General features: G+C 39.9%; 7 protein-coding genes and 3 long non-coding RNA genes across 12 annotated transcripts in view; 4 read left to right on the top strand and 6 right to left on the bottom strand.

Annotated features, from left to right (window-relative positions):
• Nucleotides 1-8,319: 8,319 nt before the first annotated feature.
• On the bottom strand, nucleotides 8,320-11,134 carry LOC133721198 (zinc finger protein WIP2). Its single transcript, XM_062147748.1, has 2 exons — nucleotides 10,300-11,134; nucleotides 8,320-9,043 (listed from the first exon to the last, which is right to left on the bottom strand). The coding sequence occupies exons 1-2, from the start codon at nucleotides 11,008-11,010 to the stop codon at nucleotides 8,615-8,617; spliced, it is 1,140 nt and encodes a 379-aa protein (XP_062003732.1). The 5' UTR covers nucleotides 11,011-11,134; the 3' UTR covers nucleotides 8,320-8,614.
• A 26,475-nt stretch (nucleotides 11,135-37,609) lies between these two features.
• On the bottom strand, nucleotides 37,610-40,169 carry LOC133723679 (uncharacterized). The gene is made up of 3 exons (XR_009853194.1): nucleotides 39,705-40,169; nucleotides 38,932-39,007; nucleotides 37,610-37,880 (listed from the first exon to the last, which is right to left on the bottom strand). It is a non-coding gene; the product is annotated as an uncharacterized LOC133723679 (long non-coding RNA).
• Nucleotides 40,170-43,464: 3,295 nt separating this feature from the next.
• Nucleotides 43,465-47,377, bottom strand: LOC133723514 (uncharacterized). Its single transcript, XR_009853080.1, has 3 exons — nucleotides 46,499-47,377; nucleotides 45,815-45,890; nucleotides 43,465-44,763 (listed from the first exon to the last, which is right to left on the bottom strand). It is a non-coding gene; the product is annotated as an uncharacterized LOC133723514 (long non-coding RNA).
• Nucleotides 47,378-53,996: 6,619 nt separating this feature from the next.
• Nucleotides 53,997-56,394, bottom strand: LOC133723070 (uncharacterized). Its single transcript, XM_062149902.1, has 4 exons — nucleotides 55,946-56,394; nucleotides 55,255-55,853; nucleotides 54,651-55,062; nucleotides 53,997-54,561 (listed from the first exon to the last, which is right to left on the bottom strand). Exons 1-4 carry the CDS (start codon nucleotides 56,392-56,394, stop codon nucleotides 53,997-53,999), a joined length of 2,025 nt encoding a protein of 674 aa, XP_062005886.1.
• Nucleotides 56,395-72,824: 16,430 nt separating this feature from the next.
• LOC133722475 (target of rapamycin complex subunit LST8) lies at nucleotides 72,825-76,716 on the top strand. The gene is made up of 10 exons (XM_062149366.1): nucleotides 72,825-73,142; nucleotides 73,237-73,338; nucleotides 73,455-73,567; nucleotides 73,680-73,749; nucleotides 74,495-74,572; nucleotides 75,308-75,424; nucleotides 75,507-75,604; nucleotides 75,855-75,934; nucleotides 76,068-76,127; nucleotides 76,340-76,716. Exons 1-10 carry the CDS (start codon nucleotides 73,032-73,034, stop codon nucleotides 76,465-76,467), a joined length of 957 nt encoding a protein of 318 aa, XP_062005350.1. The 5' UTR covers nucleotides 72,825-73,031; the 3' UTR covers nucleotides 76,468-76,716.
• Nucleotides 76,717-76,996: 280 nt separating this feature from the next.
• Nucleotides 76,997-91,140, bottom strand: LOC133720389 (DNA-directed RNA polymerase I subunit 1). Its single transcript, XM_062146646.1, has 21 exons — nucleotides 90,993-91,140; nucleotides 90,675-90,850; nucleotides 90,397-90,556; nucleotides 89,962-90,246; nucleotides 88,821-89,066; nucleotides 88,509-88,679; nucleotides 86,771-86,930; nucleotides 85,757-85,944; nucleotides 84,967-85,221; nucleotides 84,218-84,306; nucleotides 83,949-84,096; nucleotides 83,621-83,839; nucleotides 82,782-83,150; nucleotides 82,549-82,693; nucleotides 82,172-82,383; nucleotides 81,419-81,621; nucleotides 80,267-80,465; nucleotides 79,932-80,173; nucleotides 79,039-79,176; nucleotides 78,062-78,857; nucleotides 76,997-77,767 (listed from the first exon to the last, which is right to left on the bottom strand). The coding sequence occupies exons 1-21, from the start codon at nucleotides 91,014-91,016 to the stop codon at nucleotides 77,156-77,158; spliced, it is 5,037 nt and encodes a 1,678-aa protein (XP_062002630.1). The 5' UTR covers nucleotides 91,017-91,140; the 3' UTR covers nucleotides 76,997-77,155.
• A 2,899-nt stretch (nucleotides 91,141-94,039) lies between these two features.
• Nucleotides 94,040-96,484, bottom strand: LOC133722167 (uncharacterized). Of its 3 annotated transcripts, none has more exons than XR_009852517.1 (5): nucleotides 96,081-96,484; nucleotides 95,841-95,933; nucleotides 94,914-95,751; nucleotides 94,421-94,568; nucleotides 94,040-94,326 (listed from the first exon to the last, which is right to left on the bottom strand). It is a non-coding gene; the product is annotated as an uncharacterized LOC133722167 (long non-coding RNA). The 3 variants fall into 3 exon arrangements; XR_009852518.1 differs by having other exon boundaries at nucleotides 94,421-94,683; nucleotides 94,796-95,751; XR_009852516.1 differs by having other exon boundaries at nucleotides 94,421-95,751.
• Nucleotides 96,485-122,499: 26,015 nt separating this feature from the next.
• LOC133723071 (uncharacterized) lies at nucleotides 122,500-126,123 on the top strand. The gene has a single exon (XM_062149903.1). It carries the CDS (start codon nucleotides 122,500-122,502, stop codon nucleotides 126,121-126,123), a length of 3,624 nt encoding a protein of 1,207 aa, XP_062005887.1.
• Nucleotides 126,124-128,971: 2,848 nt separating this feature from the next.
• LOC133723072 (uncharacterized) lies at nucleotides 128,972-133,083 on the top strand. The gene is made up of 3 exons (XM_062149904.1): nucleotides 128,972-129,613; nucleotides 129,750-131,615; nucleotides 131,728-133,083. The coding sequence occupies exons 1-3, from the start codon at nucleotides 128,972-128,974 to the stop codon at nucleotides 133,081-133,083; spliced, it is 3,864 nt and encodes a 1,287-aa protein (XP_062005888.1).
• Nucleotides 133,084-139,292: 6,209 nt separating this feature from the next.
• LOC133723527 (MLO-like protein 12) overlaps nucleotides 139,293-144,179 on the top strand; it is a 6,430-nt gene continuing 1,543 nt past the window's right edge. Inside the window, exons 1-10 of the mRNA XM_062150376.1 lie at nucleotides 139,293-139,412; nucleotides 139,516-139,573; nucleotides 141,362-141,570; nucleotides 142,322-142,438; nucleotides 142,752-142,812; nucleotides 143,035-143,123; nucleotides 143,307-143,381; nucleotides 143,792-143,880; nucleotides 143,985-144,034; nucleotides 144,145-144,179. The exon at nucleotides 144,145-144,179 is cut by the window's right edge and continues 6 nt beyond it. Coding sequence (XP_062006360.1) covers nucleotides 139,293-139,412; nucleotides 139,516-139,573; nucleotides 141,362-141,570; nucleotides 142,322-142,438; nucleotides 142,752-142,812; nucleotides 143,035-143,123; nucleotides 143,307-143,381; nucleotides 143,792-143,880; nucleotides 143,985-144,034; nucleotides 144,145-144,179 — 903 coding nt within the window. The remainder of the gene's footprint in view (nucleotides 139,413-139,515; nucleotides 139,574-141,361; nucleotides 141,571-142,321; nucleotides 142,439-142,751; nucleotides 142,813-143,034; nucleotides 143,124-143,306; nucleotides 143,382-143,791; nucleotides 143,881-143,984; nucleotides 144,035-144,144) is intronic.

A 144,179-nucleotide genomic window follows, 5' to 3' on the forward strand; every position in this document is an offset into this window, starting at 1 on the left:
TAAAGTGACTACTTGATTGGGAAGGAATATGTCCGCGCGTTTCCATAACAAGTTTCGGATTCTATCACGGTTCATGTTGGACATGATCTTCATTGGAAACCCTTAAAGAGTTCAGGGAAACCGCTGAACACTTGAAATCCGATTTTGAGATGAAGGATTTTGGGAGAACACGATTATGTCTCGGTTTGGAACTTGAGCATCATGTTGATAAATGCTTAGGCATTTTGACAAGGTCAAGCCTTCAAGCACCCTCATGATCGTCCGTAGTCAGGATCCTGAAAAGGATCCTCTTTGTCCAAAGGATGATGACGAAGATGTGCCAGAGGCAGAAGTGCCTTACTTAAGTACAATAGGCGCATTATTGTACTTAACTCAATGCACAAGACTGGACATCTCATTTTCCGTGAACTTGTTAGCTAGATATAGCTTTGCGCCAACGCGACGCCATTGGTGTAAAAGATATCTTTCGATACTTGAGATGTACGATTGATATGGGCTTGTTCTATCCCTACAAAGAGATGATGGATTCGGACCCATCACACACCAGAAACGCCGCCAACAATGGCCTGTGTTCTCAATCCCTCCCCCTCCCCCCGAGAAACGATATAAGTATTTTGGAAGGTTTTGCTGATGTTGGGTACCTCTCTGACCCACACAAAGGTCATTCCCAAACTGGTTAAGTGTTCACCATGGGTAAGACCGCGATATCTTGGAGGTCTACAGAACAGACCCTAGTCGTTATATCTTCGAACCATGCAGAGATTATTACTCTTCACGAAGTGGTTCGTGAATGTATATGGATTAGATCCATAATTACGCATGTTCGAACAATTGTGGTTTGAAGTCTACCACAGATGAGCCTAAGAGCATTTAGGATAATGCTGCTTGTTTTGAACAAATAAAGCAAGGCTATATCAAAAGCGACAACACCAAGCATAATCAGCAACAACAGACTCTCCTCAAGATCAAAGTGAACTAGGTTCGATCTAAGAACAGTGTGCCAGACTTGCTCACTAAGTCATTGCCTAAATTCCACTTTTGAGAAACATGTTGGTAGCATCGTTTGAGGAAGTTATCCGAACTCCCATGACCGTAGTCATCAGGGGGAGATGTCTACAATTATGGTCTCGAAACGTGAAGGTGTGTTGTGCTCTTTTTATCGAAGTTATCCGAACTCCCATGATCGTAGTCATCAGGGGGAGATGTCTACATGTATGGTCTCGAAACGTGAAGGTGTGTTGTGCTCTTTTTCTCCTTCGACCGAGGTTATTTTTGTCCAACTGGGTTTTTGTTACTCGGCAAGGTTTTTGACGAGGCAAGGAGAGGAGCGCCACATTTGGGCGACACAGAGGGGAGTGTTCAAGTAAATCCAGAATATGTGTCTGGCCCAGACTTTAGGTTACTTGACCTAGTGGTAATAGGGTTAGAATTAGAGATAATCTCGGAGAATCTTGGAGATATCCAATCAATGTAATATTACGTTTCCTCTTACAACTCTGATTCTATGCCTTGTAATCCTCTATATAAAGATGCCCCTATTATCAATGAAAGTACGACTCAATTCTCTCCCAATTTCAGTTTTCCTTAAACACGTTTTACATTTTTATCTTATAATTTTACAACAAACCTACACCTTTTTTGTTTTGGTCCCAAAAATTAATTTAGAAAATTACTCATAAGTGTTATTTTGAAGCTTTAATTAGTCCTAAAGGTCACCTAGTTTTTTATATATATAAGACCACTTGCATGCTCAAATTATTCATTCTCTGACGATTGCCCTTCCACCTACGAAATCTAACTACATCGAGATTGATTCAATCTCTCTCTCTCTCTCTCTCTCTCTCTCTCTCTCTCTCTCTCTCTCTCTCTCTCTCTCTCTCTCTCTCTCTCTCTCTCTCTCTCTCTCTCTCACCCTCACTCTCTCCGCCTCCCTACTCTCTCCCCCTCCCTCCCCCTCTAGTTGTCCTCATCTTCCTCCAGAACGTCGTCCAAAATATGTTGACTACTTTTCCTGCGGGTTCAGGCTCCTTGAGGAAGAGGACGGCTTAGCTTCGCTATAGCTCATTACTTGTATTGTAGTCTAAGGTGATTGTATAGAGATAGGAAGAATAGATACAGAGGCAGACTTGCTCGATACAGAGGAACACTAATTTGAGATGAAGTCAAGATAATATACCTATACATGGAGTCAGTTTACCTCTATATCAAAACTAGTTTACTTGATGGATTGATACATTAATGTACTGTAGAATTTTACGTTCAACCAAGCTCAACTAAAAGCCCAAATAAAGAAAGCCCAACTAACACTTTTCTCAAGGAGACCTAGCCTCGAGAAGACATAACCTTGAACAAATACAACATCAAGGGACTTAGCCTCAAGGCAATCAACTACTTCTTTGAAATATGCGCGCAAGTAATGGGTAAGAGAATTGCGACCGAAGTACATAGTTCATATCCTTATTCATAAAGTAACATAATCCCACTATCTTCAAGCTTGAAGGACATGTAGCGTCAAGTCATTGGGTGGACTAGCGAAATGTGCACCATAAGTCATGGCTCGAGTGAATTGCGGTCCAAGCTAGTGGCCGAGTGGATTGCGGTCCAACCCGTAACTAGCTAACTATTGGATAAGGTTTGGGACACTATAAAATACTCTAGCTTACAGATCAGGTAAGACATAAATTGCAATTCTATCACTATTCATTTCATAACATAAGCTCTCATTTAGGTATCAGAGGGTTTTTTGCGTATACCCCTCCTATCTCCATCAATCGTCGCATCCAAGCTTTCATCCAACAAAACTCAAGGAAGATAGCTCGAGGACGACTTGCCAGTCATAGTCACTCAATTTCCACTCCAGTCCATAAAGTGGGTTAAGGAGTCTTCTTCCTAATTTTCTTTCACTAACACTTAGGGCTCGTTTGGTTCGCGGAATGGAAAGCTTGGGAAGGGAAACTTTATCCTTTCCTGTGTTTGGCATGCCTAAGGAAATGAACTTTCCAGCATGAAGGGAAAATAGGGAGGAAAGTGGATCCTCCCACACCCCACGGGGTTCATTTTCCCTTCTACTTTTCTTTCATTAATTGCACATTAATTGCTTAGTATAAATACCATTTTTAAGATTATTATTACCAATTTATCCAAGAAAATTTTAAATTTTGAATTGTTTATAATTTGATATTAAGGATCTTTTCAAAAAATAATTTGATATTAAGGATACTATTGGAAATTTGATGTTGCTTACTTTCCTATTCATGCACAAATCAAAACATTGAAAAGGAAAGTAAAATACATTTTCATATTACTTTCCCGACATTCCCAAACATAAGTAGGTAAACTAATGGGAAATTGGGAAATTTATTTTTCTATGCTCATGGGAAAAGCCAACGAACTAATTTTCTTTCCGCAAACCAAACGATGCTTTAGAGAGGCCATCAAAGAATGAGGACATAGTGACAGTGAGAAAGTCCTAGGGGCAAGGATTCTAGCAAAAACTCTCGACTCTATTCTCTTCTACGTATACTACTAGCATAACAAATGGTATCTTTCTTCATATACATAGCTACTGTGGGAATCTCCCAATTGTCGTAATATTACCCTTTCTTCTTCCTTGCTTCTTGTTTGTTTGTTTTTCTTTTCTTTTTCTTTTATTTGGTTAGAGGGACGACAAAGGGGAAGGATATGTTCACTCTAACTCTTTTGGTATAAGTAAATGTACGTGCTCGACGACTCAAGTTGCATAATCAACCACTTCACATAGATCTAAATAATGAGCGTCAAACATGATCACTTTTACTTTCCTTGTGCCCTCAAGCACAAAAGTCTAGACTCTCTCACTCTATAGTCTATATCCCTCACAATATCTGTGTGTTATATTGAAGATGAAATTGAAGTTGAAGTTGAAGTATGCTCTCTTTCTTCTTCCTGAAGTTTTAATTTCTCTATATTCCCCATACATGATCTCCTATACCTATTACCTACAACTTGGAGAATCTCCAAACATTAAAGCAAGAAAACTTTAACAGCAGAAAATGGAAAGAAAAGCAGCATATGTCATGGATAATGATCATGAGAAAAAGAGAAGCTAGCTAGGTATAGTCCAAAAGAAGATTTTTGTTTCATCGTGTTTTGTTTATTTTTATAAGATGAGATGGTATTTTTGTTTTTCTTTTCAAAAGTGATTATGGGGTCAAGTTTATTTTTACCTTTTTACTTTTTCTCTTTAGACGTCATTGGGGCCTCTCAAAACAAAGTTGTCTCGTACCTATAATTTGAGGATCAAAAGCAGCTTAGATCTGCCTTCAAATGGTTGGTTCCTAATACTTAATGGCCACATATCTTGCAGGGTACATGAGGGTTATGGCTATCAAACAGGTTTAGTTTATAGCAAAGATCAATATACACTAATGACTTCGATTAATAATGACATGCATCGCCTTTAATACCCCACTGTGATTTATAGCATGCATGGATTGTAAAGGATATCCATCAAAGTACTAATTTGATTCTGTCATTAATTTTACTTTTTTATTTTCAGCTAGCAATGGGCCTTTACTTGATGTAAATTATTTAACATTCCTTGAGTAGTGTTAAATATTGAAAGTTTAAGTTTCCCTTGCTTTTAGTAAATTAAATCTAGGCTGCATTTTATGGGTTTTAAAAAGTTGTCTAAGTGAAAATTGGAAATCTCCACCCCATATCGATGGATTTGTTTGGGAGGTTTACCTTTAGTCTCGTTTGATTCGCGCATAGGAAAATAATTTCTATGTCTTTTCATGAAAAATTAAGATTTCATGAATTTTTTATTCAAATGTTTGGGAAGTTGTTAAAAATTTTGTGAGTAATGCAAGAAAACATGGAATGAAGGGGGGAAGATTTAGAGCACCGAATGAAGGGAGAATATTTACAGCACCGACATGCACTTGCACCAACATGAATAGATGGTTGGATAACATCAAGTGGACTTTTTGGTTATTGAAAAAAAAATGTTAACTACAAATATCAAGAGTTGAGATAATCTAATAGGTGCTGGATTACTTGCACTGCCAGTGTATAGAAGAATTTTCAACTATCGAGTAATTTGATTTGTGATGTCAATGAATTAATTCAAACTTGAATGTACGTCTACACTGATAAAAGACAACACAATCCTGACTTCTAGATATTTTACCAAATAATTGTCCAAAAAAGAAAAATGTTATACCAAATAAATGATCTAATTTTTTTTGTTACGAAGAAAACAAAAATTTACAACGAAAAATCTCTACATCCCCCGCTCAGCTTACAAAGTCAAGTTTGGACCTAACTTCAGAACCTCACCGACAGTAATGTATGTTGAAATTAATGAAACAATTAGTAGTTAGGAGTAATTTATCAATTCATTTGATTGGCAAGAAAAGATGAGTGCCTTAAATTATAATATGGCTGAAAAGGTAGTGATTCGAGCCAAGGGAGACAAAGCTGTCGCCTCTGTATTGGAATGTGAATACAAAGGCCATGAAAATAAAACATAGAAAGAAATAAATAAAAAAACATATATACATATGTTCTCGTGCTTGGTCTCCTTATTGAGGTCTTGGTAACAGTATCGTGGAAATAAGATTAAAAATAAACATTCATAATTTTGGGAATAGAGAAGAAAGAAAGAAAATGATCGAGTACGTCTTGGGATTTTGACCAGAGAGAGAGAGAGAGAGAAGGGTTTTGGGGTAACTTGGGTTGAGTCGTCATTGAGTGTGAGAGGAAGGGTGAAAAGAAAAACACGAGGGTATTGTATGGCTCCATCGATGATCGATACTTGTATTTTGCTTTTGTGTGATTTATTTTTGCAAAGTGACAAACAATGCTCACATTTGTATGGTGGTATTCTGGCATACTATGGATGATCGATCGCTGATTTCGAACTTGGAAGGAAGAAACAATGACTAGAACTCGTAATCCTGACTCCCATGGTATATGGCTCAGCATGCAGAGAGAGAGAGAGAGAGAGAGAGGTATAGTGTGGGTGGCCCAGAACAAAGCAAAAGGGTTGGAAACTAATTAATGGGGGGAGGGGTATTTGGTTTAACTAACAAAGTTGGTAGGAACTTGATTGTGATGGATGACAATTAATATGCTGATCGAACCAGTTTCTCTCAACATTTAGAGACTTCTGGTTCAATGCAGGCTGTGTCTGTTTGAACGCATAGTTCGATCATCGATCAATGATCTGGTAGCAAGTAATAATATGAATCAGCAAACGCCACAGTCCCACCACTGCTTCGACTTGTGCCAAGGTTTGGTCAGGGTAAGAGGTGTGTGGTTGATTAAGACAAAGTGGTAAGCCACTCGGTCACATGTATGTATGTGTGTCATGCATGGACTGCGTATGTATGTATTTTACTGATCTGGGTTCATGCATGGATGTATTTAGTATTTACCAGGCCAGCCATGACAGTTGCTGCTGCAGCTGCCAAAGTGTTGCAGGCTAAATTTTAAAGGAGCCCTTGAGGAAGAGAGAGAAGGCAGAGACTCGCAGATAGAGAGAGATGTGGTCAAAGTCATATATAGGTTATTGAGAGGTCGTTTCAAGCTACAGTTGATCCACCAGAAAACAAGGTTGTGTTTGTATCACTGTACACGTACAGTATGAAAGAGTATCAGTATCTGTTTGCTATTTACAACAACCCGGGCTCCACCCAACTGAACATGTTGCGTTCTCTGGCTATACCCGACCTTTACCCATGCCATCCTCTCTCTCCCTCTCTCTCTCCCTCCACAAAGCTGCCAACAAGATCCATATATCCCTCAATATTTCCAGTAAACCTATGTCCTATACCTTCCTACATCATTTTCTTTCTCTCTCCCTCTTTTTTCTTCCCTAAAGTTTCTTTAGTTCGATTACTCTGTGTTATGTATATCTCTTTAATTATGATATATATATTTCATTATTTTGTACTGTACTCTCTCTCTCTCTCTCACTCCCCCTCCCCCTCGCTAAAAGCTAAGCTAATCATTTGCTTTGAATTTCCCAAGCAATAGTGAATCTCAAAGGGTATATGTTCCATCCATCAGCAAACAATTCCACTAACAAATTAAAGCAAAGCAAAATTAATAAAGCTGGGGGCATCGTATGCAGCTAGCCCAACTCCAACAAAAAGCTGATTCATATATGTTATTTGCAGCTGAGATGATGAAAAGCCTATCTCAACTACATCTACATCTGGAATAAAATATACCCAACCTTGTCTTAACTTTTTTCCTTTCCATTACCACGATTCAGACATATATGAACTCCAGAAGTTGATGCTTTATCCTACAAGGATTAATCGATAATCAGAATTTGGCTTCATTAGTAGTCTGTGGTCAAATCTAGCCTAATACTATTTATAAATTTCTGAGTTTCGATCTCATTTTCTATTATCAGTTAATTTTGAGTTTAATTTTCAAATTTTTTTAGAACCTACAAACATCATTCCAACGAGTTATATGGAATACTTTTAATTTGCATAACACAAGCAAATTATTAAAGTTAAGCTGCCAATATACACATTAATATTCATTGCCGATTCGTGAGACTTGTGAATTGATGAATACTATTCGAGAGGATCTTAAAAAGGAAAATTGAATTATTAAAGCCAAAAGCCTAACCTCAAAGTTCAATTATCCGTGCGTATATTATTATCTCTAAAAGTTGGAGAATAGGTGGTCGTCTTATTTCAAAGATTCTCTTCTCATTGACCATATCATTTCTTCACTCTCTCCCACCCTAACACTTAAAAGACTTATGATGCATAGCAAATACACTATGTGGGATGGGTATCTGACAGACTACTTGTTGATACTTACCTATATGATCGATCAATGTTATGAACTTAGAATTGATTAATATAGAATATTGAATTACATACTAGAACATGAGTTTCGAGTATACCTCTCCGCTATTAGATAAAGTCTAAAACTTAAGAGCTAATACCAAAGCAATAAAATGATATGAAAACAAAAAAATGAAACCAAAACACTAACCACATGCATCACCATATTATATATCTCATAAACATAATAATTAATTAAACTTTGAAAACATATAAATTTCTGAGTTGTATGTGAACATACATGCTATATATTTTCTTTGAAAAATAAATGAAAATCTATTCCATTAATTAATTAATTCAGTTTATATTTCACATAGTAATTTCCCATGCAGTTACACATATGTTCTGTTTCTTTTTTCCTTTTGGAGTATATATATATATATATATACCCTCCACATGTCAAACTGACTTCTGCTGAATTTTTCGTCATCATGATCAAGGTCAAACTCAACAAGAAACAAAAGGGAGCTATCAGCATAATTAGTAGGAATGATGCTTCATATATATTACTTAACAAATTAACTTGCAAATTGTATTTTTGATCCTAGAATACCGAGAGAAGATCGAACTAGTTTAGTAAGAGTGAAAAAAGGGGAAAAAAAAAATAATAGAAATATAAAGAAGAAAGTAGTGGCTCTCCAAGTAAACGAAGCTTATTACATAGTTTTTACTCAGAAAGCCATGGCTAGCTATGTCAATATCTAGATGATTATATCCTCTTAGTACTTCTTAGTTAAAAATTAACTTTATTGCTGCCTTGATTAATCATTATCTTGCTCAACTTCAGATGCAGGCTCATCATCTTCTTCAAATCCATCAATTCCATAAGCTGCATGCCCATTCCCAAAAGCCTTGATATGATCTTTGAGAGACCTCTTGTGCTTAAAATCAGAGCCACAAATGCAATACCAAAGCTTGCCACAATTCTTCTCGTGGGTTCTCCAATCTCCTCTCACTGCAAATGCCTTGCCACATTTTCTGCACATGAAAGGCTTGATTCCATGCTTCCTCTTGTAATGTGTTTGGAGGGTTCTAAAGTCTTTCAGGGGCTTCGCTCTCGGGTGATCGATGTTGTTCCTGCAACCTGGTGTGCAACAATAGCAAGGAAGCCTAAGCATGCCTGTAGGTTGAGTTCCTCTTAGAGACTCGGGCCCTTTTCTGTATTGAGATCCATGCCCCCACATATGCATCTACAATCACCATCACGACAAGTTTATGAGCTAACTGTGAGATGACCCAACATTGCATATATATCAAGCTAACAAGAAAAAGGAAATAAGTACTCAATCAATATATTCGAATAAATTCAAAAAAAAAGAAAAGGAAAAGGAAATATAAAAGTTTGGGATGGTATACCGGATTATATTAGGAGACTGATAGTTATATTTTCTGTTCTACACACCATGTACACTTTAAGACAATCGTAGAAACTACCAACGGATTAACTGTGCAAGCTAATATCTGGGCTTCAAGATTGTATTTTGATCATCAAACTACCTTTCAGAACTTTTTTTTTTTTTTTCCTTTTCTCTAGATGAATTTTGAAATGATTTCCGCTAGAAGAAATTACATATTTTCAAGTGAATCCATATTAGTTAAATTACTCAAAAAGATTAGTTGAATTACTCTTTGATTTGGATATGAACTGCTTATGTCAGGTTTTCAAGTCTTTGTATTGAAAAGATCTGCCAGAAAAAGGAAGACAGAATATGTTTTAGAAAACACTACATAAAAGAGTTTCCAAGACTTTCTTGAATGAGAAGATGGAGTACTTGATATATATATATATATATATATAGACGCACACACACACACACTATGTATGGGGTTTTCATGACCAAGAACTGTTTTGTTGCAGACCGAAGGAGTTATTTGATACTGGAATTGAATAATGCCATGACCTGTCTCTCCTCTCCTGTGAAAAAACTGCAAGATTTTTCAGCTGATCCTGCCAATATGTGTTTGGGAGCAGCACAGACTTCGAAGTACTAAAGGCATAAGGAACATTGCCTGTGTTGTTCAATCACTACCCTCAGTTGAATCAGAAAAGATTTACTCGACCCCAATTCCCATAAACCATGCAAAAATAAAAACAAAAGCAGATAGAAAATGATGATGATGATGACGATGATAGAAATACTTTTTAGGTATGTGAACTCAAAAATAAATAAGATTAAAGAAAAACAAGGATATCCAGAAGCCAGAAGAACCAAATTAAATCTCTATTAATCCAGCATAGGATGATAGTTAAGGCAAGAAAATCAGAAATAAAGAAAACAAAGAGAGAAGAGGAACCTCATATAGAGAGAGAAGAAGAACCTCATATAGAGAGAGAAGAAGAAGATAATTAAGGGGAATGGGTTTTGGGACCATGGTTTCATGCTATTGGGTTTCTGATCATTATTGGTCCAAATTGAAGATTAAAGATATATAATTGATAATTTACCTGCATGTTATTGTATCTGTTGAAGGTCTTGAAGCAGACAGGGCAAGAGAATTGAGTAGGACCAATGAGAATCTGTGACGGAGTTGGGATCCAATACTGACCCTTGTTGAGCGATGATCTGTTCATGGGGTACCCAGTTGAATCATCACCATGATCTCCAATAACATGATCTTTGTCATGAGTTGTGCTGATTTCTGAGGAAGAAGAAGCTGCAGAAAGCACAGATGCCATTTCAGCTGCACTAGGGCTCGGGAGTCCTATGTGCAGTGCAACAGTCACACTAGCCTCATCATCTTCCCCATGGTCTTCTTTGTTGTACGGTTTGCTGATCTTGTCATCTACATCCATTTGATCAGTACTACAGGAGTAGTACTCATGATGGTGATCATGCTCTTGTTCTTCGTCTTCATGATGCTTTGTTGGGCTTAAGCGGTTAAGGAGTGGGAGGGCTTCTCTGAGAGGTGGAGAAGGGGGTTGATGATGAGTGGTTTGGCTGGAGTAAAAAGAAGAGTACTGGTTGTGGTTCTGATTGTAGTTGATATTGAAGAAGTTGTGAGCATAGGGAGGTTGAGGTTGAGGTTGTGGTTGTGGTTGCGGAGGAGGAGGAGGGTTTGAAATCAAAGGGTATTCATGTTGGTGATGATGATGAAGAAGAGGGTTGAATTTGAAGAGACCTGTGAAGAAATTTGATGAGTAGGGGTACTCAGCCATGGTTAAAAGCTAGGTACTGTGAGAGAGGAGGGGAATAGTTTTGTTGGGTGAGGTTGCTTTTATAGAGAGAGAGAGAGAGAGAGAGAGAGAGAGAGAGTACAAGATGGCTGAAGGGAGTGGACGGAACAGAGTGAAAGTGGTAAAGGACAGGGAAAAGGAAATAATAGAATCACCTACCGAGTGCATTTTTTTTTTCTTATGATCAGAACCTTGTGCCTAGTTTTTTTTTTCTTTTTTTTTTCTTTTTTTTCTTTTTTTTGGCCAAAGCCTATTAGCTACTGAATAACCGAAACAATAATTTTGATTTTTAAACAATAAAACTAAAATAATTTTCATTCTACCTCCTTACATTTTATATCCTAAATGATTTGTACACCTACATTTCTAATTTCATCACGGGTGCCCTTAAACTTACCAACTTTTAATTAATCTTGTCCAACATTTATTTATTTATTGTTCAAGGAAAACCTAATTTGTGTTTAGCCCAAACTCTAGGTTACTTGACCTAGTGGTAATAGGATTTAATTAGAAGGATCTAGAATCCTAATCAATGTAGAATTACTTTCCTTGTATGATTGAGATTCTATGCATTGTAATCCTCTATATAAAGAGGCCCCTATTATCAATGAGAATACACAGCGATTTCCTCTCAATTTCAGTTTCTCTACAACACGTTATCAGCACGAAGCCCTAACCCTGAAAACCCTAATTTCGTAACCTTCGAAATCCTGAAACCACCACCCTACATATCGAAGCCCCAGTCCCAAGGAGCCCAGAACCGGCGGCGGAACCACCGGAACCGGCCGGAATCAACCTGAACCGGCCGTCGGAAAAACTGAACCGGCCTCTGCCTCCTGTGCCTGGCCCCTGCAGTCCCTGCCGAGAAGCTGCGCGCATCTGCCGAGAGCCTGCGCGCATCTGCCGAGTATCTGCCGAGGAGCTGCCGAGAGCCTACGCGCATCTGCCGAGAGCCTGCGCGCATCTGCCGAGAGCCTGCTCGCATCTGCCGAGAGCCTGCGCGCATCTGCCGATACCTGCCGAGACGAGTGCCTGCCCCTGCCGACAGCCCCGCACGCACCTGCCGACATCTGCCGACACCTGCCGAGCCCCTGCGCAGCCACTGCCGACAGGCCCTGCACATCCTCCGCACAGCCCCTGCACAAGCCCTGCAGCAGCCCCGCACGCCTTCGCACAAGCCCTGCACCGCCCAGCCTAGCTCCGGCCACCAGTTTCCGGCCACTTTTCCGGCGATCCCCGGCGACCTTTTTCCGGCCATCTTCAACGTCTTTTCCGGTCAAGTTTTCCGGCTATTTTTCAAGGTAAACTTTTCTAAAAGTTCCCGTTTTTTGAAGTTTTTCAATTTCTTCTTCTTTTTCGCGGGGACTTCCAACATCCCTTCTTCTACCCCCCTTTCTTCTTCATAGGGGAGACCAAAAGCCGAACTGTGGGGGTTCGTGCTCACTCCAAGCTTAGAGCTTGTAGAGTCCTCCAAACTTAGAGTTTGTTGAGAAGAAAACGATCGACCACTTACATCGTCGTTTCGATCTAATCCAAAAACCCCTCTTGGAATCGGATTTTCTTGGAAGCGACTACGCTCAGAAAATCCCTAATTTCTTGGAAGCGACTACGCTCAGAAATTTTATAGTTTTTCGTGGTAGCCTTTTTCGCTCCGAAACTAACCCTATTTTCTTGTTCTCTTTCAGGATGAATAACCTGAACAAATTGGACTTTGCTCCATTGGGAACAACCGGCTCTGAATATCACAGATGGGTTCGTGATGTTCGCCAGCATCTCAAGGCCGATGGAATCTTGGATACGATTCTCGAGCCTAGCCAGGACGTGCTAACTGTTGAGCAAGCTCAAGCTTTGGAAGCAAATAGAGCAGCCTTAGAGGCAAATAAGGCGAAAGCCATCATCCTAATGACTCGTCATATGGATGATTCGCTCCAGTACGAGTGTATGAATGAAGAAGACCCCAGAAGGCTGTGGGTCTCACTCGAAGAAAGATTTGGCAACGTCCGTGACTCCTTGCTTCCTGACCTAGAAGTGAGATGGCATAGCCTCCGCTTCTGTGATTTCAAGTCAATTATTGACTACAACTCGGAAGCACTTCGCATTAAATCCTTAATGGAATTCTGTGGTAAAGAGATCACAGATGCGATGTTGATTGAGAAGACTCTCTCTACCTTCCCCGTCCCTGCATTGATGGTTGCTAAGAACTATCGAATCGATATTGGTGCAGGACGGATCACAAGGTTTCATGAGCTCATTGGAGCCATGAATGTCGCTGAAAAGCATGACAACATACTTGTGAAGAACTATAATTCGAGATCCGTGGAAATAGGGCATATTCCGGAATCCAATTATAGTCGCTCCCCTAAGAGAAGGCGCCAAGAGCGAAACCCTAATCTTAGGGATACTTCTGGACGTTCTGGTCCATATAATCACTCTACTTGGGAAGGTAACCGCCAATATAGGCGAACACGGAACCGAAGAGGTCAACGTGGGAAGAGAGAGGGAGGCAAAGCCTCTGGCCATGTTGGTGGCGCCACCAACACTAAGAGCCATCTAAATGACGCTTTCAAAGCGCCTCAATCAATGGAGTTTGAGCAAAGAGATGTATGTTCCCGATGTGGAGTGTCTGATCATTGGGCACACATTTGTAGAGCTCGTGAAGAAATTGTCACCGCCTACAAAGCATATTGTGAAGCAAGAGAAGCTCACTATGTGGAACAAGAAGATCAAGAAGATGATCTAGAGTGAAGGGTTCAAGACTACAAATCTGGCTAGGATCAATAGATCGCCAATTCTGTTTAAGTCTTTATTTTCCAAGAGATGTAGGCAATTGCCATATCATTTTTGTAGTAGATGCCAATGCTTTAGTCTTTCTTCAAAGTAGGCGTACTCAACGTAAATGTGATGTCTAGGAAGGTTTTGAGATTAGTGGTACTTAAGCGAGCCTTGCTCCACCGACATCTCTCTACTCACCTGGTCACATTTATTTTGGAATTACCGAAAGAAGTTAGACGACTACCATTGTTTTGCATTAGCTAGCATTTGGATTAGATTCTCCTAATGGTTAAGAGACAATGATGTACTCCGTTGGCTTATGAATAAAATTTTGAGTTTTTTTCATTATGACTCCATTTTGATTCATGAGCATGTTACCTTGTGACTACGATGGCTGGGCCATCAGTATTAATTCAAGGACATGGAATAGCCCAAGTTCTCTTTGCCAAATGGCACCTTGATTAATGTCACAGACACTCTCTACGCTCCTAGGGCAACTCGCACCTATGGATAGCCAACGGATTCCATGCGAAAACGCATGTAGAGAACAGAAATGAGTTCCTTTGCAATGCCTCTAATGATTACGAACGATGGCGCATCTTAGAGAAGTTTATGTGTCTCTAGTGGACTCTATGTCACTATTCGAGCCATTAAATCCAATAAAGTTATGAGAGAAGATCTTTTAGATTTAGACACATATTGGCTTTGTCTCGACAGGATAAGTCACCCTGGTCATGATATGGTGATCCGTCTAATAAAGACTTCACATGGACACCCTCGAGCGAAATGAAGCAAGAATCAAAAATTGATTCCTGGACTTAGCAAGACCGCAACAATTGCAGCATCTGGCGCTGCAACTGTCTTGGAGCGCCATACGGCCGCTCACGTCCCTTGTGACAACGCCATATTTGGCGCTACCCATGGCCATGACGCCATGGATGTCAATCCCAATGGTTATAACGCCATGGATGCCACTTCCCATGATCATGACACCATGATGGGTGATGTAGTCACAAACTTGCTTCAATATGCGTTTCAAACGCTCAGGCCCAACCAAAACTCTCCTTGGTTGCTTCTAAGGCCTCTCGCTCATTTTACAAAGCCATTTCCTTAGGAAAATTAGGGCTGAGACCGTCCTATGCAAAGGATATGAAAATACTCATTATGTTCTTACATAGAATCCGTAGGGATTCTCTGGACTCATTCACCCAACTTGCGGACGTTTAAATATCTCATGCTGTTGGTTGACATGCAAACACGCTGGTCACGTGTTATGCCATTGTCCACTTGTAATGCTGCTTATGAAACACTCCTAGCACACATCATATGACAACGGGCTCACTCCCCGAATCATCCTATTCAGTCAATTGGATTTGACTATGCTAGTGAGTTTACATCGACGACTTTCGATGGATATTGCAATGAGACTGATGTTGGACATCATATTCTCCTGTACACACCCAAATGGTCTCGCGGAAACGACTACGATGGTAGTCAAGACATTGGTAATGCGCACCAATCTCCTTATATCCGCTTGGGGTGATGCAATATCGCATGCAGCTATGCTAATTCGTCTACGACCCACTGCCACTCAATGTCTCTCTGCGTTACAGCTAGTGACTGGGTACAAGTATTTTGTACTTACGCACATTTGAGTGAGCCATTTATGTGCCAATTGCGCTGCCACAGCTCACTATGATAGGTCCTCATAGACGAATGGGCAACTACGTTGGTTTTGCGACTCCAACTATCGTCCGCCACTTAATGTCCTTGCTAGGCGATCTCCTTACCGCTAGATTTGCGGATGTCACTTTGATGAGACAGTCTTCCCGTCGTTAGGGGGAGATAAGAACACAGATGTTCAGCAGGAACGACAGGAATTGTCGTGGCCTGTCCCCACTATGTCTCATCTCGATCCCTACTAAAGTGACGAGATCACACAAATATGCTGCAAACATGCCTGCAATGATGGACGTCCCTACGAGAGGACGTAGCGCCACCCTACACGGAGGTAGGCATGGCGCCAACGCCAATGAGAGTGGCACTCTGGCGTTATAGGCCATGGCCCCAGCTAGATGCGTGGGAGGCCCGTGGGTTCGAAGGATATTTTGGCACATTCCAATCCTTTGATCATCGACACTCAAAGTCCGTCTCATGAGTATCTTCCGGGTTATGGTTATCGTTGGGGGACGCCTCAACGTCAGAACCCTATTCCTGAGAATATAGAGCTCTATGAAAACTTACACTAGTGTACATGAGACGTGGGATAAAAACTCCATCATAATTGATGATGTAGTCACGCATTTCGTTGCGCATGAGTCCGATGATATCGAACCACGCTCCGTTGATGAATGAATGCCAACGTAGAGAGATTTGGCCCAAATGGAAAGATGCGATCCAGGTTAAGTTGGATTCTCTAACGAAGAGGAAGGTTTTTGAGCTAGCGATGTCAACACCTCCTAACATAAAACATGTTGACTAATGGGTCTTCGTTAGAAAGCGTGATGAGAAAAAGAGATGGCAATCTCGCCTTATGGCGCAAGGCTTCTCACAAAACGCCCTGGAATCGACTACGATGAGACATATTCTCTCGTAATGGATGTCATTGCACTCCACTACCTTGTCAGTTTGGTAGTTTCCGAATAACTGAACATGCAGCTTACAAATGTGGTCACTACGTATCTCTATGGGGATCTAGATACGGAATGTACATGAAGGTTCATGGTGAACTTCATTTACCCAAGTCAAGTGGCTCTAGACCACGGAGCGCGTTTACAAAGAGGTTGAAACGCTCACTAAAGTGACTACTTGATTAGGAAGGGATATGCCCACGCGTTTCCATAACAAGTTTCGGATTCTATCGCGGTTCATGTTGGACATAATCTTCATTAGAAGCCCTTAAAGAGTTAAGGGAAACCGCTGAACACTTGAAATCCGATTTTGAGATGAAGGATTTTGGGAGAACACGATTATGTCTCGGTTTGGAACTTGAGCATCGTGTTGATAGATGCTTAGGCATTTTGACAAGGTCAAACCTTCAAGCACCCCCATGATCGTCCGTAGTCTTGATCCTGAAAAGGATCTTCTTCGTCCAAAGGATGATGACGAAGATGTGCTAAAGGCGGAAGTGCCTTACATAAGTACAATAGGCGCATTGTTGTACTTAGCTAAATGCACAAGACCGGAAATCTCGTTTACAATGAACTTGTTAGCTAGATATAGCTCTGCGCCAACGCGACGCCATTGGATTGGTGTAAAAGATATCTTTTGATACTTGAGATGTATGATTGATATGGGCTTGTTCTATCCCTACAAAGAGATGATGGATTCGGACCCATCACACACCAGGAACGCCGCCAACACTGGCCTGCGTCCTCTATCCCCATCCCAAAACAACATGTGTTTTGGAAGGTTTTGCTGATGTTGGGTATCTCTCTGACCCACACAAAGGTCATTCCCAATCTGGTTAAGTGTTCACCATGGGTAAAGACTGCGATGTCTTGGAGGTCTACAGAATAGACCCTAGTCGCTATATCTTCGGACCATGCAGAGACTATTGCTCTTCACGAAGAGATTCGTGAATGTATATGGATTGGATCCATAATTACGCATGTTCGAACAATTGTGGTTTGAAGTCTACCATAGATGAGCCTACGAGCATTTAGGATAATGCAGCTTGTTTTGAACAAATGAAGCAAGGCTACATCAAAGCGACAACACCAAGCTTAATCAGCAACAACAGACTCTCCTCAAGATCAAAATGAACTAGGTTCGATTTGAGGACAGTGTGGCAGACTTGCTCACTAAGTCATTGCCTAAATTCCACTTTCGAGAAACATGTTGGTAGCATCGTTTACGGAAGTTATCCGAACTCCCATGACCGTAGTCATCAGGGGGAGATGCAGACATCAGGGGGAGATGTCTACATGTATGGTCTCGAAACGTGAAGGGTGTGTTGTGCTCTTTTTCCCCTTCGACCGAGGTTATTTTTGTCCCACTGGGTTTTTGTTACTCGGCAAGGTTTTTAACGAGGCAACGAGAGAAGCACCGCGTTTGGGCAACACAAGGGGGAGTGTTCAAGGAAAACCTAATTTGTGTTTAGCCCAAACTCTAGGTTACTTGACCTAGTGGTAATAGGATTTAATTAGAAGGATCTAGAATCCTAATCAATGTAGAATTACTTTCCTTGTATGATTGAGATTCTATGCATTGTAATCCTCTATATAAAGAGGCCCCTATTATCAATGAGAATACACAGCGATTTCCTCTCAATTTCAGTTTCTCTACAACATTTATTTATTTATTTATTTTTCTGAACGAAGAATAGAGATCTCATTAGAAGCAAGGCTAAGAATAGCATCTACATAAATTCCCTATATTATTGGAAAATAGTATCATTCATTGTTACATTGAATCTCGGTTATTTCAAGAGCCTACATGACCATCAAGTCATCCTACACAAAATAAAATAGTTTGAATCTACCATTTGTCAAAACACGCAATTGTGTTGCTCTAGGAAATCCATTTACTTGGTGTAAATCACAACTCCATAGCATGCAAGCTTGCAAACATAAGGAAACCTACAATTAACGAAAATTTTCTCCTTGAACCTTACCATTAGAGTAGGGGAGTGTTTGATGGGTAGGTTAGCCTCAAAAGAGCTCTTGCTTCCTTCACTATTCTTGTTTTTGTCAGCTTTTTGTTCTGTGCTCCCAATGGATGTCCCATTTTCTTCTTTGCCTCTTTGTTCTCTTTGGAGTTTGCTTTCAGCCTTTCACCATGGTACTTTCTATGTCTCTCGAACTCCAAGTGATTTGGTAGTAAATGTTGATACCACCTATATCACATACCGTCAAGCATAGGCAACGACCTTGTAGGTGGTCCCTGTGGCATGGCTAGCCCCGCCGACGACATGTATTCGATAGACCGACACCAGAGCTAGCTACCTCGTCATGGTAGAGGTCGGACTATATCTTGCCAGGAGGCCACCCTCTCATGCTTTCCAAAAGGCTTCAAGAGAAGCAATATGTGCATTGTGTCTCACATCGGAAATGTAAAATAGAATGAGACCTCCTTTAGTTATAAAAGAGAGTCATCCCCTACTTAGATCGATGAGGACGAGATCCATGATCCCCACAGTTGTATTACTACAAAGGCTACTTAGCCTCACTCATAGTGAAATCTCTAGGTGGACGTAGGTAGCCTTGCCTCTTTGGCAAGGTGAATCACTATACATGCTGTGTCATCTCTCTCTCCCTATCTAGCTTCGTACTTAGTCTTTGAATTCACAGAAACAGTAAACTTAGTGCTAAACTCAGGGAGCTTGAGTTTCTTGGTCCCATTCATAAACCTTGTTGCTTATCAATAAAGGTTTGAGCGAAAGGTCCCTTCAATTTTCTAGGAGAAGGAGTTGGGCTACATCTTTCACACTTTCCAATCTGATCGAGGCTCAATCACTGCCACCAAAGCTAAAGAGTGATCGTTCCTGTCTTCAACATCATGAATGATGATCGATCTTTTTTCCTTTCTAGGTAACCTTAGATTCTTTAAGTTTGTAAATGGTGGATTAGATATTGCCGATGGAATGGACAATGTGAATGTGAAATTCTTGCCATCCACCAAAAAGTGACTACCCTTGAAATCAAATTTTGGTGCTTCTTGCCTCAGCATAGCTCTGTCCTACACGACCACCTTGGCACCACATGTTCTAGACGAGTGAAAAATTATGTTATAGTTGCGGCAGCATCCACTAAGGTTTTCAAAATGACAGGAGATCTCCTTTTCTCTTCCACCATAGTGCTAACCTCAACACTTTTTTTAGAAAATGTGTTTGGATATGTCATGGAAAACCCTAACTCTAACCTCTCTCTTGCTGTTTAAAAGCTTCTCGTCAAGCTCAAGGAATTTACCAGCAATGGAGGCTATGTTCATGATTGTCTCCTTAACCTCAAAAGTCGGTGGAATATTGGTGATGCGCAACCAATAGTATAGAGAGTCAAGAGTGATCTTTTCAATTGGAGTAAAGCCATCATACTCCATTAGCACCATTGGTGGTCGAGCGTAGTTCCATGGCCCCCTTGGGAAAATCTTGCTTTGATCACCTCTATTATCAAAGAAGAACAAAAGTGTCGAGTTCGGCCTTTTCTGAGCACTAAAGTTTTTCTCAAGAACCCAAATACACCTGAAGTGACGCCTCACATCGTTGATACCAACAAGCATATGGGAGAGTACGTAGTTTCTCCTGCAGAAATGACTGAGAGGCACGCCTGGTTGTGCTACCATTTAGTTTGCTAATATCAATCACATCATTCTCTTTCGCTAGGGCTAATGATGCTGCAAAGCTTGCAGTAACATCTTCAATCGAAGCCATTGAGAAGTGCTAATTGCGTATGATTGAGCAAGAGGATAGAGGTGCCAATGCAATATATCGTCTATTGGGATAACCTTCGTCGACATTAGGATTTGCAACACGAGAAGTCGGCGGCTTAGGGTGGTTGTCCAACATTTAACTTTTTTGGCAACTATTATATGATATATTTTGAAATTCTCATCACTTATGATAGAATATTGTATACTATGTTAGTGAATCATCATCATATAGGTTTGAGTCTACACAATTATAAGCATCAGATTCTCAATATATGAGCGAATAGAACTTCACATGTACTCATAAAGAGAAGAGGCAGAGGCCCTGACATAATCAAAGATCAAGAAACAAGAGGTTTTGATCTCTTTAGTCATTAAACTTGATCATAGATTTGACTATAACATAAGGATTGACAATCAATCAAACATTGTCGGTGAGCTGTGATATGTTGGTAAGTTATAATTCCAACATTGTAAAAGTCACGGGTTCGATTCTCACTGACATATATAAGGGTGGGGTGGGCTAAGGATTTAAAAAAAAAATAATCAAAATAATTTCATAGATAAAATTATTTATCTGAATAACGCAACATACAAACCTTTTTCATGGAATATATCTTGATACCCATAAGCTACAAGTAAAGGATGAGGAACAATAATTTGAGCATAGACGTAGATAACAATAGTCATAATTAATATTTAAGATGCTCTGCAAAACCCAGAAGATGTAGTTAGGTCAAAACCATATTTAATATCCATTGGTAAAACTAATCATTGATTGTATATGAAGTCACTTATTATCACACAATGAAATTATAGATGCTAATACATCATCTAAGTCACATGTACATCATCGTGGGTTTTTGTACAATCTAAAATAGATGAATATGTTATGAAGTAAAAAGCAAGCGGAATAAACTCATAGATCAAGTTATTGGATAGAAGCAATGGTGTTGCACCAAATAATTCTATGATCATCATGGAGTTATAAGATAAATAGAGTGAAGCGTGCTCATAATGTGTTATAAAATAGAGAATAATAGAGAGAGAATCTGTTTTTTTTTTCTTTCAAATCCCCAAACCTGATTCACCGGTGCCTTCAGAATCATTGGGACAATAGTATAGAGAGAGAGAAAACAAATTAGAGAAGGTAGAAGTATGTGATTTATTCTCATTAGACTCCTTTATATATATATATATATATATATATATAGATCCTATCCAGAGCGGAGCTCCGCTTTGAAATTTACGTGTGAAGTTCGAGTTTTGGGTCACTTTTCGGTCGCATATCCACATCTCGACTGTTCCGTTTTTAGGTACTAGTGTATAGATCATCTCTGCAAATTTTCAGCCAAATTGATGATCGTTAAGGTATCTAACTCGCTTAAACCAATAGACGGACTGAATCTGTCAACCTGAACCGTACTAGCTTTAAGGCAGTTATCAATGCCTTAACGATCATCATTTTTGCTGAAAATTTGCAGAGACGATCTATACACTAATACCTAAAAACTGAACGGTCGAGATGTGGATGTGCGACCGAAAAGTGACCCAAAACTCGAACTTCACACGTTAATTTTCAAAGCGGAGCTCCGCTCTGGATAGGATCTGTATATATATATATATATATATATATATATATATATATATATATATATATATACATAAGTAGGGATTACATCATAATGACATAACTACTTAATATTTACGTGGACAACCACACGCACACGCGCACACACACACACATATAATATTTACAACATCAAATACTTTATACCAACACTTATGAATTGTTTTTACGTACAACAAATCAAAAGTTAGTTAGCAAGTTTGATTGTTGTTATTTAGTTTAGGATTAAATTATGTTTAGTCCCTATACTTTGCCTCCAAAATCGTTTCAGTCCCTGACATTTTAATTTAATCCAAAAACAACCTAACCTCTCAATTTTCCTCCAATAGGTCCATTCCGTCCAAATGTTCCGTTAATTGGCTGACGTGGCAGATAACTAGACGCCAATTCAGCGCCACGTAAGTATGATGGATGTTAAAATGTCGAGAATAACCCTAGCCTTTCCTTTTAATATTTTTTTTCTTACCTTCTTCTTCTTCTTCACACCCAACCACCCTAAAACCACCACCGAGCTGCCTATTCACCTTCTTCTTCGTCCTTACCTTCAATTCAATCCCAAAAACTTCAAAATCTAACTACCCAAAAACAAAAATGAAAAACCTTCCCCCTCCTTCGTTACTCGTTTCTGATCGGCGAACAAGGAAGGCCTGAAAATGGGTCATCATCGACATCGACCCATGACTTAACCGTGAGCGGCGTCGGGGCCCAATAAACTTATCGGACTTCTTCTACTTCTTCTTGAAGCTCCCCTGTGCCGCAAACACGTTCGTGCTGTTCAGCATCACCGACTCGTCCTTCCTGCTCCCGCCTCTCGCCATTTCCTTCTCCCTGCTCGGTCTTATCCTAACACTTGAGGCTTTGCAGTCAAAAATGAGAGAGAGATAGCTAGTGAAAATCGGTGCTGGTGTCGGGTCGAGGCGAGTGACCCGGCGAGGAGTGGCGGCTTCTTGGAGTCTCGATCTGGAAATGGAATGAGCTGTTGGGCCAGACGGCGTTAGGCTCAGCCTGATCTGAATTGAGCGCGTCTTCTAATTCGAATTGAGGGGTGTCTTGGACGGCGGTGAGGGACATGATTTGTGCTCCAGGTCTTCGGGTTGGGCGGCGGAGGACCCGGAAAAGATCACACTCCTTCTCCTCCGCCTCGCGCTGTTGCCACCGCCTGTTTCACTCTCCTTGTTGAAAAGGTCTCATCTTTCTCTTCTGGGTTCCTCAATTCATATATGATTTCCTTGTGCCTTGTTTGATTTTTAAGTTATGTATTGTTAATTGGCTTATTGGGTAGGTGAATTTAGCTCCCTTGATCATCTGTGATAATTTCAGATTCGTTGTAGTTTTGTTGCAACTTGGGGCTTATGATATTGGTGGATTACATGTTTATGGGCTTTGAACTGTATTGGAATGTGTATAATAGAACAACAATTTGGGGGAAGAACCTAATGTTGATGAATTGGGAGCTTGGATTATAGTTTTGAGCTTAACTACAATGTTGGGGGATTAGAAATGAGGAGTTGAGAGACAATGGCTTGGAGAAGTGGGTCTGGGGATGGTTGTGGTGGAGGGTAGGTGGTGGGATTGGGTGTTGTGACAGGTGGAGTAGGAGGTGGTGCAGCAGCAAGTAGTGGTGGTGGTGAGAAGGTGGTTTTGGTGGTGGTCACCTTGAAACTGCTCTCGGCGAGTCCTTGAATATCAAAGAAGTTGGCGGATCATTGAATGACAAATCTGAGGAAGTTTTTGGATGGTAAGCTTGGTGGTGGTGGTGGTTACGGTGGTAGTGGCGGTGGATTTTGGTGTGAAGAAAAGAAAAAAAAAAGAATAAAAGAATGAGGGAAAATGCAGGGGGGGTATATTGGATAATTTACAGCTTATGTGGCATGCAAACTGCTGAGTTGGCGTGGCTTCGAGTGCAACGTCAGCAAGTTAACGGCCCAAATAGACGGAATGCTAACGGAGTGTACCGATTAGACGGAAATTGTAACGTTAGGGACTTTTCAGATTAATTGGGAATGTTAGGGACTGAAACGAAAAAATGGTCATAGTACAGGGACTAAACATAATTTAATCCTTTAGTTTAAGATGTTGGTACACATGTTTAATTATTTTATTTAACAAAAATTTCACCAAGAAATAAATGGCTCTCTCTTTGCATTCCTAGCTCAAACCTTAGGATTTCTCTTCGGTCTTGGCGATCTAAAGTCCTAGATCGAACACCCTCTTGTCTTCCGTTTGACTGCCTTCGATGCCCCTATTCATGTTTCTCTGTTTTTTTTTTAGAAAATTACATACAAGTAACAGACCAAATTAAAAAAAAAAAAAAAACAGAAAATCCATCTTCTATTAGATTTATAGAAATAAGGACATAAAGCCTAGGCCCAAGGAGAATGAAGTAGACCTAATCTCAGAGATTTCATGCGTAATTACAAATTAATACACTTTTTCGTTAGTATTACTGTGATGTCATTGTTAAAAGGTTATGACTTTTTTTTATTTTCTAAAATAATCTCTTTAATGCCAAAACTTCCCAAATTCATAAAGATTAGTTCGGGTATCTGAAAAATTCCCTGAAAATAGCTCGGGCATCATGATATCCTCCTTGCCCATAGTCATAAACATGGTACTAGCCCAACTCAAACTCAAGGTGCTTGAGAGTATTGCAACACTATGCTCTTGATTCTTACGCTGCCCAACAACACCACCTTGAAAGAAAACACGGCAACACCACCTTGAAAGAAAACACATGCAAGATCGGGTTCGTCTTTTCCACCATATGGCGGGGACGTAACTCCACCCAATAATCAGCGCCACGAGGCTGCCATTGGATCTACAAGAGGATGATGGAAGTAAACCGCCATGGATGAGCAATGACAACAATCTCTGTTGAGTCACAATAGCACTCGCCCTAGGAGTAATGCGACCATGGCCAGAGTTTACGTACCTTGCCGATAAGCATAGATGCAAAGATGACCGGTCAGAGATACCGGCGTCGAAAGACTCGCCTAGGGAGGCTATGGTTTAGAGATTCCCAGTAATATTTGAATAAATTAATCGAATTACGACAAATTAATGACGTAACATATGCTAGCAATTCCCTAAATCGGTTTGTAAGTGCAACGATTTTTTTTGTTTAAAGTGAGCTCTATCGATAAGCAACAAACATTATTCTTTCTAATATATATTTTTCATTTTATTTGATGTTCTATAATATTAATGGGCGTTTTTATTGCCAAAACAACGTCTTCTTCTTTTATTAGAACTTTAGTATATATCAAAAGGACTTGAATGCACTAAACTTACTTGGTATTTTCGGTCAGGCCATAACAACTCATGTAAAAATAGATTCATTGAACGAAGACTCTACTGCAAGATAACAATTTTTCAATAGGAGACAACACTTCACATACTCACATCTCATTTGAGTAATTGAGTCCTCAAAGTGATAATCACCTATACCGCTTAAAATTATCCGCTTCACCAAAATAGAGAAAAAAAAAAAAGGGTATGAATGACCAAAAGTTAAAACGCTCTCTCTAGAGAAAAAACCCTAAGCGATGGCGTCTGGTCTTTAGTCAAAATTTGTATGCCCGGTCCAACGGCACGCCCTTGCAGCAACGGCGTCAGACGGGCTAAAATGGAACTTATGTTTGGTGTTGTAAGGTCTAGTCGGAGAGAAGGCAGCTGGGTGGCGATGTTGTCAAAGGCATTTGGATGATTTAACGGCGATGTGCAGCGGCGGGTTGATGGATGGGAGTCGGGGCCGATGTCGCCTAGCCATTGGAAGGAGCGCAGAATAACTGGCGGGTGCGTTGCGGTGGTATGGCAGGATTGGATATCGCCTGAGGGTGATGACCGACGGCGGCGTCACTGAGATTCACTAGTGTCGTGGCTCCAATATGAGGAAGGGTGATGTGGCTAGCCGGAAGGTGGTAGGTGGCGCTGCTGCCGGTGGATGGACGACAGGGAAGGTGCCGGCGCGTCGCGATTTCTGCACCGGATCTCGACTTGGGCTGTCTAAGCATTGGGTCTGGGATTGGGTCTGGGCTTTGACCATTGACTCTGTTTTATTGGGCTGGGCTTTGACCCTTGACCCAATTTATGTTTCTGTTTGCTTTATTATTATTTACTTTTAGGAAGCTATGGCTCTATGCCGATAATAAGTTCCTACCGCTTTTGGATAGGGCGACGTGGGATTTGTCTAGGTATGCACACTCTATGTGCCTTGTCTGGCCTAGCGAAGCGGCGATGTATTTGCTTGATCAAATGGATGCAACCTCCTAGTGGCAGGATCAAATTGAGTGTCGCCGGAGTTATTTCCGTGCGGCAACATAGTGGGAAAGCTGTGTTATTTGTAACGATGCTTCTTTGTGATAGAGTTATTTTCCGGTATGTCACCGCTATGTCAAAGCAAATAGAGTATTCATTCGTGCACTCTTTGCTAACTGGTGTTTGTTAGAATACATAGGTTTTGTAGAGAATTCTGGTATTATTTCAGGATGTTCTCTCTATGCTTATTGTAATATGGGGTTTAGGCTCTACGTCCCCTCCTTATATTCTGCAATTTCATTAATATCAAGGCTTGAAGGCAGCCGCACCAGCCGCCTTTCAAAAAAAAAAAAAAGTATGAATGTAAAGTTATGGTCAGAAATTTCACTTCTAAGCACCCATCCCAACGAGAATTAGATCGAATTTCCCAGAATGTGTGTGTCTTGTTGATCTTATATTCATTTCAAAACCTATATGAATCCAGAAACATCGTGTTTAGTTAATTTAGAGAGAAGCCCAACATTTCCATTGATGCGCGAGCACAGCTGGTCGGTTGAGTTGAGCCAACTGCATGCGATATTGATACTGTCGCAAACTGCATAATTGTACGTACTCGATATCTACTTGATGCTCCATACCCTAAGCCAGCCTCTTTCACACTTATATATCTGCAGGTCATCATCAACTGAACTACTGTATCAAATTAATTAACAACAGTCAAATTAATTTCAACTTAAATTGTCAGATATGGGATTTATACCTTTAGATTTACCTGGGTTCCACACAGACAGCTGTAATTTGTTTTACTCGCCCAAAAAATAGACCATGACTGATATGAAGCCCTAGGGCCGGCCTAGGTCGTCGTCTCAGATTTGAGGAGGTGAAAATTTTGGGAAGAAAAGATTTCTGGTAATAGTATCGACCTAGCAGGGACAGAGAGAATCTTCTACTACTTGTCGATCTGTTGTGCTAAAACCATAAGATACCCATGTATGTGGGTTTTACACCTCCCCCTCTTTACCATCCATGTATTTAATATTAGGGTGCATATAGAGATAATGGGTTTATTAGTTTATAAAACTTTTCTTACGGCATATATACATGCAGATGTAGGTCAAGTCCCCTTCAAGAATAGTGAGGAGGGCCTCACACCAATCAGTTCGACAATGCTATTAATTATTAATGCTAGCTGTACATTCTTTATATTCTTCAAACAAAAGATATATAAATAAGTTTGCTAAATTAAACAAATTGGCCAGTTAATTTTTGTACAAGTAAGAACTTAGAACACAAATAGAATGTAGGATAAAGCTAAAATAGTAATTTGGTGATCAAATAATTGGTAGTTAGCTAAACTAAGCAATTTTACTATTTCGAGAATACAGTAAACTACCACGCATAATTTCTTCATGAGCACTAGCCAAAGGGAAACCAGCCTGGAAGGATGATGACAAGTCTCTGTAATCTGAACACCACCACTAGAACTCTATAGCCACCCCATGGTGCCTTGAAACACCACGTACTGCTTTCACTAATTGATCTCTAGAAAACGACTTAGCAACGGGTAAATTAGACATGTGACATCATCCAAAATCAATTTTTTCCCGGAACAAAATTATAAAATCTACCATATGCAGTAAAGTTGGCCAACACAAACTTGAAAGGGAGGCCAGTGATCAGATGATTCAATATGAGCTATAGAATATGGATAGCTACTACTTCTCATGAAAATCCTAGGTGATCTTATATTTAATTCATTAAGCAAGGTTGGTTTCGCTTTACATAGAGTGCACATTATTTCCTAAAAGATACAAAAAAGAAAAGGAGAAAAGAAATCCGAGTATATAATGTTACAATTATGTTAATTTCTGAGGATAAAAAAAAAAAGTAATGCTAGCTAGGTGAACCATTTTTGGGGTACCATACGCATTTCACCTATGTGGCAACTGATATAGCAGAAAGACCAACATATCGCAGAATTTCATTAAATAATGTGGTTATAGCTGTATACCACATTAACTGTCACGTAAGGTGAAAATATAAGATGCAGATTGTACCTAAAAAAGTGATTCACCTAATATTATTCTTAAAAAAAAAAAAAAAAGACACACACTAGCTAGTGTTAAATTAGGAACAAAGTAATTGCGGATGCTTCAGAGACTTCCAACTTTAATCAGTCTTTTAGTATCAAAAAAAAAAAATTAGGAACAGAGTGGCATTGACTGAAGGAGAGGCTTTGCTTTCTCAGATCGATAATGGCTAAAACGACCCTACAAAACTGTATATGAGAACTGTTTATCCACAGCAGTATTCCAAATGCTGTACGAGATCGATCAGAGTGAAATTGAAGATGAAGTGCTGATTGCCGGGCAGAAAGCCTATAAATACTCATACACAAGTACATCAGGACATAAATAATTCTGACTTAACTTCTTTCCGAGCAGAAATAATATTTAAGAGCACATACTACTACCCACTTCACTCTTTCTCTTTATTACAAGGGTAGAGAAATAGAAAGAGCGTAACATGCATGTTTTCATATTGTGGGCTCTTGTTTTATCAATTACTGGAAATTAGGTGATTGTGGTGAAGTTTGTTGCCATTTCTAGTGCAAATTCAGAATCTTGTCCAAGTGCGTTATCAATCTCGGTCTCAATTATTTGGTGTTGGGATTGTATGGCTCCAAAAAAGTGGAGTGCAAATAAAATTTGATTCTAAAGATGTGATGAATCATATAATTGAGTTGGAATTAAAATCGATATTAATCGAATTAATTCCCAAGTCAATTAAATTTCCCAATAATTAGTGGGAAATAAAAGAGTGCCTATGCAAGTACACTGACAAAGTATTCATGGTATTCTGTGTATCTAACATCCACCATTAAGCAATAAATGCTCAAACTTAATTCTAATTATAACTTGTTTAATTGCAAAAACTTCAAGTCACTTGAAAAAAGAGAAGTAAGAATAATTTTAACAATATCTCATATATGACGGCCCAACACCTCAAATTCTCCTGTCGGTCAATAAAAGACCGTTTATGTTTAATCTCAATGGCTAGTTACGAATACCAACTACAAATCCTTCGACTTAACGTGAGATAAGAGTAGCTAAATCAACAATTTAATAATTAGTAGTCATACATACTAGAAACACAAAACGTAGTGTTCTTTTAGGACCACCAAATCCAAAGCCTCATTGGTACCAGCTTCTTTCAAATATATATCATCTTCGAGGCAAGCAGCTCTTTGGTTACAGTCCAACATTCAAGCACAATTTAAGTAGATATATATAAATTACATGCAGAAAACATGATCGGAGTGGGGTGGGAAACACCATGTACTACGTGTGGTCCATCTCCATGTGCATCTATATATAATGTAGAACTGGATTAATTCTAATATTAATCGATGTCTGTGTACGATTAGCTAGCTAGGTTAGATTAACATTATCAGGAGAATTTCAGATCCTGCAGCTAGTAAAAGAAGAAGAAGGAGATTGATCAGTAATGAAGAAGGTATGGGAACCCTAGAGCGTGGGGTGGTGTTGACCAGAGGTGATCCCATACTGTGCTTTAATATATGATCGAAACCCTAGCTTGGATAGTTTTATATTTCCGAGACAGCACGAGTGAGGGTGTGTTGGTGTTTGCATTGTAATTACAAAGAGACTTGGATTGTAGCTTGTAGGTCGTCCACTTTGAGTTTCCATGTCCATGTCTTGTTTTTGTTATTGTCATTTCCAAAACATCTCTGTCCTGCTATTGCAAATCCCAATAACCATAAAGATGGACTTTGATGAGTACATGTTAATTCAGTTTGGTTTAAGATTTAAGGGTTATTTTCTTAACTTAATATAAAGGGGTTAATGACTTATTGTCATGGAAAGTTTGGAATATGCATGAGCTATAAAACCATCGGACAAATACTTGGACTCTTGGAGAATACATTTTGAGAAAACAAAATAATTATCAAGTCAATAAATAAATAACAAATTACATATAAGTTATTGACAAAAGATGACTTAACAAATAAATCATCTAAAGATTGAATTAAACATATAAGGACTAAATCTTACAAATAAGGACAATGTGCTATCCACTTGCCACATGTCATGAGTTAATTTACCTTTTTATCCTTATCTACTTCTTTTGACTTCTAATCCCTTTATAAGGTTAAATATTACAAATAAGGACAATCTGCTCTCCACTTGCCACATGTCATGAATTAATTTACTTTTTTACCCTTAACTACTTTTTTTTACTTTTTTTATTTATTTCTAATTCCTTTTATGTTACTTTTTTTTATTTTTTAGAATAATCACTTTATATTACTTTTTTTTTATGTTACTTTTTTTCGTAACTTAGCTTTATCGATATTTTAAACTTTCCAAAATATCTTCAAAACTAGTTTTAGATACGAATATTTACCACATATATCAAAACTTCCATCAAATTTTCTAAATTTTAATTTAAGCAAAATATCCATTGAAATTTCCACAATTTTGAGGTACCAAAATTTTCTAAACTTCATCTCACTAGTACATTTCCCAACACAAATCCCCTCTTCTGGTAATGCACTCGTCATCGCGTAATCCTGCTACAACACTTGTACTCGTGTTCTGCTACTGCACTCGTCATCGCCTAATCCTGCTACTGCACTTGTCATCCCCTAATCCTGCTACTGCACTCATACTCGTCCAGTTCTGCTACTGCACTTGTCATTGCCTAATCTTGCTACTGCACTCGTTGCACTTGTACTCGTGTTATGCTACTACTCTCGTCATCGCCTAATCCTGCTACTGCACTCGTCATCGCCTAATCCTGCTACTGCACTCGTCATCGCCTAATCCTGCTACTGCACTTGTCATCACCTAATCCTGCTACTGCACTCATATTCGTCCAGTTCTGCTACTGCACTTGTATTCGTGTTCTGCTACTGCACTTGTACTCGTGTTCTGCTACTGCACTCGTCATCGCCTATTCCTGCTACTGTACTCGTCCAATCCTGCTACTGTACTCGTCCAATCCTGCTACTGCACTCATACTCGTCCAGTTCTGCTACTGCACTTATACTCGTGTTGTCCAGTTCTACTACTGCACTTGTACTCGTGTTCTGCTACTGCACTCGTCATCGCCTATTCCTGCTACTGTACTCGTCCAATCCTGCTACTGTACTCGTCCAATCCTGCTACTGCACTCATACTCGTCCAGTTCTGCTACTGCACTTATACTCGTGTTGTCCAGTTCTACTACTGCACTTGTACTCATGTAATTTCACAAAAAAATAAGTCTTGGGCACATCTCATTGACAATATATTATTATTACTTTGAAACAATTGCCCCATTCAATTTATAATTACTTATCATTTATCACTATTCTTTTTAATAATGTATCAACCTAAAGTATTGCTAAAGCAATCACAAATTGGATCATTTCAGATTTTTGTGATTATTTCAGATTCTTCATACAAAAGATATTCACATGCCACACTCCACTACTTCACCTAATAACTAAGAAAATAACAACATCATAGGTTCTACAAATCCAAGTCCTATTCTTTGATCTATATCCTGCACTCAAAATTTGAATCCCAAACTTGATCCCAACATAACACAACAATTATTGCACATTTCACTACCAATCTCACTAATAATCATCGAAACAACATAGCACAGAATCAGAAATGACAGAAATGAACCGAAAAAATGAATTACCTAAAGGCAATAGCAATGTCGTTGCCGAATTTCTCAAGCGCCTTGTCATGATCTCAAGAAGAGAAGCACTCTCAAGCTCCTTAGCCAATTGCTCATAGTCCTCTGCCTCCACTTTCTCAACATCCTCTGCAAAATTCAACCCAAACATAGCACAAAACACTAACACAACCTCTCAAAAAGCAATTATCAAAATAAAAAACCAGGACAAGAAGCACTAAGCAAGTAAACGACGGGGCAATGCAGGTGAAATCGGAAGAGAGAGAGGACTGACCGCTCGCCCTTCGTCTTATTCAATATATTCTTACTCCCCAAATAGATATTATAGCAAGTCCTCACTATCTGAAGCAAGCAATCGCCGTGAATCTGCAGCGAAATCGATGCCACTACTGACAGCAACGTCTTCAGCACCAGCAGGTCCATCTGAACATCCTTCAAATCGTGGCATTTACAAACGGACTTGATTAATTTCGTCAGCAACTTTGCTTCGCTGCGCAGGTAGCCATGCGCGATTAGCTTTTGGATGCAATCGACGGCGGGATCGGTGATCTTCACCACTCCCGATGCGGCGGCGCTGATGATAAGGCTGAGAATCGACTCGACGTCGGCGAGGAAGTACTGATCGGAGCCTTCGTCATGGAGCGGGCCGGGCTCGGAGGCGCGTCGAGTTCGGAATGATTTGAGGCGTTATGGAGCTGGTCGTGCTACTGCTTCGGAGAACTGCAAATTGGGTTTTGGGATTTCAGTTTTTGCGTTTTGGGATTATGTCAATGGCATGCGAGTAAATTGTTATAAAAACTGTGCATTTTAGTCATTTTTCATCAAAATAGGAAGCCAGACTTGCTTTATTTGGTTTTGGGCTTGGGCTTGTGTCCTTATTTGTATAAAACTATTTGAATGTGAGTTTTTTGTGTTTATATCTTTGGTCAGGTGCTACTGTGTAATTTAAAATAGGTAGAGAGCCAAAGGCATTCCTCAAAAATTACGATTGAGATTTGGCCCAGTAAATTCATTTGGAGATTTGGCCCAGTGAATTCTCTTGGAGCCCAAGCATTGCCCAATTTTCTTAAAACATTTTACTTTACCTTTTTTTTTTTTTTTTTTTTTGAATCAGCGAAATTGTATATTCATCACAAGCCAGAATAGGCCGTTACATACCCTTGTTACTTGGATGAGTTCGGTTAATATTGGTACTATCCTAAAATAAATTGAACTAGATTGTTCGTTCAATTCACTTATGGTGTTAAGTTGACAGGGTTAAAACCGAACCAAACCGAACAATTTAATTTGGTTATAGTTTATCAATTTTATAAGAAAAAATTTGAATAAATGAACTAGTGATTGAAAGAATACGAAAGTGCTTGTGATTCAAAGCAGATACCACAAATAATGAAAAAAAAAATGAACAGAACCATTATGGGTATCTCCTATATTCCACCTTATGTGACAATTGATGTGGCTCTCATTTTAATGAAATTTTTTGACAGGTTGTGTTTTGTATTACATCAGCTGTCGCATAACGTGGAATGCAGGTGACGCTCAAAAAGATAATTCACCTAGCATATATTACTAAAAAAAAAATAAAGATGCAAGCTAGTTTACTTTGTAGATTACAGATGATAATAACTAGCCTTCGCTTTACGTACTGTGTTGATTTCCAAGCCATGAACAAATTCACAAACAGAATCCTACTACATGGAAGAATTACATCAAAATGACCATATATATATAATTAGGAAAACCATCCGTATGGTACTTAACGTTTCTCTCCTTATAAATTTTGGTACCTCAAGTTAAAAAAATATCAGAACAGTACCTGAGGTTCTGATCCTGACTGAAGATTGGTACCTAGAGGCTGCCAGGTGGCAATTTTTGAAGGGTAATTTCATCCATATATACGATACCTGACGTTTCTCCTTATAAATTTTGGTACCTCAAGTTCAAAAAATAGCAAAACTGTATATGAGTTTCTGAGACGCTGCCAGGTGGCAATTTTTGAAGGGTAACTTCATCCTTTCAGTTATTCCCATCAATGTACTCACTCATGCTTTGCCGTCAGATTTTATTTGGATTATACTGACCTATTTACCGCCAAATTTCAAAAAGGTGGGTTGTCCCCTCCATCGAGATCAAACTATATATAACTTTGGTACCTGATGTTTTTGGCCCGACACAAAAGAAGTACCTGTGATGCTTAATATTCATTTGGCCACAAAATCACACAATAGAAGGCATATGAGTTGCAGCTTGCAATTTCATTGATTTCAAAGGCCATAATTGAAGACAATCATTCAACATACAAAAGAGCCATTGTCATAAGGCATTTAAACAACATAAATCAATGTCTAGCAAGTCCTATCCAGATCCACATCAATGTTCACTACAAATCTCTACTCAGATGAACTAGGTGGTGATGGAGAGGGATTCTTCGGTTTAGGTTTTCTTTGAGCAATCATCTTGAACCTTTTGTGTTTGGATTGGGGCATGGATGAGGTTTCTTGAGGTATAGAGGTCTGTGATTGCTGGGGGGTCACATCAACAGGCTAGAAGGGTTAATGGGTAGGCACATCAATAGGCTGGGAGAGTTGCATATTTTGAGAAAGGATTAAATTCAGTTTACCCCCCTAAGGTTTGGGGGTAATTTCATGTTAGTCCCTATCTTTTCAATTTAATCAGTTTACCCCCCAAGCTTTCCGATTTCAATCAGCCAATTTCTACTATTCCGTCCAATTTGGACCGTTAAGTCTGACTTTTGAGGGCTAAAATGGTTATTTCAAGACAAAAAAAAAACTAAAAAAAAAAAGGAATTTTTGTTTCTATTTATTTTTTCATTTTAAATTTTTTTTTTTCCATATTTTTTTATTTTTTATTTTTTTATAAATTTTGTCTTCAACCTATACACCACAAGTTATAATAGGTTTATAAAAACAAAAAAGATACTCTAGGTGGTTGAAAGTCTCTTGCTGATCTACAATATTTATGATATATCTCCGATAAAGAGAAGAATTTTAGGATATATCCCCAATAAAGTGAAGAAATGTCTGTGTAAAATTATTTTTTACAGATATTTACAGATAAAGTGTAAAATCGTGAAGAAATATCTGTGTAAAATCATTTTTTACAGATATTTATAAATAAAGTATAAAATCGTTTTTTACAGATATTTCTTCACTTTATTGGGGATATCTCCTAAAATTCTTCACTTTATCGGAGATATATCATAAATATCGTAGATCAGCGAGCGGCTTTCAACCACCTAGAGTATCTTTTTGTTCTTATAAACCTATTATAACTTGTGGTGTATAGGTTGAAGACAAAATAAAAAAAATAAAAAAACAGAAGAAAAAAATAAAAAAACGAAAAAACAGAAAAAATAAAAAAATGAAAAAACAGAAGAAAAAAAATAAAAAAACAAAAAAACAGAAAAAATAAAAAAATGAAAAAACAGAAGAAAAAAAATATAAAAAATAAAAAAATTCTTTTTTTTTTTTTAGTTTTTTTTTGTCTTGAAATGACCATTTTAGCCCTAAAAAATCAGACTTAACGTCCAAATTGGATAGAATGGACACGGTTGAGGAGAATTGACAAGCTTGGGGGGTAAATTGATTAAATTGAAAGGACAGGGACTAACATGAAATTACCCCCAAACCTCAGGGGGGTAAACTGAATTTAATCCTTAAAAAAATTTGATGAATGCTTTGGACTAATGCTTATGTTGTTCATCGATCATGAATCCAGAATTATGATTTTACTATTTTAGATTAATATAACTTTAGATTGTTTATGTTTATTGATCGTGCTTTTCAAGTATGATCTTTTGATTAATGTTGTTTAGATCCAATATGGGTATAATTTGATTATTAGAATGATTGGTGATGCTGTGTTGCATATCATGTACTGCTGTATTTCAGTCTTTTAGCCATTTATGTAGTTTTTTTTCTTCTTCTTTTCCTAGATATAGGTTAGGCTGCTAACTGAACTATGACTCATTGATTTGTAAATGAGTAAATGACTGTGTATTGGTGTGAAGTCGGTAAGGCTATTTGAATGGTGGATTCTTCAAACATTTTCTCCCTATTTTGAGTTTACATACTATTTTCAATCAATTGTAGCAATTTTTATATTATTATTTATATAACTATATGTTACAAATAATTAAAAATCAAAAACCGCCTAGACCCCACCTAAGCATCTAGGCGCTAGTTCCCAGCTCACTGCCCGATTGACTAGCACCTACCGATTTTTAGAACCTTGCAACACACACAAATTCCACACCTTCGTTTCCAAAACAGAGCACAAAAACATCCACAAGTGTGGAAAATATTAAGAACCAAAAGAAACAATTAAGCCTTGACTATCTATTGTTAGTTCATCTTGTCAATTAAACATAAAATTCTAGATTCTGCAAACCCGATGCTTAGTTCGCCTCCAAATCCCATTCTGAATTTAAATCTAAATGAAAGAAACAATATTGGGTTTGTTAATGATGGCCCAGTAATTGCCGTCAAATTGGAGCTCAAAGGTGGGAGAAGTCTTATTATCATAAAAGCCCTAATAAAAGAAACTTGCTCGAACCAGAATTCTTTGGCCAGCTTTGTCGCTGCTGCTCAAGATGATAAGGAACAGATTCCATTCTTCAATTTTGTAACTCTAAATGGGGAAAACTTTTCTCCAAAAGAATCAGTTGGGTTGAAAACTTAAAAGAAAAAAACTCTGATTTAAAAGGCCAACAAAAGAAATCGCCCCATCATTGATCTAATCTTGAAAATCAAAATCAAAGCAAAACCCATGAAAGGAAACCCACAAATTCAAGAACTTTGGCACACAAATTGCAAAATGGAAGGAAAAGAGGTTTTTATAGAAGATGATGTCGGAGGTCTGTTGGAAATGGAAGCTGATTCAGATGGTATCAGTTGTTGGACTTGCAGATTGTTTGGAGTTCGTCCGCCATGTTTAACACCTTCATCCCCTTCCTTGCCGCGTACACAATCTCTTCCTCGAACAGTGCGTGGCCGTCGATCCAAGTCCGGCACGATGGTCCCGACCACCTTTGCCAGCCTAATGCTGGTCTAGTCCTTAACGGCACTGATCGCCCTTGCGAATCGTGCTGGGCGCCATTGTTATAAATATTGGAGATTTCTAAATAAAAAATCGATTCTTAATTACCTCAATTTGGGCTTCGCTTTTTGGACTGTAGAGGACAACAAGGAGAGATCATCTGACTTGGGTCTCGATGTTTATTGACGGCAGAGAAGATGTCTGTACGATCGGAGATTGCCATGTCAATGTGGGATTGGGAAGGGGTCTCTGGACTTTGGGGCTAAGCAAGATGACATGGCATTGAGGAGTCTCGGAGGAGGAAGTGAGGAAGATTGAGTAAGTGAAGAAGGAAAAAGAGGTGGAAGAAGAAGAGATAAACTGGGGAAAAAAAATAAATAAAAGAGAGAAAGAGAAAAAAATATATAAAAAGAAAGAAAGTGAAGGTATAATAGACATTTTGACGCGAAATGACTGCCACATCAGTAACTTAACGGAGCTTCTGGATGGAGAGCAACAGAATGGGCCTATTAGTTCAAAATGAGAATACAAGGATTAAACATGTGAAATTAGACGGACATGGACTAAAGTGTTTTTTCATTAAAATGTTCAAGGACTAGACAATATTTAATCTTTATAAATAGGTTTAGCATCATTAATATTCAGTTACATTGTTGCATCAAAGGAGGTTAGTGGTAGACAATACAAACCCTAACTCCCATCCATTTCTTTACGACTTTAGCTTAACTAGTCTAAGTTTACTTTCTTTGCATTTAGTTTAGTCAATCAACCTGTCACGCCCCGGATTTTGAATAACAAATTCAAATCCGAAACATGAATTAATACAACTCACATAAATACAACCTGAATTTTTTTCTCAAAACAACCACACCTCACATCGCTCGATATTACATAAACCAAATCTCAAATTTGTTTATTACAGCACACTCTCACCAAATTATAAATGTAGCTCAATGAGCATAACACACCTCACAAAAGAAAGTCAGATTCACACAAATGCAGCTACTCTACGCAGCTCGATCACCTTTCTGATTTTCCTGACCTGTAGGATTACCCGCTACACCGTTTGAATAGTGTACCGGGATTGCAACAATACAAACCCGGTAAGCTTTTTGCAAAGCTCGTATGAGTAAATGAAAGGATTGCACGATTTAAAGTAACCAAATCAACTCAAGCATAAATTCAACTCAAGTATTTTCTTTGCATAATAATTGAAGTGTACAACGTCACTTCAAGCATCAATCAACTCACATCTCACAATGACTACTCAAAAACAAACAACTTCTTACTCAATATATACTCACAGGCTTATGATTTATTTATATAAATCATCCCATGCAGTATATTATACTTACAGGCTTATGATTAATTATATTAATCACCCCATTCAGTATATCATACTTACAGGCTTATGATTAATTATATTAATCACCCCATTCAGTATGTCATACCCAAGGGCATATGATAACTCGTTTATCCCCCAAGCAGTATGATGTACTCAAGGGCATACGATAACTCAAGGTTATCCCCCTAGCAGTATAGTGTACTCAAGGGCATACGATAACTCAAGGTTATCCCCCAAGCAGTACAAAGGCAGACAGACTAAAGCTCTAACTGAATCGTAGAGTGTCACCTTGGCCAAGGTTCACCCTTACGAAAATATCTGCCTCAAATCACTCGACTCCTCATTTAACTCATCTCAACGACTCAACTATAGCACTTTACTCAATTACTCTTTATCACACTCAACTCAACCTATAAGATAAATTATATCTTCTAGAGAGTAATGCTCGAATTGTAAATCAATCGCATCAATTCCACACTTCACCAAATACCACACATCCAATATATATTCCACGTAAATATATATATATACGTAGTCACCCACACAAGAATGACCACTAATACCAACTATAGTTCACATGCATTAAAATCAGGAAATTCATTTTTATAGTTTAAATACATTTTACTTACCTATGGACCGTAGTTGAGCAAGTCCATATAATTTAAAACAAATATTTATTTTCATAAAACAATTTCCACAATTTCCCAATTAAATAAAATCACCGAATTTCGGTTCGTGAATGAACCATGTGCGATTTACTCACCTCGATATTCCCGCTGCGTTTTCAATTCAACACAATACACACCGAAACCGCTCACCCAAGGAAGACCGTCAATCACCTAATCAAACATGACCTTAACTTAGCCAACAACTCAAAAACATACTCAAACGACAATCCAACGGTCGGATCGAAATTAAATGATGATCCAACGGTCGGATCCTCACAGATCGCCTTAGGATCATCCTCCAAAAATCATCACGAAGATCCAACGGTCAGATCTTCCTGAATCGTCCTTACTAACATCTTCACAAATTTATACGAAAATCCGACGGACGGATTCTCACGAATCGCCTCCCTAATCACTATTTAGCAATTATACGAAGATCCAACGGTCGGATCTTCGCCCATGACCACACAAAGCCACTGGGACAGTCATAAGATCAACATATTATAATTTGAAGTAAAACCGATGGTCAGATCTTCGCAGATCGTAAACCGAAGATAAAACGTAAAAACGTTAAATAGTAACGTCAAAACGTAAATCCATTATTTATCCACATTTTCTAAAATAACCTTGTAATATATCAAAACGCTCGTATGGATGCGTAGATCATCGTCCAGATAATATAAACTCAAAATAAGGTCCGACCCGCCGCCACAAGCGGAGGTCAGACGGTGGTCAACGCGGCGGTCAACGAAGGTCAACCACCTCTGATGCAAAAGTTGTCAACTACAAACTTCTTCATTTTAACATGCTGATCATTTTTCATAACTATCTCAAGATCAGAAAATAACAGGAAGGGGTCGAAAAGTACCAAAATAGTCACGGTGGCCGGAAAATTTCCAGAATCCGGCGATAATTTGCAGAAACCGGCGAAGCTCCGATCATCGTAAAAATGTCCTCCTTTGGCTTCGATTCCTTCAGGAGACTTGTTCATAACTTAAAGAAGAACTCACTGGTTCAAGAATTACTCAAAACAAAGCTCTATAGCTCGAGATAACTCGATCAAAAGTCTCGGTGGCCGGAAAATTTCCAGAATCCGGCGAGCTTGAATTTCGACGTAAAAACTTCAACTTCAGGCCTCGATCCCTTCTAGAGAGTTGTTAACAATCTCAAGGCGAACTCACCAGGCCAAGAGTCACAGGAAAAGGTGGTCTGTAACTCGAGATATCCGGGTTGATAGCTCGGTTTCGATTTTTTTTGATCGGGTTTGGCTTCCAACCGCCACCACACGTAGTGCCGCCGTGAAAGGACACTTCTGGGCGCTTCTGGAGATTGAGGTGAGCTTGTGAATGAAGTTTGACGATGAGTGGTGACCGGTAGCCTGAGATATCAAGCTTGGAACAAAAGGAAGTTAAACTGGCCTCGTGCTCCACCGCCGTGTACGGCTCACGAGACGACGAAAAGTTACCACTGACGGCTGCGCAAGGAAGAGGCGAAGGTAATGGAGGTGGTCTGACGTCTTGAGGTGGCCTGAGGTGGGAGAGAGAGATCGAAGAATTTGTGCTCTGTTTTTTTGCTGGGTTCGGCAGTGAGAGAGAGAGTGAGATTTTCTTCTGCTTCCTTTGTTGAATGATTCTCAATTATGCCTAAACACAAAAGCGATTAAAGCACTGGTCTGAATTGATCCACTAATGCTTAATCACGGAACACCCTACCTTTGATTAAAGGTGTTTGCCACCAAATTGATTTGAATAAAAAAAACAGGTTATTACAATCTACCCTCCTTAAAGAAATTTCGTCCCGAAATTTAATCGTGAGTCCATTTCTCCCGATTAAAGTTTTCAGAACACTAACCAAGCATCAACTTGATCGCCACAATTCTTACCAATCTTGATCACCACAGTTCTTACTTCAACTACCACGCTTGATTATACTATCTCCAACTTTACCAATACTGTAGAAATCTACAGGTACCAAACCGTAGAAATATACAAAGCTATGGTTCTGCATATAAAATACGTCCGTATACTGAGTATATACGAGACTCCAAAAATTAATGTAAGAGGTAAGTTTTCGAACTCCCGACCTCGAACACGAAGGTCTTGCTCCCAACCACTGAAGCAAGAGCTGCTTCCAATAATATATGCACCCGTATTTTATTTATTAAGTCATAAGCGACATAAATAAATAAAACGGGAGGCAAGGTTCGAAACCTTAACCTGCTGCACGAAGGCTTTGCCCCCAACCACTGGAGCACAAGCTGTCCTTAATATAATGTGTACAATTGTTGTACTTATTATGTCTTATACAAACATAATAAAAATAAACAAGAGGCGAGGTTCGAACCTCGGACCTCTTAGTACATAATCCCGCTCTCAACCACTCGAGCACGAGCTGCTCTCGTTGTTATCCTTACCATTCCATTCATTTAAGCCAAGCTGTTTCAAACTGTTTCAACAAACCGGCCCAAAACACCAAAACTATTATAGAAATCCGGCCCACTAATTTTTCACCCAAAACTATTCAGAAATTCAGCCCACGAATTTCCCCCAAAACTATTCAGAAACTCGGCCCATCGGGCCTCCACCCAAAACTACAGTGTGAGCCTTGATCCGAGACAAGCCCACGTACGGCCCACCTGCCACGGCTTATCCCTTCCGTGATTTAAGGCAATCAGAATCACTTTCGGCTAAAGCTGTCTGCCACAGCGCCTCGAGATTCGGCCTGTCCCCTTACGCGCTCAACACGCGCCAACAACTTTTCCGGGTTTCGGGGCGACGTTAATCCAACGCGTGGATTCAAATTCTGAGATCGTTCATCCAACGGTGGAGATCTGCTCACCTTGTCCTATAAATAGGTGCATTCTGGAGACGCGACTGTTCACTCCAAAGGAAAAGAAATTTTCTTCCGAGCTCAAGCCTTTCTCTCTCAACTCTTCAGCCTTTCTCTTCTCAAATCCCCAGTTTTTCACTCTCAGATCTTCAATCTTTTCCTCCAAATCTTCAATCCTTCTTTCTCAGATCTTTTCTTCCATTTGAAGATTCGATCTCTTCTTTCCTCTGAACTTTCAGATCTCCAATACCCCTTCATCGACCTTAATCCTTCTAAGGTCAATCTCCCACAAACACTCAACAACTTCGTTCTTCAATTTACACTTCCTCTCAACTCATCACCATGGAACCACGAACTCTGCAACTAATGGAGCTACAAACCCAGCAACAAATCGAGGATGTAGGAAACAACCAAGCAGCCGGGCGTAGTGCCAACACGGATTTTTGGCGAAGCCGTACCAGGTGGATTCCTACTCCAGATCAAATAAGAATCCTCAAGGATCTTTACTACGACAAGGGAGTTAAGTGCCCAACTACAGAGCACATTCACGAGATCTGTCTCCAGCTGAACCAGTATGGACAGGTTGAGGGCAAGAACATTTACTTTTGGTTCCAGAACGTCAGGGCTCGAGAAAAGCAGATGAAGAGGTGCAATCAGGCTGCTCAAGTGCCCATGGGAACTAGTTCTCCTGGTACTGGTGGATCCATTGATCTCAATTTTGGGTCCACTGGTTCTACTGGTGCTGGTGGATCCATCGACATCAATTTTGGGCCAGCTGGTGGATCCATTGACATCAATTTTGGGTCCACTAGTTCTACTGGTGCTGGTGGATCCATTGATCTCAATTTTGGTTCCACTGCTTCTACTGGTAATGAAGGATTTATTTACTTAAATTTTGTTTCATAATCTTCCTCACCCTTCAATACTAATACCAGTACAACTCTTTTGGCACAACAGGAGGACAATCTTCCATGGAACAACGAGGAGGAGTTCGCCAGAAGTTTGAAACTCTTCCTCTGTTCCCCGTGCACGGCGAGGACGTCTATGGTAACCCGAAGACTACTTCCGAGGAAGGTAGCGCATATGATTACTATTTCGGTGGCTCAGGCGGTTACAACCGTGGATCTCCAGTTTCTCTTGAGCTCAGCCTCAGCCCATCCGGAGCTACTGATTAGGCTTAGTATAGCGTAGTTCCAATTTCCTTTTTGTAATATTAAATCAATAAGATGGTGTGCATGTTTTCTTTTTTTTTTGTTTAACCAACAACAACGCCAAGGATCGAACCTTGGTCACCCAATACTATTTTCAAAACCATAAACAACTCTACTGCACACATCTTTCATAATGATGCAATAAAAACAATCACTCAAAAAGAATCCAACAATCAATTAAGTCGCATCGAGGTCTAGCTAGTATCCTCTGAGTCAAACCAAACACAAACAATTTCATCGATAGGATTAGGGATTTATAAAGCTAAACACATCCTGAGTTAGCTAGGAAAAACCCACGTCTTTAGAGTTACTCTTACAACTCTTATAGAATCTCGATAATTCCATCTATCAATTGCTTCAACAAAAACTCACCACAATTCAATCCCTAACATTTAGCGATTCAGAAATCGAATCAAACTCCATATCACATAGTAATTCACTTGAACCACTATGGATACCTAACAAAGTCACTAAAATCAATATCCGAAATTGCGTTTAACTATATCACCTAAAATCAATCACCAAAGGCACACACTCTCACCCAACATCATTCACAAGAACTGATTCCAACTCTCCCAATTAATTACACCAAAATCAACTCCATTGCAAAACTTTAAGTGTCCCGCCTACTTAAACTTAAAACACACAACAACTTCAAATTCACTGCAGTCCATCTCCATACTACGATCCAAAACTTAAGAAAACTAGTTCACCACACAAAGGCCACAAAATTCAATTTCATTCACTTGAACAAAACTATATTCACAAGTCACGGTCAGGTCATCAACCCATGGTGTTCAAATGAATAAATTTCAAATCCAGTTTTCCTTGTGAATCGTAACGTATCGTTCCAAAATGATGCAAGCAACATCAACCACGTATATAAGACACATCTCGCGAACTCAATTCAAATTCCGAATCACCAAAACTACTACTAATTCCAATTCTACCAACAATCCTGATTCTGAAGGAATTATAGTACTCAACGACAACCCAAAACAATGGTCTCTCATCTCTAACCATCGAGCACAAAATAAAATTCTTGTCTCGCACCTTAAACCCTGCTTAACAACTTACAAGCACAAGGAAGAAGTAACCACAATAATTTCTTCCCTAACCTCAACCCTACTAACAAACTCCACAAGGACATCTCATTACAAAACAAGATATTTAATCCTTGATACGTACATCCCATCCAAACATCTGTACGTCCAACTTAAGAAGACAAAATTTATAACAATTCATACTCGTATCCACACTAGGTACGTGCATAGGTCAACATCATGCCTTCAACCAAACACTTCAACATCCAAAAGGACCTCACTTCCATAAAACAAATCTCACCGACTCATCAGAGTTAAATCTAGAGGTCTCTATTCCTCGAAGATTACAACCTGCGGAAACTAAACTTATTCTAATACGAACTTAGAAGACAACTCTACCGTCCTACAGACATACACGCTGTCTAGACCCCATACTAAGACATACCCAATGATTATACCAGTACCGAAGAGTATATGATGGGGATCCGCTGCAGACGGGCCATCACTCGGGGAGTACTGATTATCACCAAATATGTACCTTACGCTCTGATACCAAACTGTCACGCCCCGGATTTTGAATAACAAATTCAAATCCGAAACATGAATTAATACAACTCACATAAATACAACCTGAATTTTTTTCTCAAAACAACCACACCTCACATCGCTCGATATTACATAAACCAAATCTCAAATTTGTTTATTACAGCACACTCTCACCAAATTATAAATGTAGCTCAATGAGCATAACACACCTCACAAAAGAAAGTCAGATTCACACAAATGCAGCTACTCTACGCAGCTCGATCACCTTTCTGATTTTCCTGACCTGTAGGATTACCCGCTACACCGTTTGAATAGTGTACCGGGATTGCAACAATACAAACCCGGTAAGCTTTTTGCAAAGCTCGTATGAGTAAATGAAAGGATTGCACGATTTAAAGTAACCAAATCAACTCAAGCATAAATTCAACTCAAGTATTTTCTTTGCATAATAATTGAAGTGTACAACGTCACTTCAAGCATCAATCAACTCACATCTCACAATGACTACTCAAAAACAAACAACTTCTTACTCAATATATACTCACAGGCTTATGATTTATTTATATAAATCATCCCATGCAGTATATTATACTTACAGGCTTATGATTAATTATATTAATCACCCCATTCAGTATATCATACTTACAGGCTTATGATTAATTATATTAATCACCCCATTCAGTATGTCATACCCAAGGGCATATGATAACTCGTTTATCCCCCAAGCAGTATGATGTACTCAAGGGCATACGATAACTCAAGGTTATCCCCCTAGCAGTATAGTGTACTCAAGGGCATACGATAACTCAAGGTTATCCCCCAAGCAGTACAAAGGCAGACAGACTAAAGCTCTAACTGAATCGTAGAGTGTCACCTTGGCCAAGGTTCACCCTTACGAAAATATCTGCCTCAAATCACTCGACTCCTCATTTAACTCATCTCAACGACTCAACTATAGCACTTTACTCAATTACTCTTTATCACACTCAACTCAACCTATAAGATAAATTATATCTTCTAGAGAGTAATGCTCGAATTGTAAATCAATCGCATCAATTCCACACTTCACCAAATACCACACATCCAATATATATTCCACGTAAATATATATATATACGTAGTCACCCACACAAGAATGACCACTAATACCAACTATAGTTCACATGCATTAAAATCAGGAAATTCATTTTTATAGTTTAAATACATTTTACTTACCTATGGACCGTAGTTGAGCAAGTCCATATAATTTAAAACAAATATTTATTTTCATAAAACAATTTCCACAATTTCCCAATTAAATAAAATCACCGAATTTCGGTTCGTGAATGAACCATGTGCGATTTACTCACCTCGATATTCCCGCTGCGTTTTCAATTCAACACAATACACACCGAAACCGCTCACCCAAGGAAGACCGTCAATCACCTAATCAAACATGACCTTAACTTAGCCAACAACTCAAAAACATACTCAAACGACAATCCAACGGTCGGATCGAAATTAAATGATGATCCAACGGTCGGATCCTCACAGATCGCCTTAGGATCATCCTCCAAAAATCATCACGAAGATCCAACGGTCAGATCTTCCTGAATCGTCCTTACTAACATCTTCACAAATTTATACGAAAATCCGACGGACGGATTCTCACGAATCGCCTCCCTAATCACTATTTAGCAATTATACGAAGATCCAACGGTCGGATCTTCGCCCATGACCACACAAAGCCACTGGGACAGTCATAAGATCAACATATTATAATTTGAAGTAAAACCGATGGTCAGATCTTCGCAGATCGTAAACCGAAGATAAAACGTAAAAACGTTAAATAGTAACGTCAAAACGTAAATCCATTATTTATCCACATTTTCTAAAATAACCTTGTAATATATCAAAACGCTCGTATGGATGCGTAGATCATCGTCCAGATAATATAAACTCAAAATAAGGTCCGACTTCTTCATTTTAACATGCTGATCATTTTTCATAACTATCTCAAGATCAGAAAATAACAGGAAGGGGTCGAAAAGTACCAAAATAGTCACGGTGGCCGGAAAATTTCCAGAATCCGGCGATAATTTGCAGAAACCGGCGAAGCTCCGATCATCGTAAAAATGTCCTCCTTTGGCTTCGATTCCTTCAGGAGACTTGTTCATAACTTAAAGAAGAACTCACTGGTTCAAGAATTACTCAAAACAAAGCTCTATAGCTCGAGATAACTCGATCAAAAGTCTCGGTGGCCGGAAAATTTCCAGAATCCGGCGAGCTTGAATTTCGACGTAAAAACTTCAACTTCAGGCCTCGATCCCTTCTAGAGAGTTGTTAACAATCTCAAGGCGAACTCACCAGGCCAAGAGTCACAGGAAAAGGTGGTCTGTAACTCGAGATATCCGGGTTGATAGCTCGGTTTCGATTTTTTTTGATCGGGTTTGGCTTCCAACCGCCACCACACGTAGTGCCGCCGTGAAAGGACACTTCTGGGCGCTTCTGGAGATTGAGGTGAGCTTGTGGATGAAGTTTGACGATGAGTGGTGACCGGTAGCCTGAGATATCAAGCTTGGAACAAAAGGAAGTTAAACTGGCCTCGTGCTCCACCGCCGTGTACGGCTCACGAGACGACGAAAAGTTACCACTGACGGCTGCGCAAGGAAGAGGCGAAGGTAATGGAGGTGGTCTGACGTCTTGAGGTGGCCTGAGGTGGGAGAGAGAGATCGAAGAATTTGTGCTCTGTTTTTTTGCTGGGTTCGGCAGTGAGAGAGAGAGTGAGATTTTCTTCTGCTTCCTTTGTTGAATGATTCTCAATTATGCCTAAACACAAAAGCGATTAAAGCACTGGTCTGAATTGATCCACTAATGCTTAATCACGGAACACCCTACCTTTGATTAAAGGTGTTTGCCACCAAATTGATTTGAATAAAAAAAACAGGTTATTACACAACCAATCACTCAAACAAACAATTCCCTATTGAATTGCGCGTAACATCGTTCACTTGTCATAACTTGTAATGAGCTTTGTTTTTTTTTTTTTGAATTTATAAATTGTGTGCATTCTTTCTAGTTTACCTTTTAGGTTTTTCCTAACTAAGGAAGGATTTGCCAATCTTTGTGGGTTCGGCATCCTTCTTTATCTTCTATATATTCTATAACTTGTACCTCTTGCACTTGAGAGTGACTTTAAAACTAACATTACCAAGGATGCAATATACTAGTTGAAATAGAGGATTATGGCGTGGTTGGAGCAGCGAGGAGACTGATCACTATTCTTGTTTTTTACGCTTTCGGTACAAGAGATACCATGCTAAGGTGTTAGTTGTAGACTTGGCTGAGGCTTGAAATGAAGTTTTTTCACAAATGTCAATTGGTGATTTCAATAGGGCTACTATTCAAAGGGTCAAGCCCTGGTTCAATGTTTTTCTTCTTTGAATTGTTGGCTAGGCTTTTTGGACAAAACTTGGAACTACGATGTTGATCAGGACTTGTGGTGGAAGAGTACTCTTTGATTGTGGGACAACTACAAGTCTGCAACGCTCATGGCATGACCATCTCTTTTGTGTTCAAAGTTTGATGACGGAACCATAATCGGGGTGTCGTAAATCCATCGTGGTTTCTTTGCTAGAAACTGAATCACTGTTGCTTCAAATGATGAGACCAACGTTGGTTGTTTTCTAGCCTGGCTGAAATGGGTGATGGTACCACTCTTGGTCACTCTGCGCTTTAGTGGACAACTTGGGTATGATCTGGAGCATCTTGAGCCTATTTGCTTGGTTAGGCTCTAACAACAGCAAGTGAATTCGTAATATTAAATGGTCATGTAAATTATCTACCAAGGGTTGTGTAGCCTAGTGCCTCTCAAAGCACAAACGCTTAGTTCTTCATAGGGATGACAATGAGGCGGATTGGGGATGGGTAGGGGTCATCATTTGGCCCTTCAGCCCTAAGCCCACCCTAAGCCCGCCCGGCCCATAGGGCCAAAGCTCGACCCGACCCTTGCTTTAGGGCGGGCCGGCTCGACCTTTTCTCAAATAGGGTAGGATATGGGCCATGCAAATGAAGCCCGGCCCTGCCCGTTTGAGCCCTTTAAGCCCTAATTATTTTCTATTTTTTAAAAATACGTTTCTCTTTTTTTCTATAGCATACTACTTATCTCTTTCTTTGTAATTGATTTCCTAAGCCTTTTTTTTTTATTATTTTTTTTTAAAAAGGATCAAAGGATTTCACTCATTCCCCATGGTGACTCGAGCCCAGGACCTGGATCCTAGTTATTGATTTCCTAAGCTTTATTTTCTTTAAATTTTGTTTCCTTTGTTAAACAACAATTAATTTTGGGAGATAGTTAATTGAATATAACCACCATAACTAATTTATAAATGTTATAAGTTAATTCCAATATATATATATATCTATCATATATATATATATATTTATATTAAATATGATCAACAAAAAATAATGAGTCTTGTATGACCTATATAACCATTGAGCCACATTTTGAGAAAAAAAATAAAAACAATGTATTTCATTTTGTTAAACAAAATATGGCCCATTTCGGCCCTATTTGACCCTATTCGGAAGGTCGGCCCTTTCGACCCTAACGGCTCGGGCCTTTCGGGCAGGTAAGGGTTAGCATATTTAAGCCCCGACCTGACCCTAAATTTTGTTGACTTTGACTAGACCCGGCCCGGCCCGACCCTAAGCCCTAAAATTTAGGGTAGGGTCGGCCCTAGCCCCGCCTAGGGATGGGGATCACAATACCATCCCCATCCCCGGGGTCATTCTCCACCCCCATCCCCGCCCCAATCCCCAATAAAAATATATTGGGGATTCCCCGTCTCCATCCCCTCTGGGGACTAAGCCTCCAAACCCGCCCTAAATCCCTAATAAGAATTTAATAAATAAAATAATTTTTTCTCATATTGCCTTTTTTAAAATCAAAATCTACAACAAATAAAATTAAAACATGATTAAATTCATTAATCATAATTAGTGAGTGCAAAAGTCAAAACACCATTAAAGTAAAAATGTAGCCATTAAAGTAAAGTAGTAAATGTATATATTTGTGATTTATATTATAAAAAAATAAATTTATATATATATATATATATATATATATATATAAAAATTAAAATATATAAAAATTAATATATGTATATATTAGAGAATTATATATAAGTGCATATTTGAATGTTTCTTTAGCTTTAAGGCCACCAAATATTTCTTGTTCTCATATGGCCATTAGGTTAGAAATGGTGTTAAATATTAAACATTAAAAATAATAGAAATTACAGTTCTGCCACTGGTATCTAAACAGACCCAATTTCACGTTCTAGGTCATTTGGAATCAGAAACCGCCTCTCTCTCTCTCTCTCGATCTCGACGGAGCGGCGCTCTCTCAGTAGCTTTTCCTCTCCGTCAGCGGCGCCTCTCTCTCAGTAGCTTTTCCGTCAGCGGCTCTCTCTCTCAGTAGTTTTTCTGTTGGCGGCACCTCTCTCAGTAGCTTTTCCTCTCCGTCGGTGGCGCCTCTCTCAGTAGCTTTTCCTCTCAGTAGCTACATTTCAGTTGCTTTTCCGTCGGCGCTTTCTCTTTGTCTCAGTTGCTTTCTCTCTGGTAGTAACATTTCATAGCTTTTTTTTCTCTCTGTAGCCTTAGTAGCTTTGTTGGTTGCTAGTAGGTTTCATAGTTTATGATAGTAGATTTTGTGTTTGTTGCTAGTTGGCTTCATAGTTTATGATAGTAGATTTTGTGTTGGTTGCTAGTAGGTTTCATAGTCTTTTGCAGTAACATTTCATAGTTTTTTTGTTGTTTTTGTATCGTTTGTAGCCTTTAGTAGCTTTGTTTGTTGCTAGTAGGTTTCATAGTTTAAGGTAGTAGATTTTGTGTTGGGTGCTAGTAGGTTTGACAGTTTATGGTAGTATATTTTGTGCTGGTTGCTAGTAGGTTTCATAGTCTTTCGCAGTAACATTTCATAGCTTTTTTGTTGTTTTTGTGAGAATCTTTTGTAGCCTCAGTAGCTTTGTTTGTATCTACTTGCAGAAGGAAAAATGGCTGAACATAGAGACCGAACACCACAAAATAGAGCAAGTCGACAGTCATTCGATGAGAAGATGAAAAGCTACAAAGGGATGATTAGTCCACATGTAATGTTGAGGTTGAATAGGACACCATTCTGGGAGATCATTTATGTCTTCCATCACGGACTTTTAAAAGACAATGAATGCAGAAAAGTAGATGAGGACATTCATAGAATGGTCAAGACATACGATGTCAATCAGAAAGGGTTTCTGCTTGGGGAAATGATACAAAAAATAACCCGTGAAGATGTAGCTATCTGCCTTGGAATGCGATTGGAAGGAGTCACATTCGAGCTAAACAAGCACCACCAGAAGCCAACGAAGAATCGGATGATCGACAAGTATTTTGGAGATGCAAAGAAAGTGACAAAAGCGATGATCGATAGTGCACTTGCCGAATCTTTGAAAGACCCAAAGAATCAAGTCCCAAGTGAGGTGGCATCGCTAATCGTCATGAATCTGTTCGTATCCTTCTTGTTCTGCACCTCAGGTTCTACATTGTCCTGGAAGTTGGTAGAAATTGGCACCGAATGGAATTCTTGGCGACGATATTCATGGGCAACCTTGGTATTAGACCATCTACACAATGGTCTAAGTAAGAAGCAGGAAGACAAAGATGTCAATTTGTCAGGTTGTTTGCCGCTAATCATGGTAAGTAACCACTACTATTAGTTTCATTAACATATCAGTAGATATAGCCCTCAAAATTAATGTTTTTCTCATTGTTGTGTAACAATATTAATTGGTTAGCTGAGAAGACAAAGATGGGAGGAGCAATCAAGAGAAATGAATTAGGGTCGCCATATTTCATAAGATGGTCACTCGTCGAGCTGCACAAAGAAATGGAGAAACTAACCAATGAGCAGATAGAGGTAAAGAAAGCAAAACAAAGAATAAATTTGCAATAAGAAATCAGTTTAGAAATATATTGTTCTAGTCTTTAACATTGTGTGTACTTTGTTTGATGAAAAATAGGAAATGTTTGACTGAAAGCTGACAGAGGAAGACTTGGAAATGGCAATGCATGACATCAGAGGAAGAAACAGAGGAGTAGCATCAGAAGAATCAAACGAAGAGCTGAGGGAGGAAGACTTTGTAACTCCAACTTTTGGAGATTGGGTAAGTATCTTTCTTTGTTGATTTTCAGTAGCTTTCTCTGCCTAGGTTACTAACTTTCTCTACCTAGGTTAGTGCACATACCTCCAACAATATGGAGGATTTGCTACATCACCAAGCATAAGTAACACCCTCTTTGGGACACCCATAAGCCATGGTGAGGCCCAACCGAGACATGCATCTTGTAGCCCTATGTTCAAGCTACGCCACAGTATCCGGAAGAGGCAAATACGTCGCCGGGAAGCCACCTTCCCGGCCTTGCCAACATGCCCTCACAAATAGGCTTTCTAGACTAGAAATAGTTGTTGCTTGTCCCACATCGAAAACCATGTAAAGGAAATGGTTTCCTTCACCTATAAAAGGAATGCCTCCTCCCACAACTCAAGACACTCCATTACATCTCATGTAATCCCCTTGGGCCGCAAGGCCCAAACACACTAGTTAAACATTCAAGTGGACGTAGTTTCCCGCTAAGGCGGGAAACGAACCATTATACTTCTTGTGTCGTTCTCTCTCTCTCTCTCTTTACTTATCGTTAATTAGATCCCCACGGATCCAAACATTAACAGTTAGTAGCTTTCTCTGCCTATGTGATCTATAACCAAGTAATTTTCTTTGAAAATTTTAGTAGTTTTCTGTAACTGTTTGAGTAGCTTCTTTTAAGCTCATCAGTAGCTTTTTAAAAATTTCAGAAGCTTTCAGTTTCATGGACGAGTTAGTAGATTCGTATGATTATGTTAGTAGCTTTCTTTAATCATTTGAGTAGCTTTTTGTATTCAAATCAGTAGCTAAGAAACTTTCAGTTTCATGTAATTAATTTTGAGCAAGTTTGTATCTTTGTATAGCTATGTTAGTATGTTTTAATAACCACCTTAGTAGCTTTTTAATGTGAATTTTTTTTTTTGATACAGCACAAGAAAACCACCCAAGAGCGACGAAAAGAAGAAGCAGAAAGTCAGAAGAGAATGAAGGACATAATTAATAGACTCATTGGAAGAAGCAACAACTCAGACAAGTCTCTCACAAGAAGAAAACCAGAAAACTCAAGACTTGTTGAAGAAGTTGACCGAAGAGAATGAAAAGCTAGCAAGGCAGAATGATAGATATTGGGAGATGTTGGACAAAGCCTTTGAGGAAGACAATATAGCAACAAGGAAGATACAGATCTTGCAGAACAAATTGTTGAAGAAGTGGAAAGTTTTTACAACCATTGAGAAGGAAAAAAAGAACTTGGAGGACGTCATTGAGCAGCAGAGAGAAACGATACACAATCTGGAAAATGAATTGCTGGAAATGGAAAGAAAGCTACTGGAGAAGGATATGTTGGATTCTCAAGAGGATTTACGGAAAGATGATATAGAAAATAGTAAAAGTGATGGTGAGGATGGTGAAGATGGTGAGGAAGAGGGTGGAGAAGGAGCTGATGGTGGAGACGATGATGAAGACAAAGAAGAAGAACCTGAAGTGAGAACAATCAGAAAGAAGCACACAACAGCAAGAAAAGATAAAAGAGCCAGGTCTTCTCAGAAACAGGAAGCAAAGAAACAATCAAGGAGAAGGGAAAAGGTGGAAAAAGTTGCTGCTGAAGAAGAACTTGAAGAAGAAGCTGCTGATGAAGAAGAAGAACCCATTAAAAAGATGAAGAAAGGGAAGAAGCAAGTTGTAAAGAGAAATTCAATGGTGGATCGAATCAAGAACAAAAAAAGGAAGGCTACTGAAGACAAGGAGTTCACGTATACCACTAAAAGAATAAGGAGCGGCAAGAGGCATTAGATGATAATCGGAAACAATAGCTTTATGTAGTACTGACAGTAGGTTTTTGAGGCTATGAAAGTAGATTTTTCATGTGTGGACAGTACCTTGATATTGTTTAATTTCCAGCTTTGATATTTGATGGAAAATGACGTCGGGCTGACAATAGTATTTTGAAGTACTGACAGTGGCTTTACGAACTGTTAACAGTAGCTTTATGTTTAATTTTCATCTTTAATATTGGATGGAAATTGATGTCTATTTTGTTACTTTCAGCTTTTGTTTTCTTCTTTAATGTCCATTTCCAGGTTTGTTTTGAAATTTATGTCGAAATCATTAGACAAAGTTGATCAAAAGATACTCTCAATCATATAAACAGATACTCCAAAGGTGATCAAAAGATACTGTTAATGTTGTATAAAGATACTCTGTTCATTTACAGTTGCCAACAAAAGTAAAAGCTATGCTCTGTAAAAGAATGACAGTATACTAACAGCTACTCCAAATGGTATAAAAAGATACTCAAATTGTTATAGAAAACTATTGTTAATGTTGTAAAAAGATACTCCATCTGTTCATGTACTACTGCCAGCTTTCAGATTGGTGCAGTACACGTTATCTTGTTGTGGCGCCCCAACTCACCACACCGGCCACATTTGATAAGCCTCCTCGTGCCTCCTTCTGCTGCAGACTTCATTCGAACAGATTTTGGCCGGCCGGATGACCTCCTAACCAATGGAGGCTTAACAACAGAAGTTGAACTAGCTGCATCTTCATAAAACTTCTCCATATTTGGTATAGGATGAATATCATGCGCGTAGGAATCCATGTAGCTTTGACAGGTGTAGAATGGCTCAATGTAACTATACATAGGTTCCACTCCAACCTTTTGGATTGCAGCAAGAGCATGTGAACATAGGAATGAATTAATTTGCCATTGAGGGCAAGAGCAAGTGTTGTTCCCAAGATCAACCGCCACTAATTTATCTGAATGAACTTCAAAAACAGTCTCACTAGACATACTAACAGCCCAATGCCGCCCAATATCCATTGATTTCTTCAACAAAGCCTCCATTGGAGGACACAAAATAGTGGTCAACCTCTTGCATGCAACCTTCCTCTCAGACATATTCTCCATAACCTTAACTGTACCCTTAAGCCTTCAAACATCTCAAATATAGGAAGCTCACTCAAATCTCTAGTCCAATTCTTAAATGACTCGGCAACACTATTTGCCATTTCACCATACCTGTTTCCTTTGAAAAATGCATTGCACCACTTTTCCAACGGCAAAGATCGCAGAAACTCTTCAATAGGCGGACCACCTTCTTTCTTCAAGTTGTGCAAGTTGAAGTTATAGCTTGCTAATGTAGGTGAATAAGCAACTTTCATAAATTCCTCCACAATCTTGTCAACAAAATAATTTCCAGATTGCTTTCGGTACACACCTCTAACATTCTCCTTAAGGTGGTAGTAGCAGTATGAATGAGGAGAATCTGGAAATACCCTGGCAACAGCATTCAACAGTCCGCTGTGTCGATCAGTAACAAAAGTCACATTTCTACCTTGCAGAGACAAGATGTTATATAGATGATCAAAAAACCAATCCCAAATCACATGATTTTCAAAATCTACAACTGCAAATGCAAAGGGGAAGAACTCTGCAAAAAAAGATAAAACAAATAATTAGTATTTGAAAATGGAAACTGAAACAGAAGCTACTAACCCTTTAAAAGCTACTGATATAGGTACAGAAAGATACTATGATAGGTATAGATACACACTATCACATGTATATAAAGCTACTGTCCAAGATACTGAGCACAGAGCAGAGAGCACAAAATAAAACATACCTTGGTTTCCATTCTTTCCAGTAGCACAGAGCATGAATCCTTTATACTTACTCTTCAAATGAGCAGCATCCACGAACAGAAGCGGAATGCATGACTTAAAGCCCTCAATGCAACTAGAAAAACAAATGAAGAAACGTTCGAAACGATTACTTAAAGGATCAGTTTCCAATATGCAATAAGAGCCCGGATTACTAGATAAAATAGCATCACGATACCAAAGCAGCTGAGAATATGAGTCACCATCATGACCATGGACAGCTTTTCTAGCCAACTCCTTCCCATACCAAGCAGTCCTATAAGACACATCTAAACCAAAAGAATGCTTGAAACGAGACACAATCTCTTTAGGCTTGAGTTGAGGATTGGACTTCAACTCATTAGCAGTCTCCGATTTCACAACATGAGACCCCAAAAGCTTACTCTTTTGCTGCCTAAGAACTCCTTTGCATGTGTGAACATTATTCAACTTCTTTATGTAGAAAAAGCCATTCACCTTGTTCTTCAAAGCGCGAATAGACCATTGACAACCATCAGAATATCTCTTAGCACACTCTGCAATAACACGACTTGAGTTATTCCGTGTGTACTTGAAAAGAAAACTAGTTTCAATAGCATACTTGGTCAACTTTTCCCTAAATTCTAACACCCCCCCCCTTCGAACTTTTGATCCTCATGCCTTATAAAGCCCTACCACTCATGAGTGAGATAACTCTTTGGAGCCTCTGGCCTATAACACCCCAAGTATTCACTCGCATCAATAATATTGCTTGAACCCACTGACAAACATGAAGAAGCACATGAAACATCATCCAAAGATGTTGTTGCAGAAGTAGAACTACTACTCCCACCACAATAAGGCACCAAAATGGTGCTCCCATTAGAATCCCTCACCAAAATATCAATAGAATTCAATTTAAAATCAAACATACACCTAAACATCAGTTTTACATCCATATCACTTGATAACACACAGCTTTTATATCCAGGGAAAGAGTACCTCAAGTCGAATGAACCAAGATTCAAATGATTAAAACCCACAGATACCTCCTTCACAATATCATTAAACGTATACTTCATATCAAGAACGAACATGATCGTCTCAAACATATATGTGCACCTCGCATAAGGTTCTGCATCCATGGCTAAGTTACTGCAATTACACATTAGAGGAAGAATAATTAGCTTCTATTCGCAATATCAAACAGAAAAGCTACTGGAATCAGATTGAAAGAATACTAGCAGAGGAAAAGAAAGCTACTACCACAGTAAGATAAAGACACTATAAGAGTTATACAAAGCTACTATATGTAATCAAAAAGGAAAAACGAAGACATGAGAAAGATTGGTATTATAATGAAAAACGAAGACATGACCGCGAACCTATCAGTCTATCAATCAGCTTCTAGTTTTGATATGAATTAAAAGGCAAGAGGAAAAAACAAAGAATATATAACAAAACAGCAAATGTAGAATTCTTTCATTCTGTTAGTTGCTTTTCTGAACTGTATCAGTAGCATTTACAAACTTCATTAGTAACTTTGACTGTACAAATCAGCTAAAACCTGCATTAGTTAACAGAGATAGCTATGAACAATCAACTTGCACAACAGTTTCATTGTACAATAAACTTTCAACAAAAACACATGATTGATAGTTTTGCAAAATAATACTCTTTGCTATGTCCAAGGAGCTCTCTCTCCTCATGTTTTTCTATGGTGGCCGCAAGGCTGAAGTTTCAATTCCAATTCACATATCGTCCTTCCCTGATCCAATTCCAATCCTTTTCCATCTTTCCACTCATTTTGTTTTCATCTCCCTTCTCTTTTTCAGCCCATCTCATCTCTAGCATCCACATGAGCGCCATCGGCGATGAGATTGTGGCCTCGCAGCGGGTGGTGGATCTGATGCCAGCCTTCCTTTGGCTGGTTGGGCGTTTTGCTTCCGAGGAGATGATGGTGGCTGTCCAACTATTCTCTCTTCCTTTGGGTCAGATTGTGCCACTCTATTCTCTCTCTTGGTTTTTTTTATCCAGGTGGAGGCGATGATGTTGGTGGAGGCAGTGCTGTCAGCGGCGGTGATGCTGACGGAGGTGCTTCTAGCCGATCTGGTACAATGGTGGTTAGGGTTGTTTTGGGCCCTCGGGTTGTCTTGACCTCTAGTGGTGGTGTTGTTGGCCATAACGGAATTGCGGGCGGTGGCAATGGCAGTGCAGCCGGTGTTCGTAAGGTCGGTCGTGTCGGCACGGTTGCTACCGGTGGCAGCGCTAAAGTCAGTATGCTTCTTGGGTGGCTAGGGTTTGCTTCATGCCCTAGGGTTATCTTTGGGCTTGAGTGTGGGCTTCGTAGCCCACTCTTGCGTTATTTTTAGTTTTTTCTTTTTTCTTTTTTCCTTTCGTTGTACTTTGATAATGGAACGGAGCTCGGTAGGGAAGGTTTAGGGCCCATATGAGGTAGTCTTTTGAGTATTTCCCTTCTCTTTTCCCTTCCTTTAGGGCGTGCTGTGTTTGTCAGTACAGAGTTATGTTTAGGTTCTCATTTTAACGGGGCCACACACGTGGCGGGTTCCTTTGTAACTTTGTTGGCCGAAGTAATGAAAGTGTTCACATTTCTCCTCAAAAAAAAAAAAAAAACAAAAACAAAAACACATGATTGATACAGTGATGAAATCACAACAGCTACGCATGATTTAGGTTTAGCAAAACAAAAATGAAATCACATTGATGAAATTTGAAATACAAATTGTTTGGCTCCAAAACCAGCTTGGTGTGCAAACCGTCTCTTTTGCTGCTATGATTGCGCTGGCGTGCCAGCACCGTGGGGTGCAGTCGTCGGGGGAGTCCCTTGACCTGACTTCTTACCAAACGTTGTGCACGAGGAGAGCACCAACCTCGTTACAAGGTTCTTTTCTCTGCCTTTCGGAAAAGGACTTCTTGCCTTACGGGTAAGGGCTTTGGTTGTGATCTCTTGCGTTCACCGAATCGATGGGAGAAAGCACAGGGTTTTGCTAAAGCGTGACTTTCGCTTCGCTGGGTTGCGAGGGCGTTACCCTTGCTTCGCTGGATTGCAACTAGGTTGCAGGTAGGTTTGCTCCGGAGAGGCTTTGATAATCGTTGAGATTAGTTGATTAAAGAGTTTTCCTTGATTCGTCCTTGAAACCTGGTATTTATACCTTAGGGTTTCGACTTGTTCCTTGCCATAGAAGGATATTGATTGAAGTTTCCTATTCAATCTCTGCTACCTGACTCCAATAAGGGCTCGTTTTCCTTATGGATCTCGGAATGGGTGAAGCTATAACCCAAACCCAAGTAGGCTTATTTTTGGGCCGCAGGTATCGGCCCGCTATGCTAAATCCCCTAAAGGGATCTTGCCAAAAATACTTTTGGGCTCAAACATAGCCCCCCAGGCCCTGAGATCGGGCCCGCGAAAATGTAACTGATCGAAGGGGACTTAAACGACATGCCTTATGACAGAAACGAGGCCATAAATGAAGGTCGCGTCTGTTTGCTTGCTAAACGTCTTTTCGTCGTATCGTTTCCCTCACAAAATCTCTTATTTAAACCCCGCAGCCACTTCAAACCTGTCACATCAGAAACTTTTTCAGTCTCTCTTAAACCTAGAAATATCCTTTTCGCTCCCTACCATCTCCTTTCCAGAAACCCAGAAATGGCTCCACCCAAGAAAATGGTCATCGATCAAGAGGAGGAAATCAACGAAGAGGCTGCCCACACATGTGGAACTAGCGTTGGCGCTCGCTGCTTCATCCACACCACCGTCCAGAGACCTCTACTACTCAGACTCCCCAACCATCACGCCGGCCTGGGTCCTTCACCGCGAGATTCCATTCCAGAAGACGCTCTCGCTCTCTATGGCCTACCCATTCGTCGACCCATTCCAGTCCTCCGAATGACCCCCGGAGATTCAACAATTGGGGCGCGCATCTGCACAAAGCTAAAATAGGGTTCTGGCCCACCACTAGTGCAGCGGAGATCTCTTGGTATCGCGAAGCACGAGCGCGAGATCTGGCTCGCTAGGACGCGGCAGGTATTACCCACACCATTGATCTATGTTTTCACCTTCCTAGCGGTGGCAATCGCTCGCCGCTGGCCGCCATTCTCTGCTTTTGGAACACCGCCACGAATACCTTCTACTTCCGATTCGGCCAGATGAGTATCACTTTGCTAGACATCCTCGCCATCACTGGATTACCCATCGACGGCGAGCCCTACTTGCATGGCCAATTTGATTCCGCCAAGTTCCCTTCGACGATGGCTCAAACCGGCCGCGGCTCCTACAGTGGCTCCTATCCACGGTGGTTGACCCATTATCGCAAGGAACACAACGCGACTGGTGGTATTGCTTTTCTGGAATACTGGCTCTACAAATTCATTTTCTGCACTTCTTCAAACAAGCCCACTGGTCCCTGGACTTTCTTAGCCACGGCCCTCTACAACGGCCGTCGCGTAGGCCTCAGACAACCTATGTTGGGTGCCCTCTATCGCACTCTGTACCAGGCTATAATGCATCCCTTTAAGACTGGCATTTCAGGCCCCTTCTGGATTCTCGATTTCTGGGTGCAAGTCTACTTTCCACAATTTCGCCGAGAAGACATTCCACTGCTCCCTCCTGCTGACGAACTTCTGGGTCGATGGCTCAGCCGCTAGGCAAGGTACACATCCCCACCTTACTCGAAATGTTTTTCCTACTTGTATCTCCTGGATGAAATGCCCTACCCAGATCTGGTACTTAGTAGAAGATTCCTGTCTCCACTTGAACATGGATTCCTTCCTGGGGCCCCCAACTATAGCGATCGCGCGCGCTTGGCCTTTCGCCGCGCGATCTCCTACTCAGATATCAGGTCGCCGCTGATGAGCTCAGTTATGAGCTTTATGCCCCTAACCACTTCGCTCGCCAATTCGGCTTGATTCAATTAGTGTCATTCCCTCTCTACGATGCTTGGAACTACAACACTTCCTGGCGTAGGATTAGCCCCACAACTGGGCCTCCGCCAGCCCAAAGCATGCTTGCATTGGTCGATCTTCCTAACTGGGCCAGCGAAATTACTCATGTTGATGGGGTCGCTGAGGATTACGAGCACTGGTGGAAAGAAGCATATGTGAATTGCTAGAGGCAAAGGGATGAAGAACTCTTCGCGACCCTCTTCCAAGACTTGAGGTACCCCTATGAAGCTGATACTGAGTTGCTTGCTCGCTTCCCTGAGGATGAAGCACAATCTCGGCGACTTGCGCCGGCTCCGCGACCCGCGCGAGCCCCGCGTCCTGCTCAAGCTGGAATCATAATTCGCGAACCCTCTCAAGAGGTACTTTCCTTAACCTGTTCTCCACTTTATGTCTTTCGTTTTCACTCCTTTAACTCAAATCTATCTCAGCGAGGAAATTTGCCGCCTTTTGGCAGACGAACGGCTGATGCTTCTCCGGCCACCGGTCAGGCCGCGAAACAAAAGGCCATAGCAGTCGAGCCTGAGATTGAAGACTCTTCTGATGATGAGGATCCACAAACGGTAAGAGATCCCTCATAAGACTTACCCTCTTATTGTTCTTGAAATCTAATCTAACTCCCTCCGCCTGAACAGATCGTTGCTGCCCTGGCCCGCAAGCGCAGTCGCTCCGAACCCCGGACCGATCCCTGGGTAGAAGATGAACCACTCGCTGACCGACTGGTATTCTACTTTTAAGATGGGTAATAAACTTGTCATTCCCTTCCAGCTCCCATCCCATAACGATCCTCTTTTTGCAGGTTCGTCATAGGTTTACAGGTCCCTCAAGGCAAAGTGGGGAGGGATCATCCGCAGCTGGTGGAGGAGCCTCCTCTTCGCCAGCCCAAGCAACACCTGACCTGGCTAACCCTCCAGCTCCAATCAATGCCGCGAGTGATTTGCAATTGGCTCTAGTGCCAGTGCAGGTTCTAGATGACAGCTCACCTGAGGCAGAGAAAAAAATGCCACCTCCTGACAACCCTCGCGAGCAGCCAACTGCAACACCCATCCTGGAACAAGTAGCGCCTGATTCTGTTCCAGACATTGTCGAGGTACGCTTTCTCGTAGCCCTCTTTCTTTTGACTCTCACCTTGACCCTTTTGACACTCTGGCATCTCTTTTTAAGATCAGAACCTTGTTCCAAACGAGGGGATGGCTGGCGAAAATCCTGCTGAGCTCGGTGGCGAAAATGTGGTTGATCAGGAACCTGCCCCCCTTGCCCCCCGTACTTGAAGCCGGGGAATGAGTGAACCCTGAGCCAGTGCCAGAAGCAGTTCCTGTCGCGGAGCCTCTTGAGGCTCCTGTCATTGTTCCTAATCTGCAGCAAGCACCTCCTTCCAGACTAGAGCGTTTGGCTCGCGTGCTGGAAGTGACTCCACCTAGGGTCGTAGATGATGCTAGAGAGGGCCTTCGCCATTTTTTGGGCCCTGATATTCTGACGCCCGGCGCGCCCGCGAGAGCTTTAGAGTACCTGAGGGTACTTCTCCGCAAGGGCGCCATTACTGAAGTCCAGTTTCAAGATATCGACCAACTGCTGCAAGACCTCCCTAAATGGCTCAACGAAAAGGCAGCTGCGACGGCGCAGGCCAGGCAAACCGAGACACATTATCAGGCTCTTACTCAACAGATGGACACTTCACGCGACTCCTTGGGCGAACGGGCCGTTCTTATCAGGGAATTGACGCTCGCGAGAAATCATCTCCGGTCTCAGATTCAGGATCTTCAAGCCCAATTAACTACTGTGATGGCCAGGCTTGCCCATTAGGAATCTCAACTATAGCAACCCTTAGCCGCTTTCGAGACGCTTTCTCAAGACCTGGCCCAAGCTTGCGATGCAGCCCAACAGGCCGCACGAGCTGCCGCTGATGCTAGCTTTCGTCTAGATGAACATTTCCTCCGCCTAACTTATGCAGGCCGAGGTTTTTAGGCCTCTTATGTTAGGCCCATTATTTTGTAATATGAACCATATTAATATTAATATTATTATTTATTTATCTAGCCCACTTTGCTGGCCCAAATTTCTTCTCTACTCTCATAGGCAACAAAGTATTCAATTTTGCCTTAACTGCACATTAAAACAGTTTCAAAAGGATAATCTCGAAATGGAGCAGTTACCTCCTTGGAGACCGCTCTGTTACCCACGCGTTTTCAATTTCCTTCATTTCCGAGATCGTATCATTAAATTCCCTTGATGAGCCCATTGATGGCATTGAATCGACTTCAACTGCCCATCAAGGGGTTGAGGCCACTGAGGTTGGCCCTATAAATATCTGTACTTGTGAGAGTGAAAATACACGCAACCATGACTTACCCAGAAATAGCCTTGCAATCCCTACTTCTCTTCCTTTTATTTCTGAAATCTTTTCCTCACAATCTTGATCTCAGCCTCTAGATCTTAGGCTTTATGGCTTAATCTCAATTCCTGGGTAGGCCTTATGGCCTAATCTCAGGTCCAGCCGCGTGTCTTTGGCCTCAGAAAGTCTGGATGGGATTCACCGGTTTCAGTTAGGCTGAAGAACACGTGGCGCTCCTAACGTGGGATACCATATTATGGGGAGTCTTTCTCCTTAGGTTCCCTCGTGCGGAGCAAACCGAAGAAGGGTGCGAGGCCACCCAAGGCCCAACGCTCTTCTTCGGCGCCCTGCCTCAGGGGTTTGACGAACAGACTTCTGTGTTTCCCCTGAGATGAATGGGGCTACTTGGCTGCACTCCACGCTGATCTCTCCCTCCATCCCGGAGGATAAACAACTGGAGAGGGTTGCGATGGATTATTTCCTTCACTCTCGCTCCAGTACAGACGCTAGCAGCTGCAGCTAAGGCTCAAGAGAAGTGGGTGAAGAGAGGAAGAGTAAGAGTAACCTCAACTCGCCGGCACCTTCTTGAGAGAAGATCCAAAAACTCTTAGAAGATCTGAAGTCCTTGATTTTCTGCCACTTTTGGCTTTGTAATCCGCAAACTTTCAAGAATGTACTTGTGTTGCTTTTGGCCGCAAAGCCACTTTATGAATATATTTTTTTTTTTTCACTATTTTCAATCTCTTATTATATAATAAAGCCTCTGGTATAGGCCTTGTTACATATACTCTTAACATATTGAAATAACCAAATCTTAAAAGAAAAATTACATAACAACTAAAGGCCGTGAGTATCCGGCCTACATGCGTAGAGTGTTGCCCCCCTAGTATTACTAGGTGAAGCGAATATATGAAAGTGAGGCCACCGAGTAGGTCTAAATGGAAAGGAGGACGCGAACAAGGTAAGACTATGTTTGCCCCCTAGTCCCAGAAATAGGTGGATCTTCGAATTCCTAAACATTGGGATATTATTTCTTCAAGAACCTGCCATTAATGAGGTTACGATGGATGTCGCCATCCAAATCTTTAAGGTGAAAAGCCCCCCGCTCCTAAATTCTGTGAATCACAAAGGATCCTTCCCAGCGCGGAGTCCATTTCCCGCGGCCGGTCAACTTTTCACCAAACGGAACTACTGCCTTCCAAACGAGCTCACCCTCTTTGTAACTGCATCCACGTGTTCTCTTATCATAGGCGCGAGCGATACGCTGTTTTTCCATCACCAGACTGTCGAAAGCTTCCAAATGCTTCTCGCTAAGATATTCATGCTCCTGCCACATGGTCTGGACATAATTCACTAATCAAATGATGCTGGTCTTGGACGCGCAAGGATTGAACATTGATTTCCAAAGGTAAAACTGCATCAGGGCCAAACATCAAAGCGTAGAGTGTCGTGGCAGTGGGAGTACGCTTTGAAGTGCGATAGGCCCAGAGTGTCTCGTACATTGTGTCAGGCCACTGGCGGGGGTTTTCGACAAGCATCTTCTTCAATAAGGTAATGACAATTTTGTTACTGGCCTCCGCTTGACCGTTGGATAGAGCATAATTGGGAGTGTTATGGACAAACTGTATGCCCAAATCAACAACGAGCTTCTCTACGACTCCACCCATGAAGGCTGCCCCCCTGTCCGAGACCAACACCTCAGGGATGCCAAACCTGCAGATAATGTTATGAAAGATGAATTGTCGAATGGTCGCACTGGAGGCCTCTTTCAAAGGCTCAGCTCTTACCCACTTAGTGAAAAAGTCAGTAGTGACGATGATGAACTTGTGCTGGAGGGAAGAATGAGGATGAATCATTCCAATTAAGTCCAATGCCCAACCTCGCGCAGGCCAAGGCTTAATGATAGGCTACATGGGTATATTGGGGATGTGCTGGACTGGTCCATGTGCTTGGCAATCTTGGCACCCTTTCGCGAACGCGATACTATCCTTCAAAATACTGGGCCAATAATACCCATGTCTCCTGATTAGCCAGCGCATTTTTGGACCCGCCTGATGGGCTCCACAGACCCCGGCGTGAATTTCTAGCATTAATCGCTTTGCTTCGCGGCCATACACATACCTGAAGTCTATGCCATCTTCGCCACGTCGACGCAGCTCGTCACCTCTGAGGAAGTAATTTAGTGCCAGAAAGCGGATCTTCCTGTCTGTCGTGGGATCCGGCTACTTGAGGTAAGCAATCAAAGGGATACGCCAATCCACGTCAATAGGATCTAAAACTGCCACCGTTGGTTCCGCTGGCGGGTCAGGCCGTGTGAGCCACGAAGGCAGCGTGCGACGGTTGACCTTTAAAAGTCTCATATTTCAAGGTAATGCTTGTAGCCAACTGAGCGAGCTCATTAGCAGCAAAGTTGCGCTCACGAGGAATATGTTCTAAGTCCACGTCCTCAAATTGGACCAAAAGCTCAAGTGCACGATCCAAATATGGTGCGAGCAGGTAGCTCGTACATCTGAACTTTTCGCGAAGCTGATTGATCACGAGCAAAGAGTCGCCGCGCACTTGGATATCTTTGACTCCCAGCTCCAGTAACACCTCTAGGCCAATAATGAGGGCCTCATACTCCGCCTGGTTATTAGTGCACCAGAACTCTAACTGGAAGGAATATGAAAAACGATCGCCAGCTAGGTTTTCCAAGACAACCCCTGCCCCTGCTAGTGTATCCGTTCTTGAGCCGTCAAAATATAACACCCAGGGTTGGAGTGAAACTGTGGCTTGATACAGCGGCGTACTCTGGAATGCACGCCATATCTGTCGAGCTATTGTTGCAGTCGCGACCTCCAACTCTCTCACCGTTGGGTCATCCAACATAGGGTGATGCGCCAGAAAATCCGCGATGGCCTGCCCCTTTACTGCCTTTTGTGGCACATATTGTAATGAGAATTCTGATAAGGCGAGCACCCACTTGCCAATGCGATCTCTCAGCATAGGGCGCGAAAGCATATATTTGACCAGATCAGTTTGAGCAATGATGAAAGTTGTAAAGGATAACATGTAATGCCGCAACTTGCATGCTGAGAAGTATAATGTAAGACACAACTTTTCCATTACAGTGTACCTTGTTTCGCAATCTGTGAGTGTCCTACTGAAGTAGAAAATGGCATGTTCTACGCCTTCTACATCGTCTTGAGCGAGTAGGCTGCCAATAGAAGCCTCAGCTGCCGATATATATAGTTTTAAAGGGAATCCTGTTCTGGGAGGAACAAGCACTGGCGGGCTCGTTAGATAGGCCTTGATTTTGTCAAAAGCCTCCTGATGTTTAGGTTCCCATACAAACTCGCTCTGTCCTTGTAGTTTCTATAACGGGGAAAAAGGCTAGATTTTGCCAGCAGAATTAGAAATGAATCGCCGCAGGAAATTGATCTTACCTAGCAAGCGTTGTAACTCCTTCTTCGTTCGCGGAGGCGACGCATTGATTACTGTGTTGGCCTTATCCTTAGGGACTTCAATACCTCTCTGATGAACTATAAACCCCAGAAAGTCACCTGCCTGAACTCCAAAAACGCACTTGGCGGGGTTCATCTTGAGCTTGTGTAATCGCATGCGCTCGAAAACCTTTCTGAGATCCGTAATGTGATCCCCTCGTCTCTTAGACTTTACGACCACGTCATCAATATAAACCTCCAAAATCTTCCCAAGTATGTCGTGGAAGATCAGGTTCATGGCTCGATGATAGGTCGCTCCAGCATTCTTTAGCCCAAAGGGCATGACCACATATTCAAAAACTCCCGCGGATCCGGGGCAGCGGAACGCGGTCTTGTGTCTGTCTTCCTCCGCGACCGGAATCTGGTGATACCCTGCAGTTCCGTCCATGAAGGATAATAATTCATGTCCCGCTACTGCATCTACCAACATATCCGTGACCAGCATGGGGTAGACGTCTTTAGGTGTAGCCATATTAAGGTTTCTGTAATCTACGCAGACCCTCATTTTGCCATTTTTCTTACGAACATGTACTATATTGGATAGCCACTGGTTGTACTTGGCCACCCTGATAATGTCGGACTTGTGCATCTTTTCGACTTCTTCTTTGACCAAAACTTGGGCCTCCGAGTTCATTCTCTGCGGCTCTTGCTTCATAGGCCTCTTATCAGGCATCGTTGGCAGCTGGTGGCATACCAAGTCTGATGATAAGCCTGGCATGTCTTCGTATTTTTCCGCGAAGCAGTCCTTATATTCCATCAATAAGTCAATAAGCCTCTGCTTTTCGCTAGGCTCTAAATAAGCGCTAATAGCCACCTCCATGGGCTCATCAGTTGTTCCTAGATTGACCTTTTCAGTAGGGTCCCTAACCTTTGGAGGTGTGTCATCCAATGCCGCTGGGGCAAGCTGAATCTCCTCTGCTTCCTCTTCTTGGTCAGAGAACTCCTCGTTGACAATTTCTAAAGTCGTGACTCGACCATAGGCCTCTTTTTCCACCAAGTACGAGGACAGTCTTTCGTACAAAGAATGGAAGGCCTCTATCCCTTCCTCTGGAAGGTCGTGATCCATTAATTATTCAAGGTATTGGGCACAGCGTGGCCAGGCCTTTCCAGGTCTTCATTCGCGAGCGTGAGCCCCCACTGTGCTAATTCAGAGGTCGTCACCCTTGTGGGGCGGCCCTTGTTATCGATGCCACTGACCTGCAATGGAGTAATAGGCTCCAAGTAGTACCTGGCATCTACGTAATTCGCGGAAACATGGAATGGGCGAGGATCAGCCTTAATCACTTCAGCTTTGTCAGTAGCCCTGTTCCACATAATCAGTTCCTGGTGAAGAGTAGATGGGACACAATAGCTCCGGTGAATCCAGTCCCGACCTAAAATGGAGCTGTATGCTGCGTAGCAATCTGTCACAAAGAAAGCATAAACCCCTTCTGCGGGTCCGACCTTGATACGTAAGAACAATAATCCAAGAGTTTTTGTTATAGTCCCGCGAAGTTTTTGAGAGTGAGAGAGGTGGACTGGATCTTTTCTTTCTTGATTCCTAGCAGATGCATGGTTCTTGTGGTGATGACATTGACAGCTGCCCCCGTATCAACCATAATCTTGCTGACCTTAGTGCCATCAATCTCCACCGTAATGTATAAAGGTCTCATGTGTTGCACCATAGAGGGAGTTGGTCTCATGAAGCTCATGAAGAAACCCTTGTCGTCAGCATCTTCAGTCTCAAGAAACACCGCTTCGTCCAAAGGTGTTGTTGCCGCTGAGGTAATCTGCAAAGGTTGGTCGGTGCCCTCCTCAGCTCCCACACACTCCTGTGCGGCGACTGGCAGAGCATATTTCGTGGGAAGCACATAGACCATGTTGCAGGAGGTGTCAACAACTTCTGTCTTATCTATGTCCTCTTCAAGGTTGAGCTTAGGTTCATCTACTAAGATTTCAGTGTTGAACTGCCTGGCCATTGCTGTCACCAACGACTCTTCCTCAGGTATTAACTTTTCAACCTGTTTGTGTTCCTGCATTGCGGTAACTTGCCTTGGTGAGTCCGGTTTCTGTTCCGCTGTTGGGACTTCTTTTAGGGTCGTGACCGCTAGGCTTTGCACTTTCTTAGGTCTCCACTACAAGGTTTCTGCAGTATTGTCCTTGCCCCTCAGTCTTTCAAACACTGAGGTCTTGGTTTCAGGTTCTTCGCGAAACAATTTGCGCCTGACGCGTGGTCGCCTAGTTGGCGAGCTTTCCTTCCTAGCTGGTAGCGGTGTTCGTTCTTTAGTGATCCTGCAGAAAACGCTGGGCTTAGAAGCCCCTGACTCCGAGCTGGTTTGCCTTTGAAAGCTACGGGGAGCCACCAATGGCTTAGCAGCTAGCGCTTCCATCTCCCTCTGATATTGCTAAGGAGATTTGACCAATTGCGAGGGTTTGATCAGTCCTTGATCCAGAGCCTCTAGCGCTCGCTTGGCCTCTCCAAACCTGCGATGCAGCTTCCTTTTCTTGGAAGGACTGATTTCTACCGCTTTCCCCTTTTCTCTGGTGTACCATTTGCCTTCCTTGATGGAGGACGTTGAAGAAGGCGGAATGTATGGCTTGGTCAGGATATCTTTGTGTGCATTCCTAGCCTTTCCATCTTGTTTCTGTTCGGCCGCTGTCGCTTTCAATTTCCTGAACAAGTTGGAATCCCTTGGGGATGGCGGTGACTCCACTCTGTCTCTTGCCCTTGGGCTGGAAGGTTGATAATTTTGCGAAGGCGAAGCCCACTTGATTGGTGGGAGCGAGCCAAAACGAAATGTTTGCTCGACCTCCTCATGTGACACTTGGATGCCACATTCTTCTTTGCATTGCGAGCAAATGACCACTGGTGAAGCCCCGCTAACGATTTAGCTTTCTTCTTTGCGGGAGCCTCATCCCCTTCAGTCTTCTCCTCTTGACTCTTGGAGCTCAAGTCTAAGGTAGATTTCCTCTGGCCCTTCTTAGTCCAAGTTACATCAACCATATTGACCCCGGTGTCAGGGAAGGGGTTCAGGTCTACTAGTGCTGCTGCAGTCGCCGGAGTTTCCACCTGCAAACTACCATTATTGAGCCATACCTGAATCTGGTCCTTTAGTTTTACACAGTCAGCTGTATTATGATTCCATAGGTTGTGGAATTTGCAGTACTTTTTTCCTTTCAGTTGATCTGGTCGAGGGAAGGGTCCAAAATCTGTCCTCACCATCTTCGCGGCTATCATCTCATCTAAAATCTCATGTGCCTTATTGGCATCATATGTATATGTCGCGAACTCAGGTTTGGTAAAGGCTACGAACTTGAGCTTGACTGGTTCCTTAGATATTTTCAACTGATTCAAGGCCGGGTTCTTCCTCCCTGTCAGCTCGAAAGCGGAGACATCATTCTCCTTTTCATCATCTTCGTCCTGGAAAACCTCTTCACCTTGATAGTAGGGATCATAGGTGGTTGGTTGGTAGTGCAGGGCGGCCACTGTACGGTGTTTTACGGGTACGTAGGTGCCTTTGGACGCATTCTTTCTAGCATTTGTTTCTCTGAGGAGATGCTCAAAGCTGCCCACCTCTGTGATAAGCTCTCCCATTGACTGGATCATGCTGCCATGCTGCTTCTTTCGCTGGTGTGGTTCCAAGCCCTTGATCGCCAACTTAACTAGTTCTTTCTCAGGCAATACCATACTCAGTTTGGCCTTCTGAATTTGGAAGCGTTGCAAATAAGCGACAGCAGACTCGGTGGGCTGTTGGGCCATCTGAGTGAGAGAAGCCAAGTCAACCTCAAGCTCGATAGCCCTGAAAGTTTCTCTGAAGAGCTTTTCCATTGCTGGCCAATCTGCCACTGATCCTGGCCGAAGCTTGGAAAACCACCTAAAAGCAGCTCCAGAAAGAGAAGTGCCGAAGATCCTGCACTTAAGGATGTCATCATTCTGATATTGGCCACATTGCACCCTAAACCTGGCCAGATGAGTTGTCGCATTCTCAGTATCTTCCCCTAAAAAAGTAGAAAATATGATATTTTTGTAACCTCTGGGGAAAGGTGCGAGCATTATATGCGGCGGGAAAGGTCCCTCATAAACCCCATCAAGGTGGGCCCTAGGGTTAGCCAACATGATCATCTCCTCAACCTCTTCGCGTCTCACGTAATCTGGACCAGGAGGAGGAGGAGTCGCCACAGTCTGGCGAGCAGTCTGCAGGGGTACAGGATGATTAGCAGTCGCTGTCCCTTCGCCTAAGCGAACAGTCCGGGTAACACTAGGCTGAAGAGTAACTGCTGGAGTGGACACATCTTTTACCAAAGCCGTTATCTTGATTGGATTACCTGATTGATCAAGTCCATAATAATTTCCTAGAAGCTCTTGGTATATATTCTCCACTCCATCACTATCGTATTGAGTAAACACGACAGGATCAGCAAGCATGCCTTCACCGAATTTCGACGTTTTGCCCTTCTGCGTTACCAGAGGTGCAGACTTCTCTTTGCCGCCAATTACCAGGGCTTTTTCCTTGTTTTTAGTTGAGGAGTCAGCGGCGGTTGCAGATGGTGTAGCGGTGCTGCTGTTAGCCCTTTCTCGAGCATTTGGTGGTATGTATTTGCCAGAGCCCGAGGGTTGGCCAAGCGAACCAAGGATGGCATTAGGATCCCTCAGAGCTTTATTCAGAACCTCTTTAGCTTGGTCTAACTCGGCTTTGTGCATGGCAACTTGGGTCGCGAGATTGGATCCCTCGTTGCGAATAACCGCAAGCTCCATTGCAGTATGCTTACCTTGGGTAGTGATGGTCTCCATGACTTGCTTCTGTTGCAGGATGTGCTCATCAGCGATTTCTCTAGCTTGTGCTCTCACTGCAGCTGTTGACTGGTCAATCTGTGACCTAGTCTCATGAGCAAGTTAAGCAAAGCGCTAGTCGAAATCGCTCATGCACTGCTCTGCTTTCTCTATCTCTCTGTCCCAATCTGCTGCCACCTTTGCACGATGTATGTCAATGTTCTCCATGACGATCGCGATCTGGGCTTCAATAGTTGCTCCTTCTGGGATAGGTTTCAGAACGAAAGCCTCTCTTGTCGCGCCTCCTGCAGCATTGGTGGCGACAGCAGTATTGACAGGATCATTCGCTTGATCGGTAGCGACATTCTCGCCCTCGGTAACGGACCGTTGACTCTCTGCCTGTCCAGTTGACATGCTGGATGGTTGCGGGTTGAGAGAAAATCTTTGAGTCACCTGTTCTTCAGAAAGACCACGACAGTCTGCACGAGAGTGCGGCCTGTAACTGGAGGTCTTATGCTTCGGGCAGTTAACGTAAACCTTTTGGTAAGGGTTTGCGCCTGACTTCCCAATGGTGGCGATAGTGAAGAAATGCTATGCGGGTCCCACTGGGGGTGCCAAAATGTTTGGCTCCAAAACCAGCTTGGTGCGCAAACGGTCTCTTTTGCTGCTGTGATTGCGCGGGCGTGCCAGCACCGTGGGGTGCAGTCGTTGGGGGAGTCCCTTGACCTAACTTCTTACCAAATGCTGTGGACGAGGAGAGCACCAACCTCGTCACAAGGTTCTTTTCTCTGCCTTTCGGAAAATGACTTCTTGCCTTACGGGTAAGGGCTTTGGTTGTGATCTCTTGTGTTCACCGAATCGATACTTAGTATTGTAGACTAAGCAAAGCAATCACTGGGAAGTTGGGAGAAAGCACAGGGTTTTGCTAAAGCGTGACTTTAGCTTCGCTAGGTTGCGAGGGCGTTACCCTTGCTTCGCTGGATTGCAACTAGGTTACAGGTAGGTTTGCTCCGGAGAGGCTTTGATAATCGTTGAGATTAGTTGATTGAAGAGTTGTCCTTGATTCGTCCTTGAAACCTAGTATTTATACCTTAGGGTTTCGACTTGTTCCTTGCCATAGAAGGATTATTGATTGAAGTTTCCTATTCAATCTCTGCTACCTGACTCCAATAAGGGATCGTTTTCCTTATGGATCTCGGAATGGGTGAAGCTGTAACCCAAACCCAAGTAGGCTTATTTTTGGGCCGCAGGTATCGGCCCGCTATGCTAAATCCCCTAAAGGGATCTTGCCAAAAATACTTTTGGGCTCAAACACAAATCAAGCTAAACAGATTGCAGAGAGAGAAGGCTGAGATCGAATCAAAATAAAAACGAAATTACAGTGATGAAAATCGAAGTAAAAAGAGTGCAGAGATATGGAATTAAACCTCAATGATCGATTAGAGATTGTTGCGAACTAGAGGGAGAGCTTCATCTTCGTTTGCGAGCTAGAGAGAGAGCTTCGTCATCCTGAGCGAGCTAGAGAGAGAGAGAGCTTCACGGTTTGCTAGATAGAGAAAGAGTTTCATCGTGGTAGAGAAAGAGAGAGACTGAGAGTAACTAAATCTCAAACAGAAATTTAAATAATAGATAGTTGAGGGTAAAATAGATATAGCATAAAAAGGAGCTTATGGTTTTGGGCCATAAAATGGCCTTATGTGTACAAAACAATTTAGGTACCAATATAAGTCTCAAAGTGACACTTCCTTGTAATTTTCTATATATATTATTGGGTTTGGGGATGAGTATCCCCGCCCCATCCCCAATCTTAGATAGCGGGGATTGGGAATCCCCATCCCTATTCCCCATTTGTCCCCGAATTCTCCCCCCATTAAAGACGGGTATCTAATGGAGCTCCGCCCTGCTGGGGATTTTTTTGTCATCCCTAGTTCATTTTATGTTTTATCATCTTTCGATTTTGTGCCAAACAGAGAATTTGTGAAAATATGTCATCGGGTGATGTCTCAATCAACCCAAAAGAAAAACCCAAGACCAACACAAGAAAAACCCATTAAATATACGGAGGCCCAGAAGACTACTCTCTCCAAAACCCCCCTCAAAACCCTGATTCAAGTTCACCAATTTCCCATCAATACCAACCCAAAGTTCAATCCTTTTCCTGCTCAGTTTTATGAACAGGTTAATCAATCTCAACCCCAGTTCGTTTTTCTCGCCCCACATATAGATTTCAATGATTAGTTGATTTGATCGCGGTTTACGATGAGCCAACAACCGTCGGTGATACTTGCGACGGCGAGCTATGACCACACTATTCGCTTCTGGGAGGCCAAAAGTGGCCGCTGCTACCGTACCATCCAATACCCTGATTCAGTTTGTCCCCCACTTCCTCTCTCTCTCTATCTTTTGATTATTGGTTTTACTTGTGATTGATAAATCAATCTGATTTGCCATTTCTCATGTATAGCAAGTAAATAGGCTTGAGATAACCCCGGATAAACGATTCCTGGCTGCAGCGGGCAACCCTCATATTCGATTGTTTGATGTTAATTCAAACAGTCCTCAACCGGTTTGTCTCCATCATTGACTTTTTTGTTAGCGTTTGTTTTATCGAATTAAAGAGGACAGCTTTGTTTGTTGTTCCCTCACTTTATGAGTGTTTTATTTCGTATGATTGTATGCCAGGTGATGAGCTATGATTCACATACTAATAACGTAATGGCAGTGGGGTTTCAATGTGATGGGAACTGGATGTATTCAGGTTCCGAGGATGGTACAGTAAAAATTTGGGATTTGAGGTAATTTGTGCCGGCATATATATGCTAGTCTTGTTATCTACATATCATGTGTTTTTTTTTTTTTTTCAGTATCTGATGTCTAATATTGACGTATATGTTGAGGAAATTACAGAGCTCCAGGTTGCCAAAGGGAATATGAAAGCCGTGCAGCTGTTAACACTGTTGTGCTGCACCCGAATCAGGTCAAGCATTGTATTTGTGTTAGATAAACATCTAATTGGGTCGTGGTGTCTTACATACCTGCTGATGTCAAATGGATACGTAGGAATTGAAGTGGCGTGGCTTAAGTTGTTTGTCTATAAAACTTTTCATGTTTTGCTGTCATATGGTTTAAAGTGTTTCCTTCTTTTGAAAAGATCTAAAAGACATTGCGGATGATGTTGGGATTTTGTTTGGTTTACTTGGAGAGTACCAAATGGAAGTTCCTAAAGACTGGCTAGGTAAAATCATTGACATGCTGGCATATTGTATTTCCTACTTGGGTTGATTATTTCTGTAGGACTTTGAACTGTGTGGAACATTTATGTACTTTTCGAAAACATCCTGCTAGCATATCCTAGGGACTGGCTTATGAGATTGTCCTTGGCTATTTTCACCTTTGATTAGCTATAAGCAGAAATTTCAACTATCATTCTGACCTATCTTGAGATAAGATTAAAGATTAACTAAAGGTCTTAAATGTTGCTGCGGGACAGTGCCTATCTCTATTCTGTTATCATTATGCTTTTTTTTGGCCAAACTGTTGTCATTATGCTTCCTCGGACCTGTTGCAACATGTTTATATATATATAATTATTGCAACATATTCATTTTTCAGTGACCAATGAAGTTTAATAAAGTGAGGGACAAGCACCTTTCTTAAGTCATATGCTTTTGATTGTTTGACTATATGTTAAAAATAATATATCTATACGAGTGGTTTTGCAGACTGAACTAATATCTGGGGACCAAAATGGCAACATTCGTGTTTGGGATTTGACAGCTAATTCTTGCAGTTGTGAATTGGTATGCTTCACTATCTTGGACTTTTGTATTTCCCTATACACCATATATACTTCCTACGATGATTTATTGAAAATGTAGATGGGTTTTTTCCTTTCATCCTACTCTTTAATGTTATACTGTTATTCCAAGAGGTTTTGTTCGGCACACGCCTGCATTTGTGTGGTTGCTAATATTTTTTAAGTGTTGGTATTTTGTTAGGTTGAGGAAGTGAGTGAGGAAAAAGAGTAAATCGTACATCTTTACTAGAATAGTACACGTGTTGAAACAGCTACATACTGATACTATATATTAAACCATAAAAGAAATTGGAAAATAAGAATGGAAAAACAAATTGGTGTTTAGTATTCTGTAGGAGTGGATGGTAAGTGGGAAACAGATTGCAGATAGTAGTTACTTTGGATAAAAATGTGAAGCTGCGCTGCTAAGCATGTTTACTACTCTACCCTGCTATATTTTTTCATTTAAACCTGATGAAATTGATATGCAAGTATTTCAAAGGTTGGTTTTTGGCAAGAAAAGTTTGAAATGTGAAGGTCCTGCCAAAACAAGGTATTTGCTTAATTGATAGGTATAGGTTCAAGGAACATCTCAAGATGTATAGACTCAATGGTCAAATCCTTAAAGCACATGAACAAGTGCCAGAAGCCAGTCCTTTTACTTGTGTGTGCAGTGCACACTCTTTCTGCCCCTATATGAGGAGGGTAAATTTGACAGTGATCTTTGGATTGAACCTAGGTTCCAGAGGTAGATACTGCTGTAAGGTCGTTAACAGTTATGTGGGATGGGAGCTTGGTTGTTGCTGCAAATAATCATGGGACATGCTATGTTTGGCGCTTGTTGCGAGGGACACAGGTAGTACCTACAGCAAATAATCATGCACTCTATCATTCATATTACCTTAATTCATTTTGATGTCAAGCACATTTTCTTCCAGACTATGACAAATTTTGAGCCACTTCATAAGCTTCAAGCACACAAGGGATACAACATCCTCAAATGTCTACTTTCACCTGAGTTCTGTGAACCCCACAGGTTTGATTCCTAAAATAAACAACCAATATATACTTTGCCTTTTTATACCTTCTTCCCTCAGTTCACACATCAAATAATGCTAATACCTACTGGTTTATTTTTCTTTCCTTTCCATCTCTCTCAAGGTCAATAAGCCTAATTTCTTTATCTAATCTAAACCTTCTTTCTGCGCCAAATAATTTTTACACTTGTAATGTGCCTTATGTTTGCACTGTTATTGGGATATTCTTTTAATGATTTATACTTTTAGATATTTGGCCACTGCCTCTTCTGACCACACTGTCAAGATATGGAATGTTGATGGTTTCACATTAGAGAAAACTCTAGAAGGTATCTATCTTATACAATTCTCCCAAGATTCTAATATTTACTTTACAAATAACTCGATAAACCTGATGGTTTGATGGTTACTAAAAATTAAGCTATATAATAAATTGTTCTTTACTGTTTTTTTACTTCCTAGGGCATCAACGGTGGGTTTGGGACTGTGTTTTTTCCGTAGATGGTGCCTATCTTATAACAGGTATGTTTTTTATAATTATTATTCTCAAGAAGTTCAGAAAGGTATAGATGAACTCCTACCGCCTGTAGCAGCTCGCAGTATTAATGCATAAAAATTTGGTTGCAGACTTTGTTTTTGACTTTTTGTCAAGTTGCAATGTCAGCTAAATTTGATCTGTGTGATAGATGTGTATTTCTCGTTTCTGAAATGATATCATATGCTCGTCCTTGCAGCTTCCTCTGATTCAACAGCAAGGCTTTGGAACCTGTCCACCGGAGAAGATATCAGGGTGTATCAGGGGCATCACAAAGCAACCATTTGTTGTGCACTGCATGATGGAGCTGAACCTGGTCCATCTTGAACCTGGATGTTCTCCTTTGCCGCCTAATGCATTTATGACACTTGTGTATTAGAAATTACAGCGTTGTTTATAATGAAATTGGATGAAAATATTGTGGTTCAAGAATGAAGAATTTTCCTTCAAAATTACCACCTAATGTGTATTACTTTTGTAGGCAAAAACCTAATAACATGTATTTGTTACTTCAGAATACCTTAACACTGTTCTATTTGAATTCCAATTTATCCTACCATTCATATTGAAGGATCAGTTTTCCTTTTTTTCTTTAGCTATGAAAATTCTAACAATGTTTGCTGCAATTCACTTTTTTTCTCGCGGAACTATTACTACAAATTACTTAAGTTTGACCATTTACAGATGTTTAATTGGTTAATGAAAAGAAATCATCAAATGTGTTTAGTCATAAATCACATTTACGACTTATTACATTTCACAATTTTATTGGCAGTGATATCCATATTCGCTCTAATTCAACATATAAATAGGTAATGAAAACGTGATTTGTAGTGCAATCCTAAAATAAGGCATATAGCAAATCTATTGGAGTTGAATTTTGAGCAAAATCCTTATATTTTCACTAAAACTTATGTTTACAAAATCTGTTTGAGATGCTCTAACCAACAAAAAACAATTACAAATACAAACAAGATACAGCTTTGGCCCATCTTTTGCGTACATTAAACTACATCTAAATCTCCATCTTTTGCATCAAATCAAAACAACCAGTACCCACTTTCACCGGCAGCCCAAGACAGATCCTAGCAGAAGGGGTTTCCAAGTCATCTGTCTCCCCATGATATGCTGCTTCACGAATGAACTTGGAAGCCGTCTCAAATGACATTTTATTGATCGGAGATATAGACTCTGCTATACCCCCAAATCTGTTCATTGGACGATAACCGCCACTATGAGTCATGTAGTCAGCTATTAGTGAAAGGTGTCTAATATTGACAGATATCCCATAAACCTTGAAGACGTTACTTATTTCTTTGATGATAGTTTCTCTGGCGGCTTCTACTCCATAAGTGTTCAGCATTGCATGAATGTTGTTGGAATATATATAGTTGACATCAAGATCATCTTGCAGTTTCCATAGTGTAGCAAAATCCACCCCTGCTGTCTGCAAGGCTCGCATCTTCTTTTCTTCTTCCATGGGATTCTTTTCACCCGGTAATTTATTTCTGGGATCATTCCAGGAGCAGAAAACTTGATCTTCATTACCATAAATATCAATATCTTTACAATCCAAAATATTGCCAGAGCTTTTGACATAAACATTTCGAGCTGTCTTCCGAGCAATCTACACCAGTGCAAAAAAGATAAATATCAACAAGAGGAGAAGTAATAAAACAACAGACGTGGCAGATCTACACATGAATTGACAACAATTTTTTTAAGCGTTTATTTATGTGCTGTTTTTATTCTTCTATAAATTCTGGGGCTTGATAGATGCTGAAGAGTTGGACAAAATTTAAACTGTCCATATATTTCCATGCTGGGTAATGCCAATTAGTGGGCCTAGGTGCAGGTGTTAATGCGCGCAAGGTTGCTAGAAAATGAATGAGCGGAAATTATTATGAGAAAGGGTACATACCTGATCCAAAAGAATATGAGGTTCATTGGTAAATTTAAAATGGATCTCAAAGTGGAACCCCTTGACTGACACAAAAGTTGCCCTGTCATACTCCTTTCTTACTAGCTTTGCTCTGGTCTTCTTTTTAATTTTGTCCCTTGATTTGGTCTTCTTTCCCTTCAACCGTGGCTTAGATGTGTCTCCAGCTGAAGGACTTTCAGGCATTTCATCATTAGCATCTGAAATCCGCGCCACACCATCCTTATCACTTTCAATATCACTTTCCACCTTATCAATTTCGCTTTCAAATCCATCGGACTGATGACCTTCATTCACTTCATCCTCACAGTCATCTTCATACTCCATCTCATCTGTGCCCTGCCGCTTTCGTTTTTGTGCATCCAACCCAAAATCCTCAGCTCCTTCACCATATTCACTGTCATCTGCACCGCCATCGTCATCATCTTCCACACCATGCTGGGATATGTTGTAAGAAACATCTTCATCTGTCTCATTTGATGCCTTCGGTAGTGAATCAGCCTTGACATCTTTTATACCACTAATTTTAGAAAGCAAAACCAGATGATTTTGTATGGCATCCTCCAAAGCCCTAACAAACTTAACCTCTAGGAGTTCCTCCCAATCTTCTGAAAATTTCGAAAGATATTCTGGTATAAAAAGTGTCATCTCCAGTTCATAAGTACGGCAAGTCTGATGATACTGATCTGTAAATGGTGTAATAGTTACTTTCATGCTCTCTATTATGTCTGCCACAGTGATCCTCTTCAACCTATCAGCTAGACTTTTAGCATCTCCCCTGCATGCAAATATCAATTTGAGATAGAGAACAGTACAGAATGTACTGCAATAGACTTGAAAAAGAAGGATTGGGGATAATTCCACAACATCCATCAGTAGGATATAAAACTCATAAAATTTCCATGACTTGAAAAAAAAGAACAGGATGTAGTTCACAACAACGAATTAAAAGAACTCACGCTTTCTCCTTTATCAATGGACATGTCATAACTGGAGTCTTGATATCATTTGAAGCAGTCATCAAGATCTCTTGGAGCCGTGGAATTCCAAGAGTCACATTCATTTCACTTCGCCCAGCATTATGGAAGGTATTCAAACTGAAAAAAATGGCAGCAGTGATCCTAAGCAAAGGGATACTAGATACAAATACAATTATCACCTAAACAGAGAAAATGACCAGTTTAATTTTGCAGCACAGTAAACAAATGATGTGCAGACTATACCAAATCAATAATACTCACTTTCATAGACTATCATATATCATATACAGATATACTTACTTTACTGACATTGTATTACTTTTACTTGCATTGTATTAATAATGTGAGTACATCTAGTGGTTGAGCAATCGACATCCAAAAAGACAAACAAAAGAGGTGATGCAAAGACATAAGACCAGAAACTAATCATACAGCAATCACACCACCGCCAGCAATTAAAGCAATAAAGTTGAGAGAGCAACCCCCTAAATTCTGCAGAAACAGAGTGGCAGAAAGGAGAGAGATTTAACTTGATCTAAAACTTCTTCCACCCAACCCCTAGGTAACATATTCTAGTATTTTACTCCATCCAAAATACCCAAAAAACTTCAAAAGCAAACAACTCCACAAAATTATGGCTTTTTAAATTTCTTACAACTAAACTCAAAATACCCCTTTCAAATAACCCAGCTTGTATTAACTTCCGCACACAGCTCCCACCACAACTATAGTAAGGACAATGCAAAAAAAAAAAAAAAGGGTAAACACTTCTCCCCTACTTTCAAAGAATGCACCAGTGTGGAGAATAATACACTAGGTCTTCTCATGGGCACCTTTAAATAGTAAAGGAACAGAAATAGAAAGGAAATTACGTCATCTGTGTTGATGGTTCTCCTACAGACTGAGCAGCAAGAATACCAACTGGTTCTCCTGGTTGCGCAAGACTGCTGAGATATTTGTGCTCCATTAACTTCAAGTTGGCATTTTTCTCCTTCAAAGACAAATTAGGAACTGACATTTCTGCTTTTCTTTTGAGAGCGGGAGGCAACTCATCAATATAGGGATTGAATTTGTCAATTTGACGACCAAATTTCTTGTCAAACATTTCTTTATTCTGACATAAAGAACAAAACAGAACAAATAAATAACTTGAAAATGACTGCAAGGATTCGGATTCAGATTCAGAAAATCAGGAACAAGTACTTACATTTGCCAGTTTTTCAAATTTTTTAATAAAGCTTGTCAAATGGACATCAATACCATCCTCTCCATATCGGAATTGAATAATTGAACCATCAGCATCACGGACAGTATAGTCATAAGAAACCTTGAGGCATTCAAGATTTTTTATTAGGCATCTTTGCAAGTATCCACTACGAGATGTTTTGACAGCTGTATCAACCAACCTATGCAGAATAAGATCGTAATTAGATAAGACGCAAATCAATCAAATGATAAAGAAGAATAATTCACCAGCTAAAGGAAAGAAAAAGGTCATCAACTTATGTACTGCTGGTGATTACAAAAAACAAAAACAAAAAAACAAAGGCACCAACCTTTCTTTTCTACAAAGCAATCTCATCCTATATTAATAAAAGATGCACAGCACAAAAGCGTACATACACTAGCTCATGTAAAATATAAGTCATAGTGATCCTATGACGAAACCAATCTGGATGGCTTCGTAAAGCTATGGTACATTAACATTTCTTATACATTGTCCTATTTCATGTAATATTTACCACTTTGAGGACTCATGTGGTAACGAGAAAAAAGTCCTCGTTAGAGTAAAATAGGTTCTAATTTGAGTAATCAAGTTCTAACAGTGGTAATTGTATGCATGTCATATGTCAACATATTGTAGAATTTCCCCTGGATGGCTATTCAGATTTAGGAATATGCTACTGAAACTCCCTGAAAGGGGACATCAAGGTTGGGAAAATTAGAAAATACCAAATATACTCTACGTAACTTGTCCAAACCAACTGATGCAAACTCAACCCTTCCAATAATAAGAGATGCACTCATCTCTTCAAAGATAACTCATTCCACGCCTCCACCTATTGATTGCGTAATTACACACCAGCAACATATAACCAAAAAATTAACTACTTATAAATAAGAAATAAACCTAAAAATTTAAACAGTAGAACAGAAATGCGAAATGTTGTCTTTTTATGAGAAATGTGACTTTTATTTGCAATGACATACGCACAACTACAGTGAATAAGGAATACAGCAGAAGAAAGCCACAAACAAAAACAGATGAAGTGGGAAAACAATAAAAGAACTCAACAACAAAAAGGGTTATCACTTATCTACAGTTTACAACTTAGACAAGGTTGAGAAAGAAAATTACCCTTCACGGCCAGCCATGCAGTGAAAATAATACTCCTGAGGATGAAGACCGGTAAGAAAGCGATCAATAATAAAACCTCCAGCTCGAGGTGACCAATCCCATGGAGGGAAGCATGGTAAGGTCTTTCCAGAAACCATTTGAGGGACTCGTTTCCCTTCTAGCTCTTGCTGACCCAAGTATGAAGCAATTTGTTGGAGATTTGCCTATAAAAAGGAAGAGAGTGTTGCCTGAATGTTATTTAAAGAGCTAAAGATGATAAATAACTCTTAGCTTACATTATATAAGGCGTGAGTGTTTTCGCGTAATTGGAATGACGATTTTGCCCCCATTTTAAATTTTTTTACAACTCTGTCATTCATCTATTTTTTCCTCTCTTACTCCTAAACCGAATTTTTCTCCTTTCTCTCGCTCTCCTATTCTCGTATAGCAAAACTAAGGGTATCCAACTTTGCTCAAAAACAGAAAGAATTAATAAAAGAAAAAGTTAACAGTCTAATGGCATTGTTTATCGGCCTCACATGTGTTAACAGTCTAATGGCATTGTTTATCGACCTCACATGCGACCTATCATACGAATCATGCTTTTCTTTTTTTGTGAAAAACGTCTATGTTTAATGTTTTCATTTTGTGCAGTACTATATAGACATTTGAGGGAAAACATATCTGATACAGCCTCTTGGCAATATATAAAGTCCTATCATGTTGCACAAAACTGGTAAGAATGAACAAAGTATGCACACGCCAAAAACTTACCACACCTCCTTTAGCCCCAGAGCTTGTCATAAGATACATATAATTCTTAACAGATGGTTTTGATAACCCTTTCCGAAACAATTGTTTGAAGACATCAGATTTGGAGATTTTCTTATTAAGTTCACTTGTCATTTTCCTGTCCAACATTTCTGTCACAGATTCTCCATTACTGCGTAAAAATTCTTCAATATCCGACTGCAGTATCACCGGATCTGCAATTTTAATCAAGACGTGATGCATTATAAACAGCTTTCCAAAGTAAAACAAGAACATTATAAATTTTACCCAGCTTTTTGGAAAGATCAAAACTATTTGTCACTATGTTTATGAGGAACAAACTTCTATCAAAAAGAAAAAATAGCCTCATAGACCAATACCTTTTTTTTCATCTTGTCTGACCCCAATAAACTCACGGAAAACTTTTTCACCAAGCTCTTCACAACTTTCAAGTTGTTCCTTCATTTTTTTGTCTTTGCTTTGTATTAGCAAAAGATCGTCAACTCCACAAGTGAACCCATGCATCTGAAATGCAAGTTTACAAAAGATACTGAAAAGGGCTAAAGTGGAAATAAACTTAAGAATAACAGTTTCAATATTGAACTCAACTAACCTGTAAATAAACAGTATATAAACGACTAAAAACAGAAAGCAATTTTCCTGCAGCTTCCGAACCATAGAGTTCCTGCACGTTATGGACCAAACCATAATCACCAAACTGGTTCTTGTCGATCACACCACGCACCAAGTTGTTTCTATAGATTAACAACTTGCTCTCATCTGGATCCTCTTTTTCCTTTGAATCATCTTTACCAGCCTCTTCTTTTCTTGGCTTCTTCTCTTTCTTTCGTCGACCTTTATCAGATTTCTCTTCTTCTTCAAGATTCTTACAGTTGAAAAACCCAGATGGGAGTTTTGCTTCCTTTTCAACAGTAAGTGGTGGAGAACCACTTGTAATATGGTTTAGCAACGTGGTGATGACCTTCAGAGATGAAAGAACTAGTGTTTTATATATAAAAGATTAGGAACATCATATTACTATTCATCAACCATTCAATTGAAAAGGAAAATACAAAAGAAAATAATAACAAATAAAAAAAACAAAAAGGAAAGATCCTCAATTAATTCCTTACTCAGTTGTGCTCAACTGCCATTGGATTTAAAATTAATGGTGGAGAACGATAAGGCAGGTGGAATTATTTTAGTTGCTTCATCATTCTCCACCATTAGATCTAAATTCAATTGCAGTTGAGCACAACTGTATAACGAATCAACTGTGTAGGTGAACAGGACTCCATCAAGTATATGTATAAAAGTCCACAAACGTTTTGTTTTTTGACACAGCTATGCTTTCAAACAACCAGAAAGTCGTGCAGATTTTCAGTAGCAAAAAATAGTTTAACTCCAAGTGTGCACTGCAAAGAAAATTTTGCTGAGCCAGCTCATACTAACCTGCTTTCCAGTCCACAGACGCACTGGTTTCCAAATTGCAGGAAGAAGGGGCTGCATTGCGTCTTCAGAGTTAGACGTTAGAACCTTTTGACCTGGCTTGCCAGAGAAAGAGTCTGAACCACATGCTGAAACAGAAGAACTATAAAGAAGCTGATTAAATTCATCTGAGCGGAGAAAGGTGTCCTTCTTTGTGAGGAGGACAGCACTTATAACATGGTCCTGAAATTTTCCAAAGTCGATGTAGTTAGAAGCAGCAGTTGCAGAATATCCTAAGAACTTAAAATATCCTCAGTGTGACACATAAACTAGTCCAATAATTGCCAGTAACCTGAATCAAGGCTCGAATGGGATCACCACTAGTGGGCTTTACGTATTGATTATTTGCGTTCACCATATTGTAAGCTTCAGCGCGAGAAATTTCATCTTGTGGGAAATGAACATTCATTTCATCACCATCAAAATCAGCATTGTATGTACTGAAATCACAAGAGTTCATAAAATCAACAAGTGTCATGTGATTGCAAGATGAAGTTCAACACCTAAATATCAATTGATCATTAATTAAACATATATTAGAATTTATGTGTGAAATAAAACCTGCAATTTGCATAGTGCATGCGTAATGTTTTCTCCCCCTTCAATACACGAACTATATGAGCCATTATACTGGGTTTGTGAAGTGTAGGCTGTGAAATGAAAACATCAAACGAATTAGCAATCTAGAAGAGACCTAATAATTACTTAAATGACAATCCAAAATAAATAAATTCGAAAAGAAAAACAAATTAATGTAAAAATTAATTGAAGCAGAACATCGATGCTGTTTAGACTATTTGTGCCATTGTAAGGGGTTTGTGAAGTGTAGGCTGTAGAATTAAAACACCAATCAAATTAAGCAGTCAAGCACATAACGAAGGACAAGTCCAACTACAATCCGGAATTCACATTAAACAATTTTTTGAAAAGAAAAAACAATTATTTAATAAGCTAGTCAAAGTAACAGTTGAGCAAAATTTACATGGTGCTAATCAAATGGTTACACGTTTTCTGATTTGGCTAATTTTTTGTAGGATTCATGTGTATATGTAACTAGAGAATGAGTGGTCTAGATTATTAAACTACAGGCTAGAATAAAATTATCTTCAAATTTCAAACGGATGACTTCCTTTCTTACTAGTATGTGGAAGGAAAACTTCCTAGACCAATTATCCAATAGTATGGTAAATAGAGCACTAACTTTAACAAGAAAAGTTATCCACTAGTATGGTTAAACAGATCACTAACTTTGAAATCTTGTCACAAAATATGAATAAGAAATTATACACATAAAGTCGATCGCATCATACCTGGCGATTAACAAGAACAATGTCCCCATCTTGCAAGTGACGGAGTACAATTTTGTTTTCATAGTCAGATCCCTTCCCATGTTGTGTCCCTGCCCCTTTTGAAGAAGGTAACTTTCTTGACAATAACAAGCGCTCCCTCCGCTTTTGTGGCAACTTAATAGATGTTTTATCAATATAGTGCGTAGCTCCAGGATGGATTTCAGAACCATTGACAATAGCATTCCTCAACTTGAAAACATTCCACGGAGTAACTCTCTGCATTATGATATACAAAGAATAAAAATAGAAGTAAACAAAAGAGGAAACATATGATTACCAGACCCCCACACACGATTCTCACCCTTCAAATGAATCAAAAAGAATGAAATTACTCAAAATACTATACATGTTTGTTTTATTATGCATTTATCGTCAGAGATAATTTTAAAATATGTATGCACACATAAAAAAGATACTACCTTCAGGCACAAAAATATGGCTGCAGAAATGGAAAGGAAGCCAGGGAAAGGATTAAGCATAGACTTTGTTGTTGGATGATGAATAGAAAAAGTGGGGCCATTGGATAAATTTTTTGGTGGTACTAAACATAAATGAAAGAAAATCTGAGAAGGTAAGGGCAGGGGAGGGAAATGGAGACTACAGAATTTTAAACCAGAAGTAACAACAGAAGGAAACAAATTTGGAAATAAAGGGAAAGATTTACAATTTTTGTTATGATTTAAGTGAAGAAAAAGTAAAGTAACTGACATTGATGCTAATTTGAAGCCACCAAGTCCAAAGTCAACCATACCTCAGGATATGTTAATGTCAATGCAAAGATCGGAGGAATTCCAATCTCATTAACAGCTAAATAGGGATCTGGGGATATAACAGACCGGCACGCATTATTAACCCTCTTTCCCATCATTTTCTGACGGAACATGCCTTCCTTTTTCTCCAGCAACTGACAAATTCCAGAAGCATCTGATTTACCTTGACCTAAATTCAAGTACACAAAGTCACAGCTTTACTATAGGAGATAAAAATAATCATGCACTGATTCTATTTCTGAGTATTAAAAAAAAAAAAAAACAAGGGAATCCTGGAGATAAAGTCATGTTTAACAAAATCCACCAGGGATAATGCTAGCATCCAAATTAATTTGGACACCCATTTATAAGCTTTTATCTTTTGCCTTACATAATCAGAGCTCCATTTTCAAGACACTTAAAAGATTGTCTGCAGAAATCAATCAAGTTGGAAATCATTTGGTTACCAAACCACATTAAACAAATGGACGGTTTATAATGAGATTGTTAAGTGTTAAAGTTGGCTTCCGATTCAGTTGAGTTTTTTGCATGGTTACTCATTAAAGCATGATTTAGAAAACGAATGGTTCTGACTTCTGATCATAGCACCACCAGTGTGTGCACCTGTCCACATTATTTTGGACAAAGAGTATTTTACACCCACCAGCTACTTTGAACATGGACAACACAACCGCTGAAGCACTGACACTTCAGATTGGTTAAGTGTTGAATATTCGACAAGCTCTGACGTCCCAACACACCCCCTGGTCTGGTACTTAAATTGGCTCAGCAACTAGAGGATCTGATTCTCACTTTTGATCCTCCACATTCGGGGCTGTGTCAATTGCTTTGACTTTCCGACACTTCTAAGGACACTCAAGACACATTTTAGGCTGTTTTTAAGTTGTTTACAACTAATCAGGGTTTATTTTCAGGAAAATTCGGTACAATTGCAATTTTAAAAGCCAATCCTGATCTATCATAGATAAAATTATTTGATATACACATTCACTCACCCGCAACAGTTTTGCTATCGAACATTAGATTTATACAATCTTGCAGTTGCCTCCAACGCAGAATTGTCTGTGAGTGTTTGTTCTTACCAAGAGTGTCTTTCAAGTAAGTATTTGTCAGAACCACCTTACTTAATGAAACAGTCTGAGGATGCTCCATCACCTAAGAACATAACCCAAGGTATAGAATTAGACCTAAATTACATACCCTCTTTAGGTATGAACAAAAGATATAAATTTCTAGAATAACTCAAACATGATGGAATCCCATTAAAGGAACTCAATTAACACCAAGTAAAAGGACATTTATACACTACTTGCATTCTTAGCTTACTGGTAACCTAGTAGGAGCTTAACATGTGGCAATTTTATGAGAGAAACGTCAATTAAAACTCAACACACAAAAACAAAAACAAAAAAAAAAACAAAAAATACAACTAAACAAGCAGCACACTAAAAGTTCACTCAAATAGAAGAAAAAACATAGAGAACACAACAACTAAGTGCGGAAATTTCCCAAAATAATAGAAGCTTTCCAACCTAACAAATGGAAGAAAGACCAACAATGAACACCCCCAAAAGCAACAGAAACAGAACACCAGTAAACAACTACATCTCACAATAACTCCTTTTTTTTTCATTCAAATGACCAAAATAACAGGCAAGACCCTGCACCTCTCCACAGAAAGATGGTCATTTGCTCCAACTAAAACCCCCTAAGGAGCCTAGTACTCAACAATGTGAAACACCCTCTGGGAACTCCCAAACCATCCCTGCATCTCTGAGATTGGAGGCTATAACTAAACAATGAACTAAAGACCTTTTACATTTTCTCTGGCCACATGCACATAATATACGAGTTTGGGAATAAACATGGAACTGGTCTCTTGCTCTTTGCATAAGCCGCAATCCAAGCGGTAACTTGGACCTGGTGAACAGTTGCTATCCAAATCAACTCCCTTGGATCAAACCTTGGACAAGTAACATCATCGGAAAGAAATATGAAGTATGAATTACAAGGGAAAGAACAGTTAAGATAACTCCTCCACCTCAAAGTCATTCAGATACATTTTAAACCCAACTCCCACTCAACATGGAGTTCCAAAATCTCAGCTGAATCGGCAATTTTATAACTCATGGTTAATTGAGTTTTCAAGGGTTCGTCTGAGATCCAGAAGTCCTCCCAAAACCTCCAATTCTTCCGTACTTCTCATATTTTATATTTCCATAGTATTTGAATACAACCACTACATGGGTGTGAAACACATATCAACATGTTAAACAGATACAAATGTTTATCTAAAGAACTATGAGATAAGGTATTGTAGTAATATTGTCTGAGAAAGGCTCCATAATCCTATTCTACAATTCAATATGGTGTCCTCAACTTATACAAGGAAAATATGCATTGGTACCGGAAACAAAAAACTCAGTGAAGAACAAACTTGGGAATAAGGTCAGCATTTTAGAAAAGTGGCTCCCAGGAGCAGACAAGTGTTGAACTTGAGATTAGTATGTCTATTTATGAACACTAACTAACAAAACTGCCACTTCAGATAGATATTTACAAAGACAGAGACAGGGATCTGGATTTTCTCCCTCTTGACTGTCCCCGTTACCAAAGGACCTTACACAAGGGTCCGCAATCCAATATATAAACATAATAGATGTTTGTGTATAAAAGTAGAGAGGGGGGGAGAGAGAGAGAGAGAGAAGGGTCCTTGGAGTAAAATATACATACAGAATCACCACTATGGGCTGGAGGACGAAATTTGATTGGTGGTACAAGAACAGTCTCTAAGAAAAACATAGAGTGACCTTCTTTTCTTTCAACTCCTTGGCATTGGATATCACTAAGAAAAGAGCAGAGTTGAGCCTCATTTGTCCACAAAAGCCTCATTATTTCTTTAACCTGAAAGAAAAGAGAACATTATAAAGCACTTCCCAATAGTAAGAGGCATATTTTTGAAGGTCCTCCACATGCATAGACCAAAGTCAACAATAATATCATTCACTTATCACAATAACATGCCCATACTTGCAAGGAGCATACCTGGGTTGGTAAAAGATCTCCCGACAAGGCTTTTTTCTGCTTAAAGAACTCACTGGGTACTACAGTCTCTTGTCCTTTACTCTTCTTCGTTGCAGTATCTTGAGTCACAAGAGAGGATGCACAAGATATATCAGATATGCCTGCATCAACATCGTCACCACAAGATTCACCCTCTTCTTGAACAGTTAAAGGTCCTACCAGCTTGCATCCTCTGATCACATTTTCTCTAGCATTGCCAGCACCACTCTACAACCATCAACCAATAAAAAAGAATATCTAATTATCAATCCAGTACTTACAAGGCTGAACCCAGCAATGCAAACGAAAATATAGGATGTAGACTAATCTATGGGGTTTAAAGATTAAAAACAGTACTTATACATAAACATAAACAGTAGATATCTTCCTATCTTCATACCTAGTGGAACTGCAACTAACAACTTTTCTTTCTTTTTTTTCTTTTTCTTTTTTTTTGAAAAGCACCAGCTTTTTATTAACGACACAAAAAGCAAACTAACAATTACTATCAGACAAAAAAAACTAAGAACATCAGAATCCTGATGTGTCTGTTGCTTCTGCTATATAAAAAACCATAGAGAATTTTTTTTTATGCCTTGAAATAGAGGAAGGATAAACTGAGATATAAAGGTAAGAGGAATAATAACAAAATAATCTAAGAGCCATTAAGAACAAAATGGTAAAAAACTGGAATTTTTTTTCTGTGTCTATCTATCTTTAGATTGTTACTTTCTTCTTTTCTTCACATGAAGATTTGAACCTATGACTTCTACACTAAACCCACCCCATCTGTGCCAAATGAGCAAAGGCTAATGAGCCAAGAAAACAGTTGCATGATCAACTGTAAAGTGGCTGCTAGGTGTCTAAAACAACCTTCAAAGTCATGTCAAAAGGCTCAAAAACCATGTCAACAAGATTTGCTAATTTAAAGTGACAAAATGATTTACAGAAGAGGAATCGGAAGAAGCATTAAGCACTGAACATGTTTGTTGCCTAACTAGATTCAACCAGATATTACCAATCCAACTATCTGAAACCAGATAGTACGAAAGCAAATAGCCAAATACTGACAGCTACATGACTCCTTTTAAGTGTTGGTAAATACCAAGGATGAAGATCATACCATCTGAAACCAACCAAAAGTCGGTTTAGTGATTTTAGGATTCTTAAATTTACAATTCTTGCACTTTTGTTGTTTCTCCAGAGAACGATCCAAAATAGACATTGCCTCTGTGAACTGAAGAGATGTCCATCTTTCCGGCTTCGAATGCCTGTCTCTCTCAATATCATTTCCTTCCCCGTCCTCCCCAAGATATGAGTATTCATCAGGTGAGTCAGAGTCTAATCTTTTTGCCGCAACAACATCACCTTTCATCACGAGTTCCAATTGGGAAACACATTTCTCAACCTGAAATTACCCAAAAAAAAGATAGAAAACAAAACAGATAAGAGCACAGAAATTAGAGCGCCAATGAGATAAGGGTCAAGACATAAACTTCTTAAAAGCAAAAAATTAAGCCCTTAAAGCACTAATTTTACTGCACCAAACTTCACTCACCAGCTCTCGGCTTGTTCGAAAATGGTGACAGGATAAGCAGGTTCTTTGTAGAAGTTTGTAAAGAACATTGAACAACAAGGGATTATAAGCGGGCAAATCGATGTCAATATGGCCAAAATGACCCCGGCAATTAAACGCACTCTGACCACATGTTTTGCAACTGCATAAATAATAATAATAAGTTTAAAACAATCAAAACATTGCAAACGAATTTTGGGAGAGAGAGAGAGCTTAGAATGCAAAAGATTAGGGGCTAAAAGGGAGAGTGGTGACATTACGGTGCGTTGCCTCTGTCGTCGAGAGGGCCCATTGCGGGATCGTAAAGCCCACCTTGCACCGGCGTTCCTAATTCGTCAACCAAATCCGGCTTCGTAACCTTCACGACGCTCTGATTTCGCGCCTCTTCATCGGTAAAGAAGCTGAACGTAACTGCCGTCACCGACTCCGTAGCAACCTGCCATCATAAAACAGCACAATCAAACCTCTAATTGCTCCCAAAACAAACAAATTAAGCTCAGCACAGTAACACACTATCACCAATAGTGAACGAAAACTCAAACATGGACAAAGAGAGAGAGAAAGAGAGAGAGAGGTACCTCTAAGGTTTGAGCTGAGGCCATGGCGGCGAGTGAGGGAAGAGAGTAGAGAGAGAGAGAGAGAGAGAGAGGTCGGCGGCAAAGAGAAGTTGGGAAGCAATTAGAGGGGTTTAAGAGAGGGTTTGCGTCTCTGTTGGAAAGAAAAGCATCGCGGGTTTTCCAAATTGGGGTCCTTGCTGTCCAAACCAAAGTTTATACGCGGGTCGGGTTGTCGCTTTGTAAAATTGAATCCTAGCCATCAGCTTCATCGACGGCAATTAAATGATCGGAATTCTTTTTTTTTTTTTTTTTTTGGCATCAGACTCACCTCTTCAGGTCAAATTCAAATGTTTATGTCCCCTTTTTGTCGGGACACAAGAAAAAGATACATCATCTAAGTGAATTCGCAATTAAATCTTATACAGATAGCGTGAGCGCCTGAAACTTTCTAAACTAAAAGTTTATGGTGAGGAAGAGCATGTTGTAATTCCTTAGCTAGACATGCGATGTCAAAAACTTTAGTATTCTTAGCTAACTTTGACAAATGGAACCATAATTTATGTCAAAGACATATGTAACTTAAGTGCTACATAATCACTTTGATGAAAATTTTCAATTTCAATTTCAATATACTTTGGCATCAAGCTTTTGAAATGGATATCATGAATTAGGAGGAATGCATACAATAAATGAATGTTCAACCATGAATGTTGTTTCCATCAAGGGGGGGAATGGGATGGGGTTTTTTTTAAAAAAAAAAAAAAAAAAAAAAAAAAAAAAACCATGAATGTTGTTTGTTTTTTTATTACATCAATAACTGAGAATTACAACAACTAGTCTTTTGTGAGTCGAACTCACGACCTTCTACTTACAAATGAGAGAATTATGCCACTAGACCAAATGGTACTGGGCAACCATGAATATTTATAGCGCCTATTTTAGATTTTCCAAATTAACCTTTTTCTCTTTTTTTATTCCTTTTCTTTTTTTTTTTTTGAATCCAAGGAGGTCAGATATATTAATGTTCAGCAAGCAGTACCAGAAACGACACACCCATAAGGGCCGACAGAAAGAGCCGTCCTGTAGGACATACAAAGGACCTATACTAACATAGAACCTACGCACTCCCGGGTACACCCACCTTTTAAAGACTAATAAGCACCTTTATTCTTACAAAATCTAGTAGCTCAGAAGCAAGAAAATATAAAAGTAACAACCGAGCTAACTAGATTCTGCGACCTATGAAAATTTAAACATTGCTAGTAGATGAGGGTAATTCCTCATCTACCCTCATAAAATAAAAAACAAAAGAGACAAAAGTAACCCCAACCCTAGCAAAGCTGGAAGCCAAAGCCCATGAAAGGGCCCAGCCCACCCACATCCGGCCATACACCAGACCCGCCAACCAGCTCCAGGCCAAGCTGGCCCAGTAGGGCGAAATTGCTAAGGGCGCCCCAAGCAATCCATCACAGCCGTGCAAGCTGCCGCCACTGCCGCCGTGAGTCGCCACCCCAAACTCTGTCGCCAAAATAAGCTCGGGATCACCACCGATCTCTTTATCCTCCATAGGAATCGACCGAACCCAGCCCAGGCAAAGATCACCATCGCCATGCATAAAGGCCCCGACACTGATGCCCGCATTCGCAATCTTCGTCCAGCCTGCAACCCGGTCCCAAGCCAAACCAGCGTAGTATAACACACCACCGGCAGCCCTCCCCGAATCCCAACAATCCAGATCTAAGGAAGCACGATCTCCACCACCGATCGTACTCCCAGAACACATACCCAGTGCAGAGTCACTGGCAATACCACCTATACCGCCGTCGTTGTCACCACCACGGAAAAGGGGAGAAGGAAGGAGAGCGCTACCTCCCTTCCAAGGTACAAGACTACCACCAACAGAAATCAATCGCAGTCGAGAAATCTCCCTTGCGGGAGTCAGGAATAGGCATCGATGAATCGCTCCCTCGCCGCCGTCTTCAAAGGAACCAGAAGGAAAGGGAAACCCGCCCTTACTAGCCGAGTTTGCAGCGCCGCCATGAGACCCTACGGCCAGAAACCCTAGAAACGCTCTCAGAAGGGAGAGCATTTTTTTTTAAGTTTAATGTATTCCTTTTCTTAGTACTGCAACACCTCTTTTTTTTCCAACCTAAAATTCTCCTAATTCTTTTCTCACAATACCCACCCAATAATTTTCACGCCAAAACTCATTATTCCTCCAAAGTTTTCTACTTGCTTACTTAAAAGGTTGTTGCTCAGAATTAGTATTAAATTGTGGTCAAACTGACTGAAAAACTAAACATTGTTGTAGAGAAACTGAAACAAATCGCTGTGTATTCTCATTGATAATAGAGGCCTCTTTATATAGAGGATTACAATGCATAGAGTCTGAATCATACAAGGAAAGATAATCTCTAGATTCTTCTAATTAAACCCTATTACCACTATAGGTCAAGTAACCTAGAGTTTGGGCCAAACACAAATTAGGGTTTTATTTGAACACTCCCCCTTGTGTTACCCAAACGCGGTGCTTCTTTCGTTGCCTCATTAAAAACCTTGCCGAGTAACAAAAACCCAGTGGGACAAAAATAATATCGGTCGAAGGGGAAAAAGAGCACAACACACCCTTCACGTTTCGAGACCATACATGTAAACATCTCCCCCTGATGTCTGCATCTCCCCCTGATGACAACGGTCATGGGAGTTCGGATAACTTCCGTAAACGATCACTACAGGAAAACAAGCCATTTACGACGTGCAAAACACGCCGTAAATGACAATTTACGACGTGAAAATCCGGGCAAAAATGCGCCCTTATAGACCGCGTCGTAAAAAATGAAATTTTTTATCTTTTTACAGCGTGCATTTTGCACGCCGTAAATTTGGTATGGACGCCGTAAAATTTAGTACGCGCGCCGTAAACGACCCAAAAGCATGCCGTAAATTTTGGTTTAAGGCATGCTTTGCACGCCGTAAATTCAATTTTTTAAAAAAAAAAAAAAAAATATTCTCTGTTGTTCCAATGTCACCCAGAAACACTATAAATAAAAAGAATAACAAATCTGTCGTTGTTGCAATTTCATAAGAGAACATTCACTTGTATAAAAAATTGAGCAGTATACAAACAAATGTTGTGGAAGCAATAACAAATGAAGCTTATAGCAAAACCAATACAAATAAAATGAACCTAAAGTGGTAGTGTAAAGCCATTGGGGTGGATTGCCTCAACCGTTCACTGCACATTGCCACATTCCACTTCAAATACATCTTGTGTCTTAAAAGAACAGCTTTACTTGGATCTTCATGATAAATTCAACACTTACGGATGCCTCTTGTTTCCCCATTGAAGTTGGAGCTGGACAATATTGAATGACATTAATAAAGAGCTACAAAATTTACTATTTCAGTTTAACCCTGAACTAATGGGTAAAAATCTACACTATAGTTACCTCTCCTTTAAAAGATTATGGAGCTCCAATTTTGCAGTCATCTAATCTTCTAATTAAGATCTGAACTGTATACAAGACCATCAGTTAACTCATAAATGAAGTACAGAAACTCTTGTACCTTGATTGAATTTGCGAACACAGGGGCCATCTACGCCATCACAGACAAAGAAGTAGAAAAGAAGTAGAAAACAGAAAACAGTAATGTTACACTCTGTATCTAGGGTTCATGAGAAGACATTGCATACATCTTTGCAAAGGTTTTCCTGAGAAATCAGTCGAACTACCGGCAGGTAAACAAAACTTCATCTTACAAACAACAAAATGAAGGTATACCATATATTTAAAAAGATAGTATTAACATAATGCGATTATTACTTGGGAGCCCCGAGGTCAAAGCAAGAGAAAAAAATAATGCATTCAAGTATTATTGTCTATGCCTGGCCAGGAGTGGATGATTCCACTAACAAATGGATGTCAAAGCTTTGAGAAATACCTGGCCAGTTCAATACAATGTCGTCCCTCAATCAATGGCCTGTTTTGAATTAACCATTATGCAAATGCAAATGTCCCCGGCCAGAGTAAATTGGCATTCAGCTGATGAAATGAAAATTCTCGGACGATCAACTCCTGGAACAAGCCATGATTCACATATTTATTTCAATAATTTGAGATTCAAACTCTAGAGGCCAAGGAATAACAAAGACCAGGCGAAATACACTGAAAAATAGAAATCAAATACAAAATTTTAAGTGCCACAACCTTCTAAGAAATACTCAAGAAGAACGAAAAAAACCCAGGGGGAAAAGGTCAAAATAACTCTTGTAGAAGAGCTGCTGCTACTATGTAAGTAAATGCATCACTAAGTATCCAATTAAATATAGTTGAATACATACATGCTCGTCTATATATTTGATTCCTCCATTAAACACCAGATAAGTATGAAGTTAAAGTTTGTTTCTAAACAGGAATAGAACATGTAAACTCTTCACAAATTTGCAAATTTCATTGCACAGCTTCCACATTCTGTCACTACCAAAGCTCAAATGTCCTATATTACTCCTAAAACAGCTCATGAAAAGCATTTGCTTGTCACCAGCCATAGAAATTTAAAGTGGAAGCTCACACATTCCATCATTCAAGCTCAAAACTTTCAATAGGGAAAGATCAACTCTGACATTATAAATATCAATACAAGTTTACAAATGGACCTATGAAAGTCAAAATTACGTTTCTGGGTGTTGACCTGACAAAAAAATAATAGATATTTACCATTTCAGGAAACTGATGCTTCCTCTCTACGAAGCTTTGCTGGGTCTCTGTGTTTTCCTCACCTGCAAATAACAACACCCACCCAGTAAGTCAAAATTTCACTAAAATTGAGAGTTGGTTAGAGAAACAGAGAGAGAGTGTATGTATGTACCACTGGAAGAGTCGTCTTTGCCATCACAGACAAACTCTTGATCACTGTTTTAATATCCCTGGTGATCGCAAATTTAATCAAATCCTACGCCATCTACTCCAATTAACAAGAATCAGATCAAATTGATATACAAATCCAAATCGAGCAAATAACGTATACATATGGATTGGATTGAATTGAATGATCGTTGGGATCAAATTCAAAACAAAAAATTCAAATTGAAAACCCTAGATTACTGACCGATAAGCTGCGAGGAGCGAAGTGCAGAGCATCAAGGATTAGAGAGTCGACTATTCGATCGAAACGGTGCGCATTTGAAGAACCGAATCAAAAAATTCGGAAGTGAGTCCCTTGACAAAGGCTCTGATATCGTCGGAGACACCGAACTTATGGAGCTCCGCCTCCGATGGCTCACTGGCGAAGGCGGAGGCGAAGGAAAAGGTGGAGGCGGATTTGACAATTGAGAGGTTGGAGAGCTGAGGGGGTGTGATCTCGGAGACAGAGAGTGACTTGATTTTGGCGGAGGAGCTGGTAATGGTTTGAGATTTCTCGAAGCTTTCGACGGAGAGAGAAAGATAAGAGTGAGGGATGGACTGAGAAGGAGATTTAACTTTAATTTTGGCCAAATTTCGTAGCTGTTTTGATTACACAAAGACGACAATACTCCAAACGCGTCGTTATAAACATTTGCACAATAACAAACACGGCATGCTTTCACTGTACGCTTTGCTTTATTATTTAAAAATGCAAGTTTCACGGCGCACATTCAATGCTCGCCGTGAATGAGTATCATTTACGGCATGCATTTAATGCACGCCGTAAATTCAGCGTCGTGAATGATCAGTTTTCTTGTAGTGGATGCTACCAAACATGTTTCTCGAAAGTGGAATTTAGACAATGACTTAGTGAGCAAGTCTGCCACACTGTCCTTAGATTGAACCTAGTTCACTTTGATCTTGAGGAGAGTCTGTTGTTGTTGATTATCCTTGGTGTTGTCGCTTTTGATGTAGCCTTGCTTCATTTGTTCAAAACAAGAAGCATTATCCTAAATGCTCGTAGGCTCATCTGTGGTAGACTTCAAACCACAATTGTTCGAACATGCGTAATTATGGATCCAATCCATATACATTCACGAACCTCTTCGTGAAAAGCAATGATCTCTGCATTGTTCGAAGATATAGCGATTAGGGTCTGTTTTGTAGACCTCCAAGATATCATGGTCTTTTACCCATGGTGAACACTTAACCAGTTTGGGAATGACCTTTGTGTGGGTCAGAGAGATACCCAACATCAGCAAAACCTTCCAAAACACATGTCGTTTTGGGATGGGGATAGTGGACGCAGGCCAGTGTTGGCGGCGTTCCTGGTGTGTGATGGGTCCGAAACCATCATCTCTCTATAGGGATAAAACAAGCCTATATCAATCTTACATCTCAAGTACCGAAAGATATCTTTTACACCAATCTAATGGCGTCGCATTGCCGCAAAGCTATACCTTAGCTAACAAGTTCATGGCAAATGAGATGTCCGGTCTTGTGCATTGAGCTAAGTACAATAATGCGCCTATTGTACTCAAGTAAGGCACTCCTGCCTCTAGCACATCTTCATTATCATCCTTTCAACGAAGAGGATCCTTTTCAGAATCAAGACTACGGACGATCATGGGGGTGCTTGAAGGCTTGACCTTGTCAAAATGCCTAAGGATCTATCGACACGATGCTCAAGTTCCAAACCGAGACATAATCGTGTTCTCCCATAATCCTTCATCTCAAAATCGGATTTCAAGTGTTCAGCGGTTTCCCTTAACTCTTTAAGGGCTTCTAATGAAGATCATGTCCAACATGAACCGCGATAGAATCCAAAACTTGTTATGAAAACGCGCGGGCATATCCCCTCCCAATTAAGTAGTTATCTTAGTGAGCATTTCAACCTTATTGTAAACGCGCTCCGTGGTCTACAGCCACTTGACTTGGGTAAATGAAGTTCACCATGAACCTTCATGTACATTCCATATCTAGATCCCCATAAAGATACATAGTGACCACATTCGTAAGCGGCATGATTAGTTATTCGGAAATTACCAAACTGACAGGGTAGTGGAGTGCAATGACATCCATTACGAGAGAATATGTCTCATCGTAGTCGATTCCATCGCGTTTTATGAGAAGCCTTGCGCCATAAGGCGAGATTACCATATCTTTTTCTCACTACGCTTTCTAACGAAGACCCATTAGTTAATAGGTTTTATGTTAGGAGGTGTTGGCATCACTGGCTCGAAAAACCTTCCTCTTTGTTAGAGAATCCAACTTAACCTAGATTGTATCTTTCCATTTATGCCAAATTTCTCTACGTTGGCATTCATTCATCAACGGAGCGTGGTTCGATATCATCGGACTCAACAAACTCATGTGCATGCGCAACTACATCATCATTATGATGGAGTTTCTATCCCACTTCTCATGTACACTAGTGTAATTTTCATAGAGCTCTACATCATCAATAGGTTCTGACGTTGAGGCGTCCCCTAACGATAACCATAACCCGGAAGATACTCATGAGACGGATTTTGAGTGTCGATGATCAAAGGATTGGAGTGTGCCAAAGTATCATTCGAACCCACAGGCCTCCCACGCATCTTAGCTGGGGCCATGACCTGTAACGCCAAAGTGCCACTCTCTATGGCGTTGGCGCCATGCCTACCTCTGTGTAGGGTGGCTCTACGTCCTCTCGTAGGGACGTCCATCCTTGCAAGCATGTTTGCAGCATATTTATGTGATCTCGTCACTTTAGTAGGGATTGAGATGAGACATAGTAGGGACAGGCCATGACAATTCCTGTCGTTCCTGCTGAACATCTGTGTTCTTATCTCCCCCTAACGACGGGAAGACTGTCTCATCAAAGTGACATCCGAAAATCTAGCGGTAAGGAGGTCGCCATGCAAGGGCATTAAGTGGCGGACGATTGTTGGAGTCTCAAATCCAACTGAGTTGCTCATTTGTCTGTAAGGACCCATTATAGAGCGTTGTGGCGGCGCAATTGGCACATAAATGGCACACTCAAATATGCGTAAGTACGATACTTGTACCCAGTCACTAGCTGTAACGCAGAGGTAGATTGAGTAGCGGTGGGTCGTAGACGAATTAGCATAGCTGCATGCGATATTGCATTACCCCAAACGGATATAAGGAGATTGGTGCGCATTACCAATGTCCTGACTACCATCGTAGACATTTCCGCGAGACCATTTGGGTGTGTTCATGGGAATGTGATGTCCAACATCAGTCCCAATGCAATAACCATTGAAAGTCTTCGATGTAAACTCTCTACCATCGTCAAGTCCAATTGACTGAATATGATGATTCGGGGAGTGAGCCCGTTGTCATATGATGTGTGTTAGGAGTGTTTCATAAGCAGCATTACAAGTGGACAATGGCATAACACGTGGCCAGCGTGTTTGCGTGTCAACCAACATCATGAGATATTTAAACGTCCGCAGGTTGGTTAAAACAGTCCACAGAATCCCTAAGGATTCTATGTAAGAACAGAATGAGTATTTTCATATCCTTTGCTTAGGACGGTCTTAGTCCTAACTTCCCTAAGGAACTGGCTTTGTAAAACGAGCGAGAGGATTTTGGTTGGGCCTGAGCGTCTGAAACGCTATTTGAAGCAATTTGGTGATTGCAGCATCACCTGAGGCGCCATCACCATGATGGACGCCATCCATGGCGTCATGGATAGGGACTGTGCCAGCCCTAGGCTGGTGGTGGACAGAGGTGGTGCCCTAGGCAGCAGCGTTGGTCACACTTAGTCCAGGAATCAACTTTTGATTCATGCTTCGTTTCGCTCGAAAGAAAGGATGTCCATGTGAAGCCTTTAGTAGACGGATCATCATACCGTGACTAGGATGATCTATCTTGTCGTGACAAAGCCAATATATGTCTAAATCCAAGAGATCTTCTCTCATAACTTTTATTGGATTAATAGCTCGAATAGTGACATAGAGTCCACTAGAGAGACACATAAACTTCTCTAAGATGCACATTTGTTCGCAATCATTAGACGTATTGCAAAGGAACTCATTTCCGTTATCTACATGCGTTTTCGCATGGAATCCGTTGGCTATTCATAGGGTACGATTTTCCCTAAGAGCGTAGAGAGTTTCTGTGACAGTAATCAAGGTGCCATTTGGCAAGTGGAACTTGGGCTATTCCATGTCCTTGAATTAATATTGATGGCCCAGCCATCGTAGTCACAAAGTAATATGCTCATAATCAAAATTGAGTCATAATGAAAAGAACTCGAAATTTTATTCATAAGCCAACAGAGTTACATTATTGTCTCTTTGACCAAAGAAAATCTAATCCAAAATGCTAGCTAATGCAAAACAATGGTAGTCGTCTAACTTCTTTCGGTAATTCCAAAATAAATGTGACCAGGTGAGTAGAGAGATGTCGGTGGAGCAAGGCTCGCTTAAGTACCACTAATCTCAGAATCTTCCTAGACATCACACTTACTTTGGGTGAGCCTACTTTGAAGAAAAACTAAACCATGCCATTGGCATTTACTACAAAAATATATGGCAATTGCCTATTACATCTCTTGGAAAAATAAAGACTTAAACAGAATTGGCGATCTATTGATCCCAGCCAGATTTGTAGTCTTCAACCCTTCACTCTAGATCATCTTCTTGATCTTCTTGTTCCACATCGTGAGCTTCTCTTGCTTCACAATATGCTTTGTAGGCGGTGACAATTTCTTCACGAGCTCTACAAATGTGTGCCCAATGATCAGACACTCCACATCGAGAACATACATCTCTTTGTTTAAACTCCATTGATTGAGGCGCTTTGAAAGCGTCATTTAGATGGCTCTTAGTGTTGGTGGCGCCACCAACATGGCCAGAGGCGTTGCCTCCCTCTCTCTTTCCACGTTGACCTCTTCGGTTCCGTGTTCGCCTATATTGGCGGTTACCTTCCCAAGTAGAGCGATTATATGGACCAGAACGTTCAGAAGTATCTCTAAGGTTAGAGTTTCGCTCTTGGCGCCTTCTCTTAGGGGCGCGACTATAATTGGATTCTGAAATATGCTCTATTTCCACGGATCTCGAATTATAGTTCTTCACAAGGATGTTGTCATGCTTTTCAGCGACATTCATAGCTCCAATAAGCTCATGAAACCTTGTGATCCGTCCTGCAGTAACATCGATTCGATAGTTCTTAGCAACCATCAATGTAGAGACGGGGAAGGTAGAGAGAGTCTTCTCAATCAACATCGCATCTGTGATCTCTTTACCACAGAATTCCATTAAGGATTTAATGCGAAGTGCTTCCGAGTTATAGTCAAGAACTGACTTGAAATTACAGAAGCGGAGGCTCTGCCATCTCACTTCTAGGTCAGGAAGCAAGGAGTCACGGACGTTGCCAAATCTTTCTTCGAGTGAGACCCACAATCTTCTGGGGTCTTCTTCATTCATACACTCGTACTGGAGCGAATCATCCATATGAAGAGTCATTAGGATGATGGCTTTCGCCTTATTTGCCTCTAAGGCTGCTCTATTTGTTTCCAAAGCTTGAGCTTGCTCAACAGTTAGCACGTCCTGGCTAGGCTCGAGTATCGTATCCAGGATTCCATCAGCCTTGAGATGCTGGTGGACATCACGAACCCACCTGTGATATCCAGAGCCAGTTGTTCCCAACGGAGCAAGGTCCAATTTGTTCAGGTTACTCATCCTGAAAGAGAACAAGAAATTAGGGTTAGTTTCAGAGCGAAATAGGCTACCACGAAAACAATAAAAATTTCTGAGCGTAGTCGCTTCCAAGAAATTAGGAATTTCCGAGCGTAGTCGCTTCCAAGAAATTCGATTCCAAGAGGGGTTGGATTAGATCGAAACAATGACGTTTGTGGTCGATCGTTTTATCTCAACAAACTCTAAGTTTGGAGTACTCTACAAGCTCCAAGCTTGGAGTGAGCACGAACCCCCACAGTTCCGCTTAATTTGGTCTCCCCTAGGTAGAAGAAGGGGAGGTTGCAAGTCCCCGAGAAAAGAAATAAAAAGTTCAAAAAACGAGAACTTTTAGTAAAAATTACCTCGAAATAGGTCGCCGGAAATTTGGCCAGAAAAGTGGCCGGAAAAGTCGCCGGAAGTTGGCCGGAAAAAGATTGACCGGCGTTGACCAGATGGTTGACCGGAGGCTGACGTGGCACTGATGCTGACGTGTCAGGATGAGGTGGCGATGTCACTGACGTGGCAGGCTGATGTGGCTGTGCTGACGTGGATGATGACGTGGCTGTGGGTCCCTATCAGTGGGTCGGGTCAGGTCAGTGGGCTTCTCTTTCTTCTTTTCCCTTTTTTTTTTGGGCTAGCACGTGGGCTCTGCTCTCCTTGCTTCTGGGCTTGGGCTGGATTGGGCTCGGAACCGAATGGTTGCCGGCGGTTCAGAGTGCTGGTACTTCAAGCAGGCGGTTCGGGTCGATTCCGGCCGGGTCTGGTGATGATTTTTTCGGTTCCCGGAATCTGGGGACGAGATACAGCTTCTGACAAAAGGTGGCCGTGAGGGATGGACGGGGAGATGGTGAACCTGGCAGGAGATCTTCGGATTCTTCTTTGGAGGCCGGTTTGGTCACTTCCAGTAGCCGGTTCAGGTCGATTCCGGCCGGTTCTGGGGGCAGAGCAGTCGGTTTTGGGCTCCTGGAGGTGAGAGTTTCAAGGTGGGCTGCGGGGGTTTCTGGGATTTGGAGGCTACGAATTTAGGGTTTCAGGGTTAGCGCGTCGTGCTGATAACGTGTTGTAGAGAAACTGAAACTGAGAGGAAATCGCTGTGTATTCTCATTGATAATAGGGGCCTCTTTATATAGAGGATTACAATGCATAGAGTCTGAATCATACAAGGAAATATAATCTCTAGATTCTTCTAATTAAACCCTATTACCACTAGGTCAAGTAACCTAGAGTTTGGGTCAAACACAAATTAGGGTTTTACTTGAACAAGTCATTAATTTTACGCACGCATCTGTAATCGGACATTTTGGAACTTGAGACTCGATATGATATTATTAGTATGTAATACATCTTTATTAAATTAAGGGGGGTGTATTGTATTTGGATTTGTGTGGAGTTTTTTTAAATGACAGACTTTTTCAAAAGTCCATGGACTCCATAAAAAGTTCATAGACTTTTATTGATTTCTTAAAACCATTGACTTTTAGCACAGATTTTTTACTGATTTATAAAAATCTACAGACTTTATATGAATGACTTCTATAGATTTCACAATACTTATAAAAAAGAAAAACCAAGCTAGTTTATTAGTCAGAGAACAAAATACGATGCGGTAGCTATGTTAAAAATACGATGCGGTAGCTATGTTAACTAGTCTATTAGCGTAGAAATCAGAGAAGCTCAAATAATGCCTATTAGCGTAGAAATCAGAGAAACTCAAATAATGTCATGAAAGAAATATATAAGAAAATGAAGGAAAAACCTCCAAATATAATCAACCAAATTAAAAGGTACCAAAAAAAGAGAAGGGGAAAAAAAGAACATTGATGAAGTTTCATGCTAAAGAAGCAAACGTCTTTGAAACAATGATATGATTTATTCTTCTCCTTCATTTTCACTTTCTTGATTGTCATTGTTTTCATTGTTGACAATTGGTTGGGCATCTATCCACATATGAGTAGCAATACTCATTCTCCATTCATTAGCATTCTCTCTTTGCTAATCTTGGGTTTGAAAATCATCCCATTCAAAATTATATTCGTGATTGTCTATTGGATCTTCTGCTGGTTCAGGAGGAAATTCATCTGAACGGCATTCTGATAAGATGCATTATTTCAAAACGTGTACGTGTTTTTTTTTTTTTTCCTTTAAACATGCATTAAGCATACAAAAGGAACAATTGGGTACAGAGACAAAAATAGCAAATTTTGATACATTGTTCATATTGATTATTACCCAGACAGCTTCTCTCTGATTAATTTTTCTTTGTTTCATAATTCATTGAATTACATTTTGATCCACACTTGTTTGTTTTTTTATATCATGCCATACTATATGACTATAAACAGTACTCATGATATGATCGATGATAAATTACACAAATCAAACTCTCCCATAACCCCAAAACCAGATCACGAACTGTTTCCATGGGAGGTAATTATAATTCCCATAGCTATATAACCCTATCAATCTCGTTTGTGACCAAAAGTTTGATCATCATTGATATTTTGCAATTGCAGAGTCACATCATAAATGTCCACAAGAACATCAAAATCCAAATAGTTAGGAAAGAAAAAAAAAAGAAATGTAAAAAGTTCAGCAAAATAAAAAGCACAATCCTAAAGTTATTTGAATCAAGTAAATTATCCTCTGTGTCAAGCTACTATTCTCATGAGTAATTAAGAACCATGTAACTGGTGTCGAACTACTAATAGCTCACATAGTTGTTGAGTTGAAAAGAGAGATGTGGAGACACAAACTAGTGTAATCCTTTACGTTTAGTGTAGTACTTGGACTTGAGGAATAACTGAATAGTGAGGAGCATATAGATTTCTGCATACTTAAGTCCCACAAGTTTCATTAATTGTTCATGAATGAGCAGGGTAAAATCACACACACTATTTTAGTTATAGAAAATAAGGTCTGGCATGAAAAAAAAAAAAACCATTTGGCTTATCTACCCAAACTTAAGAGCCACAAGGGCAAAGCAGTTGCAAAACAAAGAGAACCAGGTTGATATAGGACGGCAACAAATACAAAAGAAACAAAAAACCTAGAGAGAAAAATAAATAAGAAGAAGAAACAGATGCAGCAAACAATTAGGACGACAATAGCAATAACAACAATAGCGCAAGATGCAGGACTATGATCGAACCGTAAAAGCATTAAGCATATACGTATAGACGACAAATTTGGGTTTTAGGGTTTTAGGAGTAGATGATAATATTTGGGTTATTAGGGTTCCAAGCATCACAATTGAAAAACAAAAAAAAATCAAATTCAACAACAACAATGAATAGGTATTAGAGGTTGATACCACAAAATATTAGAGAAAAAAAAAGAATCATGAAAGAGAGATCATGGAGGACCAACCTCTTCACGCGCAGAGAGAAGAAGTTTGATAGACTTTTCCACGCTCAAAATCTTTGCTCTGGTGGTTGGAAAAATATTGGAATTTGGTATTTATACTAAACACTACAAAGTCCATGATTTTCTAATTCCGTATGTATGAATGATATTTTGAATACCCCTAAACTTTTATTCATTTTTAACAGTCCTAATTGAATACCTCTAGATTTTGGTGGAATTCATAAAGATTTTTTAAAATCCTAATTGAATACCTCTAGACTTTGGTGGAATTCATAAAGATTTTTTTTTAAATTCTAATTGAATACACCTAGACTTTTATGGACTGTTAAAAGTCTCTATTGAATACACCCAGACTTTTAAATTCCATGGATTTCTTTAAAAGTGCCAGTAATTCCATATACAATACACCCCCCTAAAGGTCTAATTTGATGTTTCATATTTGAAGCCTAGTCTTGGATGTGGTCATATATTCAAGAGTTAAGACCATTTTCTGTAACTTTATTTATTTATATTTTTTTAATAGAGGCACGACAGAAGAGTCACTACTAAATTAGCTACTCTTGTTCTACTAGTTATAGCATATAGAAACACATATAGTATATAATTAACCTTGGAACCGAGCACCAAAAATTATGAACTCAATTTTCTACTATCTGTGGCGTTTTCCTGTTCAAAAAAAGAAAGGAAAAAAGCGGACATGATTTCAATCATAATAACGAAATCGCATACTAGCAAAGTAGCTAAGGATACAAGGAACCCTAGGGCTGCCTAATAGCACCCAACAGATTGGGGGTGGAAGGCCCATGTGTTGGACAAAGGATATACTACCTGGTTAGCCAAAGCTGACCAAATCCAATAACGAGAGGACATGTGTCCATCTACACTTCTTTTTTAATGCTGTTTTTTTTTTTTTTAAATGGGCTTGGTGCGGCTGCCCTCAGGCCTTGATTAATAAAATTGCATAATACAATGGGGGAACGTAAAGCCTAAACCCCATATTACAATAAGTATAAAGAGAACATCTTGAAATAATACCAAGATTTTCTACAAAATCTATGTATTCTAACAAGCACCAATTAGCAAAGAGTGCACGAATGGCTACTCCATTTGCTTTGACATAGCGGTGACATACCGGAAAGATAACTCTATCACGAAGAAGCATCATTACAAATACCACAGCTTTCCCACTATGTTGCCACACAGAAATAAATCCGACGACACTTAATTTCATCCTGCCACTAGGAGGTTGTGTCCATTTGAGCAAGCAAATAGCTCGCCGCCTCACTAGGCCAGACAAGGCACACTGAGTGTGCATACCAGGACAATGCCCACGTCGCCCTACCCTAAAGTGAGAGGGACTTATTTTTGGCATAAAGCCACAGTCTACTAAACGTAATAAACAAGAAAACATAAAATAATAAAGGTATGGGTCTTGAGCCAAAGCCCAGGCCCAACAACCACTAAGCCCAGCAAGGAAGGAGCACAGGTCCAGCCCAATCCAACCAGCACTGCCGCTGCCACCACCACGTCACCATCACCGCACCTCCGCCTTGCATCAATCTCCAACCAACCACTAGGCCAATAATTCAATCAGACGATAGTTTTTCACTGTCGTCTGATTATATCCTCTGCTGTTGTCTATCTCAATGCCGTCTGATACATAATCAGACAATACCAGAAAACTGTCGTCTGATAAAATTTAGTACAACATGCAGCTACTACCATGTCTGTTGTTTGAACACCACGAAGAACAACAGCGGCTTACGTACTTACTGTTGTCTGAAGGCGTGCCAGACAATAGGCGCTTATATGCTTGCTGTTGTCTGAAGGCTTGGTCAGACAATATGTACTTGCAAATCCCATTGTCTATCCATTATTGATACTATAGATTTCTCCAAAAAACCGTTGTTTGTTGTTTTACTGGACAATGGCTTTCTCGTTCTTTTAGTCCTTAAAGTATTATAGTTAGATGACTCATACAACAGTTTTTGTTAGGAATTTTATGATGATCAATTATTGCACAATAGTTTTTAGCTGGAATAGAATGGTCCGAAAGACATTCAAAATGACATCACATCCGAAACACATTCATTTATGTAAAAATCCGATACATGAATTCATCCATATATATATCCAACAAAGTCATTACATCAACAGAACTAGTTTTCTAACATAATTTAGTAAAATGTTGAAATCAACCAAGTCTTGAAGAACACACTTCGTGATGACAATGAAGATGCCAGCAGAAACTGCATCAACAACAGCCTTTACTTTTGCTGTCACTCCCCTATGCCTTGATGCCTCTCTTTTATGTATGTCTTTCCTTGCATTCCAAAATCTGCACAAGTTTGTCCAAGCACCATGTAGACTTGAGCACAAGATGACTGTGCTTATATGATAGTAGCTGCCATAAACAATGCTTCTTTTCCAAGTGGCAAAATCTCCATTTTCCTAAACCATGTAATGTTATAATAAAAGGTTAAAAGAAATGCACTGAAGTTACTAACAATGGGACTCTAGCTACAGTTGATAAACTGTAGAGGAATTATAACAAGTCACTCCAAAAAAAAATAACACAAGCACAAGTAAAAGTAAAAGTTGATTCTAATTCTGAACTTACTTGTCTACAGTCTTCAGATTTCTAAATGCAGATGTTATATTCTCAACTTTAAATGCAGATTTCTTTCTTCACTGGAAACAGAGGTGTCTTCGACATGTTGTTTACATGGTAAGGACAAATAAGCCTAATTAAAAAAACAGAAAAGATTTGATCAATATTCTGCTGAGGGTTAAAGTACAAGACATGCTACTGAGCGACTTAACATTGCAAGCCTCATTAAATCCATTTGGATATTCTATCATAGAATACACACAATCACCTACACGTCTATCTATTTACATGTTTTGTTACCATAACATAGTATATGCATAGCTAGGAGGCTAGAGGCACAGTAGGTGAGATGCTACTCAAATCATTTTCATGGTGAGTATCCAACTGAACAAGTAAGAAATAAGACTGATGCAATTTCTTAAGAAATTTGCATATACATGCAGTCTATTTATAGTTAAGCACAAAAAGTAAAATGCTGATACACAACCAATTATGTAACTGGAGCTGTTCTATTTGGAGTGAACACTGATAAAACACCACCAAGAGGAGATTCCCACCAATTAACTAACTGAAGCTGTTCTATTTAATGGATGAAAAGCTCCAAGCAAATGCAACTGTGCAACTGTGCTCAATGCTTGTAACTTGATATCCAATTGCTCAATGCAACTGTGCTTTTTGGTATGGAAGCCGAGATTAATTCACCTAAAGACACAGCTCTAAAGAAATGTGGTGTTGATGTGAAGTTCTAAACTACAAAAAAACACACATAACAAGCATATATTAAGTAAAGATACTCTTTGCACAAGAATCTAAATTTGTATTATTAAAAGAGAATCCTAATATTCTTGAGCCAACAATCTCTCACATTGAAACCCAGTAAATTGTTCCCATATCTCTTTCTTAATTCTAGCCTCCCCAGATCTACCGTGATCCAACACATACTAAACTAACAAACCTCAAACACACATATATGGTTCCACGAGTCTAGACCTGAAAAGAAACTAAAGAAAATGAGAAAGACCCAGATCGATCATAAAAAGGACCAATCTTTCTTGGCCGGCAGTGTCCCAAATCTTGGCCTTGATCACTTTTTCGTCCACATCCAAGCTCTGGGAGTGGCAAATTAATGGATTCTATAACCAATAGTCCAAATTTGTGGTTGTATTTGATATTGGGAAGAATTAATGAAACATTTCAATGCTTCAGAGAAAAATGAAAACGTTTTGCTTGGACAGGACAGAAAACAAAGAAAGCTTAAACATTTTGCTTAGTGGTGGTGTGGCTCGATTTTTACCGGAGGTTGAAGAACGAGAAGCGCAAAGCTGAGAGCACCGGCGACGGGGTCGTCTGATGGTATTCCGGCCTCTGTGGTCTAGCGAAGTCCTGGGTTTTGAAGCTTGGATCAGTCTGAGCACGTTGGTGGTGGCGATATGTTGAAAAGATGGTCGGAGATCGAAGAGGGTTAAGGAACAGCGACGGTGTAGCTTTAGGGGTCGTGTGCGGTGGTTCGGCGATCTCAATCGAGGGCGGAGTAGCTGGGTTTTGTTCTCCATTGCCTAGGCTATCTTTTGGTGGTGGCGGTGCCAAAAGTCGACGGCCGGAAGTCTAGCTTTCCGGCGTGACAGAGAAAAGGTGAGAGGAAGAAGGGAGGAGCCGGGGAGAGAGAGAGAGAGAGGGGCGTGTGCGGCCCGAGAGAGGAAGAAGGAGAAAAGAGAGAAGTAGGTTATTTCCTTCATATAGTACTCCATGTGAATGATGAACTTTGGTCGAATAGAGGGAAGTGAAAATTGAAAATTTGGCTAAGTGTAAGAGCGCCAGCATATTAAACCCTAAAACTCAGACAACATCAATTCAAGTACATTGTTTGAAAAAGAGTGACACAACAGATAACTAACAAACTGTTGTGTGAATCAAAACAATCAGACAACATCTTTTTCAACCATTGTATTAATAGCAATTGCACAACAGAGAAGTAATAAGTGTTGTGTGATTAAAAACAATCAAACGACATCTTTTTTCAACCATTGTGTTAATCAACCTTCAACAACATCAATTTAATAACTGTTGTCTGAATTGATTGATTCAGACAACATCGGAAAAACAACCATTGTCTGATTTACAATTACACAACAGTAATGTAACAACTGTCGTCTGATTTAAAAATTCAGACGACAGAATTTTTTTTGCTGTTGTCTGATTATTTCAGACGACAGTTAAAATGTTTGTTGTCGTCTGATATGTGTTGTCTGATTGAATTTTTGGCCTAGTGAAAACCCAGCCACCTGAACATTCAGATCAGTCTCTGACCTGAACCCACATAGCCAACTCCCTGGCAGAGAAAACGCAGCCTCAGAACCACATATCGATGGCGTAGTTTCAACCACGGTGATCGAAATCCTCCATCTCCTCCCTCTGATCCACCTGCCCCCAGCCATCCCTTGCCAAGCCCAGCTATCTATCCTGCCATCCAACATACCCAACCTCAGATCAGAGCGGATCCGACCTAGATCGAATGGGTTAGTACCAACAACGGCCACCACTCTCACCTCGACAACAGAGGAAGGATATCATGCCATTAAAGCCCGCAGTGACCTGTCCGATGACGACGTCCATGGAACGCGCCGCCGGACTGAACATACTCTCTCTTACAGACGACAGGCGCGTGCACCGCGTTCTATAGTGAAAATTCTATCGTTCCTATTTGATATATAATGCTGTTTTAATACCTAATGGAAGAGAGTTTAACTTAATGTCAAATGCCTTTTCCAAATCCAAGCCTCCCATTCTCTTCCAAAAATTGTAAAGCCTTCTACATCCTTCAGTAAAACTCATAGGAAGTGTACCTCAAAGATGTAGATCAGCTCGAACAAGTGATCTCGTTTAATATTTCTCCATCAACTTTCAATAAACAAGGAGCCTGGGCCCAAGCCAGGATCAGATCGATAAAGCCTCCATAGCCTTCATCCTTTTGATAATGGCGATCGGATCTTGGGTATCCGTCAATAGTAGAAAATGAACGAAACCTTAAAAGTGCAGAGACAAGCAAACTTGAGAGAACGAATCGATAGCCGACAACTTTGAGTTTTGGAACCGATTGATTAATTACCAACAACAATCAATCAAAATCGTCGAACAAGCGATTGAATTGTTGCAAAATTTCTCCTGATCCTAATTTAGGAGTTTTTTTTTTTTCTTTTTGCATGCAAATTAGGTGTTTGATTCTTTCACTCCTTTTCTTATCTTTCCCAACCTTCTGCATATCCTCCACAGATTTCTTCCACCCAGATTGTTATGGTTATTATTTGTTTTATGGAATACAGAGGTAAGTCTACATTAGGCCTCATCATATGGCCCTTGGGCCCAAAGCCCGCCCTCAGCTCGCCCAGCCCTTCCATTAGGGCGGGCCGACCCGACCCTTTCTCAAATAGGGTAGGGTATGGGCCATACAAATGAAGCCCGGCCCGATTGAGCCCGTAAGGGCTAGGCCCGGCCCTAAAATTTAATATTATATTTTTGTTATTTTCTATTACAATATTACATGTGTAAAAAACTATAGAAGTGTTGATGAATATTTGAATCTGTCATATTACAAAACTGGTCTCTTAAATCGAGTCCGTGTGTTTAAGGCCCAAAGGAGCCCAACTGTCCAAGTCCAACTCAAGTAGCAATAAGGCAAAACCAAAACCTAGACGGCAGACGCTATCCCACTATCGAGTCTCTCTCAAACGTAGGCCGCCTCTCTCTCAAACACTCTTTCAAACCCGCTGTTCCTTCTCAGAGTCCAGATCGCCTCTCTCTCAGCCACCACCTCGGGCGGTTTTAGGCTACGCGAGCTTGCGACTAGTCGGATCAAAGATCGAGGAGGAGTAGACGCGAGCTGAGGCTGTGATGTTGACGGTGGGAAGCTAAGGCGGATCGAAATGGAGGAGCCTGCGACGGATTGAAGATCGAGGATGTGCCGCTGTGATGTTGACGCAAGCTGAGGCTGTGCCGCAGTGATGTTGACAGTGGGGACTGTTCTCCCTTGAAATCTCAGTGGGGACGCGTCAAGATGAGGATTTCGTTTCCTGGGTCTTGAATCTTGGCGAGGTACTCATTCCCCTCGCACACTGAAATCTACTCTGCTTTTCGAGGATGCAAATGAAGCGTGAAGTACTGTGATTTGTTGCAAGTAGGCGGCCAAGGTTGTGAGGGTGCTGCAGAAATGGAGGCCTCATCAGTAAGGGACAGAGCAATGACTTCGATGTATACTTTAAGTGTGTAAACAATTGGTAATTGTTTGTTGTGTTTGAAATGTTGTAGGTATTTGATTTGTGCTAGAAAATGAGAGATCTAGCAGTTCTGTTTCACCGTGGGAGAAAGCCTCCTCTGCCTCACGACTTGGAGCTCAACCTTAGGGTCAGGAAGTGCTCCCTTGGCAAGGGCCTTCAGCACTTTGGCTCAAAGTCTCTACCTTTTGTTTCAATGAGGTATGAATTTTTACGATGTGATGTCGGTGATGATATGTATTGAGTACATTCCTGGCAGAGCACATTCCTAGTGACTATTGTCCAACTTGCTGCTGAACTGAAATATATGTCGTTGATACAACCTAGTGAAAGTGAAATATATGTCCAGAAGCAAGCTTTTCACAGAAATATATGTCCATTTTCATTTATATATGTAGTTGAATTGGAGTGCTTATAGTTGTTTAGGGCCCGTTCGGTATCATTTTGCGATACTGTTTTTTATTTTACGAATTCAAAAACTTATGTAATTTGCGTTCGGTGCATTAAATTTGAAAAACAGGGAAAAAAAATTTTAGGAAACAATTCAGGAACTATGAATAAATATAGGAAATGACTTTTTGACGTTTTCCTTGTTTTCTGAAAACAACCCGCCCTGCAATTAGAGAAAGTGATTTTTTTTTATTTTTTACTTTTTTTATTTCTTTTAAGCACATAGATCCACAAACTCTTCTCCTCTCTTTCTCTCTTTCTCTCCCACAATTTTCATTGAGACTTATCCTCTCTTCTCATAATCTCATCTACTTTATCAGCTGTTTTAACTTTCTTCTTCCCAGCAGTCTTTTTCAATCAATTGAAACTTGCAGAATCATACAGTGGAGAAGAATGAAGGATTTAGAAAATCCCTCTTTCATGTGTCAGATCTAATTTATATGGATGATTTAGGGTAAAGCTTCGGCATTTTATGCTTCAATATAATTGGATTATGTCATGGGCTAGAGGAATTAACAGCTAAGTTTGAGACATTTGATTGAATTATCTTTTTGAACTAAAGATTCAGGAGCTTGCAATTTCATATGATATATTTTATAAACAAAATTGAGGGATTTGGTTTTTCTTGTTTAATCTCCTTCACAATACTCTGTTTCTTTTCTCATAACAACCAATAAAGGATTAATGATCAATACAAACAAAATAGTCAATCTTTCATGATTACTGAGGAAAAACTAAAAATGATTTTTTCTCTTCGAAGAAAAAAAATAGAGTTTTAGATTGTATAAACTTAGTGCTACAGTTTTTTTTTTTTTAAATGATAGATATGTTTTTAATATTTCAAATTTTGAAATACTTGTGCCGAACATGTATTTACATCTTTAAAACTTGTAGTTTCATTCTACAATTCAGTATTACAAAAATAGTTTCATAAAACGTTACAGGACACACCCTTAATGTGTGATTTAGCTAAATTATTAAATGGTTTTCCTTTGCAGGTTCTTTGTTTGGTTACCATGAAAGATTTCCACTTTTTGTGAATTGAGGAAGGCTTGATCAGTTTTTGTATCAAAGTGTCGAACACTGCTTCAATTTTTGTAGCCTTAGTGGCTTAGTGCCTCTATGCAAACCATGCTTCAGTAGTTCAGTTTTTGTATCAAAGATTACCACTTGTGAATTGATGAAGACCTGAAGTCATGAAGACATGATCAGTTTTTCAGTTTTTGTGTCGACGTGTAAACATTGCTTCATTTTTGTAGCCTCAGTGGCTTAGTGCCTCTGCAATTTCAATTCAATTTCAAGTCTACTACTTGATCAGTTTCAGTTTATGTGGGATTTGTGGATGTTTGTAATTAACACAGGTTCTCAAATCTCAAGTATTTAGTTTCATGTATATGAATATTTTTCTTCCTTCAGCTTGACTTTATGTAATTAGCAAAGTTGTGTTTTATGTGAATTAAACAAAGGCCCGGCCCGGCCCTTTCGGCCTTTGCGGAATGGGCCTTAAGGGCGGGTAAGGGCTTACGTATTGAAGCCTCGGCCTGGCCCGGCCCTAATTTTTGTTGACTTGGTCAAAGCCCGGCCCGGCCCTACCCTAAGCCCTAAAATTTAGGGTAGGGCTGGCCCTAGCCCGACCCATGATGAGGCCTAGTCTACATGAAAGAAGCTTTTTTTTTTCTTTTTTTTTTTGAGATCAAAGAGCTAGACAGCATAACACCGTTTACTGCCTGAGTTGGCTATCACAGTAATTAAATGAAAAGAAAGTGTAAATGGACACATGTCCTCTTTTATTGATTGTGGTTGGCCTTGACTAACCAGGTACAGTTAGCCAAGTATTATCCGTTGGACAAAACCTATATTCTAACAGTGCCACCACACTTGACACCACAATCAAACTTGCACAGTTGATTTCTTATAGAGTTGTGCTCAACTATCATTGCATTTACATCCAACATTAGACAATAATGAGGGAAATAGGATCCAGCTCCTCTAAAGTGAGGAAAATGTGAATTTACTTCAATTTCATAAAATCTGAACTCTCTATCTAATCTAAGGGTCTTAACAATTGACACATCATTCTTCCACCAATTTTTGATTCTTTTGTCTAAACTCCAGTTAACTTACCGTTAACTCTAAAAAAAAAATTAGGGTTTTCTCGTCGTGTTTTTCCCATGCATCAAGGTTTTTTTTTTTTTTTTTCAATTAACAAAATGACCATAATTCATTCACTATAGGTGCCTATGGCACAAACTAGAACAATTTCTACAAAAGAACAGATTTCATAGCCTCAGATTACAACTTGACTTTCCTAAAAGGCTAAAACTTCAGCAGAGTATTTCGATAAGTACCTTCTGGAGGCATTGGTGGGTGGAATATACATGATCAACTTGTTGTTGAGAAGTTAAACTAAAACCAAGAACCAACCTACCCATTTCAGCACTGTACCCCAACTGCTACCTAAACCTAATGCCCAACTTATTTTTGTCCACGTACAGATGAACAAAATGGCCAAGCTGATTAAGCAAATTCCAATCGCCTATTACCGGCCATCGAAAGTAGCCACAGCCACAAGGCCTTCTAGACTTGAATTGGGTTCGCCTCTTCTATGTCAAGAACAACACCGTCATCCCCATAATTGCTTAGAGTTCCTTGTCACAACAAAGGGCCTCATAGCTCTCCAAACTAGTCTTCTCCAACCCGTCTTCTTCTTTCTTTTGTAGTATATTGCAAAAGAAATCGGTCAATATAGTATTCTAATCAGGCAATTTTGTATAGCCAGGGAAATAATTGATGTCAATTCTCTGCATCAAGTTCCATCTTTACACTTCATTTTCTATTTCTCTTTGCTTCCATTACTACGCACTAATCATGGAATGACTACGCATAGGAGAAAGACAGTACGTGATGTGGTTTAACTCTTTTTTTTTTTTTTGCTAGAGTTAACGGCAAGTTAACTGAGGTTTAGACAAAAAATAAAAAATTGATGGAAGAGTGATGTGTCAATTGTCAGGACCCTTAGATTAGATAGAAAGTTCATATTTTATGAAATTGAAGTAAATTCACATTTTCCTCACTTTAGAGGAGCCGGATCCAACCATCATACAACACTAGTGGGATCTTCTTAGATCTCACTACGTGCATGAGAAACCATAAACTAAAAATCATCCTTGTCTTGATGAAGTAAAAAAACAACCCAAAGTGTGCTCAAAATGCTTATGTCGTGTCGAAGTAAACTCAATCACTAGCCTCAATATTTTTTGTATGAGACTGTAGGGTGGAAACTTCCATAATAAAACGTGCTAAATGCGCCAAATCAAAGAATGAGGGTTCACAGTAGCTAGTTAAGAGCAAATTTTCTCACGATTACTTCATCATCCCTATTTATTTATTTATTTTGTGCAAAATCTGTAAGTAAGCAAAAAAAAAAAAAAAAGAGGAGAGAATTCCTTTTGCACGTTACAATTGACAAAGACTTAAATTTGTTATATATAGTTTATGGTATTTGCGTTTATTAGGTATAATTAGAACTTTTCATATTAAATTTTCTTGTCTTTTTTAAAATTATGTTCTTTTATGTCGTTAGTTCAGATTTCAAGACGTCCATGATTCAGGCTTTGTATAACAACAAAGTCGCAACTCTTTCTATTATTGATTGCTCTTCTTTTTCACCCATTTTTCAACAAGAAAATAGTGTATCTCATACTCTACTGTTTTTCTCAATATATTGGGTAATGTGCCAGGGGAATACAATAGACGCTATATATTTTAGGCAAGGAAAAAAATTCTCATGTTGGGTGATGATTTGTTATCCCACCGGTGGTGGAGGCGGAGATGATTACTAGTATACCATTAAGTAGAATAGTGGTGACTGACAGATTGATTTGGAGGTTAACAAAGGATGGTAAATTTTCAGTTAACTCTGCTTACCGTGCTTCATTCTCTAATTCATCGAGTTACAGTCCTCTCATATATTCGGTGGGTAGTGCATTCTGGAAGAAGGTGTGGAGTTTAAATGTTCCAAATAAGGCCAAGATTCACTTTTGGAGAGTGTGTTTGGATATTTTGCCTTCTTTGGTTAAGCTTGAATCGAGAAGGGTGCAGTTAGACTCTACCTTGTGTGTATTGTGTGAATTACACAATGAGTCTACAGTACACATTTGTAGAGACTGTCCATTTACTCAATCGGTGTTGAAGTCCAATGCAATCTTTAGACAGGTTTGTTTTGGTCCCCAGAACGTAGGAGTTGGTTTGCTGCAGTGGTTAAGCTCTTGTGCTGCAGAACTGTCCTTAACCAATTTTGGTGAGTTTGTTTTTCTTCTTTTTGGGATTTGGAAAGAGAGGAACGAACGGGTTTGGAACCAAAAGAAGGGAGATGCGTGTGATGTGGTTATAAGCAACATGGCCAGATTGCAAGAATTTCGAGCCCACAATCCGAAACAAGGGAGTAACATAAATAGAGGACTACGGGTGGTGAAGTGGTCAGCACCTCTAGTTGGCTTTCTGAAAATTAATGTTGATGGGGCGTTTAATCATGTTACTCGAAAGGGTGGGATAGGTTTTGTAATCCGAGATGAACTGGGGGTAATGTTGGCTGGGGGGGCTTGTCCTCTAGGTGGCTTATTATCACCGGAACATGGCGTGTCAGAGAGTCATGGAGTTTGCTATGGGCCATTCCTTCTTTCCTGTAATTTTGGAGACAGATGCTTTGGCAGTCCAAAGGCAGTTGAAGGCAACAGTAGGTGGCAACACTACGGTTTTGGGAAGGATTTATGATGACCTGATCCTATTGTTGCAGTCAGAGACCTTTGTGGAAGTTACTCATGTCGGCAGAATGGGGAATAACGTAGCACACCAGTTAGCAGCACATGCTTGCTCTTTGCAGCATAATTGTTTTTATTTTTCTACACCACCTTTTCTTCTTGCTGCAGTTGCAGCGGAACTTTGTAGTATGTAAGCTTTATTTTTCAATAAAGGGCTGACTTATTTACCCGCAAAAAAAATGATTTGTTATCCCACCATTGTATAGAGAATTATTGGACCACCTAGATCTCCGTATCTAACTAATACTTGTTAAGTTTTTTTTTTTTGAGTTGAAGGAGGTCAGACATTTTTATTCAATATGGAAGAAGCAATATTACACAGTGACCCGCCCCTGTGGGGCCGTCAGAAAGAGACACCGCTAAACGCAATATCACACAACCTATTGAGTGAAGCTCAGGGGTGAGTAAACTAATAAGAAACTGATAATAAAATTTTTCTACAGAATCCATCAGTAGACTCGCTGACAACCTCAGACCAATAATCCCGTCAGTTCCTCGCGGGTACTGATCCCAATAAAAAATTAGGTATCTAGACAAAAACCATCCTAGATCCCAAATTTTTATAAAAAAACCACCGGGATCCCAAATCCAGATCCAAAACTGAAGAGGCCCACATGGACCACATGCTGCAGCCCTAGGCATTCCATTAAGTCCCAAGCCCAAATCAGAAAACCAAAGCAAGGTCCAACAGCACTTAGGGTTAGCCCTGGCAACCAAGACAACAGAACCGTTGACTTTGCCGCCCCTGACACCTGCACCCAAGCTGCGCCGACGTCGGAAACTGCCAAAATCCCGTAAGAAGCTTACTGTAATTCTAAAGCGCCGCCCCACCGTGCCTCCATCTAACCGACGATGAGGGACCAAAAGATTGAGCCCAACGTCGTCAACCTGGAAAACAGACGAGCAAAACGGAATTGGAATCGCAAGTTGACTTTGCCCCCATACCAGTAGACGCCGGTCAGCCGGAAAACAACCATGAAGGGCCTTGAACAGAATCTGACCCGACCCGTGCAAAACCCAACCCGTCAATCGCAGCTGCCATGCTTGAACCAGATCTGCCTGCATCTCAGAGCCTTTGAGCCGCGCACGCCGTGGCCTAGACGAGCCACTAAAACTTGATGGCACCCCTGAGATTGCACAGTCCTGCACCGCACAAGGCAACCGCTCCAGAAAAGACCAGGTCCCCAATCCTATGAGCCACGATGGCGCAGGAGAAACCTGCGAAAGAGAAGACACGGCAAAACCCTGCCTTGATTTGGGCGATCCCAAAAGAGACGCCGTAGTTGCACTCCATACATGACGGAGAGAGGTACAGAGAGGCGGCCAAACCCGAAGGCGGCTCTCTCCCAACCCTAGTAGAGCTCTGCTAGGTCGAGACCTTTTCATAACTCTTGGGGTTTCTCCTTTGAAGCCTTATACTTGTTAAGTTGTTATTGAGTAATGGTAACACTACAAAAAAATAAAATTAAAACTAGGCCACATATTCCACCTAAGCTTCTTGGTGTATAATTATATATACTTTAATGTTTATCCTTTTTAATCGATTTAATTTAACATGGACCAAAATATTTAATCATTAAATAGTTGTATCCCAAATAAGGTACCAATTATAGCACCCAAGAAAGAATTAGTAATTAATTGTTCCTGCTCAGATTGGATTTTGAATATAAACATGATTGAATTCTTTCTGGACTAGGTTGCATTTCCAAATTCAAAACAAAGTCGATAAGAGAGTTCTCAAAATCTAAGATTACCAAGACCATAACCAAGGTTTCTTGATTGCCTCTTAGAAATATTAGCATTTTTTTTTCTTGGTGGTGCCAGTGGTTTTCTATGTGCTAAAGGTAACTACTTTCTCATATTGTCTTAACTTTTCTCTATTTTGCAGTCAACCTATTACTATATACCGAAATTATGTTCATCAAATTTAATATGATCTTAAAATCATAAACCAGATTTAGGTTTTATGTTGTGTATGAACATCAATTGACTCTCTTCTTTTGGATCAGTCTTTTTCATATATTTTAATTGATTTGTTTGCTTTCTATTATATTGTCTTGTTATTGTTTATATATATATATATATATTTGGTGAAAGAATTTAAAAGATCAATGGGAAAAATAAGGTTTCTTGAGGGAAAAAAAAAATGAATGCAATCCCAACAAAAACTTAGCAATAATATTTTGGTTCTATTATCTGAAAAAAGTTTTGGATTTTTTTCCCAACGTAGAATGAATCTTTTGGATTTGAAGGACTAAAATTGGGCTAGTGAAACCCTAAAGAACATTATTCATACCTAAATGGAAAAAGATTTGGGTTTTTGTCCATTTACCCCATTTTTAGAGATTTTTTTCCCACTTACCCCATTAAGTTTTTTTAATTACTTCTTACCCAAAACACTCTAAGCAGGTCTTCCCTAATACCCCATATTAAGATTTTTTTTTTGTTTTTTAATTTTTTTTTAATATCATTTTACTCTCACCCATTTATTACTTAGAGAGAGAGAGAGAATGGAAGAGAGAGAAACCATAGAGACTTCACCGGAGCCCGGTCACCGGCTGCCGCCCACCAGAATTTTCTGAAAATCTCACCGGAAAGGTTTATTGCCCCCAATAGACATCTATTGCCTCGCAATAGAGGGGCAATAGAGGTTTATTGCCCCCCAATAGACGTCTATTGCCCCAATAGTCCATTAGACATCTATTGCGCCCTAATAGAGATCTATCAGCCATGTATTGCCCCCCAATAGACGTCTATTGCCCTTCAATAGGACTTTCAGTCGCCAGAATGGGAACTAATCTCCCTAAATTTAGATAAATAAAACTTTGATTAAAGAAAAAAAGAGGAGATTACATCAATTCAAAACGTCTATTGCCCCCTCAATAGAACTTTTGGTAGCCGGAATGGGAACTAATATTCCTAAAATTAGACAGTTAAAACTTTGATTAAAGAAAAAATGAAGAGATTATATCAATTTAAAAATGTCTATTGCCCCCTAATAGCCCTGAATTACCCCCCGGATAAAACTTTTTTTTTTTCTCTCTTTCTGGACCTTCTGCCCCATTTTACCTTAAAAAAAAGAAAAGAGGCAAAACAACATTTTCACGAGCTCCGATCCGGAGCAAAGCACGGACCAGAAACCCCAAACCCGACCCAATCCCCCACCACTCTCCTCCATCTGGCTTTCAACTAGGACCACACCTGCTTCTCCTCCGCCACTGACTCTGGCTTCCGCGTCTACTCCTGCGACCCCTCCGATCCACGACACGGCTTCGGATTCGTCCAGATGCTCTTCCACTACCACTACTTCGTCGTCCTCAACGGCAGACCCGACCCGTTCTGCCCGCCCAACAAGGTCATGATCTACGACTACTGTCAGTCCCACTGCCTGAGTGAGCTATTCCGATGACATGACTGGGCTGCTTTCGATTCTGATGACATGAGGAACTGTTTCTGTGTGTGTGAGAGAGAGAGAGAGAGAGTGGCCGGTGATTTTGCAGAGAGAGGGGAGAGAGATGAGAGAGTGGCATAGTTTGAAATTGTTTAATTAGGCTGAGGGTATATTTGTCATTGTACTCTAAATTGGGTTAGTGGGAATAAAAATATGTTGCTGGGGTAAGTGAGATAATTTTGGCTCATTTTGGTGCTTTGGGTCAAGGACCCAAAAGATTTCTTATAAAACATAATCAAATAGCCGCTTTATTAAAGATTGTTAAAATGTTGCTTTTCTATCTTTAACTTAATACTAAGTTCATTGTTCCCAAAAAAATATTATCAAGTTCTTTGCATACTAGAATTGTGATATTTTTCATAAAAGAAAAAGAAAGTCATTGAATCAAAAGTTTTATTATTATTATTTTTCATAAAAGAAAAATGAGTTATATATTGAATCAAAGCAGTGTTATTAAATTATCACCTTCATCTTTTATCAAAATTATGTAGATTAACAATGTTCAATAAAAGAGGTCGTCGTGGTCGGGGTCGAGGCAAGAACAATATCAGCAACAACAACAAGAATAACAATGAAGACGTACAGGCTCTAGTTGATTATTTACCCCAAAATGTAATTCGAAAGCGAAGGACTACTACCCCGAAGAAAAACCTTGGTATCCGGAAGAAAAGAACATTTGACAACATCACTGAACTGGAAGCAGATTTCTTCAAAGATGTGGAAGAGGCAGATGATTTGCCTGAGAATTATGAAATTCCTGGGCCAATTCCTGACTTGGTGGGCTTGTATACATACCCATTAGATGTGGCTTATCATCGTTTGTACAAGAGAAGGAGATCAGATGATGGTACAAGGAGGAGTGTTAGTAGAAAAGAAAATGAAGTGATATCTGCAGCCAAGGAGAGAGAGACCACCCCCAACTCCAAGATGGGCATTACAGTCAGTGATCACTTGTCAATGGGTTCTGCTCATGTTCAGAATAATGGTACTGGTACTTCTGGTGAAAAGATTCAAGAATCCAACTCTAAGCCTTGGATTCTAAAATATGAAACTCCAGGACCAATTTCATATAATCTTGATGAAATAATGAGCAATCAAAGTCTTTTTGTGAATTTCTGGGTAGATATTGATGATTGTAATGATTCAGATAATGAATAATAGTTTCTAGATTGAGACAATTGTAGTTCTTGTAGTTAGGGTAAGACCCTGATATCAGTTGTAACATATTTGTCGGTATTAAATAAGGATAAATCATTTTCAAATAAGTCATTAGAAATTTGTAACCAAGGTATTGATGTTTTTTTTTACTTCATTTTGCTCAAAGAAATAAATATTTTTCACAGATATCCGTGTGTAAAAGCTTTCTAACAAATGTCTGTGACCATGAAGAAACCCTAAGGCACCGCCTCCAACCTGTGCGCTGCCACCCAAAACGCCGTCATTTGCCGGCGACAAAAGTACCAAGCAATGCATCAAGGCTGCATCCTTGTCTGGAATTGCAGAGGTATCGTAAACAATGAAACCCAGCGAGCTCTTGTGGATATCGTACTTGCCAAGAAACCCACCCTAATCTTTCTTTCTGAAACCCTTGCACAGAAGACTACCATTGACTCATTAACGCATAGACTGGGATTCAAGGGGAGTTTCTGTGTGCCTCATGAAGAAGAATCGCAGGGACTTGCCATCTTATAGAGTGAGGATACTCATGTCGATGTGCGTAGCCATTCTCCAAACCACATTGATACTGCTATTGGTAAACCTGGTACCGATTTATGGCGATTTACAGGTCTCTATGGGGTCGCTAACAGAGGTGGACGGGATCATACATGGCAATTAATCAAAACCCTAGCTGCACAAAGATGTCCCTTGCCATGGTTGATGGCTGGAGATTTTAACGAGGTGATGTCACGCAAAGACAAGTCAGGCGGACCTCCTCGAGTTCTGGCAGCAATGACTAAGTTCAGAAGAACGATGACGGCCTGTGGTCTCATTGACATGGGTTTTGTAGGCGGCAGATTCACATGGTCCAATAGACATACGAAAGAAAGGTTAGATCGCGGCTTTCAAACAATCCAATGGCGCAACAAATTTCCATATAGTAGGGTTATCACTCTGAGTCCTTCAGATTCGGATCATTGTCCATTGCTTATTGAAGCCTATAGAGAAAAGCAACTCCGCAGGAAAGTCAAGAAACCGTTTCGTTTTGAAAAGTGTTGGTTTGGCAGGGAAGACTGTGTGAACATTATTAAGCAAGAATGGGCAGTGCCTACTACTGGAAATGCGTTACAGCAACTAGGAAGCAAGACAAAGGCTCTTGGTGACAAATTAATGACCTGGCACCGTACTGAGTACAACAAACACCACACTGAGATGGGGCAAATTCAGGAGAAGCTAAATGACCTCATGAGACAACCTCATTCTCCGCAACTTTATGAAGAACAAAGACAGCTCCATGCTCGTTTTAGTCAGTTACTCACCATCCAGGAAACGTATTGGAGGCAAAGATCTCGTGCCTTATGGTTGAAAGAAGGTGACAGAAACACTGCCTACTTCCACAGAAAGGCAAGTAATAGAAAATCTCGAAACACTATTAAGGGTCTTTTGGATGAACATGGGGTTTGGCAGACTGAACCAAGTGAAGTGCAAAGGCTTTTAATGCTTTATTTTCAGAATATTTTCTCAGCGGAACAGGTTGATGAAGAGGCTATTGAGGCAGTAATTGACTCTACTCCATGCAAAGTGACACAACAGATGAATGAGGCTTTACTACTCCCATACACAGATGAAGAAATTAAGGCAGCCCTTTTCCAGATGCACCCGTCAAAGAGCCCGGGGCCAGATGGGATGTCCCCATTTTTCTACCAAAAGTATTGGCATATTGTCAGTCAGGATGTGTGTGTAGCAGTTAGAGGCTTGCTTGAAAAAGGCGAAATGTGGCTGCAGTCAAACTACACATATCTGTGCTTAATACCAAAACTTCAAGACCCGAAAGAGGCCATGCACTTTCGGCCTATAGCTCTCTGCAATGTTATTTGCAGAATCAGTTCTAAAGTTGTGGCAAATCGACTTAAGGTGTGGCTTCCTGAGATAGTATCTCCTTTGCAAAGTGCTTATGTTCCAGGTAGATTGATTTCGGACAACACTTTAGTGGCAACTGAAGCAGCACACTTCATGCACAAACTGAGACACCAGGAATCAGGTTTCTTCTCTCTAAAACTTGATATAAGTAAAGCCTATGATAGACTTGATTGGACCTTTATTCATGCTATGCTGACGAAACTAGGTTTTGCATCCCAATGGGTACAAATCATTATGAAGTGTGTAACATCCGTGGGCTATTCTATTTTGCTTCATGGGGAACCTTCTCCTCTGATTACCCCTACTCGGGGCATTAGACAGGGAGATCCACTATCACCCTATCTATTCATTTTATGTAGTGAAGGCTTGTCAGCTTTAATCTCAAAGGCAGTGCATCAACATAATATTCAGGGTCTTACCATGTGCCCTCAAGCTCCCACATTGCACCATCTTTTCTTTGCAGATGACAGTTTACTCTTTGGCTCAGCTACAAATGAGGAGTGCTTGCAATACAGAAAAATTTTGAATACTTATGAGAAGGCCTCTGGTCAGAAAGTAAATTTCCAGAAGAGTAGTGTTGTCTTCAGTAATAATGTAAATGTTGACAGACAAAGAGAAATGGCTGCTCTACTAGAAGTCAAGTGTGTCACAGAGCATGATAGATACCTGGGTTTACCTATGAGAGTAGGGAAATCCAAGACTGCTATTTTTGAATACATCAAGGAGAAGCTCACTAAGAAACTTGTGAGTTGGAAAGCGAAAATTCTAAGTGCAGCAGGTAAGAAGATCCTCATAAAAGCAATTGCGCAAACCATGCCCTTATATGCCATGAACTGTTACTTGTTACCTAAAAGCCTTTGTGATGATATCCATCAACTGTGTGCCTCATTCTTTTGGGGAGATACCGATGAGAAAAAGAAAATCCATTGGAGAAGCTGGGAAAAGCTCTGTTTGACCAAGCCTGAAGGTGGCATGGGTTTTAAAAATATATATGCCTACAATCTTGCTATGCTTGCTAAACAGGGATGGAGATTGGTGTCCAACCCACACTCATTGATTGCCAAGCTGTTTAAAGCCCGGTACCACCCCAATAGCTCTTTTTGGGAAGCAGAACTTGGAGACTCTCCATCTTTCTCTTGGAGAAGCATCCTTAATGGAAGGCCAGTCTTAAAACCGGGAGTACAATGGAGCGTTGGTAATGGTTCTCAAGTCAACATCTGGAAAGATAAGTGGATCCCAAACTGCCAACAATTCCTTGTTCATAAACCACCGGATTGTGTTTTTGAACTTGTGTCTGATTTAATTGACTCCAGCACAAGACAATGGATACCCGCTGCCATATATGCCATCTTCCCACCTGTAATTGCTCAACAGGTACTATGTATTCCTCTTAGTAGTAGACATATGGAAGATAAATTGTGTTGGAGCCCGGAAAAGAAGGGTTTCTACTCTGTCAAAACCGCTTATTGGATTGCCAGAACCAAAGTGCTAGAAAATGTGCTTGCTTCCACTTCCCAGGGTAATCCTTTTCAGGAGTTATGGAAAAGGATTTGGCGTGCAAAGGTGCCAGGCAAAGTTAAAATATGCATATGGAGGGCTTGCTCAAATCTGTTACCAACTCGGGCAACCCTAAGCACTAAAGGGTATACTGGTGACCTACACTGTCTCTTATGTCCACATCCATATGAAGACGCTGCACACATCTTCTGTAAGTGCCCCACTGCCATTTCCATTTTAGCTGCACCACCTTTTAACTTGGACAGAAGTCTGTTGCCTAGCATAGATTTCAAGGAATGGATGCTTGATCATGCCTTGCATCTTAAGAATGAAGTTTTTGCTAAGCTCCTGATGGTACTTCATGCCATATGGAAGAACAGAAATGACATGTTTTGGCGTAATACTAGCCAACCTGCAAGTAATTTGGTGTTTAGCTCTCTTGCATGGCTCGCAGAGTTTGCTAAAGGAAATTTAACAGAAAACTCAAAGCAACCAAAGAGTAGGCCTATCTGGAAACCGGCGGCTCGAGGTCAATGGAAACTTAATGTTGATGGAAGCTTCGTACCCCAAATACCTCATGGAGGTGTTGGTGGCATACTGAGAGATGATACAGGGAAGTTCAAAGCTGCTTTCGCATTCCCTATTCAATCAGTTGCCTCAGCAAAGCAGGTCGAACTTTGTGCCATCATGAAAGGCCTTGAAATGGTGAAGGCCCTACAGATTAGTAATGTGGTGATTGAAACGGACTGCCTCGAAGCTGTCTCTGATATTGCAGATAGACACTGCACTCATATTAATGCAGAAGGTCTCATTGATGATATTCGAGGTAACCTTGCCCTGCTGTCCAATGTCATTGTGCAGCATGCCCCCAGATTGTGTAACCAAGTAGCTCACCGTCTAGCCAATGTTGCCTATGAGGCCAGTATGGGTGAATCATGGTTTGATCATCCTCCAGACTATATTCTGGAAGTACTAGAGCATGATTGTAAGAAGCTGGGGTCAGACTGCCCTCCACATTAACTTTATATCTATATATGCTTTATTTCAAAAAAAAAAAGAAAAGGTATTGATGTTTTTCAAAGCTCGTGAGCAACGTACGTAGTAGCTGAATTTCCAGCCTTAACTTACTGTTCTTTAATAATATAGTGACTCTCCAGCTTCTATCATGGACACTTCTATGTAATTTATTTTAATTTACTTGAGAAAATGACATATATCTTGAAAAATTTAGTCCAAATGTATAACATTAAAAATATATTCATAAATCTAGCATGGCTAAAAAAAAAACACAAATAAAAATGATTATCAAGAGGTTAGAGAATCACTATCGCGTTGAATAATAATCAAGGCCGGAGAATTAACAAACTCTAACATGAACCACTAGCACCTAGCTAGACTAATTAATCTTCTCACCTTGAAATATCTACAACTTCCAAGCTCGAAGAAAACCTGGTTATCATCTTCTAACAAAACTCGAGGACTTTGCATAGCCAAAGCGCGGAGAAGCACTTACAGGCAACACCTTCTCTATTTCCTTACTCCTTTGCTATTGTTGTGTTTATATTAATTGAAACAACTTTCACTGTGTTTGGACGAGAAAATTACAAATTCTTAAGAAACTTTAAAATGTTGGAATCTACAACTCCATCAATTAAAATGTCATTAATTACAATTTCCATTGTTTGGTTGTATTTTTTTTGAATTTGGAATGTGTAATAAATTAAGAAAGTTCAAAACAAATTCAAATATTAAAAATAAAAAAAACCTAGTTGTGGAATCTAATAAAGTGATAGGAAGAAACTTTTGCAAGGAAATTCGAAATGACACATTTTTTTATGGAAATTGAAGTGACGCATTCGGACAATCAATTCCTTCAAATTTTTTTTTTCAACAAAGAAATTCGTAATCTCTAAGTTTAGAATGCGAAACGAGATAATTCATATTTAGAAATCATAAATTCCTCATTTTGATTTTAATTTCACCATTTTTTTCCTTCATCGAAACACACCGTTAAAGAATAAAGTAATAGTAGTATGAACTTTAGGTCCACATCGAAGATCATTGAAGTTCAAAAACAAGTTTATTAATTTGTTTTTTTTTTCAGAAACAAGATTTTTTTTTTTAATATTTTAATTTATTTTAAACTTTCTTAATTTATTACCCATTCCAAATTCAAAATGGATACAATCAAACAATGGAAATTGCAGTTAATGAAATTTTAATTGATGGAGTTGTATCTCATCCAAACACAACTAAAAAATAAAGTAGTAAAAAACCCTAAGAGTCCCTTCTCGTGTGAGTTAGGGTTAAGTCTCAAGCTAGGGTTTTGAGAACGGCGAGTACCACCCTGTAGCTGCGCCGCCCGTGTCTCCTCGTGCATGCGGAGGCTCGTCTATCTGTTGGTGTGGCTGTGGTCGGCTGTCGAGTACCTACTGATCGGGATGGAGGATGTTGTGGGGGAGTTTTCACGGCGGCTGGCCATTCATGATGAGGAAGATTTTGAAGTTATTACGGTGGAGGATCCTACAATGCTTATGGCTCGGAGATTTTGGCTTGTTGGTATGGTCCTCTCTAACCGGAGTGTGAACAAGGAGTCTTTTAGAAGTATTCTCAAGAAGATCTGGAGGACGAAGGAGGATTTCTCCATTCTTGCTTGGGAAGGTTCGGACAGATTCGTCTTCTCGTTTAAGACAGAGGGTGATAGGCAAAGGGTTCTTAACCGCAGTCCTTGGTCTTTTGACAATGCGTTGTTGGCTTTAGCCCCATCGGATGGCCTCATGAACCCAGGTGAAGTCTCTTTACTGGTACAGAATTTTTGGATTAGGGCTACAGGCCTTCCCCCAGCTTTTCTTACGGAGGAGACAGGTCAGAAGATTGGCAGGAGCATTGGGGACTATGTGAGTACTGATCGGGGATCTGTAAGTGATGGTACGGGTAGTTTTCTACGTATTAGAGTGGGTCTGAAGACATGCGTACCCCTGAGGAAAGGAATTCGGCTGCAACTTGGCCCGAGGGATGGGTCGTTATGTACGGTGAAATTCGAGTACGAGCATCTTCGTCACTTTTGCCTCTACTGTGGATTACTAGATCATGTTGGGGCTACCTGTGCGGCTCGATTAGAAGGACGACTTACGGAGATGAAGTTTGGACGTTGGAGGACGTTATCTAAGGATGTGTTTTCCATTGATCCTCATGGCCAACTACAAGGTCGTTCTTTTGGCCTAAATGTTGGAAAGAAGACGTGGTCTATGAAAGCTCCTGATATCCCGGTTTGCGGAGTGGTACGTGATCGGGAGGAAGGGGAGGATGGGGAATTACTGGTAGAAAGAAGTGAAGGAGGCCTGAATGGGATTGAACAGATGGGTGTGTCTAAAAGAAGGAAGCTAACATGGGTTGGTTTTGTCCCGCAGCACAGTGTGGTTGATGAGGTGATTATGAGTGATGCCCCACAAGTCTTAATGAATCCGGAAATTGGGTGTGTTAATTCATCGAGCTTATTTGAAGTCCCGGTTCTGGAAGATGTAGCTCCAGGACAAAAGAGAGTATCTAATTCTCTTAATAAAGTGGGTACTAAAGTAGGCGACAAGGGTAAAGCTGTGGCTCCACTTACTCAGGTAGGGAGGAAGACAGGAAGTGGAAAAGGCAAAAAAGGGGCTGGCAATGTGGAGTTTGACCAGAAACAGAAGCAAATTTCTTCCTCAAAGCGTGGGAAAGCAAAAGGGTTTGTTCTGTCTTGCTCACCAAGTAAACGACTGCTGCTTGCTTCGCCCAAGAAAGGCTCCAAGAATGGTACGGTGAAGGGAAATTCTAGTTCTACTGAGATGGGAACTGAAGTGGTGGGACCCGAGGAGCGGGCCCACCACAAACAATGATTATCCTCAGCTGGAATGTGCGCGGGCTTGGGAACCCGTCCACATTCAATGCCCTCAAGAAACTACTGAGGGTTCAAGATCCCGACTTAGTTTTCCTAATGGAGACTAAGAAGAAGGAAGATGCAATGGCGAGATTATGCAGTTCTCTAGGCTATAATAATTATAAGATTGTTGACAGAACAAGAGAAAAGGGAGGCGGGCTAGCTCTGTTATGGAAGGATGGTTTAACTGTAGAGGTTGTGGATTCGAGTCCCGGTTTCATAGATGGTATTGTGTTATGTAATGGGAAGAGGCTGCGAGTGACTGGTTTCTATGGTCATCCGACAACGGGAGAGAGGCATCACTCTTGGGAGGTTATACGGCGACTGGCTCACTCTCTGACAACGGATGATTGGATCATTTTTGGTGATTTTAATGAAATTCTGAGGGATGAAGAAAAAAGTGTTGGGCGGCTCCGTCCCATGTGTCAGATGGAGAGGTTTGGAGAGGTAGTAAATGAATGTGGCTTTAAGGAAGTGGAGTTTACAGGGCCTACTTTTACTTGGAGTAATGGTACGATTGCAGAAAGATTAGACCGGGGTTTTTTGAATCCTACTGCGACGATTTCTTATCCTAATGCTCATGTTTTTCATTTGGAGGTCGGAGCGAGTGACCATCTACCTTTGCTATTTGATTTATTAGGAGTGGGGTTACCAAAAAGACAGCGTTCTAAACGACGGTTTTTTTTTCGAAAGTTTTTGGGTGAAAGAAGAACAGTGTGGCGCTATAGTGCAGGAGACTTGGGAGATGAAGGCATCAGATTCTCTCTATTCTAAACTACAGTTTTGTGCTGAGAGACTGCAAGAATGGAATTCGAAGGTGGTCGGTCATATCCCCAGAAAGATTGCAGCACTGAAAACGTTGTTGCAAAACTTTCCAATTGATGCATGCTCTGAAGCTGATAGAAGACAGCGTAAAGTGATTAAACATGAGATAGAAAAATATGCTGAATATGAGGAGTCTCTTTGGAAACAAAAATCCCGAATTCAATGGTTACAAGAAGGGGATCAGAACACCAAATATTTCCATGCGGTGGCTAAGGGACGTGGTCAACAAAATAAAATACAAGGTGTTTGTGATGAAACTGGGGCCTGGTGTGAGGATATGGAAGCTATTCAAAATGCTTTTGTGACCTACTTCTCTAACCTGTACATATCGGAGGGATGCAATAACTTGGAGTTAGTTCTCGATACGATCCCAAGAAGAGTTACAGAGGAAGTAAATAGTAAGCTGCTTGGAAGGTTTGAAAGATGGGAAGTAGAGTTGGCTTTGAAACATATGGGGGCGACAAAATCGCCTGGTTTGGATGGGATGTCAGCTCTGTTTTTCAAATCCTTTTGGCCTGTGGTAGGGGATGCAGTCTGTGAGTTTTGTTTGGGTGTTCTGAATGACGGAAAGGAGTTAGAAGAGTTTAATCATACTCTTATCTCTCTGATTCCAAAAATCTCAAACCCAAAGAGTGTGACAGAGTTTCGTCCCATAAGTCTCTGCTCCACAGTTTATAAATTCATCTCAAAAACTTTAGCTAACAGGTTGAAGAAGCATCTGCCAGATATTATTTCCAGCACTCAAAGCGCTTTTGTTCCAGGTCGGAATATTCAAGATAACGTTATTGCAGCATTTGAAACTGTTCACAGCATCCGTATTAAGAAGACCACTCAGGAGCCAAAGATGGTGCTGAAATTAGACATTAGCAAAGCGTATGATAGGGTGGAGTGGCTTTTCCTTGAAGAAGTGATGAAGAAGTTAGGGTTTGCCAACAGGTGGGTTTCTCTAGTTATGAAATGTGTTCAGTCAGTTTCTTTCTCAATTCTTTGGAAAGGTCAACCGGTTGGACACTTTACACCAACTAGAGGCATTCGTCAGGGCGGTCCTTTGTCCCCGTATCTTTTTCTCCTCGTATCTGAAGGTTTGTCAGGTCTGTTACATCGTGCAGATGAAGTGGGAATGATTCATGGGGTTAAAGTTGCCCCTTCTGCACCATCTATTTCTCACCTCCTATTCGCAGATGATAGTTTGCTCTTTGTGAATGCTAACATCCAGGATTGTATCTCCCTGAAGCAATGCTTGTTATTGTATGAGAGTGCAGCTGGACAGAGGATTAACTTTCAAAAATCGGCGTTGTCTTTTGGTCCTAATGTCCCTGAAAATTTGCAAGTGGAGTTACAAGAGTTTCTAAATGTTCCGGTGGTGGATTTCCATGAAAAATATCTGGGGCTCCCAACATCAATTGGTAGAAATAAAACAGATGTTTTTCGGAAGCTGAACGAAAGACTGGATAGGCAGTTGCAAGGTTGGCAAGGGAAGTTCCTCTCAAAAGCGGGTAAGCTTGTTTTAATTAAAGCAGTGGCTCAAGCTATTCCCACTTATTCCATGCTCGTGTTCCAATTGCCAATTGGGGTGTGTAAGAAATTCCAGTCTAAGGTGAGCAAATTCTGGTGGGGCAAGAGCGGTGGGGTGAGAGGTATTCACTGGAGCAGTTGGGAGCGTTTATGTACAAGTAAGGAGGCAGGAGGTTTAGGTGTCCGAGACCTCAGGGCCTTTAATCAGTCGATGCTTGCAAAAACAGTATGGCGTATCTTCTGGGGTAGATCTTCTTTGGTAAGTGAGTTTTTGCAGGCAAAATATTTTCCGCAGACTTGTTTCCTACATGCATGCTTCTTTGGGGACTACTCCCTCAGCAGTGTGGAGAGGGCTATTGTGGGGTAAGCAGGTGCTTGATCAGGGGACTAGATGGCGCATTGGTAATGGAAGGAGGGTTCGCATAAAGGGAGATCGATGGCTACCAACCCCATCAAGTTTTAAAGTTATCTCTTCTTTGCCTATACCAGATGCTTGGACTGTGGAACACCTTTTGACGGAATCGGGAGCATGGAACGTCCCTCTAATTCAATCACTCTTTCTTGCACATGAAGCTGAGACAATACTGGCAATGCCTTTGGGTTTGAGATCGATCCCAGATAAACTCGTTTGGCATTTCACTAAGAATGGTAACTTTACAGTTAAAACTGGTTACTGGGTAGCTCGTGCATTGCAGGAAAAGAAGAATGGGAGCATTGCCGGGTGTAGTACCTCTAGGGTTCCAGAGGTGTGGAAGAAGGTTTGGAAGCTTCATGTTCCAAGCAAGATCAACTTATTACTTTGGAGGGCTTTTCACAATTTCCTCCCGTGTGGTCAAAACTTACAGCAAAGGAGAATAACTATGGATGGAACGTGTTGGCAATGCGGGGCTGCTTGTGAGTCTACTCTTCATGTTTTTTGGGAATGCCCTGCAGCGAGAAATGTTTGGAAGCTGACCTTTTTAAGTGAAGTTTGTAAAACATGGAAGGAACCTTCTGTCATGGATTTATTCTCACATGTTTCGAGTATAGCTGTCGGTAATGATTTGGCTCTCTTTGGCTTTATAATCTGGTGGTTGTGGCGGAATAGGAATTTGCAGCGACATGGGGAGAAGACTATGCATTCTGAGGGTCTTGTTCAAGCTGCAACGGAGTGGCAGCTGCAATTTTGTTCTGCTATTGCACAGACGCCACCAACAAGATTGCATGAAGGGTCAACGTATCAGGAGGTTGTGAACTGGAACACGCCAGCACGAGGCTTTTTAAAGATGAATTTTGATGGGGCTACAGATGTAAAAAATGGAGTAAGTGGAATTGGGGCTGTCTTTCGGGATCATGAGGGTACGCTAAAAGGTGCTGTGGCTGCTCCATTGGTAGGTAATATATCTCCCAGAGCGGTGGAGTCATTAGCATTATTGCATGGTCTTCGATATGCCTTACATGTTGGTTTTACTAAATTAGAGGTGGAAGGGGATGCTCTGACAGTATTGAATACGTTGCATGACAAACATGACGACCTGAGTTCGGAGGGACATATTCTCGATGAAGTTAAACAGTTATTTCAGTTTTTTAGTTTTTGTAGTTGGCATTTTGTGAGACGTGATTGCAATAAAGTTGCACATCGTCTTGCAAAGGAAGCATTGCAGTTGAGTCACCCTTTTGTGTGTTTGGAGTCGGGGCCGATTTGGCTCCACCAGTGTGTCAGTATAGACTTCGAGTGTGAAGTCTGAAGTGGACAGAGTACTTCTGTCTATGAAGCTCTTGATCCATCCTCATTGTAATCTTCGTTTATTTAATGAAGTTATTCATTTGATCAAAAAATAAAATAAAAAATAAAGTAGTAATATGCATTTTCTATCCACACCCAAGATCATTGAAGTCTAGCATGCCTCTGCCTCCTTCATAACCAAATGGATAATAGAAAGACTGGTAGTTTATGAAATAACAACGATTGTCATTGATCTCAATAACTAAGATCTTTAACAACTGACTTTTAATGACCCTGCCAAAATAAGTGATTTCCGAAAGAAATATATTGAATTCACAGGTTTTAACATGTAGAAATTTTTAGAATGTGAGTTTAAGATTCATCTCTTGGAGAGGAAAACCTAACCCTAAATTTTAAGGTATGAGAGAAATCTAAAAATAAATAAATTGCTTTAGGAAATCAAAAATTGGGAGAGAATGAGTTGTACTTTTATTGATAATAAGGGCCTCTTTATATAAAGGAACACAAGCAAAGAATCTGCGTTTTACAAGGAAACCGAATCGTACAATGATTGAAATATCTCTGTAGATATCGATAAGACTAACACTATTACAACACAAGTAATCAGAGTTTAGGCCATAACACAAACTAGATGTCCTCGCCCAAACGTGGTGCTCCTCTCGTTGTCTCATGAAAAACCTTACCAAGTAACAAAAACCCAGTGGGACAAAAATAACCTTAGTCGAAGGAGAAAAAGAGTACAACACACCCTTCACATTTTGAGAACATACATGTAGACATATCCCCCTGATGTCTGCATCTCCCCACGATGACTACGATCATAGGAGTTCAGATAACTTCTACAAACCGATGCTACCAACAGTTTTCTCGAAAGTGGATTTAGGCAATGACTTAGTGAACAAGTCTGCCACATTGTTCTCAGAATGAACCTGGTTCACTTTGATCTTGAGGAGAGTCTGTTGTTGCTGATTATGCTTGGTGTACGTTGTCCCCTTTGATGTAGCCTTGCTTCATTTGTTCAATGCAAGTAGCATTATCCTCATAAATTCTCATAGCTAGGCTCATCTGTGGTAGACTTCAAACAATAATTGCTTCGAACATGCGTAATTATGGATCTAACCATATACATTCGCGAACAGCTTCGTGAAGAGCAATAATCTCTGCATGGTTTGAAGATGTAGCGACTAGGGTATGTTTTGTAGACCTCCAAGATATTGAGGTCTTTCCCATGGTGAACACATAACTAGTTTGAAAACGACCTTTGTGTGGGTTAGAGAGATACCCAGCATCAACAAAACCTTCCAAAACGCTAATGTCATTTTGAGATGGGGATAGGCAACGCAGGCTGGTGTTGGCGGTGTTCCTAGTGTGTGATCGGTCCGAATTCATCATCTCTCTATAGGGATAGAATAAGCCCATATCAATCGTACCACTCAAGTATCGAAAGATATCCTTTACACCAGTCTAATGGTATCGTGTTGGCGCATAACTATATCTAGCTAACAAGTTCGTTGCAAATGAGATGTCCGGTCTTGTGCATCGAGCTAAGTACAATAATGCGCCTATTGCACTCAAGTAGGACACTTCTTGCTCTAGCACATCTGCTCATCATCTTTCGGACTAAGAGGATCTTTTTTTAAGATCAAGTCTACGGATGACCATGGGAGTGCTTCAAGGCTTGACATTGTCAAAACGCCTAAACATCCAACACGGTGCTCAAGTTCGATCCAAACTGAGGAAAACCGTGTTCTCCCAAGATCCTTCATCTCAAACTCGAATTTTAAGTGTTCAGCGGTTTCCCTTAACTCTTTAAGGGCTTTTAATGAAGATCATGTCATCAACATGAACCGCGATAGAATCCGAAAATTATCATGGAAACGCGTGGGCATAGTTCGTCATTAACATATCCCTTCCCAATCAAGTAGTCATTTTAGTGAGCATTTCAACCTTATTGCAAACACGCTACGTGGTCTAGTGCCACTTGACTAGGGCAAATGAAGTCTACCAAGAACCTTCACATATATTCTATATCTAGATCCCCATAAAGATACTTAGTGACTACATTCGTAAACTACATGTTCAATTACTCGAAAACTACCAAACTAACAAGGTAGTGGAGATCTCTGATGCCAAATTGCTTCTAACTTGATCTTGCTGAGCCACTAAATCACCAAATTTGCACAAAGGCTTCACAACATTATAACTCTTCGGCGGTGTCAGCAAATAATTGTCCAAGGTGGCCTTGGTACTAGGCGAAGTTTCTACAGTTTTTAGTCTTTTCAAGTTTTCATTTCTCCTAGACTTCAAAGCAGGTGACACAGGCTTTCGTTTATTCAAACCTAAAAACTGTAATTGCACACAAAGTGAAAGAAACCTACTGAATACAAACTGTTTCCTCTAAACAATAAAGGAATTGATCTATAGGGCTATTCGTGTTTTAACCTAGTTGAAGAAAGCCTGTTCACTGAGAAACGCCCAATTCGAACAAAACTAATATGGAATTCTTCTAATAATTGCATGAAGAAAACAAAACACGATCGAATTTTTGAATGTGATGTGACTCTTGTGAATCTCTAGGGTTTTGTAATACGAGTTGGATCGGGAGCCCAAACCTGATTGATGTGCAACGAAGGAGCGAACCAGACTCCATGGTGGAAAGCGCGGAGTCCCAATGCGATCGACGAAAGCTAGAAATCGATGGGTTTAAGCTTACCCATACATATAGAAGTTGGGGTATTTACCGATCTGGGGTCTTCTTCATCATGGAGTAAGAAAGAGATTTTTGTTAATTTTCTCCAATTGCCAAGTGATAGACTCACTGAGAGAGGAGTCAGTAGCGAAGGGTCGGGCAAGTTATAACTTGAAGTCCTTTCATTTAGATTTTCAATGCAACGATTATGAAAGTAAATACAACAACTTTATCACTTTTTGGATTTCGATAGATTAAATATAAGGATTTCTTATATTCTTTGCACATGCAAAGAGCCAAACGCAAGGACTTGCAATATTCTGTAGTTACCACCATCAAATGCAAGGAATTTTAACTCCTTGTATTACAACCCGTTGCATATAAAGATAAAAGGAAAACACATTACCATTTGTCTTTGAAAGAAGCAGAGCCAAATGAGATTAGATGACTGGAGAAATTCATGTTATAGCAGCAACGTTCCATTTGAGCCCAAATTAGTGAAAGTGAAAGCAAAAGCAAAGCTTTTGGTTATCTTCTTTCCTAAGCTTTTAGTGTATGCACTCAATGTGCCTTATCTACTCTAGGTTGGCAGCGAGTTTTTGGCCTCGTCAAATGGTTGTTACCGCCTAGTGGGAGGATGAAGCTAAGTGTCGTCGGATTTATCATCTGGCGGCAACATAGTAGGGAAGCTGTGCTAAAGCAGGTATTTATGCTAGGTTGTACGCGGGGTACATGTAGTGTTATCTTTCCGCTATGTCACTGCTATGTTAAAGCAAATGGAGTAGCTATTGCACTCTTTGCTAGTTGGTGCTTGTTAGAATACAAGTCTCCTGTAGAGATTTCTGATATTATTTCGGAAAATTTTCTAGATGCTTATGGTAATCAGGGGTTTAGGCTCAATGTCCCCCCTTGTATTCGACAGTTTCATTAATCAAGGCTTGAGGGCAGCTCCACCAGCCCTTCATTCAAAAAAAAAAAAAAAAACTTACAGATACAAAAGAAAAGATTGTCACACTCCAAACCCTGTGTCGGTGGATTTTAAGCACCTAACACTGAATCCGAGGTATGAGTGTTACAAAGAAGAATGTTCCTTCTAGGCTCTTCATTCTAGGCTTGTCTAATCCCTTTCCAGCTCGACAAACTCTTAGACTTCTCTACAAAAGATATCAGAGATGGGTGGGTGAGCAAAATCATGCTATATAGTATGCCAATGAAGCTATGTAGTTTTACTTGTATCATCAAATGATATACAATATCCCAAATACCATCGCATCACATTATCCCTTCTTATTGGTTATCCTTCAATTTAGTGACCCCCATGGGCACTTATTTGCAATTTCCGCCTTATACCTCCATGTGACGCATCCTTAACTTAGCATAACCAATCAAGAAGTTCTTATGCTCCATGAATAATCTCAGTCATCAATTTCGTATGATATTATATACATATATAAATCCCATCTCAAAAATAAAATGTTAATTCACTTCAAAAAGAGACAAGAATTTTAGAAATAGATATGAAATTTGTAACACATTACATAAGCCACTAACCTCAACAATACAAATCGCCTCCTAGAATACCGATCATAAACCGAGCCTCTTAATACAAGATTTTTAGAAATAACTGTTTGATCTAATCAAACCTCATGATGAATTTGTAGTTTTTCACGGATTCAAAATCAGAGCACGAATTAAAATTTATGATATGCCGAAGTTTTAGAGAGAGAAACTATTTTGAAAAAAAAGGTACGGTAGAATAAAATGGGCTAAATCCTATATTTAGGGAAACCATGTGTCACCCATCCATGACATTTTAGACACATGGTTGACAAGGTCAACAAATGAACAACGCACCTATAACCTTGTGCAACTTATCACTCAAAGACAAAACCTCCAATTAACCACTTAACATGTGTCTGGTGACTATCCAAAGTAGCTGATGTCATCATCCACATACTGATCCTTCTTTACACGCACAACACACGTTTTCACACTATCCCAATCACAAAGTGCCGCGTCTGCATTTAATTTCCTCTAATTAAACTTCAAAAGTTCTAGAAAAATAGTACGGAAATCCAAAAGAATCACCGAAAAATACTGTGAACTCGTGGTGACTTCTACTTTCATTTTCCAACCTCGAAAATAAAATTTGAGTAAATTCAAAATTTGAGATCTCACAAAGATAGACTGAGACCTCAATGGGATAAAAGTCACTAGTCTGATTTGCGTACGCGTCATTCAGCTAAACTTCTACAGTTTTGCATCTTTTTCTTTTGCTGGACGTTTTTTTTTGTTTTTTTTTAAATATCTTAATCTTTCTTTTTAACATATATATATATATATATATATATATATATATATATATATATGAGGTATTCCTCAAACTGTGGCCCAAGGCAATCACCTTGGTTGCCTTGGTCGTGGGCTGGCCCTGACTGCACTTTATTAGAAGTCTTTTGGTATAAGCTACATCTTGCATGCGTACCATAGTTGCGTGGTTAAGTGAGTTACTGGCTTTGGGATGTGATAGCTTTTATAGGTGTAATTGTTTTGCATATTCAATTTCAAGAAGTGTGCATCATTTCTCTTGTAATGGAAAGAGTCAAACAGATGTAGTACATCAATATATTGGCTTTCCTTACTTCAGATGAGAACTATAATTTGATTTTTCTTACCTCTGGAGACTAGAAGTATAATGATCGGGGTTTGTACAATGAAGAATATAGTTGCAAAGTAATGGTCATGAACATGGGCAGTTGCGCGCCATTGTAGCAGTTTTAAGGATAATCCAAGCTTCAGCCTTGAGAACGCAGATTCTAACATGTTCCTATATATTGGCCTTTTTCTTTTCTCATTATTGTTTTGGCAAATTTTCAAAGGAAAATGAATGCAGCCAGACACCTATTAGTTGACTCCGTAACACAAAATGATTCAGCAAGAGTATGATGAGCATAAGAACACTGTCGTATCTAATTAACCAAACCAAAAAACAAAGCAAGAATAATTTGTCGTCTTATGTACGCAGCAAGTTTGACTTCTGCATTCGTATCCATTAATTGGCATATATATTAGCCGTCAGTGAGGTCACGATAGATGATACTTGTTTACCATCACTGTCAATACGGTAGTTTCGTTTTCATTTTCCAACACCACCAACGGTGAAGATCGATCACCCATGCATGTGCGTAAACGAATAAAGTAATTGTGAACCATTGACCTCAGAGAAAAAACTCTAATTGTCAAACTATTATGATGCATGCATGTAATTAAGAAAAACATGGGACGACTCATCCGTACTTGGCGTACTTGTCCTTGATTATTACTTCGTCATCAGATAAAGTTGGAAGATCCCATCCGTACCTTACGACGTACCAAAATCAACTCAGATCCTTTTTTTCTTTTTTCTTTTTCTTTTTTCTTTTTGTGAGAATGCAAAATCAACTCAGTTATAAATATATGCAGTGACAAACCAATTGATACAGCTTATACTAAACTTTAGAGAGAGAGAGAGAGAGAGAGAGATGGCCGACCAGAGGAAAGGTAGCCTTGAAGATACACCAACATGGGCTGTATCAGTATTTGCTTTGTTTATCTTCGTGCTATCCTTTATAATCGATGATGGTCTTCATCGTCTAACGAAGGTATGTGTATTATATATGCAAGTCTATATGTATATATGTGTGTGTGAAGGTTTAGTATATATGGTGGTTATTGACATGCTCTGTTATTGGTTTTCATCAACAGTTTCTTAAAGGAAGGAGAAGAAAATCCCTGAATAGGGCTTTGAAGAAGTTCAAAACAGGTAATCACAAGTCTGCTGCCAATTTTCCAGGCCTCATTCTTTATTCCACAATTTTTTTTCAATGATTTGTTTCTTTGGTAATCTCTCTACTCTGAACTCTTAACTAAGAAGTAAGAAGTCTTCATCCTGCAAATGCCTGGCCTGATTCTTTATAAACGTTGACGGTTCCTCTCTTCCAAAAAAAAAATATATATATATATATATATATATATATATATATATATATATATATATTTGACAAACAGACACAGAGTCTTGCTTGTTGTAAACAGAAAAAATGTTTTTATCAATTGTTGTCAAAGTAATGTGTAGTCATTGTAGTAATCATTATATTGTTGTCAACGACAACAATTTATTATAAATAGGAAAAAAGTTACCACTTTTACATCAATTGTTGTGATTGTGGTAAAATGTGTAGTCATTGTAGTAATCATTTCATTAATGATAAAAACATAAAGATTTACCACTATGACAACAAATTTGTTGTCGTCATACTTATTAAATTGTCTATAAATTAGTACATTAGTTTAGGTGGAGTAATTACTACAAATAGAACAAAAGTTACCTCTTTTACATCAAATGTTGTGGGTTGTGATAAAATGTGTAGTCATTGTAGTAATAATTTCACTAATGATAAAAATATAAAGATTCATACATGTTCTATTTTATATAATATTTACCACTTTGAGGACTCATGTAACCACTTTGAGGACACATGTGGTAATTAGAAAAAAATCCGCATTAAAGTAAATAAGGTCTTCGTTAGAGAAAAGTAGGTTCTCATTTGAGTAATTAAGTCCTAAAAGTGGTAATTGTAATAGGTTCTCATTAGAGTAAAGTAGATTCTCATTTGAGTAAATTAAGTCCTAAAGTAGGTTCTCATTTGACTACATAATATTTATTTTTACATTAATTGTTGTCGTTGTCGTAAAATGCATGTAAAAAGAATTTTATTTGGGTAAGGAAACTATTAATGATATAATTAATTGGTAATAAAGATTACTTAACTAATACTAATTTAATTACTAGGTGAGAAGGTTTTTGTTTTTAATAAGGAAAAAATGTAATTTTCAATTGTGTAATTGTCCATTAATAACAAGCATTAATTCACTAATAATAAAATTAATTAGTAATATAGACTATTAAACTAAAAGTAATTCGGTGAACCTAGGATAGAAGGTTCTTTTAATTTTTTTTTAAAAAGGAAAAATCATAATTGTCAATTGTCAATTGATAATCAAACATTAATTGGCTTTATTGTTTTCACTATCCAAGGGTTAAACAAGTTACCAATTTGTTAAACATTTTGAACCATTGGATATATTACTAATCCAATGGTCCAAAATATTTAACAAAATGAGGGTATGGCAAACACCAAGGTACCCAAGAATTTCCCCACTACTTACAGAATTCAGAACTTGGACTGATAAAGCTATTGTTTAATCCTTCAAACTTTGCTGCAATTTATGCAAAATTGAATCGCAACTCTACAAGTTTGCTTCAGAACCAGTCGATATATACATCTAAACATTTTCCCCGTAGTTCGGAACCCCGATAGGTACAGACAGAGACAGTTGTGTGGCCGCTATAAATAAAAAACCAGAGAATGAATTTAATATGTTAAACAAATTTTTATAACATGAATACCGATAGGTACAGACAGAGACAGTTGCGTGGCCACTATAAATAAATAAAACCAGAGAATGAATTTAATATGTTAAACAAATTTTTATAACACGAATACGATTGGTGATTCGTTTTTTCTTTGATGTATGTTTATTCTAACAGAAATGATGCAACTGGGTTTCGTATCACTGCTTCTTACTCTGTCGGAAGTACCAATATCGAATATCTGTGTCTCTCAAGTTGTGGCAAACTCTTTTCTTCCCTGTGAATATCCCCTGGATTCAACTACTGTCTCATCAGCCGCACAACTTCCAGCTTCAAATACCAACTTCTCTAAGGAAGTCACCACTCAAACTTACTGCGAGGCAAAGGTACAACAAATGTAATTTCATAATTATTTACATTTTTTGTTGGATTATAATATTAATCACATGGTTTAAAATACCAAATATAATTATGTGCGACCTTGTGTGATGCATCACATAATACAATAAGAAAAATTGGCTTCAAAAATATCTAACAATAAAATTAAGGAAAATTCTAATATATATTGACGTATGCCATATAACTTTTTTGAAGGAAATAAATATGATTCATCGACCAAACTTAGTCAGAGCTAAAAGAGTACATACTGAAACCTACATCATCGTTTAGCAAACTGTAACATATATATGCATGTCAGTAAGGCCTGCATGACAAAAAAAATCCTAACAAAGAGTGTAATTATATTTTAAGAAATAAATTAACAAAATAATAATATCAGTAGAAACACTCCTACAACATCATCCGTTACTTTAGGTAGACTTAGCCAAGACATACATTTGTGGCACAATAACACTGCAAAGCTCCAAAGTAGATCCACTAATGAAGACAAAACTAACCAGACAATTGCAGCAGCATTAATATTGCCACCACTTCCCAAAAACTGGTAGAGATGGTGACATGCTGCCTAATGCACACATTTGTGTTACAAACATCACTTTGACTTTCAATACTTTCCTTAATGCTACCTAATCCACATAATAAATATTTAGTTGTATATTTAGCATTTGAGTTTACATGTATTTTTAATAAATTTTCATTTTAACATTTTTTTTCTGTTCTTTTCAATATGGCATTCAGGGGTTGGTTTCTCTAGTGTCAAGGGAAGGAATCCTGCAGCTAAACATCTTTATAGCCGTCTTGGCAGTGTTTCATGTTCTCTACTGCATCTTAACTATGTTTCTTGGGATGGCCAAGGTATCAGAATTAAACTCCTTATACTAAATGCAATTATAGATATGATTTTACTATATCAATAGAGAACCGAAGCAACGTTCACACAGTCGCTAGTGACCAATAATTTCATGTTCATCTACTATTGAATTTGAACTGAAGGGTTGAGATCCAATGATAGTTGGTCACCTGATGATTGGGGAAACATCTTGGTAGAAAACCGATACTTAAGTATTCTGTTTCCAAATCGAAACAAAAACAATTCCTATATGATTATAAGATAACTATAACTTTTACTGATCGACTTGCATCTAAAAATTATTTGTGATATATACAGATGAGAAAATGGAATGAATGGGAGGATGAAACTCAGACACTAAATTATCAGATTCTTAATGGTAGGTCATGCTTCTATTTGTTCACTATAATCTTCAGTCACTTACTCACTTTTGATGCGAGATGTTGGATGCACATCTTTTTGCAAATGTGACTACTTGTGATTGTGAAGGATTAATTATTTCCAGTATCGAACTAAAATGGCACAAATATGGTACTTCACTATGAAACTGGTCTGCATCTTTGGCACCAATGTATGATAAACTTTTTTGAATTGTGTATAGATCCAAGGAGGTTCCAGCACACCCATCAAACTCCTTTTGGGAAACGACATCTAAAGATCTGGAGTAAACACCCTCTCCTGCTATGGCCTGTAAGTTAAAATTGCATATATTAAACTCACAGGAACTACTCCTATGAGTGAGATTTGGAGAACTAATTTGTTGTATTGAAGGGAGATACGAAATTGTACTTTAATTTGTTGTTAAATAATAAATATACATGAGCTTTATTGACTTGACTTCTATTAATTTTCACTCTTCATGATTTATGTTAGGTTTGTTTTGCTCGGCAGTTTGGTGGCTCAGTATCAAAAGTAGATTACATGACTCTGCGAAATGGTTTCATTGTGGTAAGCAAAATATGCAAATGTCGTTTACTCGTTGCAAATAGTACATTTTCGTCAACGTATTTCTGCATAAATTTTTATTAGTGATAGACTAGCTAGTTCGTTACATAAATAGATCAACTTCCTATAGTAATAGAGATATGGCGTTGTCTACTATTCTGGAAAGTAAGTCTAGCTACCACTACAAAAAGCTAGTCTGCTATTACCTAAAAACAATGTGTCAATACATTAGTATCAACTTCCATCCGCCATCCCGTTTACTTATAATTTGTAATATTTCAAATTAATTTAGAATCACACAAGCTAGCTCCAACAATCTATTATTCATTGATGTATCGGAAAATGTATTGAAATCTGTGCGTGTGTATGAGTGTGATCAAGTTCTGATCTCTCTTGTTTATTTGGTTCCCCAGGCCAACATCAAAGAAGGTAGCAGCTTCAATTTCCTGAACTTCCTTGCTAGAGCTTTCGATGACGATTTTGAGCAAGTGGTTGGAATCAAGTAAGCTATTGATGTTTAATTGATATTTACATGCAGGAGTTTATTGATGCACCCCACATTTGTAATAAGTAGAATTAATGATGATATTTATCACTCTCTTGTAGGTTTTGGATTTGGATCTTTTCAATTCTATTCATTTTTTTCAATGCTCATGGTAAGACGCTTACTTATCAGATATTTTATTTTTGTAATTCTCAGTAAATTTCTCAGAAAAAAAAAAGAAAAAGAAATATATGTAACGATCGAGTCACTATTTTTTTGCAGTGTTCTACAACTATTATTGGCTACCATTCATTCCC

The sequence above is a fragment of the Rosa rugosa genome, chromosome 7 (assembly GCF_958449725.1).
Source record: "Rosa rugosa chromosome 7, drRosRugo1.1, whole genome shotgun sequence".
NCBI classification, from domain to species: Eukaryota; Viridiplantae; Streptophyta; class Magnoliopsida; order Rosales; family Rosaceae; genus Rosa; species Rosa rugosa.

Coding starts and splice junctions, on each gene's coding strand:
- LOC133721198 (XM_062147748.1), bottom strand. CDS start 11,010: ATGGCTGAGTACCCCTACTCATCAAATTTCTTCACAGGTCTCTTCAAA. Junction 9,044..10,299: donor ACAGATACAATAACATGCAG/GTAAATTATCAA, acceptor TGGTGATTGTAG/ATGCATATGTGGGGGCATGG.
- LOC133723070 (XM_062149902.1), bottom strand. CDS start 56,394: ATGGATGCAGAACCTTATGCGAGGTGCACATATATGTTTGAGACGATC. Junction 55,063..55,254: donor TGGAAAGAATGGAAACCAAG/GTATGTTTTATT, acceptor CTTTTTTTGCAG/AGTTCTTCCCCTTTGCATTT. Junction 54,562..54,650: donor GCATTTTTCAAAGGAAACAG/GTATGGTGAAAT, acceptor AGATGTTTGAAG/GCTTAAGGGTACAGTTAAGG.
- LOC133722475 (XM_062149366.1), top strand. CDS start 73,032: ATGAGCCAACAACCGTCGGTGATACTTGCGACGGCGAGCTATGACCAC. Junction 73,339..73,454: donor ATTCAAACAGTCCTCAACCG/GTTTGTCTCCAT, acceptor ATTGTATGCCAG/GTGATGAGCTATGATTCACA. Junction 75,605..75,854: donor GAGTTCTGTGAACCCCACAG/GTTTGATTCCTA, acceptor TTATACTTTTAG/ATATTTGGCCACTGCCTCTT.
- LOC133720389 (XM_062146646.1), bottom strand. CDS start 91,016: ATGGCCTCAGCTCAAACCTTAGAG. Junction 90,247..90,396: donor TTCGAACAAGCCGAGAGCTG/GTGAGTGAAGTT, acceptor GGGTAATTTCAG/GTTGAGAAATGTGTTTCCCA. Junction 85,945..86,770: donor CGATAGCAAAACTGTTGCGG/GTGAGTGAATGT, acceptor ACTTGAATTTAG/GTCAAGGTAAATCAGATGCT.
- LOC133723071 (XM_062149903.1), top strand. CDS start 122,500: ATGACGGCCTGTGGTCTCATTGACATGGGTTTTGTAGGCGGCAGATTC.
- LOC133723072 (XM_062149904.1), top strand. CDS start 128,972: ATGATTATCCTCAGCTGGAATGTGCGCGGGCTTGGGAACCCGTCCACA. Junction 129,614..129,749: donor CTCATGTTTTTCATTTGGAG/GTCGGAGCGAGT, acceptor GCTATAGTGCAG/GAGACTTGGGAGATGAAGGC. Junction 131,616..131,727: donor TCTGGGGTAGATCTTCTTTG/GTAAGTGAGTTT, acceptor TGGGGTAAGCAG/GTGCTTGATCAGGGGACTAG.